The sequence below is a fragment of the Caloenas nicobarica genome, chromosome 3 (assembly GCF_036013445.1).
Source record: "Caloenas nicobarica isolate bCalNic1 chromosome 3, bCalNic1.hap1, whole genome shotgun sequence".
Lineage (NCBI taxonomy): Eukaryota > Metazoa > Chordata > Aves > Columbiformes > Columbidae > Caloenas > Caloenas nicobarica.
The window spans coordinates 64,140,966-64,264,659 of record NC_088247.1 but is presented as its reverse complement, the minus strand read 5'-3'; the positions used below and the strand labels follow the sequence as shown (position 1 = coordinate 64,264,659).

At 44.1% G+C, this 123,694-nt stretch overlaps 3 protein-coding genes across 5 annotated transcripts; all 3 read left to right on the top strand.

The window, feature by feature from the left end:
• The first annotated feature begins 42,793 nt into the window (after positions 1-42,793).
• On the top strand, positions 42,794-51,088 carry TAGAP (T cell activation RhoGTPase activating protein). Its single transcript, XM_065631724.1, has 10 exons — positions 42,794-42,853; positions 43,279-43,363; positions 43,474-43,527; positions 44,093-44,159; positions 45,616-45,788; positions 46,577-46,738; positions 47,234-47,343; positions 48,052-48,247; positions 48,752-48,869; positions 49,014-51,088. The coding sequence occupies exons 2-10, from the start codon at positions 43,337-43,339 to the stop codon at positions 50,189-50,191; spliced, it is 2,085 nt and encodes a 694-aa protein (XP_065487796.1). The 5' UTR covers positions 42,794-42,853; positions 43,279-43,336; the 3' UTR covers positions 50,192-51,088.
• Positions 51,089-62,171: 11,083 nt separating this feature from the next.
• On the top strand, positions 62,172-71,004 carry RSPH3 (radial spoke head 3). Its single transcript, XM_065631488.1, has 8 exons — positions 62,172-62,305; positions 62,544-62,631; positions 63,757-63,898; positions 65,210-65,355; positions 65,931-66,134; positions 67,137-67,299; positions 68,362-68,448; positions 70,742-71,004. Exons 1-8 carry the CDS (start codon positions 62,172-62,174, stop codon positions 71,002-71,004), a joined length of 1,227 nt encoding a protein of 408 aa, XP_065487560.1.
• Positions 71,005-75,726: 4,722 nt separating this feature from the next.
• PLAGL1 (PLAG1 like zinc finger 1) lies at positions 75,727-123,382 on the top strand. 3 transcript variants are annotated; one of them, XM_065632277.1, is made up of 9 exons: positions 75,727-75,797; positions 89,526-89,638; positions 96,419-96,461; positions 111,794-111,949; positions 112,982-113,094; positions 115,391-115,540; positions 119,035-119,154; positions 120,729-121,222; positions 121,607-123,382. In XM_065632277.1, the coding sequence occupies exons 3-9, from the start codon at positions 96,443-96,445 to the stop codon at positions 122,877-122,879; spliced, it is 2,325 nt and encodes a 774-aa protein (XP_065488349.1). In that variant the 5' UTR covers positions 75,727-75,797; positions 89,526-89,638; positions 96,419-96,442; the 3' UTR covers positions 122,880-123,382. The 3 variants fall into 3 exon arrangements, with proteins under 3 accessions (XP_065488349.1, XP_065488347.1, XP_065488348.1); XM_065632275.1 differs by having other exon boundaries at positions 120,726-121,222; XM_065632276.1 differs by lacking the exon at positions 89,526-89,638 and having other exon boundaries at positions 75,746-75,825; positions 120,726-121,222.
• The last annotated feature ends 312 nt before the right edge of the window (positions 123,383-123,694 follow it).

The following is a 123,694-nucleotide window of genomic DNA, read 5'->3' as shown; positions in this document are numbered from 1 at the left end:
AGCTAGCCCCGGTACCAGTTTGGCCCATGCCAAGTAGCACGGCCCCACTCAGCTCCTGCCTCTGAGGCAGCAGCACCTCAGGCCATCCCCAGTGGGGCACAGAGCCCTGCCTCGGGCTGGAAAGAACTGGGTACTGTGGGCCCAGCCTGAGCTGCGGCACCAGCAGCACCTGTAGGCAGTTTGGTTTGGCAGCACAGCGCTGCCTTGGAGAGCGTCTGGATGTTCTTGTACCGCGTTGCCTGCTCCAAGCTCTTCCTGCTCCCTCGCAGCCATGGGACCTCACCTCAGCTGTTCCTGCCTGGCTTATCCCCTTTCCTCCTCCTCTTCTATTTCCCTTACCCTTCCTGAATGACACCAGTTATACAGTGATAACAAGATTAGGTCCCTTACTCCCATCTCCTCGGTCACCCTCATTACATCCCCACCTCATCTGTTTCCACAGTACCCGCCTGGGCAAGACCCCGTGTGCTGTGGTGTTTGTACAGCTGTGGCTGTACACCCACTCATCTCCCACTGGGAGGGAACCAGACCCTTGCCCTTAGCAGATGGGCAGGGGACTATGGGTGATCATGACACAGCTGTGGTGACTGCTGGGAGGTTGAGGCTTGGCCATGCTGGAGGGAGAGGTGGTCTCACTTCCAAGGTGCAGCAGGGCTGCCCCATGGCTATTGTCCTCTCCTTGCTGCTGGCCTAGGGCCAGAGACAAACTGGAGGAGAGATCCAGGCAAAAGCTCATTTAAAGGATTCATCCCCCTCTAGGAGCTGCTTTTCCTCCCTTTTGGTGGTCCAATGTGCCCAGGTGCTCACAGCTGCCCCTTCCTCAGTTTCCTCCACATGTGCACATGAACGATGTGGCAGGGGAAAGGAAAGTCCCTGGGAATTTTGGTGTGTCCCCTGGGAAAACCTCACTGAGGAAAGGCAGCTTTACCTGCCAGCACACATCCTGGAAACCCTCCGGGCTCCCCTCTCTGCTTCTGCTTCTGATGTCTCCTGAGGTCTGATTTAAATGTGAACCATGTGAAACTTCTGTGTTCCTGTCAGTGATGGGTTCTTTCAGGAGAAGGAAGGATGTGGGTTTGCTGTTTTCATGAGGACAATCACCTGGTTCATCCTTTAGGATTGTAGAAGTAGGTTTGTAGTTGTGGAGGCATTTCTGAAAGTCCCAAAGAAACACAAGTCCAAGGTTTTAGGGAGAGGACTAGTTTTCAGCTGGTGCTGGCCTTGCCTGCTGAAGAATCTGGCTGCTTAAAAGTCTCTCCAGATGGCAAAACCATGTCCTTGTGTATCTCTGAAGGAGGCAGAACTTTGAAAGTCTTTCTGAATGAGTAAAACGAAGTGATGCGTTTGCTCCTGTAAACCAGCAGCACACGGTTAGCCCATCCAAGGAAGAATGACTAAACTCTGGATTTTCAGGTTTTTTTGGTGGAGTGCTTTGAACTAATAAAGGAGTTTTGACTTCTCTGCCAGTTTCAAAAAGCAAATAATTCAGTGCCGGGGTTGTTCAGCTCTCTCAGTACCCTCTATCCCATCTCAACCTGCAGAGCAGTGGGATATTTTTTAGGTTTTCCCTCGTGTTTTCATGCTTATGGTCAAGTCTTCAGGCAGCTCTCCCTGTGGATGTCTGGGATGAAGCCCTTGCGCAGTGCAGGTAGGTGATTTCATTAAGTGAATGGCTTCCAGTGCATCCGGAATTCTGCAATCTGCTGATGCCATCCTTGTGCTATCTGCTGTGTGTCTCGGAATGAGAGCAGGTTACAGGCTAGAGTAAGAAGGGCTGGAGTTTAACTTGTGGCAGACACTATGATATTCTCCACAATGCAAGAAAACATTTCTGTTAAGTGGAGGAAAACCCCTGAAGAGAGAAAGTACGATATAATTGATAGTCAATACTGGCATAAATGGGTCTAAATTCTCCCAGATCTTGAAGCACAGGGCAAAGTTAATTTGGCTTCTCTGTGCCTGCTGCAGTCTTTCAGTAAAAATCACATGCAGATTTTTTCCACCAATGTAGCAGCAACACTTGGGAATAAAGTCTTTCTTCATGACATAACATAATTCAGTTCAATAAATCAAATGAAAATGACCATCCACTCCATGTAAGTTAAAGACCAAACACAAAATCTGGCAGGTTTAATCTGTGCATGTCCAGGTTTTGTACCACCAAACCAACACTGGCATTGCCCACCTGTACTGGCTTTCTAAGGGATTTCCAAAGAGGGCAGGGAGGTTTTACTGGGGATCATACAGGAGGCTGGGGAGGGGACAGGATCCCCAGTAAAGATGCCCAGTAACTGTGAGAAGCACAAAGGCTGGAGATGGCTCAGCAGTCCCGCAGGGCTGATGGGAGCTTCTCATGGAGCTCTTCTTGTGCTGATGAGGACACAGGCCAGGAGGAAAAAATAGACACCCTATGTGGCAGCTTTTATGCAAACTCTTCTAATAAGGCATTAATTTAATTTCTAAAACCATAGAAATGGAATGCGCTTTCCATGTGGAAATAGCCAGTTCCAAGCCCCTGGACCCCGATGAAGGAATTTATTGCTTTTATCTGAAACACATTGCATGCACTGGATTGATCCTCCACATCCCAGTACCTCTCACTTCCTAGATTTAGTTATTTTCTACTGAATCACGATAGAAAACTTCTCACCCTGTCCAGATAGGATTTGTTTTCAGTTCACTGAGAGGAGAATCCATCGCCTAGAGACCTAAGGAAGGGAATAATTTGGAAGGACTTCTTGCTTGTCTCAGCTGGCAGCCAGTGTGCTCTTTCTGCAGGTGATAGACACCAGAGCTGGGTGAATCAAGGAAGATCTGCACCTCATCCCTGCTGCTGGGCCCAAGGCCCCGCTTCCCACATCTGCAAGGAGGTAGCAAACTACCGCTGACTCTGTCCCTCACCCACAGCTGGTCTGCTAAAGCACATAACCCTGCCGCAAAGCATGGTGGCTTCTGCAGGACCTGCCATGGCTCCCCACCCCACAGGGGGAACACTTGGTTTCATGTCTCAGCCCCTCAGGAGACCATCCAGCATCACAGCCCAGAGCCAGGTCTCACTCTCCCTCCTGTCTGGAGCAAGAGGAAGAACATCAGGTCTGGTATTTTCACTGGTGCCAAAATGCGTGCGTGTGTACATGTGTAACTTGAAACATATTGCTCATTTAATCTTCACTACATGCGCTTGGTAGATGAAATTGTGGCAACTCTAGAATAACAGGAATAGCAGTAACAGAAAACGTGCATCTTGTTTGGGAGTCTGCACTGAACAGTCCTTGTGGGTTTAAATGGAGGTAGGATGACAGACAGCACTGACAGTTTTATAAGCTGATATGGTGAGAGGTCATGATACAAGGGAGTAAGCTGGGGAGAAAACAGACCTCTACCTGGGTCAGCATTCATCCTCTCTTCCCCTGCAGTATGTAGCTGTTTGTATCACTCTATCACTAGACTGGTGATTTATCCTGATGCTGTAAAACAGTGATGGATGGACCATGGCCCCGACACGTACCATATTTTAAACTGGAGCTGGAGGACTCCCCCCGAGCTGGAGGACTCCCCCAAGCTGGAGTCCTGGTGGGCTCAAGCATGAGGACAACACCCTACAGCATCTTAGGAGAAAAACCTTTCCCAAAACCACATTTAACTCTGTGTGTTCTGCAGTGGCCACCATGAGAGCAACACAAGTTTTGTCACGTACTGACCTTTTGTTGAGCAGCTGACTTCAGAAGAACTTCTGGTAATAATGAGTCAATGTTTATCAAAGAAAGAACCTGCTGCTCTGATAACAGACACATATGCACAAAAAGCAATTTCAGTGTTCATTTCTTTGACTTTCAATTGTGTATTTTAAGGTATTTGTCAAAAGTAGGCAGCAAAAAGGGCTGTGGTAGTACAAGCATGGGCACGACCATTGCGTTGAGAAACCAGCTTCTCTGCAGGTATGGAGCGGTGTCAGCTACTCCTGTCACATAAGCTCCCATATGCAGAGAGGACACAGGAGTAAATATACCAGTGTCAAACTGGTATAAACCAGTAGTAAATATAACAGTGTCACTCCTGTCTTTCACTGTTCCTAGCAGAAAGGGGTATTCTAGCATCCCACCACAGTGCTGCTGCTTCATGGCTATGTGTGCCAGCACCTTTCCTTGCAGTGAGAGCGAGGCGACTTCTCCTGCTACTGCTTCATTTTTCTCTGCTGATAACACCCAGGTGCATCTCTCATCTCCTCTGGGAAACTGCATTTGCTTTGGGTTACACAGGCCGGGGCACCATAGGGGTGGTCTCAGCCATCTCGACTTGCCATCACCCTTCACAGGGCTTGGTCCCTGACACCATCAGGGAGCACGTGGCACCTCCAGCTCTGCTCCGTGTTGCACAGGTGCCCACCCTTTGCGCTTGGCTGGTTTGCATCGACTTGATGACATTTTAGTTTCTGCCCCCTAGGAAATCACTCAAGTTCCTTGTCTCACCTCCAGCTCTGGCAGCAGTGCTTGGTGCACACACAGGTGCGCACACACGCGCACTCACCTTCTTCTCTGTGACTCCCCATAGAAGGCTGCGGCCACTTTTACACTTCACCCAGGAGAGAAGATCTGCAGACACAGATAGCAGGGCTTGTTTGCCATTTGTAAACCCCATGGAGTGGTATGCTGCTAACAAACAACCTTCAGGAGTAGAAGTTGGGAGTTAGAGGTGGAAGCTGCTGAAATTCTGATCAAGTTGGCACAAAGTTTCGATAAAAAGCAGATGGCATTTTTTATCATTCTTTTTCCACTCAGTAAATGGGGCCAAAAGTTCAGAAAGTTGTCTGCAAATATATTACTCTGCTTTTCAAGTATCTCAAAAAAATACTGCAAATATGACTTCTATAAGACAGGCATACCCCAAAGGGCAGTAACCTGGCCTTTATTGGCCTCATATGAATGCTTGGCAGAAAGGAGCCATTTCTTGCTTCTGATGCTCCTCTGCTGTGTCACTCGTTCCCAAAATAGTCTCGTTGGCTGGCGCGTGTGCTTGCGTTCAGATAGCGGGTGGCCACACAGAGCCTGCTGTCCCAAAGTACAGATTTGAAGGATTTGAGGTCTTTAAGAGGCAGGCAGCTCCCCCGTGGATTTACAGGAGGCACCTTACCCATCTCTAATTGAAGCCAGCTTGGTTGCCTCTGCAGGGCACCCAGGTTGCCTCTGGGGGCTCAGCGGGGCTCACTGAAAGCAGCCTCCTCTCACCCTGTGTTAGAGTTTGGAGATCTGTATCCAAGCCGGCTGCTCCAGGGACCTTTTATAGACAGCTTGGACAAGTGGGCACTGCTGGGAGAGGACACGGCTGTAGAAGCAGGGAAGGAAGCACAGTGCCCTGCAAGCGCCCATGTCTCCTCACTGCCCATAAAAGGAGCTCAGGGGGAGCAGCCCCCATGCAAATGCTGGCGCTGAGGGTGCTCTAGTTTGGGCAGACACCCACTGGGGTGCTATGCCCAGCTGGCTCTGCGAGGCAGTGGCTGCTGTGCCGACCAATGTGGGGCCTGGAGCCCTGCCACTTGAGGGCAAATTTGGCAGCATCCAGGAGTTAGAAGCACAAACTGACTTTATCCTCTTCCCATACACACTTTGTAGCAATGACTCCTTTAAATGCTTAAATTCCTCACCTTTGCAGGAACTTTGCTGGATGATGGAAACCAATAACAAACTCATTTCTCATTTTCAGCCCCTCAAGACTGTTCCTTCCCGCCGGAGTTCAGCACCATCTCTGTTATTCAGCAAAGGTTTGAGCAAGCCGTGGTTGCCTTCAGCCAGGTATGTACATCATGTGCCATATATACAGTGCCTGCACAGATGTTTAACGCCTAGGAGCCATGTGATATACCTTGGCTTGCCCGTGCATATATCATATGGTGTCACTGTCAGTGTCCTACACTAGAGGACCACAGGCAAGTCGCAGATGAGGGATTGTACATGTGGAGCCCAGAGAAGCTGAGCTGTCAGAGTTGTGGGTGCAGGGCGGGAGCTGCTACTGTAAAGGGGTTGGAGAGGAGAGGCGGTGGGAACTGCACCTCCTGGCATTGTCCCCAGCTGCTCTTCTCGCCCTCCCATCAGGCCTGTGTGGGCACAGCAGGAGCTCAGCCTCTTTCTCCCGCCTCTCCCACCCCATGACAAGAGTGCCAGTGCTGGCTCTTTGTTCATATTAGTTTCTGCCTATGCAGATGAGAAGCCTCCATTGGTGGTTTCTGCTGCAGAGTATTTAGATTCTTTGCTTTCCAACTGGTTTTCTTTCTTTTGGGTAGCAAAGCCTTAAAAATAGGCAGAAGAGTTGGCTGTGACAGCATTCGCTGCCTTATTTTGCTACAGGTCATGGCTTGCCAAGCCAAACCAATGGGAAATTTCTGCTGATGTTTGTGGCAATGCCTCCTTCCTTTGTTAAACTGATTTCCAATGAGCAGAGAAACGCTACCATTTGAACTGCAGATACTTTATTGCAATGCCCTGACTTCCCTTCTATCCTCTAATAAACCCAGTCCAGTTAGTCAAACAGCACTGCTAACTGGACATGGTGGTGTTGCAAGTAGGCTCACTAAGTGTCAAAAAAAATAAAAAAGTCTTACAGAGGAAAAGCAGAAAGGGCAATGGTGTCTTGGGTCTTCAGGCAGCAAAAGTCTGAGTCCTTGAGCATTCCTCGCTTGGGGAATGGGGCAAGTTTTGCTGTATGAGCACTTGCAGTTGATTATTCATCAGTTATGTCTCTCTTCAGAGTGAGCACATTTTTGCATTTATTTCTTGACATAAACACCAGGAGCTGTCAGATTGTGAGAAAGGCTGAGTTTAACACATTTTCCTCTCACTGGAAACATTCCTGATTGAAGTGTGTGCAGCAGCTCTGTGTGACACCTCCTGGCTTGCCATATGGCTCCATCTCAGAACCTACACCATCCTATAGCTTGAGGGCACAGGTGGTACTCAAATACCGAACGAGTGCCCAGGCAGGACTCACTTGCTCTGTTTTCTTTGATGCCATAATTTCCTAGGTGCTATAACTGAAAAATACTGTAGCCACTACCAACCTCTCCTACCCCCCGCAAACCCTACAAACTCCAGGAGCCTGCAGGCAAAAAGGGGATGTTGATGTCTTTGTAGGAAGGAGGCAGCAGGCTCCCTGTGCTGGCTGGTGATGGGTGGCCGGCTGGAGGGGCAGTCGTGTCTCCCTCCAGCCCTGAGTCCCTTCCACCTCCAGCCTCTGGCTTTGGCTTTCAGACCTCTGTCTGTGAGAACAGACTCAACTGGGCAGGAAAGTGGTCCCAGTGCCTCTTCCCCCCTTCATGCACAATGTGGGTCCTCCCTCTCATTTCTGCAGGAGGCAGCATTTACCAAGAGCACAGTGGTGTAGCCCACATTGTTGCTGGTGCCATCAACTGATTTGCAGCTGGTGCCATCAGCTAATTTACCTGTGGCCTGGGTGTATGGAGGAGGGAGGTGTGTTCTGGCAGTCTCCTGTGTTTTCCTGTCCCTCCACACAAAGCCAGTTAAAGTTATCTCAGCAGGACAAGCAAACGTCAGGTGCCAGCACTGGGCTGACCCTACAGTATGAAAAGCGAGGGAGAGGGCAAGCAGCAGAGCTGGTAACAACAGCCCTTGGGACACGAGTTTGTGTTTTCAGGTAGTGAGCTGGGGCAGGGCAGAGCCAGGGCTGCCGCTCCTCCAAGCAGCCGTTTGGCAGCAGCTGCCGCCTCCCTTTGCCCCAAGCTTTGCTGCCACAGCCTGCCTGGCTGCCCGGGCAGCATCGTGTTCCAGGCAGCGTGGGCAGAAGACCTGTGATGGTTTTCACTCTCCTGGCAGCTTGGTCCTGGGGAGACTGCCTGCTTTGCCGATCCCTCCAGCTGGTGCTGATCCTGCCGAATAACCTGGGCAGAGCCCCAGCGGCTTCACCGGCACCTGCCTCATGGCACTAATGGCCACAAAGGCCTTGAATCAGCTTGTCTCACAAAAGGAAGTATCATTTCCATTGAATACATTTGAGCTGATGAGCACACAAAACCTCTGAGGCACAGAAGAGGCTGGAGTGAAAGTTAGGTTAAACTCAGCTTCCTTTGTGCTGCAGACACAGTTCCTCCCTGAGACCTCCCAGCCTGGTGGCCAAGCCACTGGTGGCTTCACCATAACACGAAGCAACAGAGAAGGACCACAAAGCTCTGTGGAAAGAGATGCTTCTTTGTCTGTGATCAACACAAACTAATCAGCCTTTAAATAAAAGATGTCTTTTGTATTCCAAAAATCTTTGCCATCTTGGGCAACACTCCGGACTTGGTCTAGAGCCTCCGAACCTACAGAAGCATAAATAGAAAAGTCTCTACTATTCTTAATAGCAGGAAAATTATCACAAGTTGGGATTGTTATAAGGAACCCACTTTCATAAAGCTGCCACCTTTTAGGGTTCAGAGCAGTCACATGTGGAATATTCCCTGAGTTTTTCTGTGCAGGCAGGAAGCTACACAAATGCCATGGAGCACTTACTGGATCATTATCATTCACGGCCACTATACAGTGAAGATGAATTTCAAGCAGAGGCGAAAGCCTTTGAGGTCTGGTTGCCAAACCTGTTAACTATCCAGTCCTGACTGTTCTCGGTCCAAATGGTGATTTTTCCCTTTCCCCTACAGAGGTTCACAAACTACCTGACTGGGCTAATGCAGGTCATTGTAGTAACTGAACCATAAGTCATTTCCAGAAAATTGATAAGTTTATTAATCTTGTAGATTCAACTGCCTAGAAACTAGTTTCTTCCAGCTCTCAAAACAATTCCTGGTTACAGTCACAATGCAGGACATGCTCTAATCAACTAGTGCACATCCAGACATTGACTGAAGAGTTAGCTCATGAGATAAAGTCACTGCAGTTTCTGGTTCTACCAAGCAATTATCAGTCACATTAGGAAAAGGTAACATAAACATACTCCTAGTCTTACTTTCTGGTTATTAGGCAACATGCCAATCAGAAATCCTTTGGATTTATGTTAGAAAACTATCAACGACAAACATCAAGAAGTAAGCAGGGTAAGCCTTTTGTTTTAAAACATGCATCCTCCATAGCAAACTGAGACCTTGAAGGAACTTATTCCTTGAGATGTTGTCTAGAGGATATTTCCTGACTATTGATGTTTATTTTTGTACCAGGCATCTTCTCTGAGGCCAAGTTTGCATATTCCACATTAGGTGCTAACTTCATTGCTCACTCTTGGCAGGGAAGACATTAAACAAGGTGCGTTCTCTTCAAACATTTATGGGGACAGGATTTCTACCCCAAAGGTTTTCCACTGGTTTTTCCACTGACGTAGTGTTGCAGAGGTCAGTGGACCCAGAACAACTCTTGCCATCAGTGCAGACACAATTGCAAAAGATGAGAGGAGCACTGTAGTGAAGATGACACTCAGCTGGGCTTTCAGGAGAGTGAGGCAAGTCTGATCTGCAGCTTTTACTGTGACATTGGAAAGTAATTTAATTAACTGCTGTCTTGATTTCTAGCCTGATAGTGATGCTAGTGCTGCATTTCTTTGCAGAGCGAAACATCTCTTTTGGGGGGTCTTAACTCTGGTAGAACAAGCAGTTGGGGAGCCTGGGCTCTGTGTGGTCTTTTCTGTGTTGCGCTGGCTCCTTCCCCTGCCCAGGCAGCCAGGTCCAAGCAGGGAGGCACAGCATGTACTGAACTCTCCTACAGAGATGCTGGATCCCATCCCAACACTGAAGATCTGATTCCTGTCATCATGCAACCACATTTTTTTTTTAAGTGGTGTGACAGACTTGCTTTGCCAAGCGGAGAAAGCTCAGGGAAATATCTGCAGAGATGCAGAGGGAGTGAGTCATGCAGAGCCTGGGCGCTGACGGCAGAGACCCTTGTGTGGAAGGTTGTAGTTAAAGGAGGTGGGAGGGTGGCCACAGGACTGAAGTGGGCAGGTGTAGATGAGTCAAGTGAAGGTTGTGGCCAAACAAGATCTCTGAGGGTGAAATCTGTGGGGTTGCTGGTAACACTGCAGAGTTTTATGGGTCAGCTCGAAGCTTCGATTTCCTTTCTATACCCTCCTACTACTTCTTGAGCTGCTCCTGCCCTTCACTTTTTCTCTTCATTCACTTTTACTCTCTTCTTCCATTTTTCATCTTTTGCGTGCTTATACAAGCTACATGCTCTAGCTCTCCTGTTTAACCAGCTGATGATAGTACCCTGAGTTTTCTTTCATAGCCTGACTGATGGGAAAATAATGATTAAAAAAAAATACCATCATAGCACCAGCTGTATGGAAGCATAGTGGGTGAGGTGTTGCTTTTTGGGCGGGAGAGTGGGCATCCACCCCCTGCTCTGGTCCAGAGCATCTTCAGCATGACATTTCATGTCTCTGCACCACAAGTCCCCATCTGTAACAAGGGGTTAATAATGCTGCTCATAGGCATATGGCGAGGAAAGGAGTAGTTAACAACTCAACACAGTGATGGGGCTGATTCATTTGGAGGTAGGCATAAGACAATCAGGAACTGCAAAGACCTGGAACAAACCCAAAAGATGAGGTTTTTCAGGGTAAGACTTGTCCCTTTCTTAACTGTTAGCATAATAGGACTCTGATCCATGTGGGATCCCTCTTTTTTATAATACGAGTAATTGTGAAAGCACTTAATCTTCACTGAGAGCAGTTTACTTGAGAAAGAGTTTTGTGAAAACAGACCTATTTATAAACACAGAAGTAACATATTCACCTTCTCGGGCGGGTTGGTTCAAAACAATTCATAGAAACTGTTCTGATGAGAAACTCAGAGGCTGGCTGACATTATTATAGGTCTCTGCTTTCTCTGGAAATGTTATGTTTTTGTTGAAAAAAACAACACCAAAAATATCACCCAAACTAAAAAGCTTCTCAATGGGAAAAATATGTCATCATTGTTGGTAGAGACCTTAAAACTTTTGTTCTACCTGTTTTCTAACTCTCTTGTGAGCTCTAGAAACTTGGCCTGCACCACTCCCTTTTATTTCTTCGATCAGTTACAGGCTCATGAAAGTTGCAATCCAAATTTATTCAATGAACACCAAAAACATGGCTTTCACATTGGGAAAGCTAAGCAAGCTTTGAAACAATATCGCCCTGCCACTGACTGATGTCACCATATAGACATGTGTGGCTCCAAGACCACTCACTGGGGGCCATGATCGGATGAATTTGATGGGGTGAATTGGGAGCAGAGGCATCTCCCATACTGGGGCCATCGGCAGCAGGACAGCCTGAGAGCCCACACTGCTGGTGCAACAAGAGGTGCCCAGGTTGCAGTGGACCAGCCCAGCAAGGCATACATGCAGCTTTAAAATGACTGGAGGGACCTCAGGTGCTACTGCCCTGTTCCTGCTTGTCACCGTTCCCTGTCTGGAAGTTAGGGCCAGCAGCAAAAGCTGGTGGGTGGGATCTTATAGGTCTGGTACCAAGTCTGCTACTTGTGAATTACAGTGCTGAGTGATGGGGTTTGAAGTAAGCTGAAGATTTCCTGCTGGAGAAAACCTGGCAGCACTCACTTGCTCCATGTTACCTGCAGACTGCTGGGAGCAGGACACTCATCGGGTGGCCAGTGATGAGCATCCATCTCCCCTTGGCTAACAGAGCAACCCTACTTCTACACAGGAAAACGTGTACACTGGTTATGTCTCACATATGTCAAGTCAAATAGATTTTCTTACTTCTTATAAGCAGCTGCTGCCCAGCCAGATGCTGAACCATACAGTTATTCCACAGGGGCATAGTCTGTGCTTCCACCAACACACCTCGTTTAAAGCAGTAAACTTTTATTATGTGTCCAAGCCTCAGTTGTAAACAGCTTACCTCTAAACAGCTAATATTTTCATTTAATTTTATTTCTAAATGAAACTCTCAGGCAACCCAGAAAACATTTTCCTGACCTTTTCTGTATACACACAACTATTCCCATTTGTGTTCCACAAGAAAAATGCAGGGGCAAGTGCGACATTGCTACTGGACACATCTAGGACTTAGCTGAGTCCAGCAGTACTGAAGACATCCAGACAAACTTTATCCAGTAATGGCCAGCACTCTGTGGCGCCCACAGGATGCTTTTAGAATACAGGATTCGACTTTTTTTTTAAAAAAAGTTGTACCTAGAAAAGACAGCTTGTAAAAGGGGTTAGAGGAATGGGGGCTTCAGTGCTGTGGCCCTGTCAAAAAACTGGTCTGAGAAGACATAGCCTCAAACCGAGAGATGTGCTGACGAAAATCGGGAGCATCGCATTGCAGATCTCATTGAACACTAATTAACCCCCGTCACAGCTTACATCCTGTCTGCTGGTGGAAAGGAAACATGCTGTAGGCGTCCCCAAGCTGACATTCATGCCTGGCATTTCCCCAGTGCCGCCGCAGCAGGGTGGGCAGCATGGCCGGCAGCGTGCCAGCACGCAGACCACTGGCATCCCAGGTCCAGGAGAGCCGGGGGGGCAGACACCCGGCGAGGGAGAGACCATTGGTCTGATGGGGGTTGCAGGCTGACTGGGGGACACTCCCTGCTGATGCTTTCGCCTAGTTAACTGCTGACCCTTCTGCCTCAGCAGTTTTCTGCATGGTGTTTTCTGGTGCACTTGGAAATGTTGGACAGGCACATACAGCCCGTTAACACACAGGCTCCCGAGCCTGCCAGGAGCGCTGGTAACCCTGACCATTGCTGGTGATGCGTCCAGGGCCTCCAGCCAGGACCTCCCCTTACTCCGCAGCGTGAGGCAGTCTATGCAGGTCTCCTGCCGGCAGAGCATCAGCCCTGGGTGTGCTGGGGCACCAGCTCTGCTAGCAAACGTGGTGTTCTTGGGGACTTTCCCCATCACAGGCACAGGATCACCCCTCTCAGAAAGTGTTCAGGTGTTCCCAGCACGGCTCTGCCCGGGCCAGCCAGCCCTTGTCATCAGCTCCTTGACACCATCCAGAAACTGGCATGAGCTGGCTGTCCCCAGTGGGCAGCTTGGACAGGCTGTCCCTGCTTGGCAGGGTGATAGACTTGAACAGCAAAGACGTGGACTGCCCCATGCCAGGCAGCCCAAGAGCCAGGCCCATGCAGTGTGCCAGCATTGTCATGGCCTATGACGTTTCCCCAGTCACCGTGTGAGGACACTATGAAGGACCATCCTCTGCCCTGAGCCCAGGGCATGGGCAGGACCTGGCCATGCTGGTGGTGCAGCCCCAGTCTCCTTAGATCCCTTCTGCACCCAGCAAAACCACTTTCCCCCCATTCATTTCATAGATCAGGCGTGAGTGCAAGATCCCCTGGTACTACAAGAGCATTTGGGAGACTACATCCACAATAACAGCATCGTCTGCCTCCTCTAACTGGGACTGCCCTGTGCAGCACCTCAGCTCTTGAGCAGGTTTTGCAGGCTGTTCTTCGGGCAGCCCTGGCAACGCGGGTTCTTTCGGGGCACAGAGGACAACCCTGTCTTCCCCATGGATGCTGAAGACTTCCACCTTGGCCACCCACAGTTCTCTCTCCTATAGGGGTGGAAGGTTTCTTACCAACCATGGAGGTAAAGGTGTTTCCTCCTGGAAGACACACCACAGCACCTTTGCATGTTTCCTCAGTGTGCAAAGCCCTGGCACCTGCCCCTTTCCACGGCACACAGGTGCCCTGCCAGGCCCTGCCTGGCCCTGCCCTGCTGGCAATCCCGGCAGCAGCTCCCATCACTTCACCCAGCCACATGTCTCTGAGTCCAGGGGAGACCCTGGCAGTGCCTGGGCTGCTGGGCCCTCCTCAGCCCCATGTGAGCTCCAGGAAAAAGCAAATCTGCGCCCTGGTGGCAGTGGGCTTGAAGGTGAGCTCCTCTGACCTGCAGTGGTGGGAGGGCATTGCTAATCCACACAGGTGCACTTCAGTGCCCAGACCTGACCTAGGTGAGACTCCAAGCTAAAGCCAGAGCAGAGCCAAACCTAATGTTTCAGACTTAGCAAAGTTTGGTGTTTTCTGTTTCCACCTTACTTCCAATCCGATTTGTTGTGCTGCTGATTTCCTGCCTGCCCACAGGAAACTCACTTCCTCTTTCCCCTCAGCATCCTCCCCAGGGAGGAATACTGAGATTTATGGGTGAATGAAAAACAGCTGAGACCTGGGTCTTGTTGTTAGCCCAATGCAAGTGTACTTGGCATGTACTTGTGCAGCCCACTTGTACCAGTGACGACAGGCACCTTTGAGAACAGGAAAGATGAGCCATAGAGGGCTGGGGGCCATCCCAAAGCTATGATAAACCCCAAGGCTGAGCTGAGCCAGGTAACACACATTCTCCCCTTGCTCAGGTGTGCCTGAAGCAGTGTCCATTCCCTGACAGAGAGCTTTCAGTGCTCACTGAAGCTAGGAGAGCTGGGCAAGTCTCATCTCAGAAAGGTGAGATGCCTCCAGGTTTGTTTGGAGATCGGCTTTAAACTGTGCCATGGTGTGAGCCTGTATGGCTTATTTCAGCCATCAGCATGAATGGAGCCAAAGGGTTTACACCCACCCCTTGGCTGTGCTCTCACATTTGGCAGGCTTTTAAGCCCAGTCACACAGTTATCCAGTGCCTCCACTGCCAGGCAATCTCCTGCTAGCCAGGCCCAGGAGTACCTAGTACCCAGGTTCAGCCAAGCACAGGTTCTTGCATCCTCACATGGCTGTGAGGGACCCAGGAGGGCTCTGTACTTAAGAAAACCAAGGTTGAAATGGATAAACACGATCAGACAGCCCTTACTGTATGACACCTACTACTCCTACTCTTTCTCCTATCTGCATGTCACTTCCCACAAACAGCACCTTTTACTTCAGTCTCCACCAAACTGGTTAATAGTTAAATGTCAAGCAAAGCAGCAAAGACTTTTGCAATTCTGCAGCAGCCCTGATCTCCCTGGTACCACACAGCTGGTACAGCAAGTGAGGGCTTGGGAGGCAGCAGCATGTACTGTGTACGTGGGTGTGCTCCTCTTGTTGCACAAAAGGATGGTGTTACTGGAGCATTGATCATGTTTCTCATTCCACACGTGACCCCGTCACCTGCTTTGCAGAGTAAAAGGCGTGTGGAAAGTTGTGAGTGAGATGGGGAGCAACCAAATGAAGCTGCAGTTGGCTGATGCAGGAGAATCTTCATGTGCCTTGAAGGTGTGCTTCACACTGCATTGCTCTGGCTCTGCTCTCTTTGAAGTCTCAAGATTTGAGTGTTACTTGTCATGGGGGCCAGGTGTAAATGAGATAGACAAACCACCTGCACTTCTTAACCCTCCATGAGAGAGTGGAAACTGGAAGGTGCTTGATCCCAAGTTGGTCTTAGCCCTGGTCACTGGAGGATCTGCGGCCATGGATGGATCCATGGTTTGCCGGATGCAAATGTCCTTACTGGCCTTCCAGGAAAAGTGTCACTGTCTGTAGGCCACCCAAGCCAACAGAGGACCCTATTGTACTGCAGATAGGCCTGCACATTTGGGTTTTATATGGAAACACAACTCAGATGCTGAACCTGTTACGTCCTCAGACACCAACCGAGTTTCCTCTTTTGTCCAAGGCAGCACCCACATCCCACTGTCCACTGCATCTTTTAAAACTCAGACATTGAAGGAACCTGTGTTGGGGCACAGTCACAGTGGTTCCCCTGCTCCACATGTATTGGTAGATTAATGAGACCTGAGTGTGGAAATTCACCCCACAAAACTGCAGCCTGAGGCAACAGTGCTTGTTTTGTATATGGAAGAAATGGCAATTCCTGAGATTTCAAGTACCCAATGAAAAGCAAGTGACATGAGGAGCTCTCACTGGAGGATAAAGTATCTCCTTGGTGCTTCCTGTGCAACACCTGTCCATCAGGGGATGTGCTATTTCATTTTAGATCAGGTGTAACCATTAAAGCAAAATACCATTTGCTTTCATGTCAAAATGAGGTCCCACCAAGTTGCCCACCTCTGGGCAGGAGGAGGAATTTTGTTCCAACTCATTGCATCTATTTCTTACTGAACAACATAATCCAGAAAAATAATATAAATCCTGCCAACTATTGTGTTCCTAAGCCTGTTATACCCAGCCTGACCCCACAAAGCTCATCTAGGAGGATGCCTTATTCCTATCCTCACTGTGTATCTACTATATGCAAGCCCTTTGCTTCTTGGAAATGCTCTTGATCAAAATGGCTCATCTCATCCGCGAGTCAGTCTGTACATTGTGTATCCATATACAGGAAATTCATCAACAGCTCAGTTCTGCCTGGGTGTGAGTCTGGATTTCCAAAGATGTCAGCTGCACAGAGTTCCCCAGCATCTATGGACAGACTTGTCCACGTAGCCCATGGCACCCGGTCCTGGCTTTGCTGGGGATGGCACAGTGCTTTTACCTTCCATGTGTCAATGGACCATATCTCGCATTAATTCAGGTAGATGTTGGAAGCCAGAAGAGGTGGCTTTTTTTAAAGCATCTTTCAGCTGTTTATTAGCAAGACAACCACTCATAAGGAACCTGATATGCACTCAAAGCTTGATGTGACCTTTGGATATATAAAAAACAATTAGCAGTAGCAAGAAGATTAATTTTACCTTAGAAAAGTGAAGCACTGGAACTGAAGGACTGTTGACACACAGGTGTCTGTATTTTTTAAAGGGTTTGGAAACTGCAGAAAGATGCTATAAAAATTGCTGCAGGGTTTGAGAAAGTGTGAATCTGAAGGATATCAGCCTGGATAGATTACCACAAGGAAGGAGATGACTCAGGGCATGTGTGTGGATTTATTCATGTAGGGGAAACGGCTGCCACAAGCGGCTCTTGAAAGTAGCAGAAACAAGCATTAGGAGAAGTGGTAGCTTTACAAGCTGGGAAAAATAAAATGCGGAGATAACCACGCTGTTAATAAGCAATTGTGAAAGTTTGAACCATGGGGGAAAAAAAATCTCTGGGTGAATGATGGTGTCTCTGTTGAGATCTCCAGGTGGAAGGGAACAGCCTTTTGGGAGGTGTATGTGTTAACTAAAAGCAGGAGTATTTTAGTCAGCCACACATTGCTGGCTGGGCTCTCTCCCAGATAGACCAGCTGAAATTCCAGTGTGGACATGCAGCCAGACTAGATGATTCCATGGATTCTTTCCTGGCTGGGAATGGTGGATGAACTTATGTGTTCATGTTACCTGTTTTCCTAAGGAAAAAAGAAAACCATCTCTCTCTGCTTGATATGCCCCATCTTGCAGTCCTCACCTGAGCACAGTTTCCATGAGCCTCATCGAAGTGTTGTTCACATAATTCTATAAAGCCAAGACCAGATCTCACTCTTGGCCCTTCTCCTGGCTAAGACCATGATTCTGACATGCCACCTTCACCGCGTCATTGCAAAATAAGGGCCCAGTTGCAAGACAGGAAAATAACAAGCATCTAAAAGGGACAAGACAGATCCAGAGGCATATAAAGAGACAATTCCTTGCTTTCTTGGGCAAGCAGCAATACTAAAGTACAGCCAGCCACACTTTGCCCTTATCCGCAGTTGTAAGGCTGGCCCCACGGTGGCCCTGGATTGCAGCCTCCCAGAAACCCAGCGATGAGCATCCATCTCCCCTTGGCTAACAGCAGCAACCCTACCTCTACACAAGAAAATGTGTACACTGATTATGTCTCCCAAATGTCAAGTCAAATAGATTTTCTTACTTCTTATACTTGTCTTTCTTTCATATAATATCTCTAAAAATAATCCCTGAAACCCCCCTACCTTAAGTGTTTTTTGAAAAATAACAAAAAAACCCAAGAAACTCTCCAGTCAGTTATAAACAGATGACGGGAAAATCCTGCACTTGACTAATTGTAGTACCGCAGCTGGGCTTTGTCTTTGGGGATTTCTCAAAGTTCAACTTCTGCACGAGTGAGCTAAGAGCCAAAGCGAAAGCGAAAATCGGGCTCTTCTTGGAGCCCTGCTGAGCCAACCACAGATGAGCCAGCTAAATATGTGGCTCTGCTTTTACTGACCTACACCAAACAAAACAAACAGGTCTTTTTTGTATTGGCTTCAAGGAGAAATTTAAAAGGAGCTCGATTTCTTAAGAATAGCTGCTCAAAATCTTATTTTTGGCAGGCTGCTGGGGACTTTCTTGCTGAAAGGGGAAGAAACACAAGAAGTTGACTCACATTTCAAACAGTTGGTTTTCAGCTGAGGAAACCTTACTTTTTTCCAGTGAAAGCATTTTATATTCAGTTAAACTTTTCATGATGCAGAATTTATTTCCTAAACCATTTCAGTCATCCCTTCATTTTGGAAACAGACAAATCCAACCTATTTTTCCTCAGCAAATTTACTATTTTGACCCTGGCGGGGCCTCACCCTGGAGCTGGCTGGGAGAAGCAGCACAGTCAAGTGGCTGCAGCTGCCCCATCAGCACCCCATGAACTCAGACCTGGCAAATGGGCACAGCACTGCCTCCATCCACACCCCAGGGAAATCCACCCCCATCCTAACTTGAGAGAGCCTACTTACGGCAGACCTCTCCAGGCTATTATGCTGAGGTTATAAAACTATTTCCCAGGAAAGTGGTAGCAGATTCTTTTTTTGAAAAGGATTACCAGATCATTTCAAACTGGTAAGCTTCTCTGTGCACGGACCCCAGGTATCTGCTGTGTCCAGGCTATAACCTGGTCAGGCAGAAACTGGGTCCCTGTTTCACCCACAGTGCCCTTATTTGGTTGATCCCCAGATATTGTGCTATAATAAGCAAGGTTAATAATAATAATGCTAATGACTAGATCAACAACATCAGAATCAATCAAGCGTGCCCACCCTCGGACTCTGAACCCAGTCTCTCTATACATAGCATACTGACACAGTAACCTTTCCTTATCTAAACAATAGATTGACTCTTTATCTAGTGTTTAAGTATTCGTGACTGGCTTTCAGATCATCCATCTGATGTTTCCCAATTTATATATGAAAGGCACAAGCTTTCACTTCAGGAGGGTGTCCTGTACAAAGCTTGTACACACTTTGAGGAAGTCATTGATACCCACCACTCTTGCACACCTGTGTTCTGCCACGGGCAGCTCTCCTCCTCCTCCAGCTCCACTCTTTTAGTTGGGCTTCTCCATTCAGACTCTGGTACTAGTGTCTTTGGTTCAGATACTCTCTGATGAGCAGATCCTTCAAAACAAATGGAGGTGAGAGAGCCAGCAGCTCTGCTTATTTTAAAGAAACTTCGAAATGTAATCATTCAGGAGGATACTAAAGGCAGAAGGGGAATTTCCCTGGACAGACAGTCTGAGGGGGGCTGCTAAGACAGCTATAGGGAAGTTCAAAGCACAGAGAAATTTAGGTCCAACCTTTACGTTGATTTCATCTGCTTCACAGGTAATAAATGTTCCTCTGGACTCTTTGTTGGGTAAAGTGCTCATTTCGGGGTCCCAGATCCTTTTTTTTTTTTAATTCATTTTTGCAAGCTTTGCGGCTAGAGGAAAATGAATGAGGCTAGGCAGTCTGAGGGGAGCGATGCTTCTTAAGCTTTATCCTCACAAAAATGCACCAGAAGTCAAGTAGACTGTGTAGGCCATTATTCAGAAAATGCTGCCACTCCCAACTGGTGCCAGCTGGATGCGTTGCAATCTAGTATGTAAATAGAGCTGGCTAGCAACTTTTAGCAAAATATTTGCCCAGTGGACCAGAACACCTCCTTTGTAGCAGTAGAAGTAAAGGTTTTCTGAACCCTAGTAGACACAGAATGGGTTATAAAGTATGGTGATCCCTGGTATCTGGTGTTTATTTTTCAGTTGGGTTTTGGGTGTGTTTTTTGTTTTTCTTTTTTTTTTTCCCTGCAGCTGCTCTGTATGCATGCATCTAAACTCTGTGTGGCTCATACATCTAGTAAAAATGACCACATCCTCCTGTGTCCCAGCCAGGTAATTGTGCCATGTATTTGGAAACGTACTACAAATCAGACTAATTTTCCTTTGCCTGGGACTCTGTGCTTCAGGGCCCAAAGGATTTGCTTTTGTTCTTAGAAAGACCCTCTCCTCAGGTAAAATTACCAGCTTAAGCTCTAAATCCTGGGGGGAGAAAAAATACCAGCTTTTCTGAAAGAGTCTCTGCCATAATCTTAAACCACAATCACCCCTGCACAGCCTTTCTCTTCACACAGGCAAAACATTCAGCCTGTGCACAGGTCAGCCAGCCCACCACACTGTGTTGACTTTACGCTTTCCTCCTACATTCAAACAAGTTGGTGCTTCTTCATAAAGCCCACACTTCTTAAATTACTCAAGGGGGAACTTAATTTATTGGTCTGAAGGTCTGGGAAATAACAAAGGTTACACCTCCTGCTTCAGCCTCAATTGCAATATTTGCTTCATAAATGGACAAAGCGCATCTTGTGTTTCCCATCAATGCTATTCATTTCTGCTGAGAAGTGACATATCAGAGAGAGCTGACTGAAAAAGAACAGAAAGATTTAAATGTATTCCTATCTAATTTCTTCTCACAGTCAGTTTAGATGTAGTTTTTAATTTCCATTGTTTGGGGCAATTAAAAAAAGTTTCAGTTATTGTATTAGATAGACATCCCACCAGAAATTCCCCTAGATGATACCTATAAGCAGAATTCTTAAAGTTGATTTGCAATGTCACTTTTGTGAGACTATGATACAGATCTGGGCATTTTTTTTTTTTCTGCTGAGAAGCACAAGGAAGAGCAACAGTCTTTCCTGGTTCTCTGGGTGTTTTTGTTTTTATTGTTGTGTTTTCATGTTTTGTTGTTGGTTGTTGTTGCTGGTTGGTTTTGTTTGTTTGTGTTTGGGGGGTTGTTTTTTTGTTTTTTGTTGTTGGTGGTGCTGTTTTGTTTTGTTTTGTTTTGTTTCATTTTTTTTCTTCCTGGTGCAGCTATTGCCAGTTGTAAATCTTGTCTTTGTTTTTCTTGGCCTCTTCTTGGATGGCAGAGGAAGGTGAATGGGAACTCAGCTGACACAAAAAGAAGAAAAATGTCTGCGCCTTTACATTTTCATCTACCTTCTTGCAGCAGACAATGTTAAAAAAGCATAATTTTAAGGAGCCTTCAAGGAAAACCAGAGTAATTAAAACCAGAATTTTGACTATAAGCCCATTCAAGAATTTTTTGTCTTGATTACATTGTGTGAAAAGACTAAAGCAATAGCAGAACACATTAATTCACTTTGTTAGTCACTCTTTAACATGACTGCATGCTGCTTTACAGAGAACAACCAAGACAAGGGTCTCTCTGGATATGACTGAGAGAACTGAGTGATGCAAAAAGCAGAGGTTCTATCAGAGAGGAAGGCTCTTCTGCCTTCAAGAACAGCAAGCTCAGAGTCCTGCTGCCAAGACTTAGTGCAAAAGGGCAGCATATGTGTCACAGCTTGCACGGATTAGACAAGCATTCGCTAATTGATTCTATTTTGGGGGTAGAAGATGCCCCAGAAGAACACTCCGGGTCCCTACCAGCAATCTTTCCTTTGAACATTGTGCTCCTCTGCCCACAGGGACAGAAGCTGAGGTACTGGTAAAACTGAAATGGTTATTAGTGTCTTATAATTCCTACTTTGGTTAGGCAGACAGTTTCTCATAAAATAAGAACCTAAATCAGCGTTCTCCTATATTCTTGTTGAGAATAAATAAAACCAATAAACTAAGGGCTTGGAAGAAAAAGCTTCTTAAAAAGGCATACGAACTGTAACTGTTTCTGAAGCAAGTAGCATCATTTGCCATTAGAGATAGAAACCTGGATTAGGTGGCTTGCCAGCCTGATCCAGCTTGCCAATTCCTACATTCCTATGCTTTCTGTACACCTTTTCCCCCAATGAGATAGCTAAAGCTGAAAATTCAGCTGTGTTCAGGGCTTCCATGAGCTGATGAGTATTTGGATACAGAGGTTAGCTGTGGTCACTTGTAGGGACTTCCCACCACCACACGTCTTCACAGATCTTAGTTTCAATTGGAACTATAAGCAGAAGTTCCAGAATAGCACAAGAAAGGATATTCCCCGAATTGTTTCTAAAATTGTGAAGTAGAAGAAAGAGCTGGTAAGACCTCCAGAGCTAATACAAATGCTAGCCTCATTCACAGGGTGAGTTCTTGTTGAGTGCTTCTGCCACTCAGATTTTTGGGCTTCCCCATTCTTGAGTACATTTTAAATACAATGTAAAGGGACTACTATTGGCTATTCAGAGAACCACAAACCCTCAGGATCAGCCCACAATGCAAAAGCCTTCAGGTTGTTTTAATGTATTGCTGGGGATTTCCTCTATAGACACCTCAAAACAATCAGTATGGAGAAAGGTTAGGGTAGTGCCCCTAAATGGGCACCATATGGCTCAGAACTATTATGGATGTGAATTATAACTGCAGTCTGCAGACCTACCTTGGATGTCTGTATTTTTCTTCCAAGTAAAAAGGACAAAATTGTGTAGACAAATGTTGCCTATCTGCATATATGGATGTCTGTATATGTAACTATGCATTTAACGGGATGGATCTTGTTGTCTTTTCTTTACACAATGCATTTCCATAAGGAGACAAAGATGATAATGCTTAGGTAGCTCTGTTTCAGGTCAGCCTCCCCAAAATTCAAGTTTTCTTGTTCATTTTGGAATTACTAGATGGAATAAAAATAGCTCGTTTAGTGAAATATGGTCACCCATTCCAAAAGCAGAATCCTGCTTTATCACCATCAGCTCAGAGCACTGACTGGGAGGTTGGTTGTTACAGTGGCTGTGTACCCAGTGCCATTTGATGGCCCTGGAAGACCTTCTCAAGGCTGGAAGGACCGTTTGCACTGATTGCAGCACAGAGCACGCAGGCTGAGGGTAGGTGGTATCTGGAGAAGCAGTTAGAGCTCCCTGACCTTCCTCCTGGCCCTGGGGTTTGGGGTCTGGCTGCAATATCTTCGAGGTTAGAAAATACTTCCAAAAGACACTTCGTGCTGTTAAGTTTCATACTCTGAAAAGAAGATTTGTTTGGCTGATCTCCTCCGCTCTGCTTCCAAGGGTGTGTCTCTCATGATACCCCATGCCAAGATGCCTCATATGCCAGAGACAAGAAGCATAGAGAGGTCTATGAGCTGACTCCAAGGGACCAACCAGGATTTGAGGAGACCTGGAGAAGAACGATGCCACCTCAGGCAAGTCTTTTTCTCACTTTGCAAAGCCTATCTTCTTCGTCTCTCTTTTGCCGTGAAGGGAGGATGGCAGAAGTAATGCTGTGCTAACCTTGCAGCCAACTGACACTGTCATCTGATGGGATGCTGAGGTACCTCAGGAAGAAGGCAAGACAGAGAAAGTAGCCCAGTGACTCAGACTGATGAACACAAATAGTGTTCAGCATATTTAAAATGCAACCTGCATGAGTGTCAGCAGTATGACACAGAAAATAAGAGCTATTCATATTTGGGTTGATGGATACACATTTTATTGTGTGTGCTCTGGTTTCTGATGGTCTGCTAAAGCTTGAAGTTGTCTGTGAAAGGTTAAAACCCCCAAGTGAAAAGTGTAAAAAAATATCTTGAATTCACCCAAAAGTGGTGTTGACAAATAACAATTTCTCAGGCATCCAAGAAAAAAGATTTTGCCTCAGCTTGGGCTGGCTGAATGCTAGTTGATGAAGCACGAATCTGACAACTGCAGGCTTTTCTCTGTGTTATCAGATAATCTGAAACCCCACCTCTGGCTTTTTCAAATATACTGTGGTTCATAATCACTAGTCAGTCAGCTTCTGTGAGGACAACACCAGCGATGGTCATCTTAGCACTGGGGGAAGACCCAGTGGGGCAATGATGACAACATGTTCCAGCAAATGGAGAATTCTGGTTATGGGAATAAGCAGTTCTGCAAATTTCTCAAACAGCAAAAGGCACGTAGTCACCTTCAAAAGAATAACACAAGCCAAGCTAAGTCACTTGACTGGCAACCAAATGAAGAGCTCGTTTAAAAGAAACCGGGCATATCTGAGTTGCAGAAAACTTTCACACTTGCACAACAAGCCACTGGGCGCTGAGGCAAGACACTGACCAGCTGCCATGGATCATATGATACCATTGGTCACATGAACCAGCTTTGCAGAGAAAATCTCTCATGAGCCTTTTAGGCAGTTACTCAACAGATTAGCTGTGGTTGCCCATGTGAAGGTTATATATCTGTCTTCCCCATTTTGTAGCTCTATGTATTCTTAAACTCTTGTTCTCAAGAGTCTTGAGCAGGGTTAAAGAGAGATGGGCAAAGGCCCCCAGTCTCTGTGATGTGAGAGTGGGCAAACTTTCACCTTTCCATATTCCAGTGTAGATTGTTGCAAGCCTAAAAATGGTTATAGCTGGTCAGATTAAAGGGACCTGTTTCTCCCTGGTTGCTTGCTTACTGCAGCGCAAGGAAGCAGATCCCGCTTCTAGTTTATCAGCCTCCCACATGCAAACAAAAAGTCTAACACCTCAGAACCTGCCAGTTTCTCTCTGAAAAGGAGGAGAGCATGAAGAAATGTCAGCAGCAACTGCCTTCTGAAGGCACAGTGGGCTGGAACGTCCTCTCACTGGCACTGCTATCACGCAGCCTTCGCAGGAGCCACTTGCTGATGTGCAATCACAACTGCAGATCTGCCTCTGCTCTCATTCCTTTTTTTTGCCTTTCTGCCTTTTGCTTGGTCCAGCTGGAGGCATAAACCCAACTACTGTCTGGGTCTGGGAACATTTTGCACTCACTGTGCCCTTGGAAAAGCCGGGGAGAACCCAGCCTAGAGCATCCCCAGGCGGCATGATGGGAGCCTACAGCAGTTATTACAGTGCTGTCCGGAAAAATCAGACATCGAAATCCCAGGCTTCTTTTATCATAAGGGAGGCATCAGAGCGGTACAGACCTATGTCGCTGAAGGCAACCTGGGCAAATAAATGAGATACACCTCAGTGCATAAAAGAGCAGAATGAGAGCTACTACTGGGGAGAACAATTTAAGAGCAAGGTGCTACTGTTATTATGTGAGCAGTATAGGTGGAAGGAAAATGGTGGTGTTATTTCCTAGGAGCTGCAAAAGGAGAATGTCTGTCTTTATCAGGAACTGAAGGAAGCCCTTTTCTATGTAGAAGAACAAGAAGTTTTTATTCCATCTCAGTCTATTTCTTCATCTGGAAAATAGGCTCCCTCCAGTTTTCCTCTTAGACTGAAGGAAGTGTGCTATCATTCATGTTGCCTATGCTACTCTCTGCATACTGTTTACCACGTGTACAGTGTTATGGGAAATACTGAACATCTGAGCCTGTGGTTTAAGCCCCTTTATAGTCAATGGGGAGAAAGAGGCAGTTCCAGCTGCAGAAACCCTCTGAGCTTTTCTTAGGTTACTACCATAGGGCAGGATTCCTTCCCACATAGACATGACTTGGTCTCTCTCTGGACTATGGAGAGAGTCTAGTTGACTAACTTGGATGTTGATGTGTCAGTTTGGACAGAGAAAATAGCCAAAGGGTGTTATGCCTCTTGCACTGACAGGAATGTCTCATCAGTTCCTCGTGACACCCCATGGGACTGTCTGTATCCACTCAGTTTCAGCCTTTGACTACCTGCTCTTTGGGAAAAGGCTCTTATTTTGTGCTGCGTTTGAATGGCACATTGGGCAATAAGGGTTCAGTCTGTGCTCCTTCAGCCAAGACTTAGTGTTGCAACACACTAAACTGATTATAACTATCATCCCAAAAAATGAAAATATGTTTGTCTCACACTTCTGTGATTCCAGTGTTAGGATACCAGTGCTAGTGTAAATGGCAGGATGGAGGGGAAAAAAGAGAGACATATGTCATAGTTCAGAAACCATGGCAGTGCCAGTCAGCATGTCTTCACAGCAGTAACTATTGTTGATTTCTGCCATCTGAGCTTCTGGGCCTTCATTCCCCAGGCTCTTCCTTGGCAAAATGACTCTCCCAGAGATGGTTCCCATGGTTGCCCTAAGAAGGCAACCTAGAAGTGAATTCCTGCTGCTCCCCTTTGCAGCTGTGGCACCACCTTCTGCCTGAAGGACAGGCTGGGCCTCAGTGAGCTGTGGGTTGTGTGCAGTGAGAAGGCACCATTCAGGTATGAAGAGCGGAAGGTATTCGCCTTCAGATGCAGTAGTTCTCTTATCCTTGTCTGGACCATCAGCTTCCCCGTTGTCACTTTCTGGTGAATTTTGGTGACATTTCACATAGCTGTGCTGGGTTGTATGGCATAGCATTCATCTGCCACCTGATGTGGGCTACCTCAGGCTTGTGTCAGAATGTGGGAAGTGAAAGTAGAGGCACCAGTTTGTATTTAGACTGTGACCACATTATTTTGAATCAATGCTCTCCCCTTTGTAAACAGGCCATGCAGTAAGCATGCAGCACCACAGCAGCAAGGCCAGATTTGCAGGACGGGGTACACTGAGAAGTGGGCATGTGTAGGCAGCTGGAACGAGAAGGGCAGATGTGCAGGGGTGCATCTTTTGTGTACTCCTACCAAGCGGAAAGTGGTCTCTCTTGGTCACAGGAGACCACAGATTTACTTTCACCTAAGAGCTGTCAAAACCAGTTGAACACCAGTTAGCACCATTACTCTCAGCAGTCTTGAACTGCAGGCCGTGACCGCTCTGTAAGATGTGGATGGCCTGTAAAGTCCAGAGAACCACTGAGTTCTTTTTATTTAATGACAGAGCTCACCAGTAAGTGGCAGCTATACAAGATGTAAAGATCCAGGATTGAAAGCGACTACTGTAAAGATGTCCTCTGGCTTCAGGCACCTTTGTGTCAGACTAGCCTTTAGTAATTTTTTTTCTCTGCTCTTAGTATGCCAAAGGAGGACAGGAATACACCTTTCTTCTACCTCATCTCGTCTGTCCATTGCAACCCGTGTATTCCTGAGGCCAATGGCAGCTTCTTGTTACATCCAAGAGCAATGGAGAGCTCCTTTTTGGACAGGTCCTTTTGGTATCACTGAGACAAGGCCCTGGTCCTGGCCTCCAACCTCTTTCTCTATCACCAGGGAGACGACCCCCTCACCATGTTTGCTTCCCATTTGCTTCAAATAGGCAAGGGAAATGAAGCATCTCCCTCTTCTGAAGCACCAATGAGATCAGGGGTAAGAGGGAGATCAGGGGTAAGAGGTACCTCAGGCCTTCACCTACCCTTTAGCAAGCAGCAAGCTGAGACTCTGAAACTATCTGTGGCTGCCAGAGCAGGACCCAGATAATTAATTCGTTAGCTGTGGCTTGCTAGCAAAACTGTTTTCATTGACAGAAAGTTCTCACAGTACAGGATAGGGGCAGGTGCTGCCATGTCAGATCCTGTTACCAACCTTGCACAGCCTCTGCGAGAGTTAATAGAGGAATGTGCTGCTTTGGAAAAGCCCTGGTCACCTCCCTGGGACATTGCCATGACCACTATGAGGAACAATCCTGACACTGCAGCCCCAGCAGCCATTATATTGGTGTAGAGAGACTCCAGAACAGCACCCTTACATTCAGCAGAACTAAGAATGGGAAAAAAAGGGGGAAAGGCCAGTCATATGGATTTCCCATGTAGGAGCAATGCTCCTTCATCCTGGGATGCGACTGGGCTGGCGCAGGCACATGCAGCGCCAGTGGTGCTCCAGGAGAAACCTCCAGTCTGTGCTCAGGGCCCAAGGGGACGTTGGATTTAGGCTTGTTAGCACTTGATGACTGACATCCAAACCTCCCTGGCCTCATCGGCCCCTCTTTTGTGAGGGATTCCTGATCTTTTCAGATACAGGATGAAGGGCTGCGTGATAAAACCTTTACCTATCCCGTCCAAAGTTTCTGAGTCTTAAAAATTTTCAGAAGAAAATTCTATTTAGAGTGCACAAAATGCCAGTCCCCCAAGGTATTTTTCAAGAAACTGGGAGGGAAGATTAAAGAGTTACACTGAAATAAACAGCAGTGGGAAAATCAGACTACACAGACACTTAATGTCAGTCATACTTACTTACATACATACATACATACTTACTAATATTGGGCCACTTTCCTGTCTTTTGTTGCAAACTACTAAAACAAAAGTTAAATTCAGAGGGTGGATTTTGATTGCAACATCATTCTCTGTGACGTCTGTTTATGGATATGTTGAACCTCTAAGAAAAACATCTCCATAAACTGCAGAAATAACTGCCCCTCTTGCAAAACATATTCCAGGAAATCATGAGGGAAATAATATGTCTAGTGAGCAACCCATTTCCAGGAAAAGAACTCAGGCTGGATGGGCCAAAGAGAAGAGAAGAGAAACTGAACAGTGTGGAGGGGAAACATAATCACATAAAACTGTGTAGTAACTGCATATCTCAATGCAGAAATAAAAATGTGCTAGAAAACGTCACATGGGTTGTGATGAGATGTATTAAAAAATTTTGAACCAAGAAAGACAATAATATTATTTACATGCATTCTAGGCCAACTCTTTATGCATACATTTCCAATCCAGAATGAGACAGTGATCTTATGACAAAAAATCTATGTAGTCATACGACCAGAGACATTATTAGGGGTCATGGAGACAAGGCAGCTAACATAGGTTTGCCCATACAACCACAAAGTGGACACTTCTCGGTCACTTTCCAGTTTGACTCAACAGTTAAGATCACTGTCTTTCTTCAATGTAATTTCCCAGGTCTTTATTAGATGGAGACCAGACATACCTTTATTGTTTTGTTGTGCAGGCACATGGACCCTTTCACTTCATGTTTGTGAGCCTGAGTTTCAAAGCTGGGGCTCCCAAGCCCCTGACAAGGAGAATCTGAATGCAAGAAAAGGGACAACCTAGCTTAAGCCAAGTCAAGGGAAACAGTCAAAACTGGACAGCATTCCCACCAAAGTCATAGATTCTTATTCCCCTTCTGTTTGGGATAAAAGTGTCCACAAACAGGAGAGAAAAAGGAACAGTGAGAATTAATAAAGACAGCCTATAGATATGGTTCAGAAAACCTTTTTGCTCCCTGTCCTTATTCAGAGCAAGTATGATGCATAGCTTTTTCTCACTAACTTCAGGTGTCTCTACAGAAACCCTGCAGACCCCTTCCAGCTTGTCTTCCCTCTTGACAGTCTCTACTGTGGCTTTGGATCTGTCTCCCAAAGGAAGAGCAAATGGAGAAACATGCATAAACAGCGGAGAAGCCAGAGAACAGATTCCTGCTTCTTGTCACTTTTTCCGTCTACCTTCCACAGGTCTCTGACCTCCATTCTACCATTGCCCTCAACTATGGGCACTGCTCTAGTTGGGTAACATGGGGGTGACCAGAGCTGCTTGCACTAAGCACTCTCTTTTATCTACTCAACTTCTGCATATCATTATATGTAACTTTCACTAGTATCTGCATTTCTTACTCCAGCTCACCATCAGACCATGATATGAAAAGAGAAAATGAGAGAGAAAAAGAGAGGAATACCATATCTGAGTAGGTATTAAAGAATTTTTCTCTCTGCTAATAATTACTTGGTATGTTTGTCTCCCCGAAGATGTCATCCAAATGCCCTTGCCATAAGCCCTCCCACTATGCACCAGCTGAAGGACTTGAACCCTTTGCCATGGTAAGGTTTGAGTCAAAAAACAAGTCATGGTGGCTTGCAGCAAGTGAGGGCTACTGTCTCAAAGATAAGGATGCTTATTTGCATCTGAGGAGTCAGCCAGCTCCTCACCCAGCATTTCTGTCAACTGGCTGCCTCTCCTTCTCATGGGCCCCATGCCCACCACACTGCAGGTGCAAGCTGTTCAGCTGAGTAAACCATCTCCCATCTCCCTGCTCTGTTGCAGCCGTTTTGACAGCTGTCAAATGTCCTCAGCACGGCAGCTGCTGCTGTTGCTGGGTTGGTACTGATGGGAACTTAGCCTGAAGTGTTCCTTCTTTTAGTTGTTATTTGGACAGGCCAACAAAGTGTTCCCAAGGCAACCCAAGCTTGGGAAGGTCTTTGAGAATGTTTAGAACTTTTTACCTCCCCAAAAATGGAATAGACTTTAAGAAAATAATGCAAAGGTATTTGTATCACTCTGTAGCTTTCCATATGCAGAAGAGCAAAGACACTGGAATGGTCTGTGGGTCTCTCAGATGAAAGACTGTAAGATTCATATATAGCAAAAATGGGTATCATAACCAAATATGACAGTTGCAAGTGCTGTTATCCACAATCAGGATGGTTTCTAGGTTTTCTCTACACTTTCATTATTGAATATTTTATGGGCAGATCCAAACACCTCCTGAATTCCGGAAAGACCTTAGCAGGATTTGTATTTTACACTTTGCATTATAACGCTACTTATTAAAGAAAATGATACCTTCATCATTCTCCTGTGGTCATGCATATCATTTTTAATGGACTCAGTTTGTGGAGAAGGAATGCCTTCTGCCAGTGCACAAGATTATTAACATGTTGAAGTCCTGTTAAAAGTCGATACAGCATGGCAGCATGGCAGAGACATGATGAAGGATCTCAGTGATCCAGTGCCCACTTACAGTGAAGGAAATATCTTGCTGTGGCCCCATAAGTTAGCCCAAGGCAGAGTTCATTCGGAGCAGAGCTCCACTAGGGACACAATGAAACCTCTTCATGCATAAGATTTTTGTTGGTAGTGGATCTTTCAAGCATACTCATTTTTTTAATAGATGAGTCATTGACTAAAACTTGATTCTAAGCCCAATTTGGAGCAATTTGTATCTGAACCCCAGCTGTGCAGCATTTCTGTACAATATTTCTGTGACAAATCGGAACCTAGATGCTGATCCCCATTCCTTTTCTCCCTGTGTTCCCAGACCTGGCATTCCAGGCAAGCACCTTCTTCTGTAATTATCAGATGCAGTCTAGGTCATGCTTTAGCCATCTGTTTTCTGCAGAAATGATTTGGGGAATGCATCATGTAGACTCTCTGTACCTCCTTTCCCTGGTACTGAAAAAAAACGGGTCACAATGAAGAGCACTGGTCAAGCACAGGTTAGTTTTATCTCAGCCATGCTCAGCACACAGCAGTCATGAGGCAGAGCAAACTGAAAGGAGTACACTGATCTCCAAAATCTGTCAAGACTGTTAACTTCCAAACTCCTATTTAAAATCTGGGCAGGTAGGTGATTAACAAGGCAGTAGGTGCCTAAGTATCTTTGAGGATCTGGTCCTTGACTGCTTCCTCACCAAAGCCTCAGTGGTAACTCCCCAGCACAACATTGCCCACAGCCACCAAAGCCAGCTCCAGCGTCCTCCCACCAAGATGGCACAGAAGTCACGGCAAAGGAGACAAAATCCCAGAAGGGGGCAAATGCTGTTTCTGTGCCCTCTTCTTTTCTAAGGAACAGAGACGAGGGTGGTACCTTGACCGTATAAAGTAAAGACCTCATACATGTGCATCATTGTGAAAGAGTCTGTGGTTTCTAATGGAAATTCCCTGTTTTGAGGACAAAATTTTTATTAAAAGTGATAGAATATTTCATGATGGCAGTCTTTTATAGGTGTTCTCTTATAAAACCACAATCTGACACCAAAAGCTTGGGATTTTTTCCCATTCTTCTTGTCACTTATCTCTGTTCAAAGTTAATTTTGAACATGACCTAACTTAGAATGGTGTCATTGTATACTTGGGGTGCACAGAGAGCCAGGCTGCAGGAATTGGGACCTTTTCAGTTATACCAAGACGGATACAGAAACAACCGCAAAACCACTGCAAGGGAAGGCATCTTTTGGCGGGAAAATTCATTCTGCAAAACTTCCAGATGTAGATAACTAGCAGTATCTTACACATCAGAAAAAGAGAACCAAGAAAAATTGCATTTTGAGGAAGTAAAGCTAGGATCTGCTAAGCAATAACAAAGAAGAAAAAAAGAGAAGGAAGAGAAAAAAACCCCACAGTGTCTGGCCATAATTTCCTTTTAGAGGATCACCTCTGTGTAAGAAATTAAGCAACTACTTTCAAGTTGATAAAAGCTTTTTTTTTTTTTTTGAATCAGTACAACATAATTCAGCATTTAAAAATTAAACTGGAAAATACTGACTTTTTTTTCCTTAGTTTCATTAAAATAATTTTACCTATATGGAATACTGGCCAAACCTCAACCAAAATTCTCTAAGGTAAGCTAAGCAGAAATGACTTCTTGACCAAAGAGAGGACATTGTTCACGTTTGGTTTTGGATTCTTGCCCCACTGTTAAAAATAAGTAATATTCAGTGTGGAAAATGAGCCTTTGTCTCTTGACCAGGTATCCCAGTGTACTGAAAATGGAAGAGGGGAATTTCAAGCTCTGAAGTGACACATGAGCCTAGATGCCATTGATTTTCATTCATCTGTGATGACAGTAGAGGAAAGGGACAAATCTATCAATTATATGGAAAAAGCAGTGATTTCTGTCTTAGGACCATGTGTATTCATACTCCGGATCAAGGTGTTCAACTAAGCACGCATCTGTGCTCTTTGTGGAAAAGTGATGACTGAATAAAGTGCTTCCATGCATTCTGAACATCTCAGTGTTCACACAGATGGTGTCACACTGGTGGAAAGGGATGTTCTCTGGCTTGTCGTTAGGATACAGAGTGAGAAGTCTACCTGCAGACACACATCCCTCCAGTTACCATCCCAGTGTTTTTTTAGAAGATTAAATATGACATTTATGAAAATTGGCAGCTACCTCTTACCTTCAGCACTTCTTGTATGCAGAATGCATGAGAACTTCTTATTTGTTCTGACAGACCTTCGGACTTGTATTTGATGACAGAGGCACACCTCGGCACAGACCTTGTTGATAAATAGAATGGCTGTCCATCTAACCACCTTCCACCCTCCATTTCCTCATATTTGTAGCTCAAAACCTGAATACGGTCACCAAAGCTTTACCTGAAAATCTGAATATGCTGTCCTGGGAACAGTGGAACAAGCCATGTAATGTTTCCTGCAGACTTGTGTCCTTTGTGCCCTGCTCCACCTCTCAGCAAAGACCTTGATCTCCACCACAATTATACACTGTTTCCATCAGGGACACCACAGCTAGCCCAGAGCTACAGGCACAGTGACTGAGTAGCCATGATGCACATGCTGATTAGCCACTCAAGGCTGTTTAATGACTTTTTCTCGGGGGAAAAAATCCTCACCACCCACCAATTTCCAAAATGCTTGTAGAAAGTTCACTGGGTTGAGGAAGAGTTGCTCACTTGCCTTCTGTGACTGAAATTATTAATTGAATCATAGAATACCAGGTTGGAAGGGACCTCAAGGATCATCTGGTCCAACCTTTCTTGGCAAAAGCACAGTCCAGACAAGCTGGCCCAGCACCCTGTCCAGCTGAATCTTAAAAGTGCCCAATGTTGAGGAATCTACCTCTTCCCTGGGGAGATTATTCCAATGGCTGGTTGTTCTCACTGTGAAACATTTCCCTCGTGTCCAGTTGTCATCTCCCTAGAGTAACTTGTGTCCATTGCCACCTGTCTTTTCCATTTGACTCCTTGTAAAAAAGGAGTTTCCATCTTCTTTGTAGCCACCCTTTAAATATTAGAACATGGTGATGAGGTCTCCCTTAAACCTTTTTTTCTCAAGGCTGATCAAGCAAATTCTCTCAGCCTTTCCTCACACAGGAGCTTACCAGTCCTTCGATTGTCTTTATGGCCCTTCTCTGGACACTTTCCAGCATGTCCACATCTTTTTTTTGTATAGTGGGGACCAAAACTGAATGTGGTATTCCAGGTGTGGCCTAACAAGTGCGAAGCAGAGGGGGATAATGATGTCTTTGTCTCTGCTGGTGATGCCCTTGCTAATGCAGCCCAGCATCCTGTTGGCTTTCTCTGCCACAGCAGCTCATGTTGAGCATGTTGACCACCAGGACTCCTAGGTCCCTTTCCACAGAGCTGCTCCCCAGCCGGGTAGATCCCAGTCTTTCATGTAGAGACTAAAACTTATTGGGGGTGATAGAGGACTGAAAAACCCCTGGGAAAAAAGTGCAGTCACATATGCCTTGCTGGTGAGACTAGGAGCCCAAGACTAAAAGCATACAAAGAACAAATCCAGTTAAATCTGGTAAAAGTTCTGCATGGCTAAAGGTAAAGAGTTTGGCACAGGAAAGTAAAAATTAGAGGACAAAGAATACTGCATGTTAGAAGTTATACACCAAATTCTTAGAGGGGATAGCTGTGGGCTGGGGGTTTCTGAGGAGCTGCCACTGAGGTCCCTCAACCCCAGGCAGAGTTATACATTTTTGCTAAGGGGTCTCGCAAACTTTCTTGCTAAGGAGGCTAAGAGCCCCCTTAGGAGCTTGAAGGTACACAGTGACCGCAATGACTGCGCTGCCACATGGCCCATCCCAAGCTCACTTTGAAGGAAGTAACTCCTCAAAGAGCCTATAGACATTGTGTGACACCATATCCCACTATCTGCCTGATGTTTAAAGCATAGCCTCTGCTGTGGCCATGCTGGAGTCCCCATGTCAGATCCTTTCCCAAAGGTTAGAGGAAGGGAGGGGAGTTCATGCTCGGAAGTATTTTTTTTTACAGAATCTAGATAGAATTATTAGTTTGGTCACCATATTAAATGGTTATTTCATTATGACATTGCTGTATTTCCTCCTGACAATAAGCTGCATGCTTAAAATAACTGAGTAATTGATCTGGCCAGAAGTTGACTGTCACATTTCAATGTGGTAAGTAGAACTGCAAAGACCTTGAGGGACACAAGTAATGCCCAGAAAATAACATACAGTCCTCAAAGATGATGCGTTTAAAACGCCTTCATTTGTCAAAGATTTGCCATTAAGGCTAAAACTTAGGTGTTATCTTTGCTACGTGGCGCATAGGAGACAGAAGAGGCAACAGCTGCCAAACTTTTTACGGGGATCTCCTGTAGGTACCACTTCACCAAAAGCTATCAAAGCACCTTATGCAGTGCAGTGACCTTTTATTTTCATCATGTTATTAGTGAGAAACTAAGGCAGAAAGAAGGCAAGCTGCCTTTCAGATGTTGTGTGGAAAATCAAAGGGCAAAACTCCTGGAGTTCACCCACAAAACCCCAACACGAAGATACAATTGCAGTTTTTGGTTAGTCTGAAATTCCCTAATAGGGGGATTACTGAGTGCTGTAGGTTTGATGAATAAGCCTGTTCAATTGTTAAAGTAACAACTTTTTCCACGCTTGTGACGTTCATTAGGATTTTTCTTTTAAGGTTCGTACAGAAATATTATCTGCATTGTTTATCCATGTCAGTCTCACAGTTATGACAGGTTTGCATTGCAGCACACTCTCATCCAAAGAAAACTGCAGGAATGCTTGGTTCTGGAAGCAAACAGATATGTTGCAGGGAGGAGGGACAACCACTGGGACATAATGCAGGCCCCTCAAACTCCTCTTCTAGCACATCTGGCTCTCCTAAAATAGCACAGACAGAAGTCAATTACAATCATATGTTGTATTTCAGTGTCTGAGTTTAGCAAAGGTTTTTGCTGAGTATAACATTGGAGGTGACTTAGGGCTATAATAATTCCAGGGGGTTATGTTTGAAAGATGGACTCTGGGGATCTGTGCATAATGCAGTAAGAATAGGCACTTTGCCTTGTTACCTACCAAATGGAAGTAGGAGCCCCCTGCAAATGTACCAGCATCTTAGGTTTGGCATAATTTACAGGATAATGAGTGTTCATTTTTACTCTCTGAATACTAAGTTCAATTAAGTTACCCAAGGACAGGATTGGTTCACAGTGTTGCACAAGCAATACTAAGGCTCTCTGTAGCAATATAGTCTTTGGTTTACCCAAGTGTTACAGCGTTGCTAGACTGTACATCTTTTGGCTCAGCATTATTATATCCTCTGGTGCCTAAAGGTAAGAGGATTCAATCTCTCTTTGAAAAGACCCTTCTTTGAGGTACTTCTGGTGTACCTATCTTATCTCAACAAGTAATCATGTAACTAATTAATGTATCTAGTAAAATTCAGAGCATTTCTTCTCAACTTTTCCTTACAGTGCAGATAGGATTTATTTTCAGACCTGAGGAAAGGTTTTGCACCTATATCAGGTGACCTGGTTGAAGATACATCCTCCCCGCACAAACTTTCTTGCTAATACTAAATAAGGCAGTTCATGACTGCGAGACCACACACAGTGACTGTTCCAGAGAGAAAAGTCCCGAAGAAACATACTCATCTGATAAATGGGATAAAAGGTAAGGCTCAAACAAAGCACAAACAAACCTTTAAAAGGAAGTGGAAAGGGAGAACAAAATCTTCTGTTCAAGCTTCAGCCATCACTGAACAGGGAAATGGACATGGTGGCATGCAGGTACCTTCTCTACATGCTCCTTACTGTCATGTCTGCGCAGTGACTGCAGATCCGAAAGCAAAGGCAGGGTTCAGAGCAGGCACACGTGAGTGGAGTAAGCAAATGCAGCCATAGCAGCATCAGATCTGCATGGCAGAAGCAGTAATTAATAGCCAACTTTGCAGGAACACAGGCCTGAACAGAACTGCCTGGCCTTCAAGCCAAGCCCTCTCCAGCAATGAGCTGATATAGCTGAACTCAATTGCAAAAGCATTTTTCCTTTCCCCTGCGCCACTCTCGCTAGCAGGCACTCCTGGGTCCTGCTTTCCCCAAAGTGTGGGAATTCCTCTCCTGTTCCCAGCCTGAAAGAGTCACCGTGCTTTTGCATACTTGGAGAGGAGGACCTGGCTACCCTGGTTGCAGTTGTGCTGCTTGGTGCTGGTGCCTGAGGCTGGCTTGCCCTACCCCGTGGTGCACCTCCTCCCTCCACATGTCCCCTCTGCAGCAGTAGTGTCAGTCCCGTCTGCCTCGTGGTGCCCTGCGGCAGGAGGCAGAGCCTGTGCCATAAGAAGCATTTGCTTTCTGAAATCCTCATAAGGTACTCACGCTTTATAATGGGATAGCAATTCCAAAGTGGAGTGTTTATATAAAACACTAACACGGCAGCTGTTGCTAGTAGCAACAATATGGCAATTACCAGCTAATATGGAGATGTTTGTTTTGAATTTGTCATCTTGGTTTTGATGGGTGGCCAAAACTTCACAGAAGAACATTTTATTTTGCGTTGTGTGGATGTGCATGCACAAGGACAAGGCATGACAGCAAGAACTCTCAAAGTACAGGGTCAAACGTGCTCAGGGCAGTTTAACTGTAGCCAGCGGAGTTGTGCTTGGAAAGATTTGCTTTGCCTGACACCGTGTTTGCCTGGAGGATGGAGTCCAGGTGTGTAGTCATAAATGTTCCCATTCATGGTTAAATTAGTGGTAACGAGGATCTGGTTACTGGCGGTCCTACTTACTACTTAGGAAGCAGGTGCAACACAGGAATGATAAACTCACAAATGCATCGCTATGATGAAGAGTTTGAGGATATTCCCATCATATCACTGGGGCTTGGAGGAGGCCAAGTGGAGGCAAACAATGGGGAAATTCCAGCTACTTCTGGTTGCTCCTCCTGGGCTCCTATGGTGACAGTTGTATCCACTGCCATGGGTGCTTGCTATGTCTGGAGCAGCTCCCACTCTGCCAGGGGAATCGTAAGGTCTTGCCACTCCTGAGCCTGTCTTTCTTTTCTAGTTTTTGTATCAATGGGACACATACACAATGCAACACAAAATTACACTCGGGCCAAATTTTCTTGGTCTTACTCCAGACTTGCTCCTAGGCCATTGGCAGTCTGCAGATCACCTTTTGTGAGAAAATGAGATGAATTATGCCCACAAATCACATGCAAGTTCACATTCAATGTGAAATCCAGGTTACCTCTGGTTTCCACTGTTTCTTATTTCAAGATCTGAGATCATTTTGATGCAGAAATTCCAAGCAAAACACAAGGTGCAGAAGCAGAAGAAATACAAGCCTACATCAACCAAAATTGAAAAGAAAACATTTTGCATTAGTCCTGAAAAGCAAAATCAAGATTCACACCTCTCTGCATTTAGTAAGAAATATAATCTGCTCCTAAGGACAAATGAACTTGGCAGAAAAGCACGATCTCAGTTTCTGATTTGCGAATGGACAAGAGAAATAAACGAATAAGTGAGAAACCTGCTGGAGTAACAAAAAACATGAGTAGCATCTCACTTTTCAATACTTTTTGAGTACCTTCAACCAGAAATCCTGAAAAGAATAGAATTCAGACTTAATTACATGTATTCTCTGTTATCTTGCTGTTTACTGTAAGCAAGCAAAGATTTAGATCTGCATATGCTCAGTCAGAAATCATGGGCAACTTCAATTCCTTGATGCCTTTGTGCGCCTTCGTGGCCACCCCAGGGAGCCCAAGGAATGAGGGATTCCCAGGCACCGCCGAGATAGAATGGCAAGCTGAATTCAGACACAGCTGAACACCAGCACAGACCCTTTGGAAATAACGGCCTATATGCTCGTGTCCTCCACTGCTAAAAAACCACCCGTTGGGACCAGTCACCTGATGACAATTAAAAAACTTTATAGCTGCCAATTTAGGAGAAGCTTGGGGGACACACCCATGAAAGAATAAACAAACCATCCTGCAAAGCAAATGCAACCAAAAGGGTGTCATGGCAAAGGCACAGAATATACCCTGGGCTGTATTTACAGTATTAATTTTTATTCTTAACTTTTTCCTATGCAATAGTAACCCAGCGTGTAGAAGGATGGTGCAATCTAACACATATTGCAATCTAGTCTTGATATCTAATTAAGAATAGAAATCAGTTGAACAGAGCTGGGAAAAACTGACAGTGGGTTTCACTTTCCAAAGGAAGGATTAGCATGAGCCCAAGTCCCACCTGACTAAAACTGCAGGAGTTCAGCACCAGCTGGGCTGATGGGTCTGGTTCTGGACTGTTACAGGTAGGAGGTACGGACTGGTCTGACCAAAGCTCAGGCTGCTCTTTTTTCTGTGACCAAACCTTGAACCATGTCTACATAATCCACAACATACTCTGGGGAGTGGTAGGAAATCAGAGCTGCCTTCAGAAGATGTGTAGAAATGTGACCTGTTCCCAGCAACCCACATGCCATCCTGTTCTTTGAGTCATATAGTGCTTTCCTTAAAACAAAACAAAACACACCAACAAGTCTCTGACTTTGGCATAACTGCTCCCCTGGGGAGACTGCAGTTGTGCCAGTGAAGACAAAACTGGGGTACAACCTCTCTTCCACACGGAGAGGCGGCGTTGCAGAACTTGGCTCTTGCTGCTCTATAAGGGCTTGAAAGGGGTGCTGCTCCCAGCATGTCCTGCTGGACGTGCTCACAGCTGCACCCTTGATGGTACAGGAGACAGGGCAAAGGAGGGTTTCAGGATTCATTCGCATACTCCCTCATTACTAAGAGCCATCATGACACACATTTGTGAAAGTAGTAGAAACAAACAAAAGGGAGCTGTGGCTGGGATTTTCCCATTTGTGGTTTGATAAGGAGAGAAAAAACCACTCTCTCCAGCCACAGCACATTTGTTCTTATGTTTACTACCAGCTCCTGATTATTTTCTCCTCCCAGCTGATTCTGCCTCTTCATTGCTACAGTCTGGAGTCCTTCCCTGAGCCACAGTGCAAAAAGAAAGAGGAGAAAAGAGGACAAAACACCTAGCTTGACTGTAGCTCACAGAGGGAAAATCACCATTTGGTCTGTGTTGGCAGCAAGCACTGTATAAGCCCTCTCTCCAAAAGCTGGCTGGGCAAAGTGCTTGGGAGTGGACAACAAAAGCAGCCATGGCCTGGAAGGGGAAAGGGGCTGCCCAGGCCCAGGGGGAACATCAATCTTATGGCCTGGCTTCTATAAGGAAAATGCTTCACATCTCGAGGAGTAAACCCAGTCCCCAGAGGCCTGGATCTACCCTGGATCTCCCCGCTCCTGCATTCCCTCCAGTGGATGAAAAGCACCTCAGCAGAACTGAGGGAAGCAACCTGATGTACGGGGTGGGGGAAAGCTCATATGTGGGCTAGTCCTACAAAACTGGATCTTTGTGTAAATGTCCCCATGCGCTTGAAGGAGAGTGAAGAGATGGCTTGGGGGAAACACATCACCTGCAAACTGCTCTAGGTGTGCCCAAGCCATCTGCCATCTATTCTGCTCACCCTAGGGCAACCGCTGTGATACAACAAACATATTGCTCTAACACATCGTGGCATAAGATCTGTACCAACTGTGGGGCAGACCATAGCAAAGGCTCTGAGTCTGCAAAGCAGAGCTGGGTAGTAGAAAGGGAATCAATCTCTTCAGGGAGGGAAGAAGCTGTTCATGTAAGGGACCTTCATTTGTAAACTTCCCATATGACAGGCCTTTTCTGTTAATATTTAGTGTGGAGATCAGCTTTGGGAGCTACATCTGTGTTAGCCTTCACACACTGGTGGAGGAAGCTGTGAAGCTGCTCTGGCTGGTAGGTGTGAGGGCAGCACATGCTGCGCTGGTCCTCCTGCCTTCACCCACACGTCACAGCAGCTCTTCTGACCTTGGCACCCTGCACACAGCTCCATGGTGCTCAGCAGGAGCCAGCACACCCTCATGTACTGCTTTTCACAAATGCAACCAAGCTTCGTTCTATGTGGCCGCAAAATTATTCCACCAAGCCATGGTTTTTTAGCATGCCTGCTATTCAGATGGGGCATGTTTATTTGTAATGAAATAAGCTGCTTTAAAGTCATTTTGGCACAAATCAAGTGTTTTTGATACACAACCTAAAAGACCTATGAGAAAAAGGAATGATATCAAGACGGTAAAAAAGGCCCAAATTGTTTTCCATATGGCAAGCAGGCCTATACACATACATTCCACATACAATGGCCATTATATCCCCACAACTCTTAATAGATGGGAACTAATCAGAGATACAGCAGTGTGTGCCAATGGACAGTCTGGTGATGTACTATCAATATATTACCCATTCCTGTATCTTTTCCTCCTGGGAAATTCAAAGCATTATGCTCTGTGTACAGCTGTGCCCTATTTGTAATCTAAGCTTCTGGCTGAGCTAGTCACCACCCATTAAACTCCCATTTTCTTCATGAGTCGCACATTTTCCAGATCAAACCCTGTGTCTTAATTATGCAATCACCTGAGCTCAGAAATACATCTGCTTACAGTGCTGGAAGTGAGGGCAAGGCAGAGCTGAATTGCATAGGTCCCCTCAGCCTCCAAGATACTTGACAGACATATATGTTTAGATACACATTTAAAAGACGTACTGAAAAATAGATGCCTCTTGTCCCAGAAATCCTGCTGGGACTATCAGCAGGGGTGCAGCAGCTACCAGGGAGCCTCAGAAGAAATTATCAGGAGAACACGATGAAAGATGACAATATTTCTGCAAGAATGTGCACTGGCCCATGGAATTTTGTAGGGAAATGACAAATGTCACAGGACTGCTAATTAACAAAAAATCAGTTGCAGCAGTGGGTAAGAGATCAGTGGTAAATGCACAGGGCTGCAGAGTAATTGATTGAGATTCCTTTAAGTTTTGGCCCTAAACAAGACTACAGTCCGCTATCTCTACAGAAGCATGGAAATGATGGGCCTCAGGAGGCCTTGAAAGGTCACCTACAGCATCTCCTCCCACAAAAGCAGGGCAGCTCTTCTTTTGCCCTTCTTGACACATCTTTGTCTAACCAAAAGAGAATTTTGCACTTTGGATTTCTGCCAGACTTGAGCTGAGACTGCCTGTCTCTTCCACATGACAACGCAGGGTCAATGCTACATGGGCCAGGTCTGATGTGGTTAAGTAAAGTACAGCTTTCAGGGTGAATTCAGCAGCGGATGTAGCCGTGATGTGCATCTGCAAAGAGCTGTGCTATGACACAGCCTTGTCCCCCGCACACATGAAATGGAGCATCCACCAAGGGAAGCATCAGAGACACCACAGTTATAGAAGAGTGCTGTCCACCTTGATCCATCCCTGAGTGTTCCCAACCCTTCAACTCTCAGCCTTAGCCCCTCTTTTTCACTCAGTCAAAAGAGAGGTATCTAGAATACCAGGTTGCAATTTACCTCCATCAATGAATCAGTAGAACTAATATCATGCATTTAAAATCAAACATTGGTGAATTTTCATACTGGCCTGGTAGAGTGAGTACTGTTGTCGTTATGTTCCTGGTGTGCCCAGGTTGGGGGGGAGTCAGCAACAGACCCTGAAAAGGTACAGGGAGAGCAGATATAGATTTTTCCTAGATTTTTTAATGTCTTCTGCTGAATTAAACTTTCTTACTTGGACACATAATTCTTACTAAGACATATTTTAAGCAAAATCTTTTATTACATATTGTCATCCATTACTAAATTATTAGATAGCACCACTTTTTCTATAGAAGTCCAATGCTTAGATTCTCAAGAACTAGTTGACACCAGCAAAGTGTGTGTTTACATCTGCTTGCAGACAGCAAACTGTTCCCATTAGTTTTTAAAAATATATACAAAAACATTTCTCTGAATCCTGGCTATTCCACTCCCCCATCTTTTTAACTGTTCTTAGTGTAACTTGATCTGGGGGTGCATCTTTAAACTGCAAAATCTAAGGTCCATGAGCAGTCAAAGGACAGATGGTACCCACTGCCCTTTACCAGTAAGGAGAAGCTGCCCGCACTGCAGCCCCCTCTGCACTTCCCACCTCACATTGGTGATGCTAAATGGAACCTTTACCTGGTGAGTGTCTCATCTTTTTCCATCCGTAACAGCTACAAGGACTTTTTTTTTCTCTCTAAGGAAAAAAAAAAAAAAAAAGCAGCTCCTCTAAAAGGAAAGAGGAAGCCAGAAATTTCATAGCGTCTCAGTCCTGCCCCATGATGCTTCTTCCTGACTGTGAATTTCCACCTGCCCTTTCTGCGTATATAAGGCAGCACACGTGGGGTAGAACTGTTTAGTCGCCTGCCTCCGTCCAAAGGACTAGTAGCAGTGTGGGAGTGATGCTGTTTCTCCTTTCCTCTGCAGTTCACGGGAGGTGAAGGAGCTCTGGCTGAACTCAGTCCTTGGGTAAGTACTCTCTGGGATTAAATCTGTGGTGTCGCGGTTGAAGTTGGTGAAGTGCTCCAGACACAGCTGTACAGAGATTTACAAAAATATAGATGGGGGAGATGTGTGCCCACTGCTTAGCATAGCTCGTGGGCAGACCTGTCTGTGTTGCTTAGACTTCTGTTTGCAGATTAACAGCAACCTCATGTAGCTGTCACCACTTGCTCATTTTTTGTATGGATTAAAAATTGAAAGCTTTTTTTTCCTGCTTTAATCAAGAAGCAGATAGAGCAGCAGGGCTGAGTGCTTTCCAGAGCAGGGCTTTATGATTGATCTTGCTGGTTCAGGATCATATTTAAATGCTAGACTGGTTTGCAAGGGAGAAAGGCAAGAAGGGTGCAGTTTAACAAACCTCTTTCTTTGTCCATTCGCTGTTCAATAAACAGGCAAACAAAAGGACCGAAGGAAAGTAGAGTGTCCAGAGCTCCCCCAATCAAACTCCTAATGAAAGTGTTAAGCAGCTGTAATACTGTGAGTGTCTTTATTGTTTCAACTCTGTCAACAGAGTGATTTTGAAAAGCTCTGATTTCCAAACCATAACATTCAATTACTCACACAGTGCCTTTTGTTTTCTTGCCTAGTCAAAGACACTAAATGCTGGGAACATGGAGAGTCTGATTGAGTGCCAGTCAGAGGTAAGCAGCTGCTACGATTCTGTCGATCCTTGTTGGGTACTGATGTGAGATAACTTAGCAAAGTGGGGGTGGCCCCTGCAGGAGCTGCCCGCTGCCTACGAGCGGGCAGAGCCCTTAGAAGGCAACTCCGTGCAGCACCATGCAGAAGGAGCTGGGCATCGCTGTGAGCAGCTAAATGCTCCTGAGGAGCTTGGCTCAGGAATCTGGCAGGCTCCGAAGAAAATAAGGCTCGCCAGAGAAGTTTGGGAGGAAATCTCCAGTGCCGGGGGGGACAGAGGACAGGCTGTGTCCAGCGCGGGCTTCTCTGGATCAAAAGAGCAGCCTGAAAGAGCTCGGGGTTGTGAGCTGCTGGGGAGGTCTGGCTGGCTGGCCACAGGGTTACCACAAACCCCTCTGCTGGGCAGTGGGGCAGTGTCACTCCTGGACCGAGGTGCCTGTCCAGCAGGAGTTAGGTTTGCTCTGGTTACTGCCCGGACCCTCTCACAGATTTCTGAGGAGCTGCAGCAACTCACTGGTGGCCCTCGCTGCTGGTGGCAGCTCTGTAACTCCAACATGCTTCTTGCAGGCTGATGCCAAGAAATGCCCCCAGCTGGTCCCAGTAGATACTGAAGATGGACTTTGCCACTCAACGGGTGAGTTCTAAAAACAAACTGAGGAACTGTCTTCTTATATAATTCGTGCAAGCTGCTGCTTCTGCAAAACCACCCGAAACTGCCCACTTCATCTCCCTGAGGGCAGTCCACAGCCCTCAGCCCCATCTAGGAGACAGCTTAACCCCTGAAGTGCCACTCACTTGCAAATGACCTCTTTCCCTTATCCTCCATGGCAGAGGTGACAGTGCTGAGTGCCAGAGGTCTTGTATCCTTGTTCCCTGGTCCTCAGAGACACATTTCTTTGTGTCCCCTGGCAGCAAGGGGAACTAAATGTGCTCATTTCTCACTTGAGTACAGCCACTGAGGTGTGGCACTGCAAGCAAGTACTGCTACCAGCGGTTGCACACCAAAGCAAATAAACACTCTTGGCAGCAGCAACTGCACTTGTTTTCTCTTGCCATGCAAAACATCAGCACCTGTAAACAACCCAGAGGAGACCATTAGCAAGGCAAGGTCAGATTTGGAGCAGACCATCATATCAGACCATTTTTCAGAAGTATCAGAAGCAAGCATTTGATATGACACTATGTTAGGTGACTTTCTCATAGCTTTTAACCTCTCTCTAACAAGGACTTGTGCTAAGCCACAAATATAGGTCCTGAGAACCTCTCATCTGCATAAGACAGCCTCATTTTGGATTAAAAGACCAGCCCTTTATAGGAAATTTGCAGAAGGCAATGCCTTTAGAAAGCTTTCTAATGAAAGGATCCTTCTCTCACTGTTTGTGAAAGGGAAAAAAGCCACACCTCATCCCAATACAACCATAATCTCCAAATTCCTAGCATGCCCTCCTCTCTAAGACGCAGGTGCAAAACTCATGCTAAGAGATTTCTGACTCTGAAGCGAGTGAGGCCCCACCGTGATACTCAAATCCTCTGGAGCATCACCTTCCACAGGCTGGCTAGCAGGACACTGTCATTAGACCTGGCTCCAAAGCTGGCAGAGCTGGAGCCATGTGGTTTAATTTCAGCCCATGAAAGAGACTGAAAAGCAGGAGCCCCAAATTCCACTCTTGCCCTAAGTCTGGGGCACAGTCAGACCGCGCAGTGAAAATTGTTGTCATTGCCAGCTGCTCAAGTGATATATCTTCCCTAGATAGCTATCACAGAAACCGCTGCAATATCACAAATCTCTATAAATGCTCTTATTTCTCTGCCTTGTGTGTTCCCACTCTTTAAGAAGAAACAGTGACCAGAATGTGAAAAAACCCCACGCAAAACAGGAAAGGTGGTGTCCTTAGAGGGATGGTCACAGGTTTAGAGTTTAGGCAGTTGTTTCCTTAGTAACGACTTAGTTGTCTTTCAGTTTCCCCCTTTTTGGTTCGAGTTGTTTCAACATACATCTCTGCACTGCACACAGATAAATCGCGACACAGCGCACTCTGGTTTTTTGGTTTTGTTTTTAAATTGATTTTTTGCTTTCCTTTTGTTTGTAGCAGATGGAACAAAGAAAAGAAAGAAGGTGATATCGCAGTCATTTACTCTGAGACGAAGCTCTACCAATGGGAATTCCTCAGGGCAGCTAGATTCCGGTGCCAAAATCACTCTGTTTGGCCAGCCGCTGGCACTCATCTGTGGGGAAGATGACACGCTGCCCCAGCCAGTTCAGGTGAGCAAGCCTGGTGACAAAGTTATCACACCTCTGGCTTCCAGTGTGAGGCAGGATCCCTGCTACTTGTGCTGCAGCACCCAGGAGATGCATGATTTTGGTGTTTCCCCTCCGCACACGCTTCTGATAAGCTCAGGGCCCACGCCAGATGTAGAAAGGGTCAGGTCTGTGGGTTTTGTCCAACCCACTCAACTTTCACTGGAAGTAACCTTGAGTGGAGACAACCCAGGATCAGGAACGTCAGCAGATCTGCTCTTTAGTATAAATGTTGTGATTCTACAGGAATCATTCAAATGAATCTTTCAGTAGCATAAACTTCCAAGGGTTTCTGTATTTCCCTGAAAAAAGTGTTTGCCCATGGACTGTCATTGACAAATAATGAAACACTATCTTCTGGATAAAAACAGTCTTGTGACAGTTCTCCCACTGAGTTGGCTTTTTCAATAGACAGGCTTTTTTCTCTTCTAAGCAATATTTGCCTGGCTTGGGAGCGAGGAGATTTGAACCAACACTTAAGCCATCCGTTTTTTCCTTCTGGAAGGAAGCAGGGATGACTCCACTGAAGTTAGCTGAATTCATCAGTCCAAAAAAAGGGTAGGCTGGGGGAAAATCGAGTTCTTGCCCACATAATCTACTTAAAGCAAGAACCAGATACTGACCTAATTAGAGCACAGCGTACCTTCAGACAATTTTTCTTCTGTTTCTAAAGAAATGATCACTTGCTAAAGGACCTTCCTTCACCCAAGTAAATGTTCTCTCATTCCTGTCTGGTTTTTTTTCCCCTGCAGGATCTCCTAGCTATATTGTGTATGAAAGGACCGTCCACTGAAGGGATATTCAGAAAAGCTGCCAATGAGAAAGCACGAAAAGAGTTGAAGGAGGACCTAAACAAAGGCAGGAATGTTGATTTAAAAAGCAAATCTGTGCACCTGCTGGCAGTGGTCTTGAAGGTGAGCTCCACTGACCTGCAGTGGTGGGAGGGCATTGCTAATCTGCACAGGTGCACTTCAGTGCCCAGAGCTGACCTAGGTGGGACTATGAGCTAAAGCCAGATCAAAGCCAGACTAAATATTTTGGGCTTAGGAAAGTTTGGCATCTTCCTCTTCCACCTTACTTCCAGTCCCATTTGTTGTGCTGCTGACTTCCTGCCTGCCCACAGGAAACTTACTTCATCCTTGTCCTCAGTGGATGGATCCTCCCCAGGGAGGAATACTGAGATTTATGGGTGAATAAAAAGCAGCTGAGACCTGGGTCCTGTTGTTACCTCAATGCAAGTGTACTTGGGATGTACTTGTGGTCCCCACTGCTCTGCTAGTGCTGTTGATCACCTTTGAGGGCAGGTACCTCAAGGGAACCTGCCTCCTAGTGAGCCCATGTCACAGTGATGCTCCCTCTGTGCTCAAGGGTAGTGTCCAAAACCTCATCTAAATATCTTGGTCTTCCAGGACTTCCTCCGAAATATTCCCTCCAAACTCCTGTCGGCTGACCTCTATGAGAAGTGGATGCAAGCTCTAGAGAAGCCAAGCAAGCAGGAAAAAATTGAAGAATTGAAAGAGTAAGTTCTACAACCAGAAAGTTTTGCAACCAGCCAAATGTGATGGAGAGGCTGGTAGAGGCCAGTGACAGCTCTTGAAATGCGAAATCTCACTTAAAAACCTGTCATTTATACCAGCTTGCTACTGCTCCATGCGTTTGATATTAGAGGGCTCTAGCAGCAGGACTTCCTGAGGGTATCTGAGATTGCCCTAGGAAACGAGTAGTGTAGGAAGAGGAGAGAGGCTGCAGTGTCTCAGCTAACGTAGTCACTGTGCTGTGGGACAGGCGCTGACAAGGAGCCTTCACATCTGCTGCTGGTGGAGTTGGGCACGTGGAGCTCACAACCCTGATTCGCTCTTTAGAAAGAGCAGATGTGAAGGCTGCCTGGGAGTGCTCAGCGCTGCACAGCACAACCGCAGGCTTTCACGTGCTTCGGGAAGCCTCCGGTGATATCTCCTGATGTCATCTCATCTACTCAAGGACATGGACTGCTGTAATGCTTGCCTTTCAGTCAAGACCTTGTAATTCAAGATCCTATAGTTAACCACAAGTTCAGCTGCTGTTGGGGATTTCTGAATTATACTTCTGCTAAGCAATGAATAAAGCACACACATGCCACTTTCTGGAGGGAGCATCATCTGTCTGAGTTTAATTGACACTGGATCAAATAAAGAAGTGTGGCTGCTGCACCATGAATTAATGTCATATTTCTTTTGTGTTTATGCAGGGTGGCTGACAAACTGCCGAGACCAAACCTGGTCTTGCTCAAGCACTTGCTGTCTCTGCTCCACCACATCAGCCAAAACGCCGAGACCAACAGGATGGACTCCAGCAATCTGGCCATCTGCATTGGCCCAAATATGCTGAGCCCAGAGACAGACAACACGCTCCCGCTGGAAGTGCAGAAGGAGATGAATGACAAGGTTTGTAGAACTCAGCAAGCAGCCTCTCCCTTTGGGGCAGCTCAGAGCCATCCATAGGGATCCCACTGCCATGGCAAAAGCTGAACAAAACAGCACCCCTGGACATCCGGGGTACCCCTCAGTCATATCGCAGCTCTTGAATACTTTGCAACAGAGAGCAAGAGGCACCCCACTGCCACCTGCGGGCCCTCTGGACAGTGAGGCTGCAGCTGTGGCTGATGGTGTTTTGTTTGTATTGGGGCAGCTCAATTAGTCTGCAGCATCAGGCCTCATCCTCCACAGTGAGTCACCCTCTGACTTTAAGCTAGGATTTTTTGCCAGGAAAGATTGTGCCAGATCATGCTTGAGGTCTGTTCCAACCTGGTATTCTATGATTCTATGATTTTGACAGGAGCCACCTGGCTCTGTGCTTTCCTCCACATAAAGACAGCAGGAAGGAGCAGGGAAGACTGTTTAACATGTTTTCAGCCCTTTTGACAGAAATAAACTGTTTTCTACATGCAGGTGACAGTGCTGGTGGAGTTCCTCATAAACAACTGCTCAGAAATATTTGGGGAGGTCATTGCCTTGTCTGTCTGTGCCTCGGCTGAGGAGTCATCGGATCACACAAACAGCTCCACAGGTATGAGAATGGACTGGGGATGTCACAGACTGGGGCTGCTGGGCCAAATTCTTAAATTTGATATGGGAATACATCTGTGGAAACAGAGAGTTGCAAAGGGTTTCAGATGGTCAGTGAAAACTAACAGGTTCTTTCTCCCCATAGAACACCTATGTGCTGCTCTTCAGAATGACTCTGCCTATGACAGCCCAGATCCTGAAGCTGAAGGCAGCCCCAGTAACTCTCAGATGGAGCCACCCAAAGGGAGGAGCACTAGTGTGAGCAGAAGACATCCAGCACGCACCTCTGCGCCTTCACTGACTAATTTCAGAAATGACATCAGCACGATGGACAGGAGGTACTCAGAGCCAGACCTGTCCTTCCAGAACCGCCTTGAAGGCAGGATAAGGAAGCAGAAGCTAAACAAAAGTGAGGACAATTTTCCGGTTCAGCAGAAACAGCCAGGGTTGGAGGCACTGGAGAAACGGCTTGCAATCTTACCTTCACAATTATCAACTGACTCTCTACCCAAAACATCCTCCAGCTGCTCCCTGGAGAGCTCTGATGGCTCCGTCTTCACCAGCTCTCCAGTAGTTTCACCCTCTAGTCCCAAAAAGACCTTTTTAAATAGGCCCCAGTCCTTTTCCACCAAGGCTACTGAAGACTGCAGTACATCTAGCAGAGAGATCAAAAGGCATTCCATGTCATTCTCTTTTGCAAACCACAGGAAAACGCTAATAAAAACCCAGAGTTGGGGGCCTGGAAAAAACATGGGTTTTCAGAGAGACAGTTTCACAAAGAAAGAAGATCAGTTCTCCTGCAGAGTTGTCCAAGGGAACAGCCCTGATGACAACAAACCATTGCCTCTGGTGTATCAGCAAAGGCCCCGTTTCAGGTCAGCTGATGAAGTGTTCAGAGAGGTAGACCAAAGGAATCCTGGAAGACCACCCTCTTATGAAGAGGCTACTAAACACTGCCTGGCTACTGAAATTCCCTCCCACAATCTCACGGTTCAATCTATGAGATTGAAGATGTCAAACCAGGACGCTTTGCCGCCACATTCGTGCAGCAGCTGTACAGAGGATGCAGCATACACGGCTCCAAGGGATCTACCCAGTGGCAGAGTTTCTGCAGTGAAGGACTCTGAGGCGGAAACTGAAACCCTTAGTATCACTGTGGGAAAAAACTCCCGTGTGAGTTTACCTGTGACCCCCGGAGTCTACCGATTGAGAGCCATGTCTGAATCCTGTCAAAAGAACAAACTTGAGTATGTGGCTCGGAGGTGCAGCCAGCCAGTTTTTGAGGTAGACCAGATCCAGTATGCTAAGGAATCCTATGTTTAAAAAGCCTATCCCTCCTTTTTGCTCTGTACAAAGTAAATATTGTAAAAATAGACATCTTGCTCATCCTTTGTAAGATTTTTGATTCAAGAGACCAAGAATAAGCTAGCTCTGCATGAACTTTTTTACCTTGAGTCTCTTCTGAAGTGTCTGTCACCTTGACATGTCACATTCTTTCACAAGAGGTGGTGGTGAGGTAGACCTGTGTAGTATTATGTAAAAATGTAAGTGAATATGCTGTACATAACCTGTTGTGTGGGAAAATTAGTTAGTAGTAGATAAACAGTGTTGTATTTGTATCTCTGGAAGGACAATTAAAAGGTTGGCAGGTCCAAAACCTGTCCCATCTTCCTTTTCTTTTTTGTATGATCACAGACTCCATGCCATTTGTCACGTGTGTGTGCCAGGCTGATGCAATGCTTTGCTGATTTTCTGTATTAAGAAGTGGTCTGGCAGCTACCCCAACTGAGGAAGGGCTTTTGCTTCATCAAGGTCACTTCAGCACTCTTCCATAAACCCCTGTGTCTGCTGCCATTCCCTCTTGTTGCTTGCTGGTGGTGAGAATGACCTGACCACTATCCAGCGTGTGTGTATACTGAGCCTGTGTTTAGAGCTGCTGAAGCCCTACAAGGTCATCATGAGAATGTATCAAGCCAACTTCATGTGGCCTGAGGTCCTCTTAGTCTAAACAAACTGGACAGGCTAAGCAGAAAGAAAGAGTATATTCAGATATGCTTTTATGAGGGCAAAAAAACCCCCCTAAACAATGAAAACTCCTGCGAGGAAACATTCTTCAAATAGTTAAAGCTGCAGCTCATTAAAAACAAAACAAAACAAAAACAAACAAACAAAAAACTTATAACCTTGTAAAAATGACTGGAAGTGCAATGTGTTTTTATATGTAGGAACTTGTTTTGGTTAGCACTTACCTCCCCTTTTATGGCTCAGCATAGCCTTGAACCAGGAGCAGGGAGACTTTTGTTTTTCTCCTGTGTAACTTCACTACAATAAAACATTTTTCTGCATGAATGCTGAACTGTCCATTGTGTATCTTTAAAATATCCAGGCCCTACATGTGCTTTACCTACTTTTATACTATTCTGCAGGTACTGCAGGTCTGTTTGAATGACATGGGATGCACAAGGCATGACAAGCACTATCACTACTATTGTTGTAAGAGGCTGCAGGCTAGATTTTGGGAACAAATCCCTCTCTGTCAGGGAAACAAGTTACACTGCCATGTAACAGCAGTTATCAGTGAGATGGAGAGGGAGCTGCAAAGAGGTGCTGCTGCCCCAGAAGTGGAACAGACTAGCAAATAGCATACCAGCATCTCAGGTATGTATTCCAGGTGTGGGTGTTCACGGGACACAGAGAAAGGGGAAGGAGAGTAGCTGGCCTGACAGGAGAAATGATGTGAGAAGGACCATACTGGTAGGCTGCAGCTAGAGAAAATGCCAGCTCACTCAGCCCCCTAAGCAGTGGCACTCTGCTTCCAAGCAAGCTGAATGACATGGCTCTGCTGCAACCTGCAAAAGGCATTTGCCATTTTCTGCAATCTGCAACTCCTGAGTCACAGAATGACACAACAGGTGAGGCCTGAGATCCTCCTGTCCAAGTCCTCTGCTCAAGCAGGATTAGCTAGAGCAGGTTGCCCAGGACTATGCCTAGACAGCTTTAGAGTATTTCTACAGATGGACACTCTGCAACATCTTTGGGCACCCTGTTACTGTGTTTGATCACCCACATAGTGAAAAATTGTCTCATTGCAATCAGATGGAATTCCACGTGTTTAACTTGTGTCTGCTGCCTCTTGTCCTGTGTTGAGTGGGAACTACAGTTTTCTTTTGTAAAAAACCACAAGCGTTCTTGCCCTCATGGCAGAACAACCATGAAGAGATAATCCACATGCAGTCGAGGGGCCCAGAAGCCACATAACGGAAAACACAAACTTCAAAATGTACTCAAACATGGCTACATCTTTCATAAGTGACTCATTCTTTTTGACTGTGACAAAACTAAGGATCCCAAGAAGAGGAACTGCTGATTTCCTGTTTTGTAACCACACCAGAAAACACATGGAGAATAAGAACAGTCCTTTCACAAAAAATGAGGAGAGTCTCTCTTTGGGTCCAAGGTATTCTAAGGCAGACATGACAATCACACTCAGAAAGCTTACCTGCGTTCTAAAGATGCAATATAGATAAGCCTGTCTTCCAATGCCTGGATAAGAAAGCCCATTTGGAACTTCTTGTAAGGCACTACAATAGACAGAGAAAAAGCAGAGGAGCTCTACACATTGTTAACAAACAAGGAGTAACGTGAAGGAATTGTATAAAACAGTGGCCTAGTCGCCCTCACATTGCTCTTTCATTTCTTCAAGTCCAGGAAACACCACAATTAAACAAAATCTGAATGGAAATGGACCCCAAAAGAGCTTTACTCCCTCATTGACAGATAAAATTTGTCTTACTCCATCTCTAAAGACTTGCTGTTCAGTCAGCATTATGTTCATGTCATGTCCCTCCACACAAGGGATTTCTCTTCTATATAAGCACTTAGGAAGCCTCAAAAGACTAGAATGATACAGAAAGCAGAGAGCTTTGCTTTAGCACTTACTCATCTGCCTCCAGCTCAGAAAACAGCTTTGTTATGCTACCAGACCATTGTACCACATTTAAATACTCAGCTCAACTATCTTGACCTCCAAGAGTAAGGTCCTTTAACTGCTATATCCAATAAGTGAATTATCTAAGTGTCTTTGTCAAAGGTGCTTTTGACTTCTTAGCCAGAAAGATCAAATACTCATTTACAGCTGGCTCAGCTGGAGCTGGGTTTTGGCACAAGAGCTGAATGATGACAGCAAGCCTCCTATTCTCCACAGGTTACTCCATCATCAGCATTGCATCACTTGCTTCACACATCCAATTTTCTAATTAAATTTCATGAAAACACTCTAAACATACCTGGCATATAAGACTGAAAGAGGGGGAAAAAAGCAATATTAAAGCAGAAGATCCAAGCCATTGCCTTGTGAGGCAATGCTGGAATTAAGGCTGTTGGTGCAGCCTGAATTTGGTTCCGTGTGTTTGTATCCTGCTGCTGTTTTCAGTCACATGATGCACTCTGTTCTTCCTCACAGGATGCACCTGCTCTGGGGAGGAACCAAGGTTGTGCAGCAACGGAGAAAGTTTTAATTCTGGTATTCCCCAGCACAGCTTGCCTAGCAGGGCACTCAGGCTTCAGACATATGGCTATGTCTGAATTTCTAGGATTTGAAAGAACCAACAGAAGAACAAAGGAGTTCCTCATCGAGCAACACACTCCTCTGCTTCTTCCCCATGTTGTACACCAGGTAGTTGCAAACTCCTCTGCCACTTGAATTAGGACAGTAACTTATAGCAAAAGCACATTGTTTTCAACTGTATGGCAAATCATTAGTGAAGGCTGGGAGAAATACCATACCTGCAGGTTTCACAAACGTTTGGACTGGCACCCAGGTGCAGACTGCAGACAATAGACACTTAGATTTAGTTATCTGTATGCAAGCCTTTATGTGAGCCTGTGTTTAATCTTCTGTGTAGTCTGCATTCAAGTATCTCTCTGGAGTCCCAGGAGTGAGTTGAGTGCACGTGGAACACAGTTCCCTGAAAGCAGGTGTCTACAGTCATTGGAGTATTTTAGGGCACTTTGGGGAGTTTTCTAAGGCATCAAAAGTGGATGCAGGTATGGATATTTAGAAAGCTGAATCCTTCTCTAAAATCTTCTCGACTGTGGTGGGAGCTTAGACTCCCACCTCACATGTTGATGCCACATTTAGATACCTTGAATGTAGGTCTCTGTAATCTAGAGCTGACACTTTTACTCACAGCGGAGAAACAGTAAAACTTGGGATTTTAGCCTCCATCTAAAGCTTCAAAGGAAGCACTCTCGAGCAGGTATAGGCCCTCCTGCTTGCCTTCCTCCAGAGCTTGGGTCCTTCTTCTCCATCCCACCACAGACAGCCCTGACCAAGACCTTCTTTTCCACTCCTGACTCCTCATCTCTACCTCATTTTCACTGCCTCCCCATTCCCAGCCTGCATTCCTCACCTCACCTGTTCTTTATCTTTTAATTGAACCAAACCAGATCTATCCCTGTGGACCTGCTGTCAAAGTCCCAATTTCATTTCTGTCCTCTCCGCCCCCAGACTCACTTCTCTCAGTGAGCCATTTTCTTTTTCTCTTCCACTTCTTCCACATTTTCCCTCATATCTGCACTGATCATTATTGCAATAAGCCCCACTAACACTCATCTATTTTCAGTCCCACACATCTCATCCTCTTGTTTTAGTCTCTGCATATGCAGAGAATCAGAATAAGAGAAGAAAACATCTCTGCAAGCTACAAGAGAAAATCTACAATTCATAAAGTCCAGTGATGATCTCAATTCACAGCTGTAACTATGGAAAGCCTCTAGGATGAAACTTCCACAGATGGAGGTCATTGACTTTATGGGATTTCAGTAAGGTGTCTGTGCATCTTTTGCTGTGGGGAAGTATGGGCTGTCAGCTACTTTTGAAGGAGATTTGGAGCTACATTAAGTTAAAATAATGAGTCAAAATGAGCCATTTTCCCCCACACCTCATCAAAGTAATTCACAAGCTAGGATGTCAGGGACATTTCTGGTAATTTGCTTATGTTCTCTGAGAAAAAGCATTGTCAGTACATTGATTTTTGCTGCCTCCACATGCAAGGTCTTAGGGGAGAAGCTTTCTCACCTGTCTGATCTCCTCTCAAAGCTGTTGTCTGAAGGGCATTTATTTCTGGGAACTGTGAAAACTAAAGACATCATTAAGAACAATTGCTGGCCACTTAATGATGCACAAGAGAATAGTTACTACCATGGACACCCTCTGTAACATCTGCCACAACATAGCTCAAGAAAGCTCTTCACTGGACATAGTCACAGAACAGAACTGTTTCTCTACATAAGACCTTTCTTCTGTATTTTCTTCCCATGATTGTTACCTGCATACCCCAGGGACAAGTTGCAATACTGAGGTACAAACTCATGGCAAAAACATTAATGGAAGGAATTCCATCAACTTTACACTAACTAGTAGCTTGGAATGTTACTGCACACACTTTGTGTTTGACATTTACTTCTTTACATCACAGACACTTGGCTTTCTTTTTTTCAGGTGCACTTGGCTCTTCAGAATTTCTTACACTGCATCTAGATAAAACAGGATTTGCAATCTTCTTTGGACATTATGTAAATGGAGGACAAGACTGCATGCTCTGCTTTGACAAACATAACTTGGAGTTCAACAGCTAGTATCAGGGAAGGTAGGGCCACCTGTTTGTCACCCAGAACTCTGTTTCTTTTGGGATTGAACCACTCTGTAGGATATGACTGTGCTCCACAATTCCGACACCTAAAATAAAGCAAAGAACTTGGGAAATTCTTCGTAATGGGATTGTAGCTCTTCAGCCTTTTGGTTAGAAATTGATCTCTGTATTTTCCTGTAGCACTAAAGGCAGAATGGATGGCTTTGGGATCCCTGCTTGGACTATGTATACTTTAATGTTAAAAAGCCAATACTGATGTTAAAAGCTAATGATAAAATTCCTGCCTTGTAACTCAGTTACATATTGTAGGGAGTTCCACACATACCATTATTGCCATAATGTTCCCTCTTATAATACTGCTACCAAATGTCTCCAACTACAACAGGAAGAAGTGTCACAGCAGACAAAAATCCTGCCTGTGTTATTTTTAGTCTGGGAATGGGAGTTCTTATTTCTCTACTGCCTGCTCTGGTTTTGGTGCTGATCCATCACAGGAGAGCAGGTGGTTTGCTGCAGCACCACACCAGCACTGCTTGTTCCCAGGCTGACTCATTCCTCAGCCATGCAATGCAAGTGACAATTTCAGCTTCCCATCACACCCAACCAGGTCTCTTGAACCAGAGGACAAATTTTTTTGCTAGAGTGAGGCCAAGAGATCACAGCACTTGGCTATCACAGGGGTAAATTTGAACAAATATAGGTAGGCATCCCAGGATCCTGACTGATAGCCTACAGTAGATAAAAGAATTCTGAAGTTTAGGAGCCACTGGTTTTCAATGCCTCTTTTCCAGGACCTCCAAGCTCAAGGGGTCCCTAGAGGAAGATGGGATGATGGTTGTCAGGAGCTTTACCCTTCTGCCATCTGAATGTGTCCAGAAACACTTCTTCCCACATGATTCCTACAAAGGGAACCCCTTCATTAAAAAGGCCAAGAAAAAAAACCCAGTGGCTCACTGCCAAAAACTCCATGACAATAACACTACTTTTCTTCTCTTGAATCCATTAATTTTTTCACTGTCTCAGGAAAAAAACTGTTCAATGTAAATCATGCTTTTGATGGTGGGTGCACAAGACATTTTGCCTGCCTAAGACATGTTCAAGACAGCAGGTCTGCTTGTCCACTGCTCTGCAGACTCAGGAGGCACCCAGAGCTGTGTGGAACAAGTGTGAAAAGCTGGTTTTTTGGTACAGATTCCCTCTGCATGGCAGAATATTCCTGTCTTAGATGGAAAGCAGCATAGAAACTCATCCAGCTAACTTGGAAACTCAGACATGCAGTTAACCAAGTTCACTTTGAAGTGAAGCAGCAAGCGTTTCATGTCCATAACTGATCATGTCCAGCTGAAAAATTCAGGTGATTAAAACATGCTGCTACTCTGCTAGAATTAGCCAGAGAGCAGTTATTGTGGCTACTGTGTGTCTCCACAAGGACAATTTCTGACTACAGGAAAAGGAAACCCACCTTGGTTAGGCGCTCTGGTTACATTTTTCTCTGAATTTTCTTAGCAGTCAGTCCTTATCGCATGTGTCATCAGAACAGTGAAAACTTCAGAGAAACTTCTGAAGGTTAAACATTCAGAAGAGGAAGCAACTTTTAAAATAAAAAGTCTGACAATAATAGAGGGAAAAATCCACGGAGAAAGGGCAGGCACTGCTGGAGAACTCATTTGGACAGCTGACTGTCATATAGATGGCCAGCTGCAAGTCTTCACGGATTTTGAGTGAACGACTGTTTTTTCTGTCTCTCTGTTACTCAGAGATGCTAATTATCTACTATTTTTTCCTATAGAAAGCATCACTTTTATTGTTTTAAATCAGTATTTTCCATTTGCCATGATAAAGATACCAATTCAAATCTCACTTCTGAGTGAAGCCCATTCCAAATTCTTCATGTTCTTCTACAAGGGGAGAGGAAAACCCAGATAATTTTCTGTTTCTAACTTGAGGTGCCAGCACATTAAGCCTGAGCAAATGGTTCACAAATCCCAAATAGGGTTTTAATCCGTTGAGGTCTGCTTCCTCTGCTAGGTAATAATATGAAAAGGTTTCTATGAAGCATTTCACACTTTCTAAACAAAACATGCTCTTTAGCCAACCAGCTATTTACAGAACTCATCCAACGGCTGCTTGAAACTCTTCCTTCATACTACCCACAAACCTTCCACCAACTTCCTTGACAGACGCTACAGTCCGAATTCAAACCTTGCACCTTCAGTATCACATAGGCCAAGCTGAAGATTATAAAAATGTATTTTAAAAAAAATTTAAGGCCAAACCCAAGCAGACTCCAAGACAGAGGATCAGAGAAGATGCTCTTATGATAAAGACGAGAAATTCGCCTGCTTTCCCACATGCTTACTGCACAGTCCTGGGCTGTGCAATTCAGCCTCATCATACATAGGGCACAGTCCCATCTACTTCCTCCATGTAATGAGGAGGAGGTTTTGCACTCACTTTTCTCCCCACTCCTCCAGATGTAAATTCTCTCTCCCCATCATTAAGCTGTGACTTCACACTGCGAGTGCAGCTGGACAGCTTTGCCTGCAATTCACCAACCAGTTCTCTTTAGCACAACTGGTCACGAGGTGAGAAAGTAACCGCAGCATCATTCAAGAACTTCGCAGAGCACTGTACTCCAAGGAGTACATAATGTTACGTAATACAATATAGAGAAGCACACCCATCTTATGAACTACAGAAACCAGAAGACAAGGCATTTGAGAAGTCTTTGGGTGTGTGAAAGAGCAGAGCAGTCACTAGTTCTCCATGGGTGATCAGAGAGGAAGGTCTTGAGATAAAGACTGAAGATCTGTAGTTAGGTTATTCAACATCAGGGTCTGCTTTTTGCACATGCCTGCTGCCCAGTGCAGTTCTTGGACTGCGCAGTTTAACTGCACTAAAGCATAGACAATACTGCTCTGCCTCCCAGAGATGTGATAAAAGGCAATTTATTCCAAGATGGACAAACACCAAAGCTACAGTGAAGTGGCAACAGATGCAGATCAGTCTTGTTTCTTACTCTGCAAGTTCAGTGCAGTGGAACAACTGGCCTCAATACAGGGAGACAGAAAATAAGGCAGAGCTTCCTGGGCAAAAAGGAAGATAACTGGGAGAGCCCTGTTCAAGGAAGGGAGACGTAAGGAGAGGGATTAGCAGCACATGGTCTATTTGAGCTTAAATAGGAAGGTCACCAACAACTGATTTTCCAATTAGCAGTCCAATGAACGGTAGGTTAAAATTAAGTGTGTACTGCTCCATCCTCTAAGATGCTTTCTCACCCCGCTATAATTCTTTCTGGTCGCTGGCACTGAAGTCCCATGGTGGCGCAAGGCAAGAATGCCAGCCCTGCAAGCAGGCTTGTCACACTGAAAAACAAAGCTTGTGGGGGACATGGTGGGAAGGGAACCTAGGGAGAATGGGGCTAAGAGTCTGATGTGAAGTGGTAGGGGGAAGCAGGATTTTGGTTGCAAATCATGAATAATAACAACTGGTTTTTGACTAGCAGTGGAGAAATGAAGGCCTTCAGAACTGGAATTTCCCAGTCCTGTTCAACCTCACAAGCTCAGGACTGGAGTGAAGAGGAAGCTGAGCTGCTACAGAGAAAAGGAAGTTTAATAATTTTGTTTTGAAGACATGAGTGATAGGATCTGCATTTTTTTCTATTCATGATTACATATCAAGATTAACAACCCTACTTAAAAAAAATTGATGTTACCATAAGAACTCAAGTTTAGCTCAGGTATTTATTTTTCCTTTTATGTCTCTCATCTGTCAAAACTCTCAGGCTGAAACATAATTTTTAAAACTAAGTACCTCTGTATTCAGAACAAGCCTATATGTAGGAAATGTCTGTACATCAGAGATGCATTGAACCTAGTGCCTATGAACAGCAGCAAAGAAATCATCTGCAGGCTGGCAGACACCAGTGATACTATACTGGTGCAGTATTGCTGATTCTCTTTGATCATATCAAGCTAGTGTCCCAGGAAAACCCCGTCTAAGCACTGTAGAATCATAGAAACATAGAATGTCCTGAGTTGGAAGGGACCTACAAGGATCATCAAGTCCCGCTCCTGTCCCTGCATGTGTAGACCTCTTATACTGTATTTCAAGATGTCATTCAGTAGTTACAGAATGCATCCCAGGTGCTGGAGGAAATGGTTACTAGATGATGACACCTTCACACTTGCTCTGCTATGAAAAACTCATTTCACATCCAGAAAGCCCACTGCCAAGGAGCATTCCATAGGGCATGGTACAATGCCAGGAAATCCTCATGAAAATTTAAAAAAAAAAAGTAGTCTGTCTGTGGCTCCAAAGCATTTTAACAGGCACACAGCAAACCTAGAAGGAGACAAAGCCCTTGCTCTACAGCTTTCAAGTCAGCTGAAGGCACCTCAGAAGACCTTTCTTAGCTGCCATATGGGAGCTGATTTGTTCCTTGCTAGGCAGGTCCACTTCCCAGGCAGTGCAGATCTGTGCGTGTCCCAGACAACCCTCCAAATACGTGAAACAGCCACTGTGACTGTATGATCCATAGTGCCACTATGGGTACTAATGGCAGCCTAGCCATCTGATTATAGTCAGTGTGGTTTTGGCTCCTGCTGCAGTCAGTTGTGTGATTACGTGAAATGTTCCAAAACTCATGGGGTATTTATAGCAAAAAACCAACATAAAACAGAGCAAGGGAGAAGAGCAGATTTCCTGGACATGGCTTTGTCACTTACAAAGGTCTGCTAAACCACAAAGCCAGAGAACTTTGCCTCTCCCACAGAGTACTTGCAAAGCTTTTGCACTAAACTGGTAACTTAGGAGTTATCAGTGTTTCACAGAGGTAAGCAGGAGAGTGGCTGCCATTCAATCAGAGCATGTATTAGGTGAATGACAAATTCACCCAACACGTGAGACACCAGGCTGGGGCCAGCTTAACAGAATTAACCTGCCATGCAACACCTTCATCTTCACAAGATTTGTGGGTAAAGGGTGTGTAACAGGCATCTCCTCAGCAGTTATTGCTCAGGTGGTTACAGGCCCACCTCTCGCCACCTTCCTGCCCTACCTAGTCCATTCCAGCCAGATTTCTGGGGTTCTTAATCAAGCACACTCAGACAATTCCTTACTGGACACATACAGTCTGATGTTTTTGAAGGCTATACTGCTGCTATTTTTTCATGCAAACAGAAGACACTGTCCCAAACAGCTTGGAAGTGTCTCCCCAGATTTCAAGTCTCCAGGCCAAAAGCAGAAATAGGTACCTAGCTCAACTCAAACATTCAGAAAACACAAGTCAGGTCCCCCAGATCAAAGGGTTGTACTGGTTCTGGTCAAATTTAAGGGCCATAGTGCTCTGGCTTGGCTGGACCAAACTGCTCATTCATTAATGGCTTGCCCAGACACAAGAAAATTTTGAAGGACTGCTCTCCCCATCCACCCCAGTGACACTTGCAGTGTGCTCCTGCAGCCCCATATCGTCTTGACCCACCACTCAGCTGGTAACTGTGTAGTCAACATGACTTCTGTATTGACTCTGCCAGTTGTTAATTAATTACAAAACCATTCCTTCCTCTTTTCCCTTGCCTCCCACACTTGGCCTTGGTTTTCAGCAGGTTTATTTTTTGTTTGCTTGGGCTGAGGTTTTTTTTCAACTTCTTTTTCTAAAAGTTTCTCTTGCTATACAGTTTCCCCTGTGCCTTGCAGGTCTCCTATGAAGTGCTCTCTGCTTCTTCTCCGCTCTTGTCTGTTACTCCCTGCACAGGGCTGACATAGAGCACAGGCATCTGCCACAGTAAAATAATTGAGCTGAAATAAAGAGCATTTCACCTGTGAATTACATTTGAACCAAACACTTCAGAAACAAAGGGCATGGATTGTTTTATATACTCAGTCTTGCCAAAGCAATCAAGCCTTTATATCACTACTCACAGAGGTTAAAGAAAAAAGAGCTATCACTATATCAGCAACCCTTGCTTTTCTGTTTCTCTTAACAGAAATTTTTCACAGAATCTGAAAACACATACTCATGGTTTGTCATGACAGGGAGTGCAGCTCTCTACGGACACGGGATGGTGCACTGAGAGCCCCCCTCACTGTCCTATCTCCCACTGTACACCCCCTTTATAGTATCCAAATTCCTTACTTGTGTGGAAAAAACAACATGAGGAGTGCAGCTGTTTGGGCTGCCTTTCAGGACACCGGTACTTAAGCCACCGGCACACCATCCGACAGGATTTTGCGATCTCCCAGCCAATTTTTGCATCCCCAGTGGCACCACAGATGAGGTGAAGACGCCGTCGGTTTCTCTGGAAACCTGCCAGCTCCCCGAGCAGCTCGTACAGCGGCGGCAGAGGGACGGTGACACCTCGCGGTCAAACTCCCGCATGACCTCCCCGCGGCGCTGCCAAGCGCAAACCCGTTGGCAGTTAAAGGGTTTGTTTCCTCCTCAGCGCCCCAGTGCCTGGAGAGCAAACACGCCCTCCTTGAATCCCCCTCAGCCTTCAGCGCTTTCCTGACAGCGGAGCCCGCCCGAGAGGGAACGGGACTAACGGCTGCCCGCCCCGCCCCCGCGTTGCCCTGGAGACGGTTGCCGCCGCGCGGGCGGCCGTTACAGCGCCCTCAGCGAGCCGCCCGCTGCTGCGGGCCGGGACCCCGCCATGCTGCCCGCCCGCGACGCGGAGGAGGCGGCGGCGGCGGCGGCTGCGCTAGCTGTGCGCTACAGCTACTCCAGCCGACCCCGCGCACTGTCCGCCCGCCCGAAGTACCGAGCGCCGCCGGACGCCGCCGAGCCGTGAGTGCCGGTGTCCGGCGGGCCGCGCCACGCAGCCCCGCGGCCTGTGCGCCCCGAGCGGGCACTGCCGCCCCTGCTGCCCTTCGTTCCTCTCCCTCGCCGCCCTTCCTTCCCCGCGGGAGGGGAATCCTTCGGGAGAACTTGCACCTCTGACTTTTCAAAGGCCTTCTGGCCTGTTGAGGCGTTAACACACGGGTTCCAGCTCCGTAACCACAACTGTCTGTGCTTCATGTTGCAGGGAGAAGGAATCTGTTCGTTATGCCAACCTCATGTATGACAGGAGAGTGGTGCGCGGCAACACTTACGCCCTTCAAGTCATACCTGCGGTACGTTTTTTATGTAGATCAAGCTACAGCTTTGTTGAAAAATAATAGGGTGGGAAAATTGTTTCTCGTTAATTTTAACTACTGAGGTTGTAATTTTACTTAAAATATTTCACACAGTCACAGGCTCTCCAGTTAAACTAGCATGCAACTGTTTTCAGCCTTTCTGTAAAGCACTTAGTTTCCCATTAACTTCTGTAGTTCTGATTATTTTTTTGCCATTAAGTACTTCGTTATTATCCTCCCATTTCTTTAGTGTGATGATACTGAGCACAAGTCATCACTGCATCCTCAGTTACCATATGCATCCACAGTCGTCATCAGTGAGAACAGCAGCTCTTAGGAAATTAGGTCTTGGGGTAGACTTGGCTTACCCTACTAAAGAAGCAGAACTAGATGGTCCAGCTGTATGCAAAAGCTGCTTGTGTGGAGGCAAAAGTATTTTATTTGTCCTGATACAGTAGTGAATGTTTTAGTGATATTTTATTTTCAGAGAATATTTATATACTCTGATCACGTAAGAGTTTAAAGCAGTCTGTATTTTTAAAAGCTACTTTGTGAAAATAACTTGTTGTTCAGTAGCTGTTTCTTAAGAGTGAATTTCATGTATGTTCTGTTTAAGAAGTTCGAAAGTGATGTTCATTTCAATCCACATACACAGTACTAAATATAAAAGTTAGTGTGGGTTCTTTTGCTTCATCACCAATAAAGAACCTATAATTTTTATCTAGCAAACAATTCCGTTGATAATATGAGAAATGGATTTAAGTCTATTTGGCCTTAAAGCTTTACCTAGAAACTTATTCGTCAGCAAGAACGTGGCATTACTTTATCTCGCAAAGTTCTGTATGCAATATCCACTTCCAAATAGCAATGGATTGCTCTTAGTGTGAGATGCCATTAGTATGAGCGTGTAGGCAGCTAGCATACCTTATTACTTTCATGCCCTACAGTCTTCAAGGTAACTAAAATTTTAGGGTCAAGACGCAGAAAAGTAAATCCAAAATGCTAGATTTGTAGCATTAAAATCAAACAACAACCTTCATTTTCCTGTAGAGAGAAATTAGTATCATTTCCAAGTACACAGTGTATTCTGGTTTGTGGGTTTTTTTCTTCACCCCTGCTCAGTGTACCCACCCCGATCCCCTTGAGATCCAAAGGCAGAGGGAAACACGGAGAAGAGCACTGGCTAGAAAGCGCACGAAAGAGCAAGAGCAGTCAAGAACACCTGAGCCTGTGGAAGGCAGAGAGCATGTTCATGTGCAGACAGGTAAAAGGCTGATTATTTTTTTTATTATTATTCATCTGAAAACAAAAACTTGCTGATTTATATTCACTTACTAAATTGATGATGCAGTTGGTAGAATCACATAGGGTTAAGGTTAGAATCATAGAATTTGAGAATCAGAGGTTCTCTAATCCTCTCCTGTATAACCCCTTGTTTTTATTTGTATTTAATAAACTTGGCTAATTAGCGACATTTTCCCAGAGGCTTTGTTTTTCGGTTTTCAAGTGTACCTTCTTGACCACTAGTCAAAAGTTCTCTATGTATTCTTTCCTTTTCAATTGTAATCAAAGAAATTTGGTATATGCTTAAAACTGAGGGTTTTTAAAAATTTTGCTCGAGTGCAGTCATATGTAAGAATAAAACTACTACTAAAAAATGGAGGACACACACTAATTTAGAACAGGAAACTGCCCGATTTGTAAGAAATTTTTATTTGTAGGAAAAAGAAAATTTGGCAGTGGGGTAATCATCAGGTGTGTGTAATGTATTGCTGTGCCCTCTGAAAATCATTTCAGATTGGACTGACTTACAAACTGTGTAAACAGCTGTGGTACATGCTAATCAGACATGGTCCTTGGCTTCTGAATGTTCCCTCTGTCCCAGCCCTGCAGACCTCCTACACCACCTCCAATGAACATGGTGGCTCTTCACCATTCAAATACTGTTGGATGCAAAAGGAGGCTATCTAGTGTGGAAGTCTTGGTCTCATATCCCTCCCACTGACTAGTGCAGATAATTTGTTATCTGCATTTTGTTATCTGAGCCAGGCTATTTATCCCTGCAGTAGGAGACAGTTATAATTCAAATCAAGCACATGTTGTTATAGATGTGTGGTTACCTCAAAACCACTTCTGGTAGTGCCAGAAGTGGAATATCATTCTTTAAACCCAACATATCCAGTGTTCTGGTTTGCCGCATACAATGGAGAAAAATGTATGCTTTCAATATTACTCGTTAGTAGATAGGCAATCATTATCCCTTTTTGAGATTGTACTATCCTGCCGACTGTACCAAGAATTGTTTATTCTGCAGGGTGGGCTGAAATGGTGTAGATTCTGACTTTTGAAACCTACCAAGTGAAATGCCCTTTCAGGAAGTGCGCTAGATGTTACAGAGAACGTGGCATTAGATGCAGCAAACTTATCTATGTTTTAAGTTGAGATGTTTTCTTTTTTAACTTTATAGAAGACATTTTATTGCATTGTTTGATATAATTCACACTGTAGAGTCATTAAAATTGTTGAGAGTTAAAAATAATCCAACTTAAAGCATTCATTATGCTTTTATTTCTAGAGCTGTATTTGGAAGAGATTAGCGACTGGGTAATAGGGGTTGATACAGAGTGTCAAACAGATGCATTTTTGGACAGACCACCCACTCCACTCTTCATACCAGCCAAAACGGGAAAAGATGTGGCCACGCAAATAGAAGAAGGAGAGGTATGAAGCGAAGCCAGGTCTGCACATGCTGTCGAAACACGTCTCCCATACAAAATGTGTTTCTGATGCATAACTGAGGCAGGAACAGAAAGGATTGACGTTATCCTCACAGAACATGCAAAAAAAGAAAAAAAGTGCCCAATGTCTGCTGTGAGGTTAAGCGCAAAATTAATGAAGGTGCTTCTCCATGTGCACTGATTCTGCTGCTTTTAGCTAAGAACTACAATGCTGAGAAATGTTTCCCCCTGTAGAAATAGTGTCCAGCCTGAGAAGGGGTTGAGAACACAGAGGTGACCAGAAATAGGGTCCAGATGAGTGCTCTGCTTCTCCCTGGCAGCCCCCACAGTGGCTGTGTTAGGGTGTGTAGTGTCTCACTCCAGCCCACTTATCACTTAGCCCCCAGCTGCATTCATACCTTTTGCCTTAGCTGACGCTGCCCCCGCCCCCCACCTGCACTTCTCAGGCCTGCCTTCAGCACAAGTTCTTTGTTCATCCTCCTTTTCTCCTTGCCAAGATGCTAAGAGTGATTGTGATTAAGGGACATTTATCTCTGTTTCACTGACTTCCATCCTCAGTTGTTTGACTTTGACATTGAAGTCAAGCCAATCCTGGAAGTGTTGGTTGGGAAGACGGTTGAGCAAGCTTTGCTGGAAGTCATGGAGGAAGAAGAGCTGGCCCGGCTATGGGCACATCAGTGCGCCTACGCAGAGCTGCGTAATGCAGAGCTTGCTGAAGTACAGCGTCTGGAAGAGCAGGACAGGCGATACAGAGAGGAGAAGGTAGGACTTCCTAAGAGAAGAACAGGCCTCTCTGAATGCTCATCAGAGAGAGAAAACCACTTCCAGTACTGAAAAACAAGCTATGAAATAAGATGGATGTGGTCAAGAGAGTATTGCCAAGTTTGATATTCCTCAAATCATTTTGGTGCCACACAGCTGCACTCTGCTATTTGCTCTTGTGCAGCAGCACCATGCTGTTGTGTTTATTCAGAGAAGTCATGTTTCAGTGACCTGGTATACTCAGACACCTGATCAAGAGGCCAAACCTAACAGTACCCTTTGTACCTGGTGCAGTTGTAACTCAAGCCTCTTCATTATAACTGCTAAAGAAATAGTCACAGAGCTTGAAATTAAGAGAGGCGCCTCCTAGTCTTTCACACTTTATGCATACACCTACTGTATGTGCACATTTACCTCTTAAGATCTCCAAGTAGTAAGCTATATTAATACTATCCAATAGCAGGGCAAGTCTTAATTACCCGCTCTTCATAAACTTTATATATTTGTGCTTTTTCCATGCTTTCCTGGACCAATTTGAGTTTTAATCTATAATTACATCAAATAGGATATAAAATTGTGAAGATTAAAAGTTCAGGAAATCCTGACCCAACTTCATCTCATTCCAAGGCCAATGATCAGTTTTATCTGCAATAATAAAGCAAAGTGTCATGAGATCAATGCATGCCAAGCTATCAGAGAAGGGTTTCATTTGGCTAGCTACAAGACCCTTATTTTACAGACTTGCCAAAATCAAGAAAGGTATACCAAAGGAACGTGTTTCCCTGTAGTCCTTGTGGATTTTAACACTCCATAGATCAAGTACAAGCTTCCTTTCAAGCACCCGTTCACATGAGAAGTTTTTGAGAAAGAGGCCATAAGTATCGCTACTCTTGATTATCTTTGCTATTTATGACTCCTACACTGTAATCATTATTCAAGGTCTAGATCAAAGGAGTAATGGCTAAAGACCTGAAAGTTTTACATGCAATATTGTCTTGACAGGAGCGTCGCAAACGCCAGCACAAGGAACTGCTGCAAAAACAGAAAGAGACCACAGAGAAAATTGCAGCTCGGGCCTTCGCGAAGCGTTACCTGGCTGATCTCATTCCCTCAGTCTTCAACAATCTTCATGAGAGTGGGTTTTTTTATGACCCTATAGAAAGAGGTTTGTATATTTTTTTTAATATGTGAACTGAGTAATATAAAGGTCAAAACAACCATAAAAAATAGCATATTGTCCTGTGATTTAGAGTAATGTCACAATACTTTATTCATGTACATTCGTGGCTGAAGAGAGAGTTTCCAAACTCAAATTTTTAAAACAACATTATTGGTCATCCATACAAGTAATCAAGAATAAGCAAGACCTGACAGTGTTACAATGGGAAGAGCTGCTTTTGAATTGGAGAGAAATACATGGATTGGTAGCACAAAGAAAGATCGATCTAAATTGAAGTAAATGTATTTTGATAGGACAGGCAAAGAAATCTGTATGTCGTTCTGAATCTTTCTTAATGATTATCAGAGCAATGGAGAGATTAGTCAATTATAATTAGGCCCTGGAAATAATTTCGGAGTTGTACATCAGTGACTTCCAGGCTTTTAGAATCATCGGCATTTCTTATAGGCTACCTTGCTAGACCCTGCTTTCCCAGGCCCCTCACAGGTGCCCAGACCACAGCTTGGGAATGGATATGCTCTCTCCAGAATAAGTACTGGGGCAAATGCAGAAACCGAGTGTAGTTTGCAAACAGGGCAGGCTTTGGGACCACGACATACAAATAACACGATTTGAGAAATACATGGGTAAGCAAGAGCTCTTTAGTCAGAGGGAACAAATGCTTTCAGCAGACCAGAAGCCAGACGTCTTTGGAAAGCAAGGCAGGAAATACTATTCTCCTGAGTTGGTCAGAATAGTTATTTTCATCTCACTAGAACATAACTGTGTATCTCTGTGCTAGCTCTTCAAGGGTGCCAGACTCCTTTTGAAAATCACTGCAGTTGAGAGGAGTCTGGTCTATAACAATGAGGAACCTCAGTAAGAAAGGCAGGAGATAAGAAACCAAACAATACCTGAGAGATTTCATCTGGCTCTTGCAAAGCAAGTGGGTTTTGGCAAGGATATTCATCCCTTAATGATCACAGCAAATGAAAAACAGCCCCAGGATCATGTCACTCATCCTTAATAAAAAGACATTTTTCCTTTCTTCCTGCTAAATGCTTACAGATATTGAGACAGAATTCCTTCCGTGGCTGATGGCAGAAGTGGAAGAAACACTAGAGAGGAAGGTTCTGGGGAGGACAATGCTTGACTGTAAGTTACCAAATCCTGGAGTGTAATCTTGGCTGCTTGATGTTCTCGATTGCCTTTTCCCCAGTCAGAATAAACATCACATTTACAGGGTCTTTGTGGGTTAAGGTAGCAAGTGTTATTTTAGCAAGAACTCCAATGACATGTCTTTTTTGAGTTTTTTTAAACTATATTAAAACATTTTTAATGTTGTAAAACTACTACCACATACATCTAGGTAATTAATTTTCAGATGAAATAATAGAAGTTTCAGTCTTTCTGCACTACCCTCTCTGCTGGCTTTATACTGTTTGAGATATGGTGATGCTGGGAGATGCAATGCAGTTGGCAGGAGCAGAATGGTTAAAGAGCACCAGTGCTCTTTTCTGTGCTATAAAACCTCTGTTTCTAGTGTGTCACACAGCCATCATTGCTCTGCTGTTCTCTGTAGTGTGCCTGATTGTGCCAATGGGAACAGAAAAGCCCATCCTTGTCTACAGCCATGCATATACCACGAAAGTCTCTTAACTCGTTTGTGTAAGCTCTCTGAGCTGTGGAGTAATACATTCATCCTCCATGAAATGAGAAGAGAGGAATAATCATAGGCCATGGCTGACTGAGAAGTCAGGTGACCAAAACTTCTCATCAAAACAAGGGCTTACATTCTCAGCAGTCAATAATCATGACCTTGCTATTGAAATAGATTAAAATATCTGTCTTCTTTTGGGCTAGTTCAAGCTAAGTATTCGAGTTCTTTTATTAGTCTTCAGAGCTGTAGTTGAAATGCCCGAACAATATAAACTGTCTTGTGTAGAAACACAAAATTATGACGAATGTGTGTTTGATCTAAGACCATAGCGGTCCTAGATCAAACCACTTTTTATATAATACTTGCGTTACATCTTTCATTCCTATGGTTTTCCTCCTGCTGTGATTTGTGGGTTTGAATTACAGTTGTGTTTGTTTCCTCTGGGCTTATTTTCCATTTAACCAGGATCCTTTGCTATTGTATAATTTGTATGATTACAGCTGGTCTGTTAGGTATTTTATCCTATGATATATGTGCCGATACGTACACTCAAGGATCACTTCTTCATGTAGCTCTTCAGAAGGGAAGGAATTTCCTTTTAAGTAAGAAGTGTTGTATGTGACTACTGAATAAACATTCCAAGGACATTGTTGCTGCAGGATACACTATTGATGAGAATGTCTATCATATTCGTGTTAAATCTTTCTGTTTGATTTTTTAACCAGATATTGTGGTCTTGCACCAGTTCTAAAATACACAGAGCATCTGAAGCAGGCCAATAAGTAATACCAGCAGCCCCTGCTTTGCTATTACCCTCTATATTTCCTGACTTATACCAATCACCCACTGTTGAGTAAACAACACCTCTGCAAAAGGAACTGCAAATTAGATTCTCCAGGCTTTGTAGAGCCAGACACAGCCTTGGCTGAGATAGTTTGTGGCTTCTTCCCCCCCTTATGTAGAAGTGTAGGAAAAATCTCTTAAGGATCCATTTTAACATATTTGAATGAAGATGCTTCTTAAAGAATTTATTTTGTCACTGTCCAATAAAAGAGCTGTGAACTACAAAAGAGGCACCCACAGCATAAGGCAGCTACGTTTGTCCTCTCAGAGATGATCATTCCTTCTTTTACTTGCTAAAGTCAACCCAGGAACTAACAATGAAGCTCTTTTTATTACCTGTACATTGTCCTGCTTTCTCCGTTAAACCTCTTTTCCTTCATTGCTGGCCTCTATTTTTCATATTTAAATGATGTAAATCCAAGTGAGTGTTGATTATTTTTATTTTGTTGTTGTGCTCTTTGATGTGGAAGAGGTATAATATTTAGAAAAAGTGACAAAGGCTAAACAGCAAAAATATTTATTTTTATATTTATTATAATAATAAAGAATAGGTGCTTTACAGCTGCTTTTCAGAAAGAGAAAAATCTTTTGACGACTCCCATTGTTTCAGTATTTCCCGCTGCCAAAACCATCATGCTGTGTGCAGCCTGGCTAGTCCTTATTCCAGGCAGGATGACCTGCTCTGAAAGTGAGGAACAACTGTGAGGAAATCAACAAAACAATCCAGGCGAACCCTTTCAAATCCCTGCTTTCAGTGTAAACTGCTCATTTGGCTGGAACTAGGCTACACCAGCAGGGATGGTTTTTCTCATTAAAATATTATTTCATTTTTAGTGGGTTTTTTCTTCCTTGTTTAAGAAATTATAGGTCAGTAATATATAAAATAATCTCAAATTGTAGGTTTTTTCCTTCATGTTTTTTTAATGGTGGCTTTCTCTGTTTCAGCCTTGATTCGTACAGTGGTTGAAAAACGCTTAGATGCATTTAGCTCTCAACCTCCATTTGATCAGACAGAGGCACCTGCTGAAGAGCCCAGGCCAACAGATGTAGAACCCCAGGTGGCCATTGAGACAGATGCTGATGACCAACCAGTCACAGAAGAAAAAGAGACTGACAAACTTGTTGCTGAGGCACAGCGTCCACGACGTATCTCTTTCATGTTACATGACTCAGATCAAGCAGGAACAGAGGATTTGGAAACTGAGTAGCAAGCAGGCAAGTCATCAAGTAAATGGAGATGAATGGCTTAGCTGAAAGAAGAAGTTTATTCCTATCTATTTACAAGTCTTGTGCCCTGGTGATGCTGAGAGGTGAACCTAAGCAACAGCAGAGCGTTAGAGTGTGTTTTCCATACACTGACATTGCTGACTTCAGGCTCTAAGACTCTAGAGAGGTCATTAGTGCAGTGAATGGTAGTGAAATTCTATCCCCTTCTATACAATCCAATTGATCAAAAAAAACCTGGGACATTTACAGTTGAAAAGTAATGCTGTCCCACACCCTGTGCTGGAAGGTCATAAGAAGGACATTGAGACCATCCTAATAACCTTTACAAGTGCTTTGATAACATTCTCAAAACAGATTTTCCTTACTTTCCCTATTTTGAAAGGTAGCTACTATGGCGCTTAGATAAATTTATTTTCACTCATGTTAGTCTCTCCTCTCCTGACAAACTTGGATGGGCATCTCAGCAGGTAATAGAGCAAAGGCTCACGAACCTCTTCAGGTTCAAAGAGTTGCCTGCCACTGGGAATTTCTGCCAGTGCAAAATCCTCCTCAGCTTCCTGACTCCCAGAGTACTGGTGAGGGGCTGGAGCCACGGGCTAAGTCCGGCCTCAGTTCCCTTTGTAGTTGTTCTGCTAATTCACTGGAAATGGTACCAGACATGACTGCCGAAACGCACCTGCACTGCCACACCTATCTGTCTGTTCACCCGCCAGCCCCACCAGTGGGGCATTCCCCCTCATAAAAGTAGAACTGTGTTACACTGCAGCACCATTGTTTCCTTCCTAGCTGCACCTGTGGAAAAAGTCCCGCCTTGTCCAGACTGCTTTGTGCTACCTCCTCTCTGCAGGTCAGAGAAGCCATGTGCTAACGCAGCAAGCCAGATCCCAGTCTGAGAGTGGGATGTCAGGAATGACACCTGAAGAGACAAGAACCTGCTCCACATCTCATATGCTCAAAAGGGACATCCAGACTTTTCACTGGACCACTTGTACATGTCGGTTCCCAGGCAGACCCTGCCTTCCTTCCATCCTGGGCTAGGACATCTAGTGACAATCAGGGCAGCTATTGCTTACATAGAAAATCTCCCTTGGAAAGTGTCAGGTCTTTACCTCTCTCTGGAGGTAGCTGAAAATCGGAAGTGATGAGATGTAACCATCAACAAATCCACTCTGGTTTGATGTAATATGAATGTGTTAGAACTGAGTGTCTAGAGTCACATAGTACAGATTGTAGACAGACATACCCATGGATGCTTTTCAAAGCTGAAATACTCCCCTGTAAACTCTGTTTGCTGAGTTGACAGTATTTCAACAAAGCATGCTTGTTTTTTCATTTATGATTGATTCCTCAAAGCATCCATAAATGTGTTACATGTATGAAATTAAGGTAGTTGGTGCTCACTACATCTGTTTAGAAGGTTCTAATAAGAATTTATTTTTATGCACATGACTAGAACTGAAGGCTTGAAATGAAACTCTGGTTTCAGCACTGAAGTCAGTGGGAAGTTCATCTTAATTTCAGTGGGTCCAAGATTTTGCATAGTTTTGGTTTTGGTTTTTTTTTTTTTTACCATGGTGATGAACACTTCTGTCATGACTTCAGGTAAGTCAGGTAAATAACTTCAGGCTAACTTTATCTAGAGAAATAAAAAATCTTTGTGACATGATTCATGAGAATTGTAAATGTTTCAGCTCATTTTTGGAACACTGGATGTCAGTTTCAAGGATTCCTCATTATTGAATGGTTGTTTTGTCATGTATTTACAGGAGACTTAGCGTAACCTAGGGGACTGCCTTGGATCATTCCTGAAAAGATTCAAACAAATGCTGAATATTGACTTGACTTGAATATTTGTTTTTGGAATGTTACAAGAGGAATGTGATCACCTGGAATATTTTCATTTTTGTCACTCCTGCTTTGTGTTTGATTGCTAGAAAATCTACCTGAAGTGTGAAATCATTCTGTTTAAATAGGTTGTGGCATTATTATGTATTCTTAAATTATTACAAAAAGATAATGAATTTTATGCCATGCATTTTTACTTAATTACAATATATAGATACAACTTGAGCATTGTGTATTGTGGTAGAGTTTGCTGTAACAGGCTATACAGCCATGAAGCTTTACACTGCACTGGCAGTTTTCCATTAATAGCCCTGTACTTGGATTCAGCCCCAGACATGGGCAGGCTGGAAGAGGAGAGGATCCCTCACATCCTGTTGGTCACTGGAGAAGCAGAAAACCATGAGCAACAGTAAGGAGGGGAAGAGGGATATGGGGTAACGGTGTAGCTGCCACTTCTCTGGGGTAATGCCAGCAGACACGCAGGCTGTGCAGCACAAGCCTTGCTGCTAGCCAGGTGGCTCGGGGGCTGGCATGCAGCTGGCTGAGGGAGCCACCCCATCCGAGCCTGGGTGCGAGCATCACATCCCTCACATCACCTCCCCACAGGGACCCCTCCTGATGCCCTTCCCCTCCAAATCCCCTTTCTCTGGTCTGTGTCCCCAGCAGCAGCTGTTCCAGGCAGGTGGGTAAAGCCATGGGGTGGCCAGCTCTGCACCCTCCATGGGCCTGGGGGAGCCCCGGTGTTTTGCAGCTCCTGGTCCCTGCTCAGAACCACAGCAGCATCTGTCTGTGTGGGTGCAAGGGGGAGCCGAGAGGGGTCAGAGGGAGACAGCGCTGCAGGCACTAGAGGGCAGGACAGGCCACAGCAATCGGGCCACAGGGACACCTAGAAACACTGATGTTACCTGTTGCACGTTTCACACCCTGCACTAGTGACACCCTGCACTAGTGACGGCCATCTGGAATTCCTTCCTCCACTCCAAAGGAGCTGACCTTTTGCAAAATCTCCTCATAACATGAGGAGGGGTCACACAACATAGTCCACACAAATATCAGAGAATGGTTTGGGTTGGAAAGGATCTTTAAAGATCATCTAGTTTCAAGCCCCCTGCCATGGTTGCTTTACTGGTATAAACCAGAGCACATTTCAGTGGTCTAGCTGTGATGCTGCTGTATTGCAGTATTATTGTAAACAGCCTTGTGTCACCTCACTCCTCTTCCTCAGCCTCACCATGAACATTGGGCCCTCTCAAATTGCCCAGGCTTTGCCTATTAACATATGATAATATTAGCATACATATATTGTCACTGGTTGTTTAAGTTAATAAACTTGACAGCAAATTGTAGCAGCCATGATAGTAGCATATGCCATGTTGCTGATGGCCATGGGATTCATGATTTCTTGAAAAAACTCTAGCTGAGAGGCTGATGCAATAATGCTTGAAACTGCCCCAGAAAGATTACTTTTACCCATCAGAGTCCTAGCTGGATCTCACAGACACTGCTGAGATAACATATACTGTTAAAAATGACCTAATAGTGTAATTTGACTGAATAGGAATCATAATTCAATCACGCTTTGGCAATTGAAACGGTATCTGCTTTAAACACAGCTTTTTAAAGACCATCATGTCTGAAAGTACTCATATGCATGATGGGTTACAGAGTACATCTAAAAGATTATTTAATGTGCAAGTACTAGCAGATCAACCATTACCACTTTCACTAATGGTAACGAATCAATCAAATACATTTGTTTTAAACAGAGATGACATCATACTCAAGTTATCTACCATTCCCCAAAACACAACAAACTGAATCACAGGATCACTGAAAGGTCTATCTAGGTTGGAAGGGATCTCTGGATCCCTGGTCATCTGGTCCAACCTTCTCTAAAAGCAGGGTCCTAGGTTAGGCTGGACTTTAGCTGCAGTGTAGCGCTGCTGAAACTGGTTTGGGGGGCCTGGTGGCCTGCAAGCTGAGCAGCTGGACAGCAATGCCCTTTGCAGCTGTGAAAATAAGGCTGTGTCCCAGGTTGCGTCAGCAAGAGCATAGGCAACAGTTCAAGGGATGCCATTATTCCACTTTATTTGGCACTTATTGGTCCACACCTGGAGGACTGAGCCCAACTGTGGTCTTGCCCAGTTCAAGAGAGACACTGAAAAATTTGAAAGAGTCCTGTGGAGGGCCACAGAGATGGTTAAACGTGGAGAACTTGACATAGGAAGTGAGACTGAAGAAACTGGGTGTGTTCAGCCTGAAGAAGGCTCAACTGAATCTGATCGTGATTTTCCAACACTGAAATGGTGGTTATGGAGAAGGTGGAAGCATCTCCACAAGATGAAACAGCCACAACATCCACATGCTCCCTTCTGCCCCTCAGCCTGCCAGGGCGCAATTCTGCCACAAAACCCCAAAATAACAAAGCAAAATCCGTATGCGTGCAGGAAATTCTTAGTGCTGTGAGGTACCTTCCTTGCCAGTAATTAGCTACCACTAGCGCAGGTGAGGGGCTTTCTGTGGATCCTTACAAGTACGGACAACTCCGTACGGCCACAGCAGTGGCGGCATCGGCGCTCAGAAAGCCGCGGGCCGGATACTTACACTTCGTTTTTAACAAGTTTCCCCGCAGTGCCGTTGCAGAGCAAACCTTCGGGCACCGGCGGCGGAGCAGCACCCCTCCCCGCCGAGCGGCCGCGGCCCCGCCGGACCGGACCGGCGGGGCGGGGCGGGGAGGGGACGGGGCCGGGCCCAGGCCCGCCCGCCCCTCGGCCCAGCCCTGCCCTCCTCCGCCCCGCCCGCTGCCGCCCCGCCGCCAGGCGTCTCCCCGGGGCCGCGCACCGCTGCGGGGACGGGAGGAGCCGCCGCCGCTGCGCTCCCCGGCCCGGCGCTGGGGAAGCGGGCGGCGCCCGCGGAGCTGGGCCATGAGGTGAGAAGGGCCGCGCCGGGGGCGGCAGGTGAGCGGGGCCATCGTGTGGGGCCGGGCTCCGCCGTGGAGCGGGGTTGCGCTCCGGCGGGCGGCAGCGGGGCGCTGAGGGGAGGGCGGCCGGGCGGCAGCGCCGAGCACCGGGGCTGGCGGGCCGGCTGGGCCGCCCGCCGCCGCAGGAAAGCGAATTGCGCCACATGTGTCCGCTTTCAGGAGGCGACGCTATTTAGTTAGCTATTTTCGCCTTCTCCCCTGCGACTTTCCCCGAGCCCCAGCCGTCCCGCAGGCTTGTCCGTCCGCTGAGCCTCGCACCAGAGCCCCAGGACGGGCTAACGCCCCCGGGCCCGCTCCAGCCCCTCTCGCCTCCCGGAACAGAAAGGACTCAGTAGCGGCGGTTTAAGCGGGGCGGGGGGGGCACATCGCTTTGTCGTTCTTCCGTGCCTCTCTCCAGCCCCACGGCACTCGCGGGGCTTTCACGGCAGAGCGTGGGGCTGTGAGGCGCGTTCGGCGGCGGCACCACCTGCGGCGGGAGGCTCGGGTTGCGGTCCGGGCTGGTTTGTTCCCGCGTGAGAAGGCGTCGGTGGGTCCAGACCCTCCGCTCGCAAATGGGTCTTGACACCCGCGTCAAAATCCCGGCCGACTGAAGCGGCCGCAGCACGGTTTGCATCAGTTTTCCATCCCGCTTCGGCAGGGTGACAGCTTGCTGCGGACAGCTCTGGAGCTGTCATTGACCCCTACGGGAGACGTGACTTTTTTCTGTGGGGAAGAGGAATTTAGCACATTATGTGATTTATTGTTTCTGGAAGTGTGTAGCTTTGTTAAAATTTAACTTTCAGTTGTTTTTTATTTCCCTGTTAAAAGTCTGTGTCCCGTAGCCATACAACTTCGTTTTTCTAGAAGGGTGAATTTGAGACAGCCAAACTCTTCTCGGAGGGCTGTTGCTTTCCCGTGAGACTTGAGCATAACAAGTATGTTCCTCCTTGTAAAGGAGGGTCAATAAGGCTGACTGCTTTTGTAGAAGATATTTAAAGTAGTTAATAAAGAGCGCGTAATAGCTGTATTTAAAATGTGAGTTTAAATGTGATCTTGCCACCTCAGCTGATATTTTTAATTTATAAAGGACTGTATAAGACAAAATACTAGGTATGTTTTTGGGTTTGTGATACATCTACTTATGTATTCATGTGTGGCCACTTTGTCCAACATATAGGTTTATTCATATCACCTTGATAATGGGGCTCTTCATTAATAAATACAAATGGTGCATACATTCTGTTTCCAAGAAGTGGTAGGAGAAGATGTGCTTGGCATTATTGCCAGAAGATTAGCAAATCCAACTCTGACAGAATGAGGAAGGACGAGGTTCCCAATCTGAGCGCTCGTGTCTCTCAGTATTGCAGTTGTAAAATTAACATCAACACGTGCGACCTGATTCTCCATTGTCCCAGTGCATAGCAGAAAATCTGGCTGTTGAAGTCTGAGATGTCTGATCACGTGAAGTGGCACAAAGTGTCAAGCGGTGCTGTCCTGACTTGGCAACTTCTCCTGCAAGACACGAGGGTCTCTTTTTCTTGTGAGGTCTGCAGGGCTCCCCTGGCCCCACACGTACAGCACCTCTGTTGTGCTCTGATGCGTTGCTGGGGAGAAATAAAGATGCTGTCATTGGGAATTCCCCTTCATTGGTCCTTCAGGTCCCTGCTGGTTTGAGAAGCAGTGCACGGAGCTCCGCTCCACCTCTGTGCGTGGGGAGTGGTCGTACTGTGCAACGTGAAATGAGGCTGTGCTGAGTAGGTGGCTCTGGGTGGAATATGGAGAGTTCTGCTAAATAGAAGTATAGGTACAGTGACAGGATCGGTGACAAATTGTGTGATCATTATTTGATGTAGTGTATGTTAGCAGCTGTCGTGCCGTTATATGCGTGGTGTATTTTCCACCCTTAGTGTGCACATACTTGCCCTGCATTGTAAGTCAAAGCAGTCAAAATCTCATCTGCAAGCCCAGTGGAAGCCGATATAGATCCTGGAGTAGTATAACTGCTAAATAGGCTGATCGCCACTGTGTTTTAAATTGTTGAGTGCTCTCAAGGTGTATACCTGACATTTAAACAGAACCTGATCATTCTGATCATGCAGATGCTGCAAATTGATAATAGGATTATTTGTGTAAGAAGTAGAAGATGGGATGAATGGGAATAAAAGCTAGAAATAAGATACGAGGGACTGTACCTGTTTCTCTGGACCTATGCATCAGAGTGAGAACAGTAGTGGGAGGTTTGGAGAGTTTGATACAGGAAAGCACATAAACACAACGTAATAAATAATTACCTTTTAAAGGCAGAAGAGGCTGTTAAATCATGTAGTTAGTTTTCCAAGTTTAATAAGGTTCAAGCCTTAGATTGGCATCTTTAAGTTTATTTAAAATTGCTCTGATTCTACGATAAATGAATGCATTACTTGTAAGTAGACTTTCTTTTAACATGGGCACTTGTTTTGAATTCATTTTGCAGACACATAAGTCAGCAGGTCACAGATTCATGCTCTTTAGCTAAAGACAATAACTTCTATTTCCTTTCAATTCCGTAATCTGCTCTGCAGTGAGAATCTCCTTGTTGTAAAGCTCTGTGAGCTCATGCGTTTCTTCTCTGCCTGCATGTCCTTCTGCCAGGACTTGGTGGAAAGGAAGCAGTGTAAGATAATTCCCTCCTCCCGCAACTGCTGAGACACATTTACTCTACACTGTGTTGGAGGGGCTGGGACCTGAGCTGCTGTCCTTTTTTTTCCAAACCCTTAACTTCTTGGTTGATGATTAAAAACTAAAAACATCAACCACCACCCCGCCCATAAATGAATACACACACTGTACTTAAGACAGACTGTGCTGGTGTTTGAGATAAGTTTCATGTGTTTGATATAAATTTTTATATGTTTGAGCACTTGACATTACACCTAAATAGTCCTTGTCAGTAAGAGCAATCTGGCTCACAAGACATTTGCAGAACCAGAGCATATTTAAAGTACGCATTGCCAGCTAGTTCCCTACTGGCTCCACTGAGTTTTTATTTTAAGATGTTCCCGCTTTCAAAGATAAGCATGAAGCAAACGAGACTGCTCCAAATGCCAAGGGACCAGCAGTCACACACTTCTACTGAAGCATGTGCTGCCGTACAGCTGGCCACATCATTTAATTGCCACTAAACCCAGAAGAAACTGTTTGCTCTTTTCTTGCGTGTGTGGAGAGAAGTAGGAAATCTCTTTAAATGATGCCAAGGATACCGCTATTTTATGATAACCAGCAGGAAATAACAAGAGTTAGGAGAGAAAGAAGGTCAGTCTACTTGAATTCTGTATGGGAAAATCTTGGAAGTTGATAATAAAATGTAATTCCACATATACCCCAAGGATATTAGAATAAATATTTTCCTTCTAGCTTTGCTTTTTTGCTGACTTATCTTTTTCTTCCATGCTTTCTTCTGAATATGGTCTATTTGGAATTTGCTGTGAAAGAGCATTTTGGGTTCCAGATGTCTCGGACATGACAATCTAGAAGCGATAGTTCTTTCCAGTGGCCTTCGTCCATATGCTTCTCATATTTCCTCTTTTTTCCGGCTTTTTCTGTCTGTACTGATTGATCTTCTGTAAAGTGACGTGAGTTGCAGTGCTAAATTGGGATCAAGGATACCTTTGTAAACTAATTCTGTCTTGGAGGACAGGGCAGATCTGCTTTTATCTTTCTCCTTCCTGCATCTAGAGCATTATTTTAGGGGAAGCTGTTTCACAAACAACTTGAGGTAGCAAAATTTAAGCTTTCCAAATAGCATTAACTATTAATAATTCCGAGCTGGAATAATGATACAGTAGAGGTTGTATCATAAGGCATTGATTTATAGTTCAAATGAGTGGGAGAAATAACTTGATCACACCGATTACTTCCCAGTGTTTTCTCCCATTCAGCTTCCATGATTTTTCAAAGGATATCCCTGAACACACTGACACTGTATATTCCCTTGCTTAAACCCCAGAAAAACTGCAGTGGGAATAAAAGGCAGAAAAGCGTCCATTTCTAGTCCCTGTGGTGGGTTGTAAAAGGGTTTAAAGTAAGCTCAGTCATGCTGGGTTGGTAACTCAACATCCGTGTTTGTTGTTATTTTTCCCTCTGGAGAGCCTCAAGTTTCAAGTATAGAAAGATTTGGCTTTTTGAGTTGCTAATAAATCCTTGAAGATATGAGAGAAAGAGAAACTAAAACTCGAGTTCTTGTCTGTATCAGTGAAGAGCCTGAAAAAGTACCCGTGCAGAAGAACTGTGTGCGTTTCATCTTATTATTCTTAACTTGGGTGCTGCTATTGGAGTATGAAAGATCCACAGGGGTCAGAGACTAAGCGCTGATGTTCATCCCAGCCCAACCACTGGGAGCCAGTCCTCTGTGTAACGTGGATGGATTCCCTGTCCCAACTGTTTTCTCCTCTGTCTCCTCCTCCCCTGCTCTGAGGGAAGTGGGAATGGGTCTGTCCTAGGAGGATGTTTCTTCATTGCCTATTTCATGTGTATCTTGGGGAAGAGCAGGAGAGTTGTCTCTTTTGTGTATTGCGATACAATAGGACAGCGGTCATCTTCTACATGTCTGGAGTGATAGTGTTCTTTTTGCCGTATGTGGGGCAGTGGGGCTCCTGAAAGGGAAACTTGTGGTTAAGGTAGTTCAGCTGATGGCTGCCCAGACCTGTATGTTGCACGCAGAGCTGTCAGTGCTAAATGTCAACTCTGTGTGCTGAGGGGTGTTGCAGATGACCTGCATGACCTAGACATGCTGCATAGAATGGCTCACTGTGTTCATTGTGTAGATGGCACCATGCTTTGTCTTCACAGCCACGCTAACCATGTTGGGGAAGAGTGTGTGCTGCCAGTTGGGGAGCACTAGTCACTCCAGAATGGCAAGATTCATCCCTGGACGAGTAAGTTTACTGCATTTGTCCTGTTGGGAGGCACTGCCTCCCGTCAAACTTCCGATGCCATCGTCTCTCCAATGATCATCTCAAGATCTGTAGCAAGAAATGCGCTTGCAGCAAATGCAGACTAGCAGCTGGTGGAGTGCATAGGGTGGTGCCACCAGTGCGGTCAACTGTGTGCATGGGGCACACAGATCTTGGGCATGGTGTAGGTAGGCTAAAGGGTCCTGTAGTGCAGACACAGGGAGAGCCACTGTGCCCCATGCAGTCCGCCTAATACCTATAGTAAAGACAGGGCACGGCATTTGCTCCATGTCTTGTACCATGGCACAGGTAACAAAGTCAGTGTAGATGTGCTTTACTTTTCTTCAGGGCATGTAATAGAACTGCACTTAGGAGAATACTAGAGTAGCAGTATCTAACCTGTGCTAGTGTATACAATAGCAAGCAAATGTAGTGCAGTGAGCAATATTATACTTTGCTTCTCCACTCGGCCTGTTGTTTCCAGGTTCCTGTTGCTATGAATGGTGTTGAGGGACTCTTGACGATAAGCAAGAGTATCTTCTGCAAGAGTGTCATGTGTATCTTTCAGAGAAAAGCACAACAGCAAAAGTCCCACGTGCTTTTTTGGCTGTAAAATGTCAGTGCAATTCTGTTGGTTTACTTCTGTTGGTTATTTCAGTCACCCAGCTGTACAGTGTCATCAATAGCATTGGTTTGCCCTGTCCTACAGAAATAAGTAACATTAGAATTAATACGGCTTTTTAAAATATTACAATTAATAGTGCTGCAAGGTTGAACAACAAACAAGTGATTTATAAAGCATTAAAATTCTGTTTTGCCAGTGCCTTGAGAGATTGATGTCCAAAGAAGACAGTAAGTATCTAATAATTATATTTTCCTGTAATAAAAAACAGTGGAAGGAGCAGTGAAGCACATGTTAAAGACATAGCTAAGCTAGTTCAAAGTTTGTTTTGTCCCCAGAGAGGTGGATTTTCCTTCTCTGTCAGGTGGAATTATCTCCAGAGTCATCGCCACAGATGCAGCATGTAGAGGACCAAGGGGAGCGTGAAAGGGAGGGAAGCAGCAATGCACGAAGAAAGATCTGGAAAGAGGTGATAACTGCAAGGCAAAGGAAAGATCATGACATACCGGAAAGTATTAGCTAAAGAAGTTACTAAAAACATAACTGAAGTTGGACTGAAGAAACAAAAGATAAACAGTCAGATGGAAGAGCGGTGCAAAACCCCTGGAGATTTGTTAACATAAGAAGTTCTATTTTAATTCAATTTTCATTTAGTCTTAGCAACCAGCTCAACTTTCTGTGCAGAGAGGCAACCTTTGTAATGTCCTAGAAAGCAAAAAGACTCTACATACATGGTCCAGGATGCTTTCTGGCATCTGATTTTTTCTTGTATCTTGGTGGAAGTCACGGCTCACCTGCATCGTTGAGTAAGTAAAAGGCATTAAACCCTTTTTAAGCGATTAAGACAAGCTAAGAAGAAGTAACATAACTCTTTTCTGCTTCAACTGCACTTAGATATCTTGGCAATCACCCTTATGAATTAAACAAGTGACTTAATGCCTCTCACAGTGAAACAGCAGCAGGTGATTTGCCTGCTGAAATCAGGTGATTTACCTGTTGAAACACTACCTTTTTGTATTCTCAGGGCTCAGCCAAGAAAAGACCAGGGCTGCTGGCTGCAATGAATCCAAATGCACTTTGGTAACACCACTCCTCCCTGTTTCAGTGGAGGAGAAATTTGAAAACTAGCACATGAGGCGTCCCGAGTGGATGCATCATTTGCTTCTTGGAAACCTGGCAGGCAAATATCCCTTCCTCATTCTGGTGGTGCCAAGCACTGGGAAGAGATCGCTCTTCTCTTGCGGTCCTCAGGAGTGGATGCCAATGAAAGTAAGAAAAATCCTGTCAGCTGAGGATTTCCACAGTTGGAGGGGAGGCTGTTATATCCCAAATGAAGGAGGATGAAACCAGCAATTTCAGTGAAATATGACACAGCCTGTAGCACTGGTGAAACCCATACGTTCCTGCTAAGTATTTTGGTTTTGGCCAACTGAGTGTATTCAGACAAAAATAATTTTTACTGGAAATATTTTAACTTGTTTTTACAAACCTAACACTCCTTTCCCCACAAAACAAATAAGCAGGCGAAGCAAGCACACGTTTACTATAAAATCTGTGATCCTGAAATTCTATAGTTTTGAAAAGTATCCTCTGCTTTCCCTTCCGTGAACCCGTTGCATTGCAGGGTGTTTGTGAAAAGTTTCTTTCCGCTGTGGTGAACGCTCACAGTGTCCTGGTTTGGAAACCCGTTGCTTTGGATTTTTATTTTTGCTTAGAACAAAAGACCATAGAGTCATTTTGGGTCTTTTAGAGGTTGCAGATAGATTGTAATGGCATTCGTATCACTGATCATGCCCAGCAAGGCTTCTGGACCTTATTACTTCTCGCATAACAGCTGCCAGCGACAAGAATAATTTTCATGCTTGGAAATCCTCTTTACTTGACCTGTGCACATTTACATGCTGCTCTTCTCTGTAAAACATTCTTCTTGTGAGTGATGGATGGAATCATCTTCCTTTTTAATGCATGAATTTGCTATACAGTTTTTTCACTGAGTCTGCTAGGGTACGTGGAGGTTTTTGATTAATAAAAATGTATCCTAGTTTTCATGTATGTATTGGTTTCCTGTATTTATTTAGTTTTCCTATATTGTATTTACAGGGCAAAGAGGCTGCCCTGACCAAAACAGAGAGATGGACAAGGAAGAGAACTAAACAAGGATAAATGGGAGAGTAAATGGTTTTACCTCTTTTCTAAAAGAAAAGAGCATAGCTGATTTTTTTCCCCTGTAAGTTGCTGCTCTTGTTTCAGTGGTTTATCAACATGAAATCCTGAATCTCAGAACATTTCAGTCTTTGCAGGCCTCAGCACCCATACAGACAAATATTTCCAAATCTTTGGACTGCCAGCAAAGATGAAATGCTGAGTTACAGGGTGTTAAAAGGATGTTAGAGGTCATCAAAGTGACTCAGTTGAAAAAGGGTTGTGGGTCTCAGTCCTCAAAAAAAAAAAGTCAGATTTTTGCTCTTTTTTAATATCATCTTTTATCAGCATCAAAAGTATCAACATTGAAAAATAATTTTAAAATAGGCATTACGAAAATTAGTATAGACTTCTTAAACTAATGGAAAAGAGTATAAAAATAAGGTTACTTTAAATATTTTGTACCTAAATCAGTAAAACAGTTCACAAAATGTTTGAAGACAATGTAGAATGAGTGTATGTTTTGATCTGTAAAAATATTAGCGGATTACATTACTTTAAAACTTTTTTCTTGTCTAATTCACACATTTTTTAGACTACATGAGTCTCTGAATTGTCTTTATGGTCAGTTATTTGGACTGATTACTTTATTAATGATCTAATTTAGAAAAATCCATAGTCAGGTTATAATTTTAAGAATTAAATTCCAACCTAATAGCAAAAATCGTCATGCATCTACATAGGTATTAAGGTTGCTGTCATACTTCTAATAATATATTTGGGTCCCAGAATCTTAAACTGCACTAAATTGTAGTTTTAATTTCATTTATTTTGGCAAAGATGTCTGTCAACAGTTGAATCCGTGGAGTTTACAGGACATCTCTCTGGAAACTGTGACTTCTGCCTTCAGTTTGTCCCAGCAGAGAGAGCGCTGACTCTTGAATCACACTGGTGCTCCCAGTGTGAATCTGGGTAGCAAGTCAGCAGTGACCATTTGGTAGAAATCTGTTGAGTTTTTATTGGCATTGTAGTGGATGTTGGAGGCTGCAGTGTCATTGTGCAACGTGTGAAATACACTATAGTAGTTTATTGACTGAAACCATCTCAGTACTGGATAGTGGGAACTTTTCGATAACCCTGAGTTCTTCCATTTGCGGATCTCGCATCCCGTATCAACATCTGACAGAATATGATCATGGAGGTTTTATAAATTACTCAAATGACCTTCTGGTAACTTGGGGTGCAAATGTCAAACGTCCGAGTTGTTTGGGGTTATTTTTCATTAACTCACCGAACCATACTGAATGGATGTTTCAAATGTCAAAGTTGGAGTTGAAGAGGTCATGCAACTGGGTGGAGAAATAAGGACAAATGACCTCCTGGTGAACTTTTAATGATAGGTTACAGATCACAGGAATTTTTTCTATGCTATTGTAACAAGCGTTTCTGTATCAGGATAACTTTAAAATGAAGAAATGGTGTTCTTTGCTTATGTTACTCGAGCTCTTGGAGAAGTTAAACAGATCCCAAGATCGTCTCTGAAAAAATGACATACAGACAAGTGACTCAATAAAAATGCCGAACTGCTGAAATACTTGGTATATTTTATATCTGCCTGCAGTTTGCATTCATTAATTCATGGTGTGCCAAATTTCAAGTTCCTAATTTAGTATTGATAAGGGAGTTAATGGTCATGTATTTTTAAGTGTGTGTTTTGTGGGGTTTTTTCCCATTCTGTGGAGGTAGTGGCTGAACTCTTTCTTTACCAGCCTCCACAGGGCTCTTCAGCATTGTCCTTGCTATTCTGGTTTCCTAATTCCTTTTGCATTCCCCTGCACTGAAAAAAAATAGAAGCTTGTGTAGACGAGAGCCAGCCTCGTTTAATTTATTCAGGTTTCAGTTTTGCTGGAGAAAGGGGTAGGACTGCGTTACTGTGCGGGATGAAGTCTTAAACGAGCATGAACACTGTGCAAGTAATGCCACATTTTTTGGCTGCTCGTTCAAGTAATGTGCAAGAAACGGCACAGGATCCCAAGAAGGTTTGTGTACCATACAATTATCGACAAGGCGTGCAGTCCAGACCTCTGAAAGGCATGAGTCTAATTATAACTCTGTGTTAGAAGCTGTCAGTTTGGGAAAACAAGAGTTTCGACTGATCTTTAGTTGACAGTGTGGAGCAACCTTTTCTCTCTCTTTTAGCTGAGAAACAAGTTACTGTGCTGAATATGAATGATGATTCGTTGTAATGAATCTGCATCTATATTGACATTTATTCAGCGGTAACCTGTGAGCCACAATTTGATGATTTTTGGAATTACCACATGGCTTCATAATCAAAGGAAAAATTAAGGAAATAACTAGGTAATATTTGGACAATGCATAGCTTTTTAAAAATCAAATATAAGTGCAGTATTTAGAGGATTTGGATTGTTTGGAGTTGTGCCCTGTTGGCATTCTAAGCACTCCTATGAAAATATAACCTCTAAAATTAAGATGCTCTTTAAGAAAAGTAAGAAATCACTCCTGAAATTACGGTTTAATTCTAACAGAATTAGTCCCCGATGATTTAATGTAGTGGTGCCGTTTCAGTATATTAGTTTTAATAACTGTCCTTTGCATCCATGTCACATGAAGTGGTAGACTGCAGTTTTCATGCAGGATCGCTCTCCTGCCAGCCTACAAGTGGGAACGGGAGTGAAAAGACCTGGATGGTTTTGCTGCCGAGTTTCCCGTTGGCAAATCCAGCTGCTCTTGGCAGAAAACCCAAGCGTGCAGGTTCCAGCAAATAAATTGAGGGTTGTGATGGGCAGCTGTTATCCAGTGCAAGGCTTGTGGCGTTTAATCAAGTCAGCTACTGTTGTCTTTCTGCCTTGAGTGTTATTAAGTTCTTAGTGAAAACTTGTTGCTTGTGCTTTAGTTTGGGTTTTGAGGGTGTATTAGTGTTATTATTGCTCCTTTCAGACTGCTCAAGCAGTTCTCAAAGTCTGAGGCCTCTAGGAGTGGACAGAGGAAAGAAAACATTTGTACTAGCCAAGACGCTGTTAACAAACAGTGAGGCATATTTTGGAAGAGCATTAATTATGCTTTGATACATAATTTATGTATAGAGACATTGGGCTTTTATGAAGCAGTTAAAGACACAAAGCTGCTAAATCTGTTAAAATTGCCATTAAGGTGGTATGTTGCATGTAAAATACCTGTATAAATACCAATATTCTTAACCTGAAATCCTTTTCCAGGTAAAACTTCCCTACTTTTAGTAGTTTATGGATGAAGTGGTAATTTCACAGCATTGAAATTTAAAGCTACTAAAGAGTGAAAGGAGACTCAGAAAGTGAATTCCGATCAAATAATTTGAATATTAATATTTACATAATATAGCAGCAACATGACACACAGCTTCACATTATTGAAATAGCGCTGTAGGACACGTCGGGATGATGTTGTAGGTATGTGCAAAGTTGGTGAGTATCTGAGGCTGGGAGGTTTTAAATTACCATGATCTAAGCAAGATGTGTGAGGTAAGGTGTTGGCTTCCAGATGACAAATCTGGTTTTAGGATTTCCTGAAATGCACTGATGTTAGCGAACGTGTATCCGCATCTCTGGTCCCGGGAGCAGCTGTTGCACCAAGCAGGAGCTGGTCGGTCCCTCTGTCTCTGCTGTGGATTTCGCTCGCTGCCTTTGGAAAGGTGGCAGCTGCTAGCGTGTTTTATTTGTAGTGAGCTTATGAAAGGAGAGGGTGTTAAAGTCAAGGTCTTAGTAAAAACCTTTTTTGAAGCTGCAGGAGGCTTATTGACTTTTTGGGGAAGGCTGCCGGAGGAGGATGTGGGGAAGGGAAGGGGCATCTCCCTGCCACCAGCCTGTCCAGCAGGGAGAAGTGGCAGTGCCCTGCCTGAAATGAGTGCTGGGATGCAGGCCTGAAGCGATGAAAAGAGTTTAGCCAAGGTATTGAGAGAGAACAGGGAAAAGTGCTTTTTCACATGACCTCGTACAAGTGGGTTCGGTGTTTGTTTTGTGCCGGTTCAGTCCTTAGTTGCAGTGAGTAGACCAGAGTCCTCTCCACAGCCTCATTGAAATGGAAATGGCTTTGCCCACTGCTGTGGAATGCAAATTATTTTAGGAATGTTCCTGGGTCCTGTGGCTTTTTAAAACTCACACTTTTAAGATTTTTTTTGGGGGGGGGTGGGGGGAGGGAGAGGGAGTATTTTCACCGCTTCTCATAGCAAAACGAGCATCCAGAAATATGACTGGTGCCTTGATTCTGACCCAGCAGAATATGAAATGTGGGATTTTCTTCACATGTACAAGTGGTTCCCAGCGAGTCAGTGCTGGAAAGACGGGAAACGCAGAAATGCTTTGCTGGATTGAAGTCAAAATGCTGAGTGCTTTGCAAAGCCAAACAACAGACCAGCCTTCAGTAAGGCAGGCTGGCATGAGATACAATTTGGTGTCATTCCCTAGGCATTTGTCTCCCTTTTCCTACTATCACTTTTTAAAAACACCATTTAATAGCATTTCTTATGTCATCAGTGCACTGGAGATGGGCAAAGACTCATCCTTGATGCATTGTCTGCATAGGTATTTCACTGACCAGAATAGACCAAAATCAAGTGATACAGGGTTAGAAAAATTAGGATGAGAGAGAATGCTGTATTTCAGAACAGGCAAAACTTGCTTAGAAACAAAGAATGAGATTTGTTGGTCTTTGTGTTTCTGGTATCAGGACACAAGATATAAAAGGGATTTACTTTTAATGATTTTTTTTTTCTTTAAACTGCAAATAGACTTGGATAGATTAGGTGCATATGTGGACTATATTTGATGATGCTACATGTAGAGGTGATTGTAACCAGATCAGAATATTGACTGGTTGATTGATTGGTGCAGGGAATGGCAAGTCAGGAATTTTTAGGTGTTCTGTCCAAATTGAATACTCAGTATAACTTGGCAAAATAATAGCCAACTGATCCAAAAATTATCAAAGTTGATAGAATGTCTTAGTGCCTCACCTCTTGAAGGCACTGGGAACTTACAGTGCTCTTGGTTGCTTGCATACCAAGGCATTTTAATATGTAGAGATGCATAAAATGTTATAAAGTATCCTTCACCATAGTGTGTGTATAAATATCTCTATGTGTGTGTATACACACTTTAAAACAGTATCATGAAAGTATACAGAATACTCTTAGTAAACACATTAAACATACCCTTGAGTGCATGGCTTTTTTCCACCCACAGTTTCCCTTATGATTTTGTGCACCATTCTTTTACATCTGCAAAGTCCTTTGTAAAAGAGAGATGTTCCATATATAACTTTGGATTTTCATTATTTTTTACATTCACAAGTAAGGCTTCCATATGAAGAACTTCTGCAACAGATTTCTGGATCTGGGACACAAGTGTTTATGTGTTGTACTGCTCAAGTTCTTTGCTTAATCAAGGAAAGATGTGGAATCCCATGCAATAAAGAGAAACAAAATAATGGGAAAAGAGTTATCCTGTTTTATAATTATAAAATAATGCAATGATTTGAAAAAAAATAGTAATTTTATGAAAGTACATGCTATTTTCTATGATAAATTATAAAGTGATTTATAATTTCATGTTTAATATTTCTCCAATAAGGAGCTGTACATGTGGTAGATAAAAAATGCACGGAGTTTCACTGTAGGATGTGTTTGGGTTGTACTTCCCATGTACCAAATCCTGATTGTGGATGCACATGTAAGACTAATACAAACCTCAGAAAACCTACATAGGTGTCTCTGAATGGAGATTTTGGCCCTGCGTATTAATTTTTCCCCTGCTCATACTGCATTAATACTTAAATAATTGCTACATCATTATGATTTTCCTTTCTGCTCATGAATTCAGGAGAAGAGAAACTGTGTCAGCAGAAATGGAGTTGGCCCATCACGAGTGCTAGAGGTAGCCAGAAGAGAACAAGTAGGGGCACCAGTGGAATGCTAATGCTGTGTAATAGATGCATTGTCTCCTGCAGGTATGCTTGCTCCTGATGGATGCAACCTGAGGCATAAGGTATGCTGACAGTTAAGCCCTGCCAACCGATTTCTGTAATGGGGAAGAGAGAGTCCTTCCTGATTTAATCTCAGTGTAAGTAGGTTAAATGTGGTTTCCTGTCACATCTTTGCTTGTGTATTTTAAAGACATCTGCAACAGTGCTACTTACCTTGTCTTGAAAAAATGCTTTTACTTGCTGTGCAGGCTTTGGCTGGGATAGAGTTAATTTTCTTCATAGTAGCTAGCATAGGGCTATGTTTTGGATTTGTGCTGAAAACAGTGTTGATAACACAGGGACGTTTTAGTTATTGCTGGGCAGAGCTTGCACAGAGTCAAGGCCTTTTCTGCTTCTCACACCACCCCACCAGCAAGTGGGCTGGGGGTGCACAGAAAGTTGGGAGGGGACACAGCCGGGACAGCTGACCCCAACTGGCCAGAGGAATGTTCTACACTATATGGTGCCATGCTCAGCATATAAAGTTGGGTCAATAAGAAAGAAGAAGGGACATTCAGAGTTATGGTGTTTGTCTTCCCAAGTAACAGTTACACATGACAGAGCCCGGCTTTCCTGGAGATGCTGAACACCTGCCTGCCCATGGGAAGTGCTGAATGAGTCACGTGTTTTGCTTTGTTGTGTAAACAGCTTTTGCTTTACCTATTAAACTGTCTTTGTCTCAATCCACGAGTTTGCTCACTTTTACCCTTCCAATTCTCTTCCCCATCCCGCTAGAGGGGAGAAAGCAAGCAGCTGGGTGGTGCTTAGTTTCCAGCTGGGGTTAAACCATGACACTTGCATTTTACCTTTACTCAGGTAAGATGTGGTAAAAGGTACATAGATAACAATGCCATCTTTATGTGGGGCTGTTATGAATATGAACAGGTTGTCCTAGACATTCTTCAGGGTACCTGAAGTATAGCAGCATCCCCTTTTCAGCTGCATGAGTAAGGTGGACAGAGGACTTCGCAGCATCAGGATTCTCCTGGTCTTCTGGTGCCTGTTTAACTAATGCATCTCTCTGGCACGCAGCATGAAAGGGAGGTGCATTTTTGAGCTGTATAATATCAGATCATTAGCAAGAGTGTGCCTGTTCTGACAGTTGTCATTGTTCTTTGACATTAATTTTGTGCGGAAGGTGATGTGAGGAATTCTGTAATAAACTCTGGGAGCTTGATGTGGGGCCAGATGTTGACTAGTTCAGAACAGCCATGTTTCTACTCACAGTGTTTTCATAATTCAAAAGCTATCATCCAGGTCTTTGTTTCTGCATGGCATGGGTCTCTCACAGACAGCATCTTCTCTTGGCATCTAGATATGGCATAATGATGAAAGCGTAAGGGTATCACCCACAGTGTCAATGTGTCAATGTGAAAGCTTTTCCTGTTGCTGTTATGTCTCTCCCCACATCTACACCCGCTTTTCCTCTGGCTTTCTGGGGCATGATGCCAGGGCAGGTACATGTATCTCTTCTGGAAGAGAGTCAGGTCAGTGAAAGAGCGCTGGCACATGAACCCATGTGAGAATGCTATAGCATTACATGCAGGACAGCTGTTTTCAACAGCTGGTTGTAGTCTTACGTTGCAGACACTGCAAAGGTCCCTCACAGGGAGTTTCCTGTCTGCCCTTGCTGTGGAGTGTGTTGTTTGTAGTGAAGATGAACTTTAGGGCCAGTGAAGCAAGTGCTGGTTGGCAAAACTTATCCTCCTAGAAATTTGCAGAAAGCTTCACCAGGTGTCATCATAGTATTTTCCAGGCACAGGAGGACTAGAAAGTGAAACCTTTACTGCCCCTCTTGCTGCCTCTCAATGTGAAACACTGGTAAGCAAGGCCATTGTTGGCAGCCTTCACAGATGTCTTAGGTGTATTATGAACAGCCCCAGAGGTCTTGTGCGGGCTGTTTTCCCTTGCTATGCCTTTCCTTGTGGGAGTCACCTTTCCTCTGGCATGGCAGTAACTGCCGGTCCTCATGTAGGACCTCATGGACCATATCTGGAAACTGGCTGGCTGATTTCATTACTCCCATGTCCTCTGCATCAAAGCAGAAGGGGTAAAGGGCATCGCCTCTCCCACTGGGGACCCTGGATGTCCCAGGGCAATCCCACCACCACAATGTGTACCCATCCCAAGTCACACATGCCCACACTGTGCCCACTACAGTCACTTCTGAAACACAAAATGCAGAGCATTTGTGGCAATGGTGGAACAACTGAGAAAAAACCAAAACCTAAAATCCTGGCTTCTACACAAATGTAGTCTGCAACATGTCCATCTCATTGATAGCCAGTGCAGAACCCATTGTGGCTTTCTCTAACCAGCATATAGCTCCATTTCACCACCACAAGGTATTGCACTTTTTGTCATCCAGTGTGCCTATAATCACTGCTTTGCTTTCTGTAGACTGTTAACCATCTGTTATACTTAACCTGTCAAGTCCTATTCAACCTAAATGCATAATCTAATTTCCTAGTACCTGGAAGCCTGTAAGAACCTCAGAAGGCTTTACCTCAAATTCATTTTCAGGGCTGCAATTTTCATGTATGGGAAACATCCTCCACTCTGCTCCTCCTCCTCTTCTGCTCATCCATTGATGAGAAAGGACGGTATTTAGGAGCAGCCACAAACAACTCTTTTTGGCTGTGTGGGCAGCACAGCAAGCTTGGCCAATATACCTGCAACACTTCATATTAGGGTCAATGGGATTTACAAGGAGTATGAACACAGAAGATTGGCCAATGAGACTGTTAAATTGAGGCCAGCATGGCCACTGGCCAACCACCTAAGTTTAGATTGACAAGTGACTGATGTGATCAGAAACCACCAGGCACTGTGCCTGCTTGGCACAGCGTGACTGCCATGACTCTGCACGTGTTGGGGCTCCCTTGGTTGGAGGACAATACACTGTGCAAGAGATTCTGTCATGTAGCAGAGGGCTGACCTTGAAGCAGGAGAGTGGGATTTATGGTGGTTGTTTTCTGCAGCTAGGAGAGGTGGTTTGGGTCGATGGTGAGGGTAACTGCAGGGAAGAACTGGCACAGCTTAGGAAAGAGCTTCTAGTTCTGTTTACACACCCTTGCCTCTACAAATATGTCTTGCTGTGCATACCCTCACCCTGTCAGAGGTAACGTCCTGACTGACTGCTAGAAGAGGAGCAGTTCTTTGTGTTGGTGCACCCGCTGCTCTGTTGTTCTGCAAATGGCTTGTGTTGCAGTGACTGGGATGCCCTCATGAAGCTGTTCCCTCCTAGTCTGTAGTCTCTGTGTCCTCCCCAAGGACTGGACTTGGGCACTACAGGGTTGCTACTGCTGATGCTTCTTCATCAGAGGATAGTACAAGAGAAAAAAGAGAAAGTTTCTCAGGCTCTGAGGGCCTGTGGAGAAACAAAATTTAGCGATTTATGGTTATCCTCTTCGTAGTGCCCTTATTCTCTGTGGCAAGTCTTCTGCAGTAGAGTCTTGTAGCTGTGACCACATCCCAGGAGGACTGTTAGGAGCCTAGCTCTGTGCAAAGTGACCTGCCTGTAAGTGCCTTTAATGCTGTGTGGGACAGCAGGTAGATGGCAGTGCCGCAGACCAATTCCTTCCTGGCTCCAGACCGCAGGAGAAGGCAGCCTGGTCAGTGTGGGCAAAAGGGATGGGAGGGAAGAGCCAACCTGTGAATAGCACTTTGCTACTGTGCATTTTGAAGCTGCTTCTGAGTAACAAGTGAATGGAGAACCTCTCTATGCTTCTGGTAGCTGCCCCCATCCCAGCAGCAGATTGGCCTTTCGATTGCAGTGGAGGTATCTCACAGGTGTTTGTGCTGCTCTTTGTCTGAGCGCCTCTCATGTTGTTCTGACCTGTGACTGTGTCAACATGGGCCTTCTGTCCCATGGGGTGTGTGCACTCCTTCTCCATGCTCCCTCCACTATCCCCCAAGTGGCACCACAGAACAATTTAACCAACCCTTAATTGGGGTGCTCATGGACCACCAAGTCACTGAAACATGGCTGGGTGGCAGGCATGTGGGGGACAGGGAGATGTGGGCTGAGGCTGGACTTTCTCCTGACAGGAGGCTGCTGCAGACCAGATACAGGAGGATGAAGGTGAACTACTGACTCAAACCATATGGAAATGGAGAGCTTGTTGCGTTGTGGTTTACCAGATAATTGCCTTGCAGGTTGAATGCTCGCAAAGTTAAATCATTTTGCCTGGTAATTCAGTGGTGGGGTGAAATCTTTATTAGTTGATGGCACTGATTTGACAGTGACAACATGTAGCCTGCTGTGTCTGGGGGTTGCAAAGGTCGGCATACGTACAGTCACATATGGGTGCCATTAAAGTCCACTGTTCCCTCTGCGAGGCCTGAATTTTTAGAAATTAACACCGCAGACAAGTGCCTCTCTCTCAGCTAGAGTGGATTCAAACTGCAGAGTAGTGGTTTTTTTCAGAAATAAACTGTTTTCTGGCTGATGGAAATCAGGGTAGGGGACTTGCTGCTTAGAAAGCCTGCTGTCAGCGTGGCTGATCTAACCTGGAAAGAAGACTTGTTGATGTCCTTTTCGCATGTGGGCCCGTTTACCACTTCTCTCTCATACCTACATACAGTTCTGATCACAGACAAAAGCCAGTTTATACTGAGCTGTATGTTCACTGGAGGCAGCTGTTTTGGCACAGGACAGAGGTTGCAGAAGGGAGGTTGATGTGCTGACACTTCTGATTTGTGGCTCATCTGCAGATCCCTTGATCTCGGACAGAAGTGGTGTACCAGCAGCCTGCCTGGCTTCTTCTAAAAACAGGCAAACTGCAATACTGTAGGACTTGATTGATTTGCTGAAACTAAATGTCTAGTGCTATCTGAGATGCCCTGGGTAGTCCTGCCTGGCTTCTAGCTACTGGTTGGTCCATGAGGGACTCATTTTCCTGTATAATCAGTATTACAGCTGTCAGCCTCATGTGGGTGCTTCAGATGTCCTAGGGCACCTCAAAAGGCATAGGATGCTTGTGTATGGGCAATTGAAACATCTGTCCTTGTAGTGTCTTCCCTGCTGAAGATCTCTGGGCTGCTCCCTGTCAGTTTTAGCCCAAAGCTGGGAGGAAGCTTTTTAGTTTTCTGTTGAAAATCTGAATTTTCTGGAGTAAGGACTACTGTCAACTACCTCTCACCACCCCCCACTCCAAATCACTCTCTAAAATGCAAAGCCTGTACTTGTCTTCTACTTGGTGAAGGCAGCATAGGCTTGAAAGACACGTTTAAGCATGTGGGAAGGAAAAAACAGGCAGCTCTTTATTTTTCAACATCAGAACCCTTCCAAATTCCAAAGTGCAGAAAATAAATTATATTTTCTTTACGTATTATGTTTTATGCTAGGATTGACAATTTAAATCCATGGAGGTTTGGTTATGTTGTGATGAGACACGTGGTAAGATAGCAAGTCTGATTTACTAACTTTGTGTGTCATGGTCTTGGGATTAGGTCTCTGAGCAGTTATAAATGAGGATATGTAAGTTTATCAATACTTAACTTGCAGATGTAATCAGCATACTTGTTATGTTGCCAGGTAATAATGATCTGTATGTACATCGTTGTTGAGTAAATGCTGGGAGGAATGCTCAGCATGGCTGCTTTCTTATGCAGGGACAAACAGCGTGTCCTCAAGCTAAGATGGTAACTTAGGTGCTTACAGTGGCTCACCAGAAGTGTTATCTTAATCTTCTCAAACTTGAAAATGGCACTACAGCGTGCTCCCAGATTTCAGCAGGTAGCTGGATCTTAGCTTCCTCATCCTGCCAGAGTCACATCTTCTTTCTTGGCAAATTCTCATCAGCAGACCACTGGTTCCTCTCTGCCTCATCATGCTCTATATACACCTTATCCTACCACTCCTTTACTCCCCTTGAGTCTGTTTCCTCCTCAGTTCTCATTATTTTTTGCCATCCATTTTTCTTGTCATTGTTACTGCCATCTACCATACTTCTCTTCTCTTGTTTCTCTCAACCAACTCCAATTAGTTTGAAAGTATCTTACTAAAAATTGTTGTATTTTAAAAAAATGAATATGTTATCTTTGACCCATTTCAGTTAGCAGCAAAACACTGTTGTCTTCATCAGGGTCAAGTTTTCACTCTAAATCACGTACATACACCTTCAGACACTGCCTGAAATGTTCAGGACTTGTACAGGACACAACAAAATGTCGTATGTGGATATGAGTGATATCGTTATTTGTATGCCCCCGTATTATTACTTACCTTATTATTATTTCTGTTGCTCCAAATAGTCTTATCCACCTACTGGGATCCCACTATGTTGGAGACTGCTCAGATAGCTACAGAAAACTTGGACTCTGCTCCTATGTGCTTATAGTAAAATTTGAGTCAAAAACCAGCAGATGAAGGAAACAAGATGAACAGAGTTCAGCAGCAAGCTAGAAGTCTCCAGAAGTCTAGAGCAATTAAAATGCCTTGTCCAATATCTAGTTAATGTTCTGCTTGACTTTGCCAGGATGAAGACTCTTAAGATGAATACCAGAAATAGCAGGCTTAAACACAAAATGGCATGCAATGGGGTAAAATACACGGTGCCTGAAAATTCTGGTTTAGTAATAAACGTTAAAGAAGATGTGGGATACAGTGAACTGCTCTTTATTAAAATACACTACATTAATATTGTCAATTCACATTTTGAAATGAAGAAGAATCATTTATTAATGAATACAAAATAGATGGATTTACTCTTTTCCTTCACAAATTAAAATTCTTCCTTGTTAGACTTCCCTAGATACGGTCTCCTCCTTTCCTAAAGAATGAAAAAATATGTATATGATAACTAGCATGAGATTTAGCATGAATAGTGCTAGTTCAGAAAACTGATCATTCTTTTTTCGTTTATTTTATGTAGGTTTCCTTTGCCTGATCTGTAAACATGTCCACAGACCTGCTATGTAAGTACTTTTCCATCATCCCACACTGATTTTTTTTTTTTTTTCTGGTGTACCATATGTTTTTATCAGATTCCCAGATGTGGTCATGATTGATGTCTTTTATCTTAAGTATAAAGTCTGCTTTTACATTTACATTTCTTCTGAGACATCTGTGGAACAATATTGCCATTATAATCAATGAGATTATTCTTGGAATAAGGCATGACTTAATATGATCAAAATTGTAAAAATCTGGTCCATGTATAAGGACAGACTGGTTCATTGAGACTTAAAAAATTACAATTCTATCTAAAATGTTTTATCTATCTTTGGCACAAATACCATTGCAGATTACTACTGAGTGATGTGCTTGGATTTTTTTAATCACTTTGTGAATTTAACTCCTGTGTTTCCAAGGCAGCATTATCCAAGTCACATCTGAATCTCATTCCTCATCACTGTTATTGGAGACAGAACTTTTTGCAGGGCCTCTTGCAATAGGACAAGGGGTAATGGTTTTAAACTAAAAGAGGGGAGATTCAGGCTAGACATGAGGGAGAAATTTTTCACAATGAGGATGGTGAAACACCGGCACAGGTTGCCCAGAGAGGTGGTAGATGCCCCATCCCTGGAGACATTCAAGGCCAGGCTGGACGGGGCTCTGAGCAACCTGATCTAGTTGCAGATGTCCCTGCTCATGGCAGGGGTGTTGAACTAGATGACCTTTGAAGGTCCTTTCCAACCAAAACCATTCTATGGTTATCCATATTTCCTTTTCAACAGCAAAGAATATACAAGCAGCATATCCTTATACTTTGCTGTTGTAACTACCACAAAAAACAACTGCTCAGGTCTCCCCGGTACTTGCACTCTCTCACTCTGGCCTAAGCTATCTGCAGCATTAAGTACATTTTCTATGCTTATTGGTCTGATCTACATGCTTTCTTTTGGAGTCCTTCTAGTGCCTCAGCTGCCATTTTTTATCATTGCTTCTGAGGGCTGCCCAACTGCACACTGTGCAGTGTAAGAGAGGGGAATTTCAGAAATCTGTTTTATCAGTCTCCAATACTTCCTTAGAGGAACAAAGGAAACAGATTTTTTTTGGTCAATAGATGTAATCAGTTAATAAATATAAAAACATCAGCGGCTGACTGGCAGATAGCAGCCATCTGTGGAGGTGATATCTGTACTTCAAGTTATTTGTGAAGGTGCATTTTTTGAGCTTTATCTGCAAACTCGCAATTTTAGGGCCTGCTTAAGTGCCATTTAGATACAGGAAGAACTCTAAAAGATTCATGATGAATGTAATATACCTGACTGTATTGTACAAAACAGGCAAAACTTCTGTTTCAAGTAAAACATTAAAGGAGAAAGGGCAGGGTAATTGTACAGTCAAAATTACCTCAGGCTCCTCAACTCAGATGTTTAAGCTAGTTTCACTGTTTTAGCTAATTTATGCTGCACCAGTTTCATTTTTATCTCTTCAGCTCAGCATCAGGACCTCTTCTCACACTTTCCCTAATGATCAATGTCAATGGGTTAGAGAAGTTGTCGCCTGAGAGGCTGAAGGAGTTGGGTGTGTTCACCATGAAGAAGAGAAGTCTTGGGTGGATCTAGCCATGGTCTTCCAGTACAAAAATGGTGGTTATGGAAAAGGAGGTGGAAGCACTCTTTCCCCAAACGTGCACTGTGACAGGACAAGAGGCAATGACCACAAGTTGCTTCAGGGCAGATGCCCCTGGATATAAGGGACATTTTCACCACGGAATCAGTCAAACATTGGAATAGGCTGTCCAGGAAGTGGTAGAATTTCCCACACTGGAAATATTTGACATATGGCTAGACAGAGTCCTTCGTAATGCTAATCTAAGGCCCTGCTTTCAACAGGAGGCTGGGCTGTTTGATCTCCACAGGTCTCTTGCAACTTAGTTCTGCAGTTTTGTATTCATTTGTGTCCTCAATTATCTTCTGCGCCATGATCAGTCATCCCTACTATCTGTCCCCCGTCTTCTCCATATTCTGCTGTTTGTCCTCTAGTAGATCCTGTGATACTTGGTTGTGCTAGAGGGGATAGACATTTGTCTTCTCACTTGGAGACATGCAAGTAGTGTTGAGGCAGTACCAGCGCTCAGGGGACTTTCCAGGTTCCAGCTGGTGGGAGTACATGTGCACGTGGAGTTTGTGACGGCCAGGTAGCACCTTAGAAAAATGTCAGTGCACAGGCGAATGCTGAAGAATAACATGGCAGATTTGTACAGATGTGAAGTGGCTCTAGATCTTTATGTCTGTTTTTATGTAAATAAGTAGTACAGAGCCAGCCCATGAGCTTAGTACTGGCCTATGCTAACAAGCAACACCAAGGCGTGTTTTGGGGATAACATCTACCAGGCTCTGTTCCAGGTAAGGAATTTGGATGTAATCAAACTGTTTGTGGGGGGAAATGGAAGGAAGTGAGGAGTGTTTAGACGTGTGGAGCTGATGCCAGGTGGTCTCAGCACCAGGGAACAGTCTCTAATTCTTACTATTTAGCAGTAGACATGTAGCCTAAACACCCATTCCCTAAGCCTGACCACAGCATCATCTGTCACTAAACCTTGGTTCAGTACAAGGTCACATTCTAGGACTAGATACCTTGTTCCAGGTCACGGTAATGAAGACTAGGTGTATAATTAAAAAGGTATATAATTAAAAAGAAAAAAACCCTAACCAAACTACAACAAACCCCCTTGGATTCCTAGGAAAAAAACCACTGCACTCTGGGGCAAATTGCACAAAGAAAATGTCATGGCTACACAATACAAGGGCTGCTGCAGCTCGACCTCAAACTCCAGCAGCTAAGTCTTGAAGTGTGTGGAAATAAAGCAAAAAAGCCAACATCCCAGTGAAGTTTCAGCATGATGAAGTTGAAGTAGCAAGTGTTTCTCTGTTTTAGATGGAGAAGCTAAGGAAAAAAAAAAAAAAAAGAGAAAGAAGTTTATAAAATGTCTGGCTGCCACTGAGGCTCGGCCAGTCGGGGAAGCAGCAGACTTCCCTCGGAGCTTGTTTTTCTTTTTATCCTTGGATGAACTAGTGTGCAGTACATTACGCTGCCTGAATGTAGGGGTTTGTCACGGTTAGCGCCAGGGGCTGTCCCGGGAACGTAGGAAGTCGACGGGGGTGAATGGAGCATGTGGTGGTCGGTGGGGCTCGAGCCCGCGCTTCGGGAAACCTGTCGCTGCTGCTCCTCTCGGCCAGACTGGCCAAAGCCAGGCAGGAAAGGAGGTGGGTCTTTGATCTCTTTGTTGTAGCTGCTCCCTGGGAATTTGCTGAAATCAATGCCCTGTTTTTCCTGGAGAAATGAATGGCTATGCCTAACTAGCTTTGTGAAGTGCCGGGGAATTCACCGCTTCTGTTTATTGACAGCTGAAAAGGAGCACATGGTGCTGAATGGGTCCTCTTGGGGAAACAAAACAGAGCGGAGGAGTTAGACTTAGTTGAACACGGGCATTTGGAAAAGTCTGCCGAAGGAGGATGGCACGGCTCCTGCCACCTTGTACTAGCATAGCCCGACTTTTTACTAAAAATGCCATTTTAAATAAGGTAAGAATTGTTTTGACTTCCAGTACGTAGTGCATTTATGAAATGTTTGCGTTTGTGTTCTTGAGTGCAAAAACAATGTTTGAATTGTATTCTGTAATGGAAAACACCTAAGTGACTCTCGTGCTGTTTCTTGGCTCTTGTGAATGTTCATTTGTTATTTATCTAACACATATGAAAAGGAATAGGAAATAATTTGGTATTTGGGTCTTGCAGTCAGGTCTTGAACCCGAGTCGGTCGTTTATGAAGTTCTTTATGTTTTGAGAATCAGCTGAATTGCATCAGATGATTTCTTGTCTGGTACAAATCACTGTGTTAATACTTAGGCCCGCTTGTTAGCCACTGTCTTGTGTATGTCTGGCAGAAAATCTGGGAATCTAAAAGCCCTTTAAATGTAAGGATGTATTTCCAAACCTCTGTTTCTATGTGTAGACTCAAGGCAAGAGATGTGCTTACCACTACGCTTGCTGGTTTTAGACGTACAGTTTTTTTGTAAAGACAGCAAAGAATAGCAAGAAGAGGATGATAATGAAGAAGCAGTGTTTTCTTCATGCAAGTCCAGAACATTTTATCAGACCAAAGGAATTTGGTGTGTAATTCATATGTAAATTTTCTGCTGAAAACAGGATAACAAATCACCAGAGTTTCTATATTAGTTTTTGTGGGGACTGAAGAGGAAGGTTTCTGAGCTCATATAGCTACAGCTTTCAGGTGTGGCCAACTTTAGCACTGCAGGAAAAAAAAAAGTTAAGTAATGTAATGTCTTCCTTTGTCAGTTTAAGTGTACGGGCAAGCTCCAAATGGAATAATCTCCATTTTGCAAGTAGGAATTGCTGGGTTTGTGTAGCAAACATGTTTCAAAGTGTCTGTGTGTGCGTGCAGCTGTTTGAAAACTTTTGAGTAATCTACTAATTTTGGGCGAAGTGCTTGGGAAGTTTCACATTTTATCAGAGTAGTTTGTGTTCCTCAGTCTGGCATTTCTGCTTTGAGTGACTTTGAGCTAGTAATCTTACTAGTTTTGTCTCATTTTGCTCTTCTCTGCAACAGATAGCTTATCTGTTTTTCTTGGAAGCGTTGGGAATCCATATGCAAACGTACGTACTTTAGAATACTTCACGATCCTGAAAATAAAAATATGTTGCTTAACTGCAGAGTGTCAGTGTTGTTGCTTTGGATGTCTGTCTTTTAAATTTCCAATATTTTCAGAGGGAAAAGCAAAAAAAAAAAAAAAAAAAGCAAGTGTATTTATAATTTTGGCAAAGAGGTAAAAACATTGAGCTCAAGCAGGCTGGTATTGATGTTTGTGAGGTGTATTGTCATAATGGTTATCCAAATGTATCAAGAATGTTTTCTGGCCTCACATAAGTGTATTTATACATGATAGACATTGGAAGCCACTAAATTTTAAAGCTAATTTGAAGTTAACATTTAAGCTGGAAAGGAGGTATATTTGTTGGTCATTTTAATGCAATAGTCTAGATATGTCATGAAAATGTTGACTGGTGAGGGTTTCTGGGTAGTTGTAATGGTGTAAATAGAAAATAATTATGGTCATGAAAATCTCAGTTGTTCAGAGCTTTTTTAGTATAATGGAGAAGAAAGTAAATGCCTCCTGAGTGATATGGAAGGTGGCATTTATTCCCTCTTACTGGGGCAATAAGGCAAGGCAGAGTGTGTCACGTTTAACTCACTGGGCTGTGTTTAGGCAGAGGTGTGTAGGGAAGTACATGGGGATGTTTTGGCAAGACAGTTGTCCCTTTGTCTCTTCTCACATCAGGGATCTTTAGAAAACATGAGTATCGTTGTGACCTGTTGGCAATATTGAAGTGGAAGGAGTAAAAAATCATTGATTTCCAACCAGTAGAGTAAGATGTACCAAATACGAAGTGGAATATGTGATCATACACATCTCTAAGTAAATATGCATGTTAAATGACCAGGGTTATACAAATACATATCTGAGGAATGGTGCATTCCCCCAAGGTGATGCCTTTACCATCTGTTGATCTTATTCTTCGAGCGAGGAAAGTATGAAAACTGGAACAAATTCTTCGCGGTTTTGCTTTGCAAGGTTGCTTCTTAAATTCTAGTAATAGAGACTACTGTTACTTTTATGCTTGTCACTTTTGGAAATAGTTTAAAGAAAGTAAAAATTAATCCAAAACAAATGTAGAAAAAGTGTTTGGATTGTATTTAATCTCAAGCTGAGATGACTGTCAACAGGAGAATAAATAGGGCTTTATGGAGCTACATTACAACTGAAGTTTAGAGTACTTCATCCGCAGAAAAAATCTGCAGTTTTTTCTAAACCCACAAGTTGTTGCAACTCTCAGTTGTAATTGTCCAACAATACTCTATAATAACACACTTGGTAATTCTCTATTTCAGAGAAGTAGATTTAAGGCTGTCTTTATGCCTGAGGGGAATAGTTATTGTAAGGGAAATGCTGCCTAATCTGTTGCTGCCGATTTTATTATCCTTTCTTATCAGTTTGTTAAAGCAGCTCAGGTGGACGTAATTTCTTTAGTACAGCATCAGTGGTTGCCATTGAAAGCCTTCTCGGGAAAGAGAGAACAAGTAAATGGAAACACATATACGACACTTGCATGTGTGAGTATTTTTTTCACAGAAATACATTTTTGTGTCTGTTAGCAGCAGAGCTTCCCAGTGTCTGGTTTTCTCTTTAAAGAAATAATTTTGTGGCTTAAAAGAGGAAGACAATTTAACAGGCTCATAAAGGCTAGCGATGAGATTCTCCTACCCATTTTGTTCCCACAGAAGCTGGGAATCAAGCATCCTTTTCATGTTGGAAATTAGGCAAGCAATAACAGAAGTTGCTGGCTGTGTCCTCTGCTATGAAGGTGCTGCACAGCAAGAGCTAAAGCTGTTCTGCTAAACTGTTAATGACCCTTCATTTACAAAAAATGATGCTTTTAAAAGAAGACTGCTACATTTCTGTATTTTAAACATATGCTTTAGGATTCATTAGTCAAAAAAAACCAACCCACAAAACACTAACAAAAATACCCAACTTTTTTTTTGTTATCTGGGATGAATTGGAACACCACTAGGAAGTTTGGACAGTTCGCTGAGGAAGTTAACTGATTTTCCAGTTTTATTCAGACATAGTTTCCACTGAATGCAATATGGAATGGGACTGTTTTCTCAAGACTGGCCTCTCAAGTTCTCAGCCCCCACCAATCCAAAGTGTCCGTGTATTCCCTTCTCCACAGGGACTTCCTCCTTTCATAACGTGGCTACTCGCACATCAGTAGAGCCAAGTGTACGGACTTATACCTGTAGAAGTGGGTCCCATGGTTTTTCCACTCTGCTTTCATTCCCAGTAGCTGTAGCTTGCCTCATTTGGTTGTAACTACCTCTGAAGTCCTCAAGTTCTCCAGCCACAGGATAAGTACAGCATCTCTTTGCGCTGTCAGACCAGGCTTCCTCGTTGTGTCCCATAGTAAACTCCTATTTCCTTCTCTAAAGCGTGTCTACCTGCCTGGTTCTTTCCACCAGTAAGACGCTAGAAGTATATCCCAGCTGCCAGCATCTTTGCTGGGAAAGTTCCTGCAAGTCCATGTTGAAAGTTGTGTCACAAGTGGAAGAACAGTAATTGATCTGGGCTGGTTTGCTAAGGAGAGATGGCTTTTGGCATCAAGCCCTCCACCGGTCTCATCTACATGACATCTGGACTTGGTGACCAGTGACAACCAAGTCCAGTGAAGGAGAGACCCAATCTAAAGTTCCCTTTTAAGGGAATGTTGCAAGGGTTGGAAATATTTCAGCTAATTAATACTAAGCGTTAGTCATTAGAATTGCTGCACTTCGTTTATCAGAATTGAAACAGTGGTGTTGACTTGCCATGAATAAAACTGTCAACTGTATTAATGCCCTTGATATGGTGTCTGTGGCTGCGTGCTTGTGTATTTATATATACGTACATTTAGGAAGACATAAGTGCTTGGGGTGGTTTTTTTGCTAGAACAAAGACAGAAGATTCAGCATTAACATTATCCACTAAAAGGATGGAGACTAAAATAAATCAACTGGCCTGCCAAAAATCTCCCCAAAAGAAAAATGCTTGAGACCAATTACAGCTACTCGTGCTGTGGGAGGTGTAGATTAGGGGGATCCAAAATGTGGCCCAGGAGCCACAGGGTGCTTAGGAGCAGTTTGAATGAGACTCTCTTGATGCCTGTCTGTATTTCTGTGGACAGGGGGATTTTAGGTTTGCTGTCCGCAGTATTGGAGCAGTGCAGTTTGGGCAGTACGAGTGAAGACCTAAAGCAAGAAGGTGTCACAGCCGGGAGCCGCAGCCTTGCACCAGCTGTTGCTGGGGCTGATGGCCAGAGGACAACGGGAGGGCTCAGCTCTCAGAAAGCTTTTGCTGGGCATTCCGTAGGACCAGGCTTGCTGATTGAGCCTGTTTCTCATAAAAAATAGCAGTTGTTTCTATGAATTTGCTGTTAACCTCCTTCCCTGTTTCTGGATCTAATTTTATGTGACTTCATACCAGGCCAGTGGAGGGAGAGAAGGGGGGAAAAAAAAGAAACCTCTGAAAAATCCAACTGCATTTTTCAATTTGATTGTTTGAAATGTATTCAGCTTTCAGCAATGAGAGAAGTCTCTTTGTTCACACTGATTAGAAGCTATTATATGTAAACCACGGGAAGTGACTTCACTTGAACTGTGCTCCTTATGTATATGGGTTCTGATAGCAACCAAACCCCATGTGGTGTACCAGAAATGTGACACGTACATTTTAGTCCCAAGAATAACCAGAAAAAGATTATTTTTTTAAATTAGCTTCAAATCAATCAATGCTTTGATCTCAAGTCATTTTTAGATGGATGAACTTACCAAGAACTTTGATAAACAGGTTGTTCAAACTGCAGAGTGGAGTTAAACTTGATAAACACACCTACGTACTTTCTCTGCTGTTTGGTCTATTTGTTTTTTTTTTTTTAAGTTTGCAGGAAAGTCCTATAAGTCACCGCGCTTTCGTATGTTCAAACAGTGAAGGGAATTTTTTTTTTTCTTCCAGGCTGTGAAGTTTGTAAGATACAGCAGAGCCCTGGTATCCAGCTGCACAGGCTTCAAGGGAACCTGCTGAAGCTGCTGTATGCAGTCACACTGCTGAATTTCGCAGCCTGTCAGCGCTCCTTGAGGCTTCTCTAAGTGTTTTGATCCTGAGATTTGCTAGATGAAGGAGCACGGTAGAAAGCCTAGTTGGAGTTGGTGGGAGGATGACTTCTTATGGGAAGCTGCTTAAATTCCTTCTGCCTAAGCCTGTCATAGCACTTCATGATCACCGGGCAAAAAACTTACTGTTCCCAGATGTGCTTGACTGTCATCCTGATTACTCACTATTAGGAACTAGTAACACAGTCATTGTTATCATCTATATGTTTGTATAACAAATAGTTTCCAAGTTCTGAAAAGTTTACATACTTAAACTCATGTCCGCCAGGAAAATGCATGAGTGCTGTGCGTTAGAAGATTTCTTTACACTGTGATAAGTGCTGAGCCTCCCTTCTGGTGGCATCCTTCCATGAGAGCAGCTGTGCTGGGCAGGATCGTGCCTCTGTGAGGCAGAAGTGAGTGCCTTGACGGATGATCTCCCACTACTAGAGACCCCAGGATGTACCCTCCCTCCTTCCAAATCTTCTTTCCTCTTGGGAGCGAAGGCAAGGGCACGGGGAGGATGGAGGTGAGGTGAGGTGGGAGAAGTTGTTGCTGCAGATCACCTTCTGGGTCAGGATGCTCACCTGCAGCGCTGGGTCCCAGTTTTAGGGAATTAACTCGAGCTGCTGGTCTGACTGAATGAATGGGGTGACAGTAAGGCATGCTTGCTCTGTTATTTCTCCGTTTCTGTGTCCAAATACAGTAACTCAGTTTTTAAGTTTTACATTTTAGTAGAGTGAGGTGTTTAGTGTGTTCAATGTTAAGAATGATTGCTGGGATGTTTGCAAACCACCTTCAGTGGGTGGAGAGAGGAAGCCCCCAAAAAGGTGTAGGTATTCACTCACAGGGTACCGCCTGCCCCTGCGCAGGACCAGGACTCCTCCTCCTCCACCAGCATCTCAGGGGCTCTGGTCCACTCGCCTGCAGGCCCGGGAATGGCACTCAGAAGAGAGCTGGTATGGCCTCGGCAGCGTATCCCACCATGCCTGTGCTGGTGCCACCAGGCAGAGACTGTGAGGCTTCAGGGTCTCCATGTGTCAAAGATGTGGGAACTCACTGCTTAAAATCTATTGAAAGTTTCCCTCTCAAGCACTTAGGAGTGAATCTCCTCCCTCCTCTTTTTTTTTTTTTTTTTTTTTTTTTTGGAGAGTGTTATTTTGGGTATGTGGTTACGGAAAATAAAATATCTACTTCCCAAATAACATGCTCTGTGGTACATGAATGTGCGAGTTTTCTGTCTTTGCTCAGATTGCGAAATCAGCCCGGAGTGTGGTTTCCTGATTTGTTTATTTTTTCTTCTTCTTTTTTTTTTTTTTTTTCCCCCATGCAGAGCTGAGCAGTTGTAACTCTCTGCTAATACAAGGTTTTGTTGTATGAGATAAAAGAGACATGAAAAGGAGACGCTGAAGAAATGTTCACCTATTTTCACAATGGACTAGGGATCAGTTATTACAATTAAAAAGTGAAAATCAGTCAGTAGAAAATTTAGCATGACAAAATATCAGAAATTAATGGGATTTGAATAAAACTAATATGAAGTCTGGTAATTATAATGAGTTCTATTTTACTATAACATAAATAGGATGAATTATTAATCAGTTAAGAGCTTCAGCTCCTTTGTAAATGCACTTTGCACATCAAACTTAAGACATGTAAGGCTTCTTTCGTAAGTGTCATCTACAGAGGAAATGTGTGGCAGCGACCCACAATAATGGGAAAATAACTTGGGATTAACTGTTCGCTAATTGAGTACTTTGAATTTTTGCCAAATAAATTATATTGTGGAACAAGGTTTTCAAGCTTTTCCGGCAAGGAGTGCTGCAGAACAAACCACAGGGCAGGAAAACCTCATGTACCTTTGTGTAAGAAGAACCAAGACAGGTATACTGCACACTCAACGTTATCTTAGACAGAAAATGTCCACAGGGTATTTATGCAGCGTTCCTCTACGTGAGAGCTGAACAAGGCTAACGGAGCAGTACAGTTTTACCCTGGGATAAATTACTGTTGTTTGCTATGCAAATCTTATGATTGTAATTAGGCTAGGATTTGGACTGCTGTGTGCACTGATCTTTGTTCCCTCTGTACACAGGAGCTAATTCTAATGCTGCAAAACAGCACAGTGAATGCCAAGCGCTGCTCAGCCCGACGATTGTTTCTCATGGGGCATCTTTGCTCCAAGTGGACATTTTAAAAAGAATTGTTTACCTCTGCCTTCACAGGGCACGTAAATCGTACCGCGGGCATCTGATGGGCCACTGAGTGTTCAAATACTGTAAAGTCTCACTTGAGAGTAGAGAAAGCAGGAAGGACTGCCTGATAGGCATCTAGCTTTTAGCTAACTGGTTTTAAAAAGTGGGGTTCTGTCGCTGATTGGTTAAGGAGCTGGTGGTATGTTCGAGCTATCACGACAGTGATTGCAGTTCCCAGTATGGCTGTGTATAGCTCCCGTTATCTCTGCAGCTGGATGGACTTTGTGTAACCGCAGCCCGTGGCTCCTTGCCCACGCTAATGAGCTTTCCCTGAGGCTGGGCTTGTGCCTCTGGGGGTGGCACGGTGCTACTTTTTTGGAAACCTGAGTTTGTTAACTGTGCTTGACTCCGGCTTACTCAAGCTGCTGCGCCAGCTTGGCTACTTACAGCTGGCCGCAGGAGCTGGTCCCCGTGCAGCGTGGCCAGCCCCAGAGCCGTCTGGAGGACAAGGCAAGGTGGCCGCTGAGGCTGCCGTCTGCAGCCAAGGAGAGCCGCCACCTAGACCTGGACTGGGGGGAAGCACCAGCATGGTGAGGATGGTACAGGTGAGCCACACTCAACCCATTCTCCTCCCAGGGAATGGGGCTGCCGGTGTTTCGGTCAGCCCGTGTGGTAGGAGTGCGTCCTGCAGGCAGTGGGAGTCACTGTTCCGGTGACCCAAAGAGCAGGGGAACGCCACGGCTGCCGACCATGCTCCCTGTGGCTGGGCAGAAGTGGGAGCAGGTACATTCAGGCACAGGGCTACCAGGCTGGGGGTGCACAGGAGATGTAGCCCTCTGTTAGCCCATCCAGCGGTGGTTCGCAGGGCATGAGCACCTTGTCCCTGGGATGAGGTGGTGGCTGCACACCTGCAACGTGATCGGAGGCTGCACCTGCACCTGTGCTGGGCTCTTCTGTACGCATGCCTCCCTGCTGCTGCAGTGGAGTTGAGCAAAACAAAAATCTACCAACTACAAGATCTATTAGCTTGTGTAGTTTTATAGACAGGTAGATTGAAAAGGCATTATTTGGAACTTTTTCAGAATCGTTGCACAGACATAGAGAAAGAATGAAGAAATGCCCTGTAGGGGACAATATAGCACTGCTGCTCTAAAGAGATAGTAAATGGCACCATCTGCTTTTTAACAGCTTGTAATTCCTGTGAATCTCATTTATTTCTTCTTGTTGCCTGCTCATCTAAATCTCAGCAAAGCAGAGTGACAGAGGCAGTTTTACTTTGTCTTGAATGCTTGCACATTAGCAAGTATTCCTGTAAACATGACATAAAATCTGCTGATTTTGTGTGTGTACAATTTAGGGAGCAAGGAAACTGTAAAAGCATCAAGTGAGGTACTAGAGTGCTTAACAAAAAGCAGAAAAAATCTTCTTCACAGAAAGTGGTTTTTTAACCAAGTGTATTTCATTGTTTCCATAGCTGGATGCTCCATGTTTCAAAACAGGTTAGAGTGTGTTCTGAGGCTGTTGTTGAAAAAAAATTACATTCTACTTAAGCAGTCAAGTTAAAAGGGGGCATAAAATCTGTGTGAGCTTTTCAAACTGGTGCCATGCTGCAGCTATGATAATGCATGCATTCCTTCGTCAATGGCATCTGTAATTCAGCATTGAAATACAAACGATCGTGACTTGGTCTGTAATTATCTCTGAGGAAGAACGTGAACGTGATGGTTTTACACTGTTAGTTTCGGGGCAAGAAATTACAAAGACCCCTACTTCCCAGAGTAGTCACTAAAGTTATTATATTTACAGTGGTTCAATCCTGTGCTTCTGGTACACCTGCCAATTTTTAGTGTGCAATAAATTCAAAGTCAGCGTACTGACAGGCTGGTGTAGGGTGAGAAATACCACGTAGTGAATGTAATTACAGGATGCCTGTTAAAGAATTAAGTCGCCTCGTTATTCTCTTATGCCATATACTGAAACATAGAAAATCCTAGAACGAGCCTTGGGCAGCTCCAGATATTTCAAGGTGCCGCTCAGCAATGCCAGGTCAGAATCCCAAGCTGTGCTAGCACAGTGCTTAGAAACCACTTCCAGCTCTGCAGATCATTTGGTTCAGTGCTGGCTGACAGCCTTGTCACACCAGCCAGCCGTACCACCTGGGGAGCCGTCTCTGGGACCCCTGAGCTTGGTGGCACACTCGGCACCCGTTTGCGTGCAAAGCCGTCCCTAATTCTGGAGGAGTGCCTCCCTAGCACCCACACCACGTGAATCATTTCAGACCTTACATTGCTGATGCAGAGGACCAAGGTGGGTTAGCTAACGGGGCACTAGTGCCGAATGTGGAGACTGATTTAAGGGGGAGCCTTTTTCCCTGGTTTCCCTTTCCAGCCTTTGCAGGAGCTGCCCACTCTGGGGCCTCCATGGCGGGCACTGCCCTGGGACGGCTGGAAGGTTTGCTCAGGAGCTCGGTAGTGATGAATCACAGAGGCATGGCATGGATTGATAAGGTCGTGTACTTTACGATTAGATACATCCTTCCTCTAACAGTGGTTCTTTGTCTCCGTTTTGGTTTTGGTAATGTTTTTCGGCAGTTTGCATAGGACAACTCTCCAAGCAGGAGCTGTTTGACTTGAGACAAAGTCACTATTATTCTAGGTAAGCTCAGAAGCCCTCAAAATTTTCTTGCCCTAGGTAGACGTAGATTGTTGGCAATTTATTTAAAAGCCAATTAAGTTAAATCACCAAGAAAATATTTTTATTCTTGCAGCCTAGTTGTTAAGGACTTAGAGGTACATAAAACAGTGTACAAAAATCTTCCTTGCAGCTATATTATTTATTTTTTGTGCATATTAAGTGATGGCTGCAGAGTGGCATGTTCTTCATCTGTAGCATTAGCAAAAAAAATCATGTATTTCAGCTATTCATAGTGCAGGTGTGCAGTCTGGGAGCCATGGCAAAAGCAAGCTATTACATGGTCACCAAATTGAAAAATACAGACTATTACAGTGCCTGCAGCCTGACCAACACGCAAGTCTAGCCTCCTCATTTAGAGTTGATGGAGAACCCAAAGAACTCAGTAGGAACACTTCAGGCTTATTTGGAGAGATTTTGGACTAGACTTTTGATGCATGTAATTTAGTCAAGTGCCTATTTGTGTTTACAAACTGAAACCTTTTCAAGCTACCCGAATATTGCTTTTTGGTGCTACTGTCCTTTATCAGAGACCCTCTCTGATGTCTCTCCAGGCAGTGTCTCCTGAGCCCTTATGCTTCTTTTCACCTGTCTTTGGCTATGAGTCCCTGTTCCTGGTGAAGCCTCATGTCTCCTGCCCCAGTCCCATGGCTCCCTTGGGTTCTCCTGGCTGTTCTGGCTCCCGTCCTCTGCTCCTTATTGTCTCTTACTGAATAGACTTGCTCAGCAGAGTTTTCAGAAATAGAACAAAATGAGGTAGTCATGGGTGACCCAGAGCAGCTTTTCCTTTTAATTCACTCATAAAGCCTTGTTGACTTGCTGGTTTGGTTTCTACTGTCTATAAAAAGGTTTTGTGCAAGCAGTCCCATTTTTCCCATCGCCCTGTGTGACACCAGCGCTGGGATGACCTTCTGCTGGAGAGTCTCATTGCTCAGTTGTGTCACTGCTCCCTGTGAGTTTCCCTGGCAACCAGTTTGAGCTACACTGAACCAAAAATACCTCACTGGGCTGGGGGAAAGTCAGTTTGCAGGCGGGTATTTCTCATTAATGACTTCTGGATGGTTGTTGTGTTCAGCCCGCAGATGTCGTTATTGGGAACCGATGGCTGGGAGATGTGACGTGCCTCTTTTGCTTAGTTGCACAGGCAGCACTGTCTGTGGGAAGGCTGCCCTTGTGTGATTGGCAACTGAGTTGTGACTGCGAGACCCATCGTACTCATTTTTCGTGGTGCACCGAAGGTCTTGTATTCTACGTCTGTGCAGGTCACAGAGTCGCAGTGGTCTTTCTTGGACTCCTTGGATCTCTGCAAATTACCTTGGTTATTGCTACTAACTTTGCCCTTCTCATTTCTATATAAATATATGCACCTTGATTTATAGGTGTGCATGCTGCGAGCTCTAGTTTTGCTGCCATCCTAGTCTTCAAAGGCATGGTTTGTGACACCTCCAAATGAACATGTATATAAATCGTTGGAGGTCAGGACCCACCAATTCACACAGGAGAGAATGCACAAAGTGGAGGTCTTATTTCAAACCTTCCTCGTTCAGTTTTGGCTTGCAAATAATCTTTTTGCTACCTAATGGAGAACATGTGAAGAAAAGCATTGGTAATTCAAGATGTATTCTCAAGGTGACAAAATTAGAAGAGGCTAAATTGAAGAGCAGTGTGTCATTTTTAGTAACAGGTTCCCTTTTCTGGATTTGCAGGGTGTGAGGATTGCGGTAAAAGCCTTATAGGAGAATGCAAACTCCACGGACCACTCATCAGGGCTAAAGACAGGGTTATTCCTAGCCGAGCCCGTCTCACCCTACCTCATTACCTCACTTTGCGAGTGTTGGAGCTGCGAGCTGGAAACCAGCAGAGTAAGTATTTTAGCTCTTTTCCCCATATTTAAGAAAGAGAAGGCAAAAGTATCAACACTGACTTGTTTTCATAAATAACTCAAGGCATAATCCTTGGGTATTAACAGTATGAAGACTATTTGCAGCTGAGCACAGCTAGAGCTCACATTCAGCTACTGGTTTTTATGACGGATTTCTAGTAACCTCAATGCATAAACTGATGGCAGGACATTAGCCAGAGCTGGTGTGACATTTAGCTGTGAGCAGTCAGTTAGCTCTGTTCAGCCAAAACAAGTTTAATGAACGTTGAATTTGTATGTAATAGTGCATGGCTGTTACTGTTAGATATTTTTTTCTTTTTTCCCAAGCATGCAAAACAGGAAAGAGTATTCAATAAGAGGTCAGAAACAAAATAATAAATAACACTCCTCATCCACTCCCTGCAAACTTGAAAGAACACAGTGTGTTAATTTACCTTTTGCAGCATCTTCAGTTCGTATTATAGAAAGACTGTTGTTTCCTTCTGAGGGCAGGGCAATTTCAATGCCCAGACTTGAAAAAGGGAACTACATCCTTAGTATGCAAATTTTCAAAGGCTACCTGTGTAAAATTAGTCCTGCCCAGATTGCATTTCAGAAAGAGAATGACAAGATGCCTATTTTGTCACACCATTGCTATTAGGCAGGGGAATAACTAGAATGGTTAAGACAGCTAATGTGTCTTAGATTCTCTCCACTTGTCTTGGGAGAGAACAACCTCATAAATTATGTCAACAGCCAGATCACTATGATGACATCAGCTTGCCAGTTGAAGAGTATTAACACATTTGTGTTACGTACTCACTTTAATATTCTGTCATGGATTTTAGGCACCTCTCTATATACGTACATCCTTTTTAGATTATTCCCATTAGAATTATTTACCTGAGTTATTTGTCTAGAAGAATAGTTCATGTCTTCTGCACTATGCGTTTGTCTCCATTTTCACAACTGTCAATATACAAGAAATAGTTCATGATGTCTGTGTTATACTGGTCTTTTTTTTTATTCACAGTCCTTGGAGTATTTGCAAAGAAAGTGATACAGAAGAGAACACAGTTTGGTCCTTATGTTGGGCAACTGTCTACAAAACTGACCTGCTATGATGAGAGCAGGCTAGTCCTGCAGGTAAAAACCCAGTGACTTGCAATGAGGTGCATGTGTGTCTGTAACAGTTCATATGTATTTATGTATTTTAACCAGTCAATTTGCTGACTGATCTAGTTAATTAATTGTATCTCTGATGCATATGTATGAGTGTAAATCACGTTATTATGTAGCACAGCATAACCTGAAGTAACAAATGTGCCTGTACATTGTGTTTTCTAGAAGTTTACTTTCCTGCTTTCTAGTTCTTAACATTTCCAGAGTTATTTACCTATTGGTCTAACATTTCTTGATAAACATTTCACAGGGCATGGCTTCTGAAAGTATCCAAGCATAGTACTGTCTTCCCAGATAAACCAAAAAGATTTGTGCTTAACACCATGCCACTGGGAGGGTTAAATTTGTGCACTGAGTTAGCAATAGTGGCAGAAATATGCATTAAGGCACCAGCTTAGTAGGCAGGAACAGTGCAGGGATGGGGAAATACTTCAATGATGCGATTATATATAAACTTTGACACACAGTGCACTAACTCAGTTTATTTAGTCATATTGTTATTTAGGGCTGGTACCATTCCTTGCTGCATGTACAGATATGGATTGTCTCATATGGACCCTGACAGTATTGTTTGTACTTTATCCAGCACAAATAGTGGCCTCTCGGGACAAACCTAACTTAGACATCTCTGCATGTGCATCTTTTCCCACAGGAATTCCATGAGAGTAATAGTTGATCGTGATCCCCCACGCCCTTGTCTTTGCATTTTGGTGCACAGGGTCACACCTGGGCACACCTCTTTGTCATACTGCGAGTCTGTGGTCAAGCTGCAGCCTCTGCCAGCACTTCCCGACAAGTCACGGTTCTTCCAGAGCCTGCATTTCATATTGAGCCCACTCACCCACCAGGAGAGAGGGACCAGCAGCAGCTGGCCTGTGACATGCCTTCTGTCTTCATTTGAGCTTTCTTGAGAAGCTTGGGACTGGAAAACACTGTGTGTTGTGAGGGAAGGCATAGATAGAGATAGTTCCGTAATTTCATTTGAGAGCAACAGTAATAGCTTCAGTAATTGCTGTAAGCTTCATTTGCTCATGGAAGTCATGTGAATGGTCTGCCAGGAAAGTAACGCTGTCCTTCTGTGGAATTTTCATGGTGTGTTGACACCAGAGGGGTTTTGTTCTTCTCCATAACTAAATTTCTTCCATCTTTTTATGAAACACTTTAATTCTTACAAATGCGGAAAACGTACTTCTCTAACAAGCTTGTGAGCATGGATGAGCTAAGCACCCAGTTCCTTCCTCTTCACCAAGCCATTGTAAACCACACCCTGCCCTCTATCAGTCAGCCCCGTTTGCTTAAAAGTGTGCAGTGATAAGCACAGCTCTGGCTGATGAATGGGCTGTTTCTTCAGAAGAGAAGACTGGAGTCCCAGGTTTCCTACATGACAACAGTAGCTGCCTTGATTTCTCCCTAGCAGCATTCTGAGTATGTGACCAAAGTTGTCCAACAGGTAGATGTTTTAATTGGAAACATGATGAAGTTAGATACAGTAGTTCCCAGAAGCAATGGGAATGTAATATTTTTTTTTTTTTTTGCAATTAATTGCTCACTTACGTGGTTAGTAGGACAGATACATGCTGTGCTGACAGCTGTTGTACAGTTTCAGCTGTCTGTGTTTTGAGACTGTATTGCAGAAAAGCAACTGTCTTGTACAAGATCAGGAGCATTTGCCTCACAGAGGCATTCTTTTGGAAAGGAATCTAGGAAAAATGAAGTAAAGCAAAAAGAGATCTCTCTGGCACAATTGTTCATTCATATTTACTTTTGCATTGTTGAGAGGAAAAAGAGAAGACTGTTAAAATGCCATTATATAGTATGTTACCTCTCTGGACTTATTACACAAGTTATACAATTGTTCCATGCAAAATGTAGCGTTAGTACAGCACTGAAGTTTGAGATTATCAAGTACTCAGGAAGTACATTAAGGCTAAAGCTTATCTTTCTACCTGCCTGCACTTAGTTCTTATAATATTATCTCTATATAACATAAAATGATGAAATATAAAGTGGAAACACATACAAAGGTCTACAGTTATTTTAGTAGCTGGGTGCCTCGACAGGTATTCATTCTTCACTTTCTTTTGCACTCAGTATTCTTTAAGAGTGATCTATTTTAAAACAACCGTGATTTCAAAGAACATATGACCAAGACGGGGTAAATAACTGATAGCCATGATTCCAAGTTAAAGAAAACTAATGTACCTCTATCCAGGACCTGGTTTTATCATGTTCTTTCTCCTGTCCTCCCCCTTTGTTTCAGGTATTGAAAGATGGAGGGAAGTACTTTCTGGACACTCCCAATGAAGACTGTGGAAACTGGATGATGTTTGTCCGGCTAGCCCGGAACCAAGAAGAACAGACCCTTGTGGCTTATCAGCACTGTGGAGAAGTCTACTTCACAACTGTTAAGGTAGTTAAATCCACATTGCTTCACCCATCATCCAAATGGAAATTTATTGACCATGGTTCTGTAAGGGTAACCCTTTTACAGCTGAAAGATTCATTATAATATATTCTGCCAACTGGATCTTTATTACATACCACCTTTTATGTCACTGAACCCATAGTAGAACAAGCAGTATATGGGGTTTTCCAGTAAAAGGCAGCACGTGCTTGCTGTTGTGGGTAGTGAAGAAACTGAGCAGAAAGAAACTAATACAATTCATGATGGCAGCGTTTAAATGTGAATGCTGTGAAGTTCTTCAGTTCCAGGCAGGTATGTGGTGAGATTATCTGACATTCAACAGTACTTCGTCCTGGGAAGAACAAACACACTCCTTTCCTCTGTTACATTTTTGGACACACGTTGTATTCTGAGCACATTACCAGGTGTTCAGGCACAGGGTGCTAAGTGTAATCTTTATGTACTATTTTCCACTCTCATTAAATCTGAAGACTTAACTGCAGAACTTACAATACTGCAATGTTGCCATGAAATGATCAGTTTATGTTAGAGATTCTGGGCTGCAGCTTCATCTAAGAAGAGAGAACACAATACTCTCTATAAATGACACTGGAACATAGAGTCTTGTTTTTTGTTGTTTTGACCACTTTCTCTGGCAAAGTTTGTTTTAATCAGAACTTGCTCCTTCGTACACTCAGGTAACTGAAGCCTGTATGTTGAACATTCATTGTTTTCCTTTTTCATTCTTAAGTTAATCCTTGTATATCATCGTGAGCAACATTTAAAAAAAAGAGATAATATTAGTCAAAAGAAGTTACTGTGGGATTGAAATCCAGCATTTCAATTTCATTCCCAAGACTTGCACTATTTCTGTGGGATAGTATTGTTTACTTTTGTTCCTCCACTTTTGTTTCTCCACCTGCACAGTGAGAAAAATATTTACCACACAGTGATGATGTGAGAATAAATTAATAGTGATTACATTTTGCAACTTCAAAGTCTTTTATAGCAGTACGAAGTGTAGTTGCTTTTGGATTAATATTAAAATAATGATTTTTTAAAAAATTAGATCATTGTAAAACAGTATATGCTAATCTGAGACATTGTTTAGGCTGTGTTTGAGATTCTGATGCAGTCCATTTGAGATTTCAATTTGATTTCAAATACATGCTATCCTTGTAGAACTGACAGGATTAACAATACTATACTTTGGAAGCATGAACAAATACTTTTCTAAGAAGTTGTAGTTATGAACTGGTAACTTACAATTTCCAGTGTAATTTAAATACTGTTGAACCAGCTCTCTGCTGACTTTAGCAGGACTCAGTTCATTGGCATAATGGAGAGTTGCATCCTATATACTGACATGAAGAGCATTTTAGGATGAGGAATGTGTCTTGGAATGTTACTGTGCTGTGTATCAAAGGGAATTACTTTTGGTTTATTTCTCTTAAGTCCCAGTATCATTCACAGTACTGGGGCATCCTGTAGATTTAGTCCTGGTCAGAAGTGGAAGCCTTCTGCTATGCTTAAGCACACCCTGCTGGTCATGGTGTGAGGCTGCCTTAGGGCTGGTTGTGAAGATATTTTCTCAAGACATTTTGAATAGTCTCTTAAGTTGGGAGTAGAAGGTTTGGCTACTCTCCCCACTGATTTTACAAAGAGATGGGACTTTGGTGACACGAACCTGCAGCTGCACAAACATTACATGTAAGGGTCATACTAACAGCACCATTACTGTACTCTCTGACCTAATGACTGCAGTCTCTAGAAATAAGTGCTTTAAAAAAGTATAGAATTAAAAGGAAGTAAAAGTCATCCTCAGTTGCTGTTGCTGTCTGTCTGATCACAGGAGTTTCACGTGGGTGCTGCCGTAGCTTTCTCTTATTGTCACAAGTGAGACAGAGTAAACGACACCTCATAGTAGGTTTGGATACTAGTGTTTAATGTGTTTTACCGAGATCAGAGTTTTTACCTTACTTGACTATTTCACACACTGGTGAACTTTGCTCTCCCTCCAAAGTCGCATTGGCTGGAGCCCAGCTTCCCCTAGAGGAGATCACTGCTGCTCCAGGAATGTCAGGCAGAAAGCCGTGGCCACATCGTGCCGTGCAGCTCTTTGTGGGTGCCAGTCGTGGGTGTCACTGCCCAAGGTCCCATGGCATCCCCTGGCATTTGTCTTTATGGAGCTCCCCCAGGCTTGGTATTCTCCATCTAAATAGACTGTGTGCCGGACCACAGTGCATGGTCTGCCTCCTAGTTGGTGGCTCTGCCTCATGTCCTTATTGAGTGGAGAATTCAGTACATACCACTTCTGTTTAGGCCAGGTGTTATCAAAATGTACAACCAACCCATTCTAGTTGTAGTTAGCAAGCTGGCTTGTGCTTGGGAGTTCAAAAGTTCAGTTTTCGACATTATACACACAATTACCTGTCAGAATTCACCATCTAAGTTGTCTTTCAACTACCATGCTTATCCAACACCAATGTTAAAAAATAAGTGCAGTTTAAGATGTGAGACTTTGTGCAATAAGAGTCAGCTGCTCTCCTTCCAGGGTAGTTTGTTCTTTTTAGTGGCACAATTTTAGTTTCGTTTAAATAAAACTACAAGTACAGTGCAGATTGGCTCTAGCCCTTTTGCAGCAATGTTGTCTTTTATTATAGATGAAGAAAATTGTGTACAGGGCCTGGGAGTCATATAAATCATGACCCCAAAGTTAGTTTTCTCCCTGTTTTATAAATAACTAATGGATCTTTAGCCAATTAGTGTAATAATTCCTTTCTTTTTCTATTTGCTGTATTATTGACTGAAAGTATTTGTCAGAGGAGGTCATAGGTCCAAGGAAAGATTTGGGCAAGCACGACTGGATGGGAGACTGCAGATTATGGGCTACCTTAGGCCAGTTTGGGAAGACTTCAGTGAGAGGAGGGCAGAGGTGCAATAAAGCACATGCATATAAAGCCAGGCACACTGGAGCCAGCACGTGGAAACATGCAGGTTAGAGCTGCAGTCCACATATCAATCAACTCTGCGCCCAGGCTCTGTGAGTGTGACACATCCAGGAGGTATCCAAATGATGCATTTTTCCTTTGCCTGTACCCTATAGTTAAGCATTATGATCAGTGGGCTTCGAAACATCGAGGAATAAGCACGGGATATTGCTTGGAAAGACTGCTGGATGTCTGGACACCACAGACAAATAGATCTCACTGAGCGAAGGTCATAAGGGCTGAGGCACCCCTCCTGCTACTCTCTGCCCAAAATCTCTGTCCACATGCATTTCTACTTTTAGAAACTGTGAAGGTGTCGAACCCTAGTGGATAGTAATACTCAAAAAGTGCTTGAATCTTGAAATAAAGTTTCTAATAATTTAAACTGATTTGAAGAATGCAACTTGGGTAAGGACACAAATTGTACACACACCTCCTACCAATCTTCAGTATTATTTGTTATGGGGAAATTGGCACAAGTAGACATGTGCTATCTTCTTTGATTCACAGCCAATTGAACCCCACACAGAATTGAAAGTATGGTATGCTGCCGATTATGCCAAATTTATGGAAGCTTCTGCAGTCTTCATTAAAGAAGAATCTGACGTCTGTCCTTTGCCTCCAGTAGCAGTAAGTACACCTCATCTCCAATCAAGCCATCACCAGACATAGTAAATGATAATTTACATACTTTCTCTGTTGATGTAACTCTGGTAATGCTGGAGTAGACCATAGTGTAGTAGGCTAACATAAAGCCAAGAGCAATTTTAACCAAACAACTACTCAGAGAAAGGCTGCTCTTTTTCTCCTGTGGTTGTACTCCAATGGAGCCATTAGATATAGCCAGTGGCACCAGTGGGATCTGTTGGAAAGACTTAATATTGGCATTAATTTGTGTATAACCAAGGTTTCCAGCCTCAGACAGCTTTCACCAGTTCCCCCTTTTTATGCTCTGACTGGTTGGTCAGATAATGCACTGATTGTTTCAGTCCTTTATGTGCAATAACCCTTCTCTTCTAATCTTATACCTTCCCCTCTGTATGATAGTAGGAATCCTTCAACTGATAGGAAAAGTTCCTAAGTGTTGAAAACATGACCCTGAAGATTGATACCTACACTAGAAGGAAATGGTCAACAGGGAATATGATAGAACCAGGAATTCAGAGGTGCTCCAGGAAGGGAAGTAACCCCATTGTTGTGTTTTCATGTGAGGGCTTAAGAGAATACCCCAGAAAGAAGGAGTGGGAGGGCCACAGTGTCAGACACAGGTAAGGAAGGGGAGGGCTCTGTCCCTTGATAGAGTGGCATAGCCTCACTGTGTTCTCAGAGCAAGCTAGCCCAAGAGCAAGGGAAGGTAAGGACAGTTTATGAGAAGCTGAAGTAAAATACAGAGACAGCTAAAGATGTACACGGTGGAGTATTAATTGAAAGTACATTTCATCAGTGACTGAGATTTTTTTGTAATTGTTTTTCATTGGAATTTTTTAACTGTCAATATTAAAAGTGAATTCAACTCAATCCAATAGAACTCTTACTTCCACAGAAATAACACTTCCAAATAATGCCTTGCTTGCCAAAAATGTTTGTTTTAATGTCTCTAAGTCAGGATAGGCCCGAGATCCCCAAACCTAAGGTGTTTCGTACTGAGTTTAAGAAAGTCTAATGCCAAGTGTCAAGCTAAGTGAGGAAGTCTCTCCTTGAGACACTGACCATTACCATCTGGTAAAGCATGGAGTCAGCCCAAAACATAAGGAAATCCTGTACAGCTAAACTACGTTTGTGTGCAGAAACCCATCCGATTTTTGTATGGTTGCAATAGCAGATAAATTATATCAGTCTAAGGATAAAGTACAATTTCCAACTGCTTTTAAGAATAATTCCATAAAAGGGACAAATGTAGAGGCTTTGAAATTCAGTAAGCTCAAACAAAGGTGAAGGACTTGGGACTGCTACAGTAAATGCTAAACAAAAACATGGAAATAATTATTTAGCCAACCGTTCTTTTTTCTTTCTAGTTTGTAGACTCCTAGAGAGAATCTATTTCCAGCTGAACAGTTGTGTGGTAGTACAATGAAATAAATACTGCTAGGGACAACAATAGGTTTTGAGAAAGCCCAGCAGAAGATATAGGGTCAGTGAGAAGACTATGACCTTTCCTTAGAACGGCTAATATGAAAGACCTGTTTCTGTTCTCGTTGCAGAAGGAGCCTGTAGACCCTTGGATATGCTCCAGCTGTAGAAGCACTTTTGCAACTTTTGCTCTGCTAGAATCTCACCAGTGCATCCATAAAGACCGAGTCCTCACCACCAGGTTCAGATCACCAAATAAACTGGGACCTGTAAAAGCAAAAAGCAAACTGAAAGGGAAATTAAGAGGAGCAGCATTAGGCAAAAGCATTGCCCAGTGCTACGGGACCATTTCCTGTTCCTCTGCTGCAAAGCTTGGCTGTGCTGGCTCTGGAAGCACTTGTGATGCTCTTGTGAGGTTTATACCTAAATGGAGAAATGGCCGGTCTTCATTGTTGAAGGGAAGAGAAGTGAAGCAGCCAGACAGTTACCCTTGCCGACTCTGCGGGAAGATATTTGATTCTATTGACAAGCTCACAGTCCACACTTACGCACACAAAGGGGAGCGCCCCTACAAGTGTTCACAGCACGGATGCACAAAAGCCTTCATTTCCAAATATAAACTGCTCAGGTACAGCTCTGAAGGCACTCCTTTTCTGGTGGGTGAGTGGGGGAAAAAAAACCAAGAACATCTTTTTCCTCTTGAGTGTCCTAGTGACAGTTAATCCCCATGTTCCAGTTTTTATTATTCCAGTTTTGGTAGAATTGGAGAAAAACTGATCTCCCTCAATTGCGGGGGCTACTCAAAAAGATTACGTTGAGCACTTTTAACCTACTCTAGGCTTTATGGTTAACACTTTGCCCCCCAAATTGTAGGCTTTTACTGATAATCTGACAACTTGTGAAAATGCCTTCCTTCAAGAATGCTGGCGTTTTCAAGTCTTGAAGCTGCACTGTGTCCTAGAGTGAATGTAAATGCAAATATTTTTTTTTTTTTTTTTTTTTTTTGTCTTAGGCACTCAGCCACTCATTCTCCACAGAAATCTCACCAGTGTGGGTACTGCGAAAAGACCTTTCACAGGAAAGACCATCTAAAGAATCACCTTCAGACTCATGACCCTAACAAGATGGCCTTCAAGTGTGAAGAGTGTGGCAAGAAGTACAACACCAAGCTAGGCTATAAGAGACACTTGGCTCTTCATGCAGCCACCAGTGGGGACCTTACCTGTAGAGTATGTGCCCAGGAGTTTGGCGGTACTGAAGTTTTGTTGGAACACCTCAAAAGCCATGCAGGAAAACCAACTGGCAATACCAAGGAAAAGAAACATAAGTGTGACCACTGTGAGCGTCACTTCTACACCCGTAAAGATGTGCGACGGCACATGGTAGTTCACACAGGCTGCAAAGACTTCCTGTGCCAGTTTTGTGCCCAGAGGTTTGGGCGGAAGGACCACTTGACTCGCCACACTAGGAAGACTCATCCACAAGAACTGCTGAAGAGCAGGTTACAGAATGGTGACTCAGTGGGTCTCCTTGACCAGCTTTTCCCATTCAGACTGAAGGAAGATGCTAGCATACTGTCCCCTTTTCCTGAAAGGGTCTCTGTGCAGAATGGGATTTTGAATAGTTCAGAGTCGGAGGAATACAACTGTTCACATCTTCATTCCCAGCCAAACTTACAAACCGCTCTTCCTCTGGAGCCTTCTCATTTGCAAAGGATGGGCTGTGCGGACAGCCTTCCAGCTGTCCATCCCACATCATGCTCCACAGCCGTTCCTACCAACCTGAACCTTCAGCAGCCTAATAAATACGACCTTAGTTCTACCTCATTTGCAGCAGGATCCCTCAAGGCTCTACCGATAAAAGTGGATATTAAAGGTTATAACGTGCATCTTCTTGAGGACCTGCCGTTACCAGAACCTCAGTCTCTCCACAAAATCAGTCTGGAAGAACCTTCCTCAGGGCCTGTAGGGGATACCAACAAGTACCCAATGCACAAGGAGACAGAGGCAGCAGCTGAAACTACAAGCCTGCCTTTCATGGATCTCACTCATGTGATGAGTTTCTGGCAGCTCCCACCAAGTGACAACCAGAACACTAGTGGGGACATGACAATGGCACTTGGTCCCGAGGAACCATCACATAGGCTGAATGGCATCGGCCAACAGCAAGGTCTTCAGCTAGCAACCGGTGGGATGGCCATAAACCAGCTGCATCATCTTCCTCGTTCCTTTCCATCCACTACAAATTCTGTAACATTGCCTCATTTTCACCATGCCTTCAAATAACTATCATGATGGGGTGGTTTGTTTTGTGGGGTTTTTTTCTCCTTTTTTTAAGACTGTGCTTCTTACTTAAATCTGTTAGGATGGGGTAGTTTGGGTTTGGTTTTTTATTTTTAAGAAAAACTGCCACAAATGTTTTCGAAGTGCATTATGAACATGGTAGTTAAATTCAGGATGTTAATAAACAAGCAGCTCTATTTTTCATACTACTATTAGTTTTTTAGCATATGACAATAGTAGAACTAACATATTTCCCTCAACACCTTCTCTATTTTTGTTTCTTACCTTTCAGGCAAACAACTGAATAAATATCTTCAATGATAGCAAAGGATCATAACAGGCACAATAAAACCATGGCTACCGCAGTAGGAGAAATAGGGTTAGAGTGAATGGGAAGAAGGGGGAAATCACAGGAAAAATAATTTTAATGAGCCATAAATCACACCAAATTTATACACATGGCAAATGTAAGAAACTATTTATCAACATCACATAGATCTCTGTTAAGCACTTAATTACTGAACTTTATGAGACTTTAATTTAAATCAGAATAATTCCAAGAGTAAATCTTACCTCCTTGTTTCATTTTTTTATAAATGAAGAAGATCACTATCGTGATTACATTTAACTAGATTTTGTTTTCTGAAGCGCACTTCAGCTGTGTGTATTTCATGTATTTTTTTCCTGGGGCTGGAAATAACTACCACTTCTGCATGACTGTGTAAGAACTGATGTCTTGTACATGTGCAGTTTTCAGAATGGGAAGTGAATTGTCTCAAAGGTTAAAGCAAAACGTTAATTTTCACTTAGAGCTGGAT

Bases quoted from the DNA above. Each gene is read 5' to 3' on its own strand.
- RSPH3 (XM_065631488.1), top strand. From the start codon at position 62,172: ATGCTGCCCGCCCGCGACGCGGAGGAGGCGGCGGCGGCGGCGGCTGCG. The intron at 67,300-68,361 runs GTTTGTATATTT...AAATGCTTACAG, and splicing joins TTATGACCCTATAGAAAGAG to ATATTGAGACAGAATTCCTT. The intron at 68,449-70,741 runs GTAAGTTACCAA...TCTCTGTTTCAG, and splicing joins GGGGAGGACAATGCTTGACT to CCTTGATTCGTACAGTGGTT.
- PLAGL1 (XM_065632275.1), top strand. The intron at 115,541-119,034 runs GTAGTTAAATCC...TTTGATTCACAG, and splicing joins TCTACTTCACAACTGTTAAG to CCAATTGAACCCCACACAGA. The intron at 119,155-120,725 runs GTAAGTACACCT...TTCTCGTTGCAG, and splicing joins GTCCTTTGCCTCCAGTAGCA to AAGGAGCCTGTAGACCCTTG.
- TAGAP (XM_065631724.1), top strand. From the start codon at position 43,337: ATGAAAGTGTTAAGCAGCTGTAATACT. The intron at 44,160-45,615 runs GTGAGTTCTAAA...TTTTGTTTGTAG, and splicing joins TGGACTTTGCCACTCAACGG to CAGATGGAACAAAGAAAAGA. The intron at 48,870-49,013 runs GTATGAGAATGG...TTCTCCCCATAG, and splicing joins TCACACAAACAGCTCCACAG to AACACCTATGTGCTGCTCTT.